We start from the raw sequence: 121896 nt of genomic DNA on the forward strand, positions 1-121896 counted from the left end.
TACCAACTAATAAATATAAAGAGAATTAGATATCTATTCCATCTAATTAGATGGAATTAGAAAAAGCACCACTTAAACACCATCACAGTAATAATTAATTCAAGCAAGAAACATCAATGGATGCTAAAAGTAGTAGGTAAGGGATGAATGAGGAACAAATATTTATATGGTTTTATATAGTTTCAAAGTATTTCCATACAAAATACTTACTTAATTACAAACAGAAAAGAAGCAACTTTACAATGGAGAATCCTGAAAGACACTATGTTAATCAAGTAGTCAGAATTTATACCACCAGTAAGAGGGCAAACTGACATCACATGTCACCCAATTGGACTGCAAGGAGAACATGCTATCACTTCTGTGATATTTTTGTCAAAAATTGCATAGCCTGAACATGAGGAAACATTTGAAAACTCTATTTCAGTGACATTTCTAGAAAGTGACAGAGGTGTGACCCTAAAACATGTATGTCAAGGATATAAAATGCAAGGAAAGACTGAGGAACCATTCCAGATTTAAAGAACCTAGAGCAGCATGACAACTGGTTGTAGTATGTGATCCTGGGTCCTTATACTATAAGGACATCAATGAGGCAATTGGTGAAACTTGAACATAATCTCTAGATGAAGAATATGCAAGAGTATTTTGTGCTGCTCTTGCAATTTTTATGTAGGTTTGAAATTGCTGCCAAATAAATTATTGTATTAATCTCAGATTATGAAATAATCTTGAATATGATATACTATAAAACCAAATTGTGATTTATATAATTAAACAAAAAGTTCACAGAAATCTGATGAATTATTTCATTATTAAAGTAGGTACTCAAATAAGCAGAAATATTTATTTTGAATTATATCCTTATTAAAAGCTGAGAAATCAGGAGGTGGAGGGGAGGATGGGTAAATCCACACCTAATGGATGCAATGTGCACTGTCTGGGAGATAGGCACGCCTCTTGGGCAGTGTAAAGGCAATTTATGTAACCAAAGTGTTTGTACCCCCATAATATTCTAAAATAAAAAAATTTTAATGAAAGGAAAACATGGATAAAACTGACATTTCTGGGCTGAACTCAAATAAATAAATAAATTCAAATTTAAAAAAAAAGCTAAGAAGTCATCCAGTCCTTCCTTATAGAGCCGGAAACTGAGGCCCAGAAAATAAAGATGGAATGCTATGATTTTATCAAACTTAAAAAAATACCATTCAAGCCCAGGCATGGTGGTTCATGCCTGTAATCCTAGCATTTTGAGAGGCCAAGATGGAAGGATTGCTTAAGGTCAGGAGTTTAAGACCAGCCTGAGAAACATAGTAAAACCCCACCTTTACAAAAAAAAAAAATAGAAAAATCAGCCCTGTGTGATGGCACATACCTGTAGTCCCAGCTACTCAGGAGGCTAAGGCAGGAGGATCGCTTGAGCCCCGGAGACTGAGGTTACAGTGAATATGATGACTCCACTGCACTCTAGCTCAGATAGCAGAGCAAAACTCTGTCTCAAAAAAAAAAAAAAAAAAAAAACTACTCATAGATAAGAATTTTTTCTTTGAAAAACATGAGGTTATTCTCTTATGTCTTGATGTTATTAAAACAAAAGCCTGCTTTTCACAATTCAAATAATGCCTCAGGTAATTTTTATAAAGCATAGACATTCTAATACACCTTTTTTTAGTAACTAACCTGCCCCAAACCCTGTGAATTTAGAGTCAAAATTTTTTACTTTCATAAAAGATATCTCACTTTTAATCTTGCAGTTAGAAATAACTATTTCTTTCAATACTTTGTTCGTCAAAATTTTTAGGGACTAAAAAGTGTCAAAATCAATTTAATAGCATATTTAAGGTACAAACAAGTTCCACAGATATTGTAGTAAACATTGTGAATTTCTCCTTACTCTCCATTCCAGTCCAAATGATTAATCTTAGTCAATCATTCTAATTCTTCTCCCTTTGCCAATAGTTGATTCAATGATACACAGGCCTCTCAGGGATTTTAGTGGACAGGGTGAGTCTTTTCTCTTGGATGATGCCAAATTATGGTCATAAGAAGTTTACAGATGGAGCCAAAGCTATAAATGACAAAGTAAAGATATAGAAGAATCTGTGTCCAATAACATTATTTAGCCACTGAATTAACCAGCCCTGAGATTGCTTTATCTCAGGATTTCCTATTACAGAAAATAATAAATATCCTTATTATTTAAACCAGTGTGAAATGGGTTTTCTCTTGGCACCAAAAGGATCTTGATACATATACATCAATGAGAAAAAAATATAAGGTCAAAGAAATTTTCCTACAAAGAGAATAAATCCTAAAATAAGCAAAAAAAAAAAAAAAAAAAAAATACCATGTATCAGCCATAGGCCTCAAAATACTTAAGAGTTTCCACATTTCAACCAGTTTCTGGAAGATTACAGTACTTTGCAAGTGGATTTTGTAAGCAAAGAAGTCCAGAGTTATCCTAGAAGCCTCCCACCAGGCCCAATCCGCTGAGGATAAAGGAGGAAAAAGAAGAGAGCTAAATCAACCAACCAAATTCAAAACTACAACATTTTGTTACAGGGAAATCTCCAAATTTCTTATTTAAATAAAACACCAACAACATATTATGTTCTTGTAATTCAATGCTTAGCATCCCAAAACATCGGTCAGCCAAGGCCAGGAAATCATGGAGGTGAGTACAGCAAATATCCCCATCAAGGTCACTGCTGAGAGCAGTCAACACAAGTTACTTAAAAACGTCTGCTCCTAATACCAAACTCAGGGACCACATTCAAAGCACCCACACTAGTAGCCATGCGTGACCTTTAGAATGGTGTATACAAAATGCTGAGTTGGAGAACTGTCAGATGGAATGGAGAGATGAGATAATAGCTGAGAGAGAATGTTAAATGGGCTCCCACCCAGCCAAAGCTATCAGATTTCTCTGAAATGGCATGTGACTTCACCCGGGTATCAGTTTACTTTAGGCACTTGCCATTTGTCTGGAAGAAGATTCCATGAAAGGGTATTGCCATCTGCTGGTAGCTCTCTTCTCAGGGACAAATACCCTTAAAATCTAGGGACTGTGCCTTACCCCAGAGCATATGCTATTATTCAGCAAATGGCGGTTTCTTTTTCACTGTTAAAATTAGACTGTCTTCTCTGTTGATTAGATAAATATAAAATTTTTCTGAGGAAGTTGTGCAAGGTATCTCAGAAAACAAAACAGAAAAAAGAAATAGATGAGAAACACATTTTGCAAAGATACGTTTTTGTCCAAGCGATTCACTAAAATCCTGGAGATAAAATTATCTTTATGTTTAAGCAATTATTAACACACTTTAATAAAAGTGATGGTGACTCCTATGCTTGGTAAAAAGATAGAAATGTAGTGCATTGGTATATCGAGCACATATTTAAAGACCAAGTCTAAAAATCTCTGAGAATCCTAATCTCTTGGAGAATGTATTTTTCATGTGGTACAAAGAAACACTAGCCTCCAGGCACAAATGTGCAGATTCAGGAGGTTAAAGTTCCCCTCTTTAGTGAAATCCCCTGGAAGCCTACCTGCTTTATATTGTAGGTACAGTTGTGCAGACAAAATTCAGTCCTTCAGGAAACAATATGGGTTTTAGGACTATGAAATTTCCCTCACTATTTTCCCAGTATACCTCCAAGTCATATAAATGTAATCAATATGGAATTAGGGCATATTATTTCACCCACATTGTATTCTTCATTCTCTTTTTGTTAAGAACATTGCAGGACTTCTGTATCAGGAAACAGCCCCTCACAATAGGCCAGTTTGTGCTATTTTACCTAGTAACAGAAGGTAACAGAAGGTACAAAACTGTCAAGGATAAGCAAAAATATTAAAGAGCTGAAAACATGATCTATAAATGAAGGTTAAAGGATTTGCTATCAAATTATTTAGTCTAGAGACAAGGAGTATACAAAGTTGCTTAATCACATGGATTTGAAAATGTCTCATAAAGAGCAAACCCTTGACCAGTTTTCCCTACCTTTGCAGAGCACACAATAAAACAAACTAAAACCACAAGAGCAAGGGACGGGGTGTAGTAGAAAAAACAACCACATTTAGAGTCAGAAATCCCACTCTACTTGCTAACTTGGTAACCTTGGACAAATTAAGCATCAGAGAACATATCTTTGAGGTAACATGAACTTCAGGGAAAGATGTGACTGCTTTTGACTCCCAGGTCTGTTTTGGTTCTGTTCATTGAATGTATGAATTTGGGCCAAGGTCTTAACATCTCTGAGCCTCAGTTTTCCCGTTTGTGATGTAGGGATAATGATTATCTATCTGACAGGGTTGTTACGAGGCTATGACATAAAACAATGCTGGGAATGCACTTAACAAAATGCCTGACACATTCTAAGTATTCAGTAATACTCTTTCCCTGAGTCTTCTGCAGTCTGTTTCCTTGCCTGTAAAATGGAAGGTAATGATACCCCTGCCTAAATAAATGACATCATAAAATGCATTAAGTACATACAGCACATACATACATTCTCTCTCTTCGCCTTCTCTGAGCCTCACCTTTACCATCTATAACGTGAGTGCAATAATACTACGCAGGAGGATTGTAGGAATAAAAAGAGACAATGAATATAAAATTGTTCTGCACTGGATATGGCACATAGGAAGCACTCAATAGTAGCTGTTGTTACTATTATTTAGGAATCTATTCAACAATCATCTCTTGAAACATACTAACCATAATCATGCCTAGCCCTAGATCAGCTGGTCTTTTCAGCAGCTGTAAGTCCTAGAGCTAAAGGAACAAAAAATTTTGTCACTAACGGTAACACCAAATGACTAAACTTCTGTCTCAGCAATGATATTCAAGGAGATTTCAAGCCCTCACTAGGAAGGAAATTTCAGTAACAGTAAAGGATCATGAACTTTTAAACAGGTGATATTAGTTAAAAACTTCAAGACATTTTATTCAACATCAACGGTAGTTGATAATTGTTTTCACCATCCTTACATTCTCTGCTTCTAATTAGTTCAATGTTGAAGTATAGAAACAGAGAGAAGGAATGTACATCTTCCATGGCCTGGCTAGTAACCCTAAGAGAACATTGCTTCTCTCTCAGTTCACAGGCTCCAGTGAAATCCAAGAGTAACAATAATTCAAGAGGTGCTCTTGTTGCCTCCAAACCAGGGTTGAGACCAGCACGGCCAAGACTTAGCTAAACTGTACAGTTTGCTATGTTCATTGTTTTGTTCTACTTCTTCCCCTTTCAGTCCCTTACCTCTATACATCATGTCCTTTCAGCCTTTTGCCAGGGCTCAGGCTCACTGACCTGCTTCCAAGAGCACCCCTTTGTCCCATACTCCACCTCCAAAAAATTTCCATGTACTCTGTCCCGTCTCTTCAACTCACTGCTTTATACACTAATAATCTAACAGGCAAACCCAGCAATTATAATAGAAGGCAACTGGGGCACAAAGAGGTTGAGTGACCTGCTCCAGACCTGAAAGTGGTAGAACTGGGATTTTGACCCAGGAATTCAGGCTCTAGAATCTGTGGTCTTAACTCTGTGTAGTAGTGGGAGTAGTCCCTAATGAGGTCAATTATTTTAAAATAAAAATCACAAAATAATTTAGAAAATGTACTTGATCAATTTCATAAAAATAAAACTATAAAATAATATATTGAACCAGTAGGGGAAAAATATGATATATATTGAGACATTAATATAGTCTTCACAACTTATCCTCAGTGCATAGCACAGTGCCTGACATATTGTAGGGATCTAATAAATATTTATTTTTTAAAAACTAAAATAATACTTATAAAACTAAATGTATATCCATCCACCTATGACCCAGCAATTCCATACACAGGTATTTACCCAAGAGATATGAAAACATATGTCCTTTAAAAATACTGGTGCAAAAATGTTTATAGCAGCTTTATTTATAACAACTAAGAACCAAAAACAATCCAAATATCCATCAATCAAATGGATTTAAATTTTTAAAAAAACTGTAGTGTATATATGTAATGGAATACCAGTCAAAAATAAAAGGAACAAACTAGTGGTACATGCAACACTGATGAGTCTCAAAAATAGTATACTAAGTAAGAGAAGGCAGACACAAAAATACATAGTGTACTTTCATTTATAGGAAGTTCTACAATAGGCAAACTAACCTGAAGTGGGGGGAAAAAAAAAAAAAAAAACAACAATATAGAACAGCAGTTTCTTCTGGATAGGGGGGCCAGAACAAGAGGGAATCCTCTAGCGTGATGGTAATGCTCCATATCTTAAGAGAAATTTAGGTTTCACAGTGTATTCATTTGTCAAAGCTCAGCAATGTTTACTTAAGATTTGTACATGTTTGGCCAGGCCTGGTGGCTCGCATCTATAATCCCAGAACTCTGGGAGGCCAAGGCAGGAGAATCGCTTGTGCTCAGGACTTCGAGACCAGCCTGAGCAAGAGGGGTTGTTACTAAAAATAGTAAAAATTAGCCAGGTGTGGTGGTGCACACCTGTAGTCCCAGCTACTCGGGAAGCTGCGGCAAGAGGATGGCTTGAGCCCAGGAGTTTGAGGTTGCTACGAGCTAGGCTGATGCCATGGCACTCTAGCCCAGGTGACGGAGTAAGACTCTGTCTCAAAAAAAAAAAAAAGAAAGAAAGAAAAAAACACCACACACAGAGATTTGTACATTTTTACATGAAAATTCTATCTTAAAAAATTAAATAAAGGCCGGGAGTGGTGGTTCACGCCTGTAATCCTAGCACTCTGGGAGGTCGAGGCGGGTGGATCGCTCAAGGTCAGGAGTTCGAGACCAGCCTGAGCAAGAGCGAGACCCCGTCTCTACTAAAAATAGAAAAAAAAAAAAAATTATATGGCCGGGCGCGGTGGCTCACGCCTGTAATCCTAGCACTCTGGGAGGCCGAGGTGGGCGGATCGTTTGAGCTCAGGAGTTCAAGACCAGCCTGAGCAAGAGCGAGACCCCATCTCTACTAAAAATAGAAAGAAATTATATGGACAGCTAAAAATATATATAGAAAAAATTAGCCGGGCATGGTGGTGCATGCCTGTAGTCCCAGCTACTCGGGAGGCTGAGACAGGAGGATCGCTTGAGTTCAGGAGTTTGAGGTTGCTGTGAGCTAGGCTGACGCCACGGCACTCACTCTAGCCTGGGCAACAGAGTGAGACTCTGTCTCAAAAAAAAAAAAAATTATATGGACAACTAAAAATATATATATAGAAAAATTAGCCGGGCATAGTGGTGCATGCTTGTAGTCCCAGCTACTCGGGAGGCTGAGGCAGGAGGATCGCCTGAGCCCAGGAGTTTGAGGTTGCTGTGAGCTAGGCTGACGCCACAGCACTCACTCTAGCCTGGGCAACAAAGTGAGACTCTGTCTCAAAAAAAAAAAAAAAAAAAAAAAAAAAAAAAAATTAAATAACTACTGAACTTTACTGATATAAATGGTTAGGGAGAAGCATGCTGATGTCTAAAATTTATTTTGAAATGCACCAAAAAATAAGATGGATAGAGAGGTGGATAGATATGTGATAGGACAAATATAGCAAAATGTTAATAGTAGAATCCATGTGGTGGGTATATGGGTATTCCCAGTAAAATTCTTTAACCTTTTCTGCATATTTAAAATTTTCCACAATAAAATGTTTTTCTTCAAATGAATGAATAGAATAGGAAAAAATGAAATAAAATAAGTGAAAATATTAACATTGAAAGAATGTTTGAGATCATCTATTCTAAAATTGTATCTAATGCAGGAATCTCCTCTACAACCTCTCAAAACAATAGATCATGACCACCTCAGTTTATATATGTTCAGTGGTTGGAGGGTCACAATGCTCCAAGGTAGAATACTGCATCTTTTAGCTATGACTAAAAATAGTTACTTAACTTACATTTAGACTGTATTTAAGCAAGGAAGACAGGAGGGACTGTATGATTTTGTGTAAGAAGTATTGTCCAAGAAAATAGAAACCTGGGATTTGTTTGACCACTCCTCTTCCTATATCTTTTCCTCATGTACTGAATCGTTTGCCTTGGTCAACTTGATTAACCTATCTGGTCAGTAGGTTTTCATAGTCATTAATTCACTCATTCAATAAATGATTATTGAGTCCACACTGCATTGCTTAAAATCTTTATAGCTGAACACCTAAAAGCAAAGAGGTACACCTTTGGAGTGGAGGTTCCTTTCCACTCTAAACCTTATGGTTTTGGGTGAAGAATTAAAGAATTAGCCAATTGATCTGTTCCAAATAGTTAACCAATTGAAAAAGAATAGGAAACTCACATTTTTCTTAGTAGAAAGAGTTTTATTTGGATTATGTATAACTGTCTTATTTCCTTTCCAATGGAAAATAAAGACTAGCTTACACATTTAAAATTTCCTATATTAGTGTCATTTTTGAGATAGATCATTTTCAAAGCTATGGCCTCTTCTAAAAGATCTTTGAGCTGCCACTCTCAATCCGGAGAAGCAAGCTTCTTCCTTATTAGGCCATAGCTCCTCCTTGTGGTTGACAGATGTAAGACCCTTAAATTACAGCCATAGACTCAGTTAAAAAAATAAAATTAATATGATCATATTAGGATTAACTCTAAGGTGAAAAACACAGCACAATTTTGTCTTTAATCCATATCCCTAGATTCTAACTCTTTTATCTGATTAACTAATCCAGCTCAATGAGTCAATGGTGGTACTTGAGAGAGAATCCAGAGTGCAATTTTAGTCTCAGAATCTTTCTTGAACTGTGCTGGTTTAAAGCAGCATATAAGTTTTAGCTACTTGTATCTAATTATAAACAATAAATTCACTTTTTTTGCTTTTATCCTTGGTAAATCCAAACTGTAGCATGGAAAAATATGGACTCTGCTTCATTGTAAAGTGGTCTTGTCCTACTCAATATAATTCTTTTCAGTGCTTCAAATGAATATATAGAAGGTTTTATTATACATTTTTCTGGTAATTAAAATACCAGGTGACCAAATTACAATCCAAAGAACACTTTTATAAGCTAAAAGTTTAGATGAAGCTAACAAGATAGATTTTCAAATAAAAAAATCTATCTCAGGAATTTAAACAACATGAAAAATAACTGGCATAAAATTTAAGGCCTTGCCTTAAAATTGTTGAGAAAATTAACTACAACAAGATGGGTAAATCATAGATTATCAGCAGCACATGTAAAAAATGAATCAGCAGTGTGAGTTGGTTATTCAAAAGCTAATATGAATTTGGACTACGTTAAAATAAGTGGAAACAACCTATCTGTCCATCAACAAACAAAAAATAAATATTGGTATAGTTACTATAATGGAATATAATGTAGCAGTGAAAATGAATGAACAAAAGCTTCGTATATCAAAATATTCAAATCTCTCAAACATAACAGGAAGTTTTAAAAGCATACATATAATCAGATGAAATTTTCAAAAAGTTTCAAAATTTTTAAATGCAAAATGATACTACATATTGCTTAGAAATATATAAGTATATAATAAAATGTGAGAGAGAAAGAAATACAGGGTTACTTCGGAGAGCAAGTACATTTGAGGGAACTACACAGAGAGTTTCAATTATATTTGGGAACATTCCGTACCTTAAATCTGGTGGCGAGTCTATGGATAACCATTGCATTATTCTTTAAATCTTTTTGTATGTCTTAAGTATTATATGATAATTTTCAAATTTTAGATTGCATTTAAAGAAATATATTGTCTACCACAAGGGAAATAAGTTTATTAAAATTCCTCTGCTTGGCCGGGCGCGGTGGCTCACGCCTGTAATCCTAGCACTCTGGGAGGCCGAGGTGGGCGGATTGTTTGAGCTCAGGAGTTCGAGACCAGCCTAAGCAAGAGCGAGACCCCATCTCTACTAAAAATAGAAAGAAATTATATGGACAGCTAAAAATATATATAGAAAAAAAAAATTAGCCGGACATGGTGGCGCATGCCTGTAGTCCCAGCTACTCGGGAGGCTGAGACAGGAGGATCCCTTGAGCTCAGGAGGTTGAGGTTGCTGTGAGCTAGGCTGACGCCACGGCACTCTAGCCTGGGCAACAGAGTGAGACTCTGTCTCAAAAAAAATAAATAAATAAAAAATAAAAAAAAATAATATTCCTCTGCTTTATACTAATGAGACCATGTATTGACCTTCTATGTTCTTTTGAGGAGCACCAACCATTGGAACGAATATAGAAAAAAAGGAAGTACATTGAGGGGAAAAAGTACAGTGAAGGGATTCAAATCCATGTTATAGTAAAAATAGTTAAACTTACATTTTTAAAAATGCAGATGTCAGAGTCCAGCCCAGAGATTCTGATGTGGTTGATCTGAGGTAGGCCTTGGGCATCAGTATTTTTTTAAAACTCCCCAGATGTTTCTAATGCACAGCCAGAGTTGAAAGCCACTGGGATAGAGGTTGGGGGCTGTACCTTCTACAAAGTACATCATATTTCTTATCATTTTTTTTTTTACCATCTAACAAGTCTCAAACCTCAGAGTAATATCTACATATATTTTACCTTTCATTTCTGATACCTAAAGTTTTTGAAAAATATGTCCTATGTAAATTGTGAATTAAATTGTTAAGTCCACAATTTAATGAGGAATATGACATAAATCTCAAAACTAATACGTAGACAATAAGCTCTATGTGGTGCAAGGACTATGTCTGTCTTGGTCATTGTTACAACACTCTGTCATCTGTTCATTCACCTGAATTCCATGAAAATTATAGAGGACAATTGCTATAAATCATAATTCTGAGAAACTACAACTGACTCAAATTGGTTAAATACTAAATTTTCTTTCCACCATCTCCAGACGGAGGTAAGCTCATTATTCTGGGTGGAGTTGTGGCAGGGAGCATAAGGATGTGGGAATCTTCTATTGATTAGCTAATCTTCTCCCCTGAATCTATAAAAGCTTCAGACAAATTGCACGTAGGTGTTTGAAGGAAGACATGACAAACCAGTGAGAAACTTTTTAATAAAAATCCATTATTGCAGAAGTATTATAGTATGGTTCTGGGGTTATACTGGATTTTGTTAATTTATCCATTCATTTCATTCATTTGATAAATACCTGCTAAACAAACTAAGTGTCAAGCCCTGATCCAGTCCTGGAGATACAGCAGTGAAAAGACAGACATTGTCTTTCCCTTGTGGGGCTTACATTCTGGTGGAGGAGATGGACAGTAAATAAGTAGATAATTACAGATCATGATAAGCATTATTAGGGCTGTGTATCAGTTTCACTGTGAGCTTGGGCAAGTTATTGACTTCTCTAAACCTCATTTGTAAAACAAGGATAACTATTGTACCTTACTAACAGGATTGTTTTGAGGACTAAATGGCTTAACTGTGCAGCACACAGTAACAGTTAATAAGGGTTATCTAGTAATACTGATAAGGATATTTCAGTGACTACACAGCATTTCAGCACTTACATACATATTTTCTTCATGTTAAAAACCCTGCTACAACTAAATCAGCTTTCAACTCATTCTCTCTTCAGCAGACTTCCTTTTTAATATTAATCCTATAAGTAAAGACTTCCCCTCTCAAGTCATCTTTTGTCTATGTTGTGGAAATTCTGCTTCTTTCGTATTTTTCTACAAATCTTTTTTTCCACTCCAAAAGCTACTTGTGTGTAATTTTGCCACATACTTTCCATTTCTCTTTTACTTTTTTCCAAAAGAGAAAAAAATTCAATGTCCAGATCCCATGAATGTCCAGACCCAGTTGTTTGTGGAAATTTGAAGACCAGGAAGGTTTGAGAGCTGTAGGTCAGTATGCCCTCATCTAGTCTGGAACAATAATGCAAATGTGATACTCTGTAAGAATGAGCTCACAGAAGAGTAGGGCAGTGTATTCATTTATAAAAAGGAAATTGCACTCAGGATACCTGCTTTCTAGATCAGTGAATAGATGGCTATCAAGCTAAAGTAAACCTCTTAAAAGTTAATTTTTATGTGTAAGTCAAGCTGTGCAGAATGACCCTGAGATGGAATTAGGTTTACGGGATAGGAACCAAGAAGTGCATTTACAGCTGCTCAGACACATAAGAAAAATTGCTTCCAGGATCATAACAGGTGAAAAGAATTTCAGTCATTCCTGCCAGGGAGGCAGTAGGATGCAGCAGGAAAATACCTGGGTTCCAATCATGGCACTGCAGCAATATTCACTAGTCTAAGTTTGTCCACTACCCCTAAAATGGAGAATATAATAATAATATCTACCTCATACACCATTTTGAGAATAAAAGGAGACAATGATTGTGAAAAGCATCCCAGTCTAAACATTTAAGAGATATGAACATAGATTTCATCTTTGAAAAAAGTAAAAAAGGACAGAAGTGTGACTTAGTTGGCAAAATATCAGCACCAATTGTAAAGCAAAAATGCAGAGCCCTGCAGAAAGATGACAAAAAGGAGGGTTTATAACATGGAAAAGAGAGGAAGGAGAAGTCTTTACTAACAGGACATTATACACTCACTGCAAAAGGGAAAAATGAAAAAGAATTAAAGGGTATTTTAATCAAGGAAGAAACTTAAACGTAAACAACATATTTTAAATATAAATATTAGCTCAACAAACATTATTTCCTTTCCCCTTCTCTAGCAGAATGTCTAAAACAGTGGATTTGGAATTTTAAAACTCAAAGAACTTACATTCTTAAAAAGTTATTTGGTTTAAAACATGAAGACAAGGTGGTACCACCAGTGAAGTGTGGATTTAGAATTGGAGGATCTGGATTCAAGTTCAAACTCTACCATTTACTAATTATATAACCTTAGAAAAGCCATACTCTTTCTGAGATCTGGGTCTTTGCATATAAGAAGACAATAATAATGCCCATCTTATTCTACTTCATAAGGTAGTTGTGAAGAGTGAAATAGAATTATAGAATGCACATTAGAAATGCTCTGTAAACTATAATGTGTTATATCAGCAGATACTGGGTACCTAATTGGTTTATTAATAATTTATACTTATTATAAAACTTTGCTATGATTTTTGATGATAAATTTTATTTACAGTAAGAGAAAGTGACTTCGTAAGCTCACACAAATGACTGCAAGTCCTCGAAACTGATGAGTAAACAATTCTCCTTACTACACTGATCAAGACTTAGAACCAGGCCGGGCGCGGTGGCTCACGCCTGTAATCCTAGCACTCTGGGAGGCCAAGGTGGGCAGATCGTTTGAGCTCAGGAGTTCGAGACCAGCCTGAGCAAGAGCGAGACCCCATCTCTACTAAAAATAGAAAGAAATTATATGGACAACTAAAAATATATATAGAAAAAATTAGCCGGGCATGGTGGCGCATGCCTGTAGTCCCAGCTACTCGGGAGGCTGAGACAGGAGGATCCCTTGAGCTCAGGAGTTTGAGGTTGCTGTGAACTAGGCTGATGCCACGGCACTCACTCTAGCCTGGGCAACAGAGTGAGACTCTGTCTCAAAAAAAAAAAAAAAAAAAAAAAAAAAAAGACTTAGAACCAGCAGTAGGTAACAAATCTTAAGTATGGTGGCTTTTCAGTGAAAGATATCACAAAAAAAAGATCAACAGATTTCACTTCCATAATCATTTAAAATGTTTCTACATAAGAAATATAAAATTAAAAGGAAGAAATATTTACAACAAAGATGAATAGCCTTAATAAATAATGGCTTCATAAAAATATATGACCAAAACAATAGCACCTCAAAGAAAAATAGGACAGGAACATTAGCACTTTTACAAATAAATAAATAAACTCATGGAAAAAAAGCAACTTACTTAGTCAACAAGGAAGTATAAATTAAAGCCATAATATAGCATCAGGTTTGAGCATTACTTAGCAAAGATTCAAAATTACAATCATGATGTGCTGGCCCAAGTGAAATGAGAGCTTTCATAAGTGCTTCGGAAACATAAATTGGTAAAATCTTTTTGGAAAAACAGTTTAATAATATGTATCAAGAGGCTTTAAAATAGTCAAAATCCTTGACCCAGAAATTCCACTTCCCAAACCAGAGCTAGGTCCTGAGAACCCCCAGAAGTTCATAGGAATAAAAGTATATAATAACAACAACAATAATAGTCATAGCCAACACTTATTTAGTGCTTATTGTTTTAAGTACCTTACTTATATTTTCCTGTTTAATGTATACAAAAGTCTGATTATTTTCTTTATCCCAAATAAGAAACTGAGGCAGAGAAAGATTAACTCACAAAGGTCACACATTTAGTAAGTAGAGAAGCTAGGCTTTGCGTTCAGGCACTTGGACAACAAAGTCCACTCTTTCTATGTAAGGGATAAACTGCAACACAACCATATGGGGCAATAAAGGCCAAAGAAATGTCATATGTACCACTTATTTTGTTGGTAAAAGTTATCATGACTTTCAACAGGAGAATTTTCCTGTTTTTTTTTTTTTTTTTTTTTTTTTTGAGACAGAGTCTCACTTTGTTGCCCAGGCTAGAGTGAGTGCCATGGCGTCAGCCTAGCTCACAGCAACCTCAAACTCCTGAGCTCAAGGGATCCTCCTGTCTCAGCCTCCCGAGTAGTTGGGACTACAGGCATGCACCACCATGCCCGGCTAATTTTTTCTCTATATATTTTTAGCTGTCCATATAATTTCTTTCTATTTTTAGTAGAGATGGGGTCTCGCTCTTGCTCAGGCTGGTCTCGAACTCCTGAGCTCAAACGATCCGCCCACTTCGGCCTCCCAGAGTGCTAGGATTACAGGCGTGAGCCACCGCGCCCGGCCAGAATTTTCCTTTTTTTTAGAGGAAAACAGATTGAATTTCTCTGGCAAAGAAAACAGTTTAAATTCTTCTAAAACTTGGTAACTGAAAATTATTAGGGGATTAACAGGTAGAGGTGGACAAATTAATGCAATGTAAAGATCTTAGAATGGGAACATGGACTTTATTCTCAAGACTATTAATGACCCAATGGATAAAACAGTTTGGGGTAATTTAACCTTTATGGTTGTGATACCCTGTGCTCTCCTAAGCACTATTTTCTTACCACAAGTCCTTCTTGTACATTAAACTGAATGATTAGGGGTTCAACCCACTGCCCCCACCCAAACCTTGGAACTCTTGTGCCATTCTCCATGCCCACAGTTAAATCATGAATCTAAAATATAGGTTTTCTTGGAATCTGCATTTTTAAATCATATAAAACAAGCCTATTTCAAAACTTTTCATTAAACTTCATCTTTGAAGATAGAGTACTCCACCACAAACTAAACAATGTGCTGTTTGAAATCCTTAAAAGAGCAACAAACTTGGTTGATTATTTCAAAATTTGTTATGAAACTAAAGAAAAATACCAAGCAGTCAAGTTGAAACAAAATCCTAACTTTGTTGGGCCAATTGTGCCCATCTCATCTATTATATGTGTCTTACATGATGTCCATACTCATGTTCTATGACATTGTCAATAATGAAATTCTTGTATTAAAAGCATTATAACAGTACAAAGTGATTTTATTTATAAATAAGGTGTTTACTGGATATATAAAAAATTAAAATTAGATCACCTAATTTAAAATTTTAACAGATATCTCCTGTGATAAAAATGGAAAGTTTCATTTAAATTCCATATAAACTATAAATTAAGCAGTTTTTAGTTTAGTTTTTTTTTTTTTTTTTTTTTTGGTTAAAACACTTCCTTTCTTAGTATATTTTCATACATATTCACACTTTGGAAATGACCACTCTTTTCCCAATAAGTACATTCATAAGCAGTGCTGACATTTCTTTGGACTTTGTTTAAACTGTCAGAGATTTTTGGCACTTTGTAAAAAGTCTAATTGCAGTGTATGTGGGTGCCAAGGAATGAACTTCTCTGCTTTAAAAGAAGTATCTGTGACTGCTAAAGTGACATACAAAAATATGCTACAGGTGAGATAGAAGGCTTGAGGAATATTTCCAAGGTCTCACAACATAGTTAACAGATTTTTCAACATCACAAAGCTTTCCAAGCTTCCCCTTATTCTTCCAATTAAATGAGGTATCATATGTAAAATGCCTACACACAACAGTCTCTCAGATATTAGTTCTCTCTATATGTGTGTCTGGAGGCAAGAAGAGAGCAGAGTGGAAGCTAAAAAGAGCACTAAATAGTTTTGGGTCTTAACTTTTGGTAACCACATTCACATCCAGAATTGGCATTTGTTTGTGTCATACTGTTTTTCTTTCCTGCCTATCAGTTTTCTAGAAACTAAAATTTATAACTATTTATGAAAATAACACAAATCATATATACACACATGTGTGTGTATGTATGTGTACATGTGTACATATATATAACACTATATATATAAATATAGGTTTTAATCATGGAATAAATATTTCATCAAAGAGACTTTTATGTTCCACAGAGGCAGTTCTCAAATGACTTCATGGTATCATGTTAAAAACCATAACACAGTCCATTTTTACAGTAGATTTACTCAATCACAGTTACTAATCAGATTAGCACCGCTTTTATGTCCAACAAATTTTAAAAGTTGAGGGATCACTAAAGAACTGACACATTATGAGCCTGTAGCCTGCATTATTTTATTTGTTAACCTCTTTTTAAAAAAATGGCCTTCAAAAAAATCACTTCTAGGAATTATTTTTCTTTTTAAACTACATTCAAGATAGGATGTGAATGCATCATTACAAATTAATTTATTCATTTTTATTGATATACGGAGAGCATTTTTATTTTAAAATGAGTTAATCATTACTTATATAAACATATTAAATAGCAAAGCTCCATTTCTACCCTGACAATATTTGAGAATAATATAACAGTGTTACCTGAAGAGTTTCCCAAATTAACTGTAACAGAAAAAGATCTTCTATATATGGGCAATGGAAAGCCTGCAAAACAAATCAGCCCAAGCTATTACAATTCTTAAAGGAAGTAACATAAATCAATATAAATAACTTTATATGGGTAGAAGACAGTAATGCCTCTGAATTTCTCATAATTTAAAGACAAGAACCATTTAAGCCGTTTTGTCTGACTTAAATTGGACCAAACTGATGTCTTCCATAAAAAAAAAAGACAGAATTTAAGTTATCTAATTATGTTGTTAGATGAAGGATGCTTAAGAATAAAAAAAAAAAAAAAATAGTAGAACAAACCAAAAGAAGTCAATGTTTGATTTTGGTATAATAGAACACAGGCAAATAGACCTTTTACAAAGCTTTTGACACACCAAAAACTGATTATTTCAAATTTCATCTCTTGATTTTTACAGTCCACACCTAGGAGGTAATACTGAGAACCAGTCAAAACTTTTGAAGCCAGAGTTAAAATTCAATACCTGAAAATTTGCTATACAAATGTTTTGGCCCAAAACATAGCCAACAGATAGTCTTCCCTTGGAAAACAAAGACCCAGAATAATATGTGAGTAACAGAACCTCACTTTTATCAGCATGAATTTATCTACTATTTTGAGGCCTCTGATTTTAATTTTTCCTTATGAATTAGTTTATTCTACTATATACCTTAGTTTTAAGTCAATCATAAAACAAATTATAAATATATACTTTACATGAACAAAAGAACAAATTATATCATTGTGAAGGAAGTATAGTTCATTTTTTAAATCTCTTTGCAGCAAATTCCATTTTCCAGCATGGTCATTGCAGGGGTGGAGGAAAGAGGAAGGAAGTTGGATAGTTAATAGACCATGTCCATAGATCCCACAAATGAATGATCAATTTTCAAAGGATTCTTAAGTATCCAGGTGTCTAATAGATTTCCCTATGGCTTATCTATTAAAATTCTACATGACAGCAATGACATTCACAGACAATTTGGGAGGCACAGAAGTGACTGGATCCTCGTTAAAAAAGCTCTTCAGGGTGGTCCTGTGAAAGAACTACAAGAACTTGGTGTTTCCAGGAGCTGAAGAGACAACTAAGCCAATCCTTCAAGGAAATGTCCTTTTAACTAGACAGATAATTTTTCCAAAATAGGATGTCTTGTCAGAATTCTGCAAAAGAATTGTATGAATTTAAAATGTTTTATTATATCTAGGAAAACTATGAAGGGAGGCATAAAAAGAGGAAACAATCCTTCCCAAATAATGGGACTTAAAGGAGAATTCAGGCCAACAAACTTTCCAAGATATCTGAACACACCACTTAATGAAGTAAGGATGAGAAAAACCTATCAAGTCCAATTGAGAACTCCAGTGGGAAGAGGAAAGTTTAAAGATATGATCCGTTCCGGGAGGGGAGGGGCTACAGATTAAAAATTATCATTCACCAAATAACTCAAACAGAGGAAAGAGAACTTCTTGAAAAACTTGAGGAAAAGATCAGACTTCCATGCTTCAGAGAGTCCACACAAAGAACCAGAGAATCATGATGAATATGCAATTTGATTTGGCTTAAAATAAAATACTCTTCCCACTAAAACCATACTGAACATTTTGACCTGACTTTCAGGAATGAGAAAACATTAAGATCTCGTAGGACCTCTTTGATGTTATTATTAACTTCTCTGTTAATACTATTTAGTACTCCTTGCCCTAATGAGTCCCTATATCCAAGTTGCATCTCTCGGGAAGTGCTTTTATTTAAATCGACCCCACCAAAATCTAAGACCATATACCACAACTCAAGAAGACTATAAAATAGCTTTCTTCATATAATCATAGTCACTATTTTACCCCTTCTTAATGTTCCGAGGGTATAAATGCCTGCCATGGTTCCTACATAGAATTTTTGAGAGAAAGAGAAAAAATACAACTGCTGTTAGATAGATTTAGTGTTCAACTTCTCTTAATTCCTCAGTAGGCAAACAGCAAGATTATCAACTCTACATAGTCCTTGTTTAGTCTTTTACGTAGACCTATTCTTTGGGTCTATCTGATCTCTTGAAGCAGTAAAAGGCATTTTGCTGAAGGTGATAATGAGAAAATTTGGGAATAAGATTATTAGGCCAGGAAATAGGGAGATCTAAATAAGCAGGGTCAGTCATGGATAAAGAACAGAGCTATTAAACCTAATGAAAAGAAGGGAAATAGCAAACATAGGATTAATTTATACTACAGAAAAATTGTAGACTGAAAACAATAATTTTGTATTCCTAGTTCTGCTAAAAACAACTCATAAGTATGGTCTACTTCCTATGTGCCAGGCTAACATGTAAAACAGGTAATACAGAGATGAAGTTAATCAAGTGCTCAGATATTATTTTTCTAAAAGACCCAATGGCTGAAAATGACTTGTTTTCTCCTAACATATTTCCTTAGTCACTATCTCAGAATCACAGCATATAGCTTTTTTTCACAGTAGTCTCTGCACAGGATTATATTTAAGCCAGTCTACTCCAAAAAATTGTTGTGATTTTTTTTCATTAAGAAATTCTCAAAAGACTACAAATTGTTTTGATAATATATTCCAGGGATTGCTACAAAAACTAGATTTCAAGTTCTTTGAGAATGGAGACTTTATTTCTACTTTAGGCAAAATAGTGAAATGGACAAAGTTTATCCTCAATGTTCCTAGTGCCCTTCTTCAGTATTATCCTCAACTCTTTTGTATAAACCCCTGTCCACCTGATCAAGGACACAGATCTTCTTGTTCCTCTTTATCCCCCAATCCCCGTGCCCACCCCTACCCCATCCTCATCTAAAATTTCTCTCAGGGAACAATCTCATAAACTCACCTCATTGAAACATGAAAACAATCAAAAATACTAAATATATATTAACTTTACCTCAGTACCAGAATCCTTTTCCAACAGCAATTTTCTCTTACCAGAAGTTTTGGTCTCCTGCACACATTTTTAGCAGCCATGAGAATTTGAGTTCCTGAGTGCAAAAATTGTATGCCATTCCTATTAGAGATAATAAAATAAAAAGGATCTAGTGGCTGGGAAGAGATAAGATAAAGTGTATAGCAGAGCAAAATATAAATTTTTGCATTTGTCCCTCTCCAAAAATAAAGAAGCCTAGGAAAAGTAACCTTGAATTGCACTTCTCCTTCTGTATAAGGAGAGAGGAAGTTGCATTATACATAACAGCTGGAGGCATGCTTTCATGCAAATTGCAGTGATCAGAGCCATAGTTGTAGAATCTTGGGCTGAGGATATAATTTTGGAAATATCTATTTAGTTATGCCAAATATGCAAATATGTACCCAAAGCTAGATCAATGTCAAATATCTAAGTTATGATGTATTTATAGGACCACAATGGAATCTGGGGACAGAGTCAACAAATCTGGACCATAAAGGCATTCAAACAGGGCATCAGATACAAAAGTAGTCCCTTCATATACATGTTATCTCCCATAAGGCAAACTGAACATTTTTTCATCTCAATGAAACTCTAGCAAAGATCCTGAAAATTTTCTAAGAAGCAAGCTGTAATAGACGGAAATTAATTGTAAAGGGATATTATATCGGCCGGGCGCGGTGGCTCACGCCTGTAATCCTAGCACTCTGGGAGGCCGAGGCGGGTGGATTGCTCAAGGTCAGGAGTTCGAGACCAGCCTGAGCGAGACCCCGTCTCTACTAAAAATAGAAACACATTATATGGACACCTAAAAATCTATATAGAAAAAAAAAAAATTAGCCGGGCATAGTGGCGCATGCCTGTAGTCCCAGCTACTCGGGAGGCTGAGGCAGTAGGATCGCTTGAGCCCAGGAGTTTGAGGTTGCTGTGAGCTAAGCTGACGCCACGGCACTCACTCTAGCCTGGGCAACAAAGTGAGACTCTGTCTCAACAAAAAAAAAAAAAAAAAAAAAAAAAAAAAAAAAGGGATATTATATCAAATGGCTAAAATGTTACTGACTGTTCTCTTTATTTCATGTCCTGTGTTCATTGTTTTATTTTCCTGACTTTAAGATTATAAGAACTTTCATAGGTTCCTAAAAGTTCAATCTCTGTGTTTATCTGATAATGTCTTATATTCTATAACTATGAATTTTCCTACCAAAGAGTTTTTCATGAACTTGACCATCCCAGTCTGCTCTGTGTGAATTTTCAGAGTAGGTAAAGTCTTAAATGTGGAGTTGTGGACAGGGATGGGTGGAAACAAGCCACGTTTGCTGCTAAAGCTAAATTTGCTGCTCAGAACCAACTTTCACTGGGTACCTGACTGCTCATTTCACTGTCCTAGGAAGTCACTAAGTTAAAATGATTATCTTATCTACATCCCTGCCACCAAAATTTGAACCTATTCCTCTTTTCCTTTCCTAATATTAATTATATTATTTAATATTATTTTATTATTATAAAAATATAATCAGTAAATTATATTTCTATGTTTTGGGGTAAATATAAGTAGAGCAATATCAATAGTTTTGAAGAAATTAGCAGATTCAGATACAAAGAATTCATTTTCTGTTTATATTACTCATAACCACAAATACTCCTGTTCTTCCTGAACTATCTGAAATTATTTTGACAAAATCTGCTTCTATGACAATTATGATAAACGGACAAGATCTATAATTAAGCCACTAAAAATCTCCTGTTAACAGAAAAGAAGCCTAACTCTGTAAAATAATTTTAAAGAGATTTATTCTGAGCCAAATTTGAGGACCATGACCCGGAGTCACGCCCAAGAAGCCTTGAGCAAGTGGACTCGCTGTGGTTGGGTTACAGTTTGGTTTTATACATTTCAGGGAGACAGGGGTTACAGGTAAAGTCATAATACGTGAGAGGCATAGATTGGTTTGGCCTGAAAAGGTGGGCCATGAGGTGGGGGGCACACCAGGGGATTATAAGTAATAGGTGGGTTTAAAGATTCTTTGACTTGTAATTTGTTAAAGATATGAAGCTTGGCCTGGCGCGGTGGCTCGTGCCTGTAGTCCTAGCACTCTGGGAGGCCAAGGCGGGTGGATCACTCGAGGTCAGGAGTTCGAGACCAGCCTGAGCAAGAGCGAGACCCCGTCTCTACTAAAAATAGAAATTATCTGGCCAACTAAAAAATATATATAGAAAAAATTAGCCGGGCATGGTGGCGCATGCCTGTAGTCCCAGCTACTCGGGAGGCTGAGGCAGGAGGATCGCTTAAGTCCAGGAGTTTGAAGTTGCTGTGAGCTAGGCTGACACCACGGCACTCACTCTAGCCCAGGCAACAGAGTGAGACTCTGTCAAAAAAAAAAAAAAAAAAAAAGTCATGAAGCTTTGTCTAAGGACTTGGAATGTTTTAAGATAAGGAGCTCTTCGTTTTTTTTATTTATTTTTTTTTTTTATAGGAATTCTCAGAGACCAAGGTAAGGAGCTCTTCTTAATCAGAGACAAGCCACCAGACATGTATTTGTTGTGTAAATTGAGGACCTGCAGGTTTGTCTTGCATACACTTTGGCCTGTTACAAGAGTATCTCCAAGAAGGGAGCGGGCATGATGAGGCATGTCTGACCTCCTTCCTCATGGCAGGCAATTTAGTTTTAGAATATCCCCTTGGCCAAGAGAGAGTCCATTCAGTCAGCCAGTGGGGGAGGGGACCTTAAGATTTCATTTTAGCTCACAGTCCAGATGAAATTTAGATAGGGAAGAAAGATTGTTTTCAATAAAAATATTATTGCTTGGATAAAAAAATGTTATGCAATACAATTAAACTGATTTTTAATCAGGTTGATGTTTGCTAAAGGTGCTTCTATTTTCTTTTACAACAAAGTAATGGATTAAAACTACTAAATCAACATATCTGTAGTCTCCTTTAGTAAATACATACTAACAATATTCTTATGAATATATGCTATAGGAGAGAAAAGATTTCTTTTCTCACCGTCACTAGGTTCGTGGCTGAGGCCCCTATAATAAAGACAAATTAACAAGAGAAAAGCAAACAAAGTTATTGAATATAACTTATACATGACATAGGAGCTTTCAGAAATAAAGACTCAAGGAACCAAATAAACTTCTGTATTTTTACGCTTAGGTTTGATGAAGAGTGGACAGGTTAGAGAAGTATGATTGGACAAAAGGGTATCAGCTAATGTTAATAAACTGAGGGGAACTTAGCAAGGCCTATTTCTTCAGATTTTTCCCTGGGTCCTTGTGCCTTCATAGGTAAGGATGTTAGTTTCCTCTGAGTACAGGGAGGGTACTTCTCAAATAAGGGTCTTCTGACCTGCTTTGGGAGAAAAGAATGGGAGAAGGCCAGAGAGTGACCTTCCTGCTTCTGCTGTTTTCTCAAATGCCAATATGGCATTTTGGAGTCAGATGTTCTGAACCCCACCAACGCTTTCTATCAGAAATTTGTACTTCCAACGAGGCCTTGCTAGATGAGGTATGACAAGGAAGCGGGTTTTACATGAGCCAGACTTTCTCTTTTTGAAGGCTGGCAGACTAGGTCACTTAAAAGACTAGGGTTTCTTCTCTACTTTCCTCCAAATCTCATCATAGAGCCTGACACCTGTTCTGTCTGCAAACAAGTGTGGCCCTAGAAAAATGATAAACTAATGTTTGGAAAATGTTAACATTTTCTTTACAGAAAAGGAGAGAAAAGCCTTGGCAAGGACAATAGCACTTTACATTTGCAAAGAGCTCAAGGGGATGCAAAGTTCCCTCACATCCATTGTTTTATTTGATTCTTAAAACAACCCTGTGAGGTAGGTAGAGCAGCTGTTATTTTACATAAGGAAATTGAGGCTCAGTGATGTTGAGTGACTTGCCTGAAGTCTTCAAATTGTTAAGTGACAAACTCTTACTTTCAACCCTGCTTTAAATTCCAGGAGCAACAATCTTTTCCTCACCACTCATGAAAAACTGAATACTGACAGCTTCCTGGAAACACAGTCTCATCCATCAAAGCGAGAATGGAAACTTTTTGTATGATGGTAACATACTGAAAATTTCTAGGAGGTATGATTTTCTCTTTCTCAACTTTTCCTAAAATGTCACTAAATCTTTTACTTCAAGGAAGTAACAGAGAAACAGGAGTGTGATCTCAACTTCCAATCTCAGGATGGAAAACTGTGAGACATCTGCAGGCATCTTATCAATAAGTTAGACACAAAAGGGAAGCTGGAGTTTTAACAGACAAACCAGGAAATCTGTTTCCATGCAGTGCTAACCAAACAGCTGAAGGGGGTGAGAGAACCAGATCAAACTGCTGTTCCTTGTGCACCCGGCTCTCTTTCTTCACAGCTTCCTGGTGTATGTCTTTGCCTGTAAGCACTGTTATGAAATGGTGTGATTTTAACCAGCTTTGACTGCACCTTGCTCTAAAGGTTTATTCAGTGCAGTCCTTAGAGGCACATTACCATTCGGCCCCTTTCTAGGGAAGAAGTCTGTTCTTCATCAGCTTTAGAAAGACAGGAGTGCTTTTGTCTCACCATTCCAGAGCTAAAGAAGGATCTGAGACCCAGATGGCTGGCCATGGACTTGGTCTTGCCAAACTGCAACCACACTGTAAATAGGCCAGTGTGTAACCCAATTCTCTAGGAATGACTTAGCAGAGCTATGTCAAAATGCCACAGTCTCTAAGACTACTCAACCACCAGTTACATTTCTATCGATTTAGTATAAATGAAAGCCCCAGGCCATAAAATGTATTTTACACAACCCAGTGTAAATGTTGTCTAATACTATACTATGATACATATGGCCATCTGCCCCCAGATTTCATAGATTTCTCCAGATTCCTTAGGACATTCAAATATACTCATTCATTTAACAAATACTGCCAGGTACTAGTTATATGGTGGTAAACAGTCATACTTTAAGTGTTAGTTATGGGCGTGGTGGCTCATGCCTGTAATCCTAGCACTCTGGGAGGCCGAGGTGGGCGGATCGTTTGAGCTCAAGAGTTCGAGACCAGCCTGAGCAAGAGCGAGACCCCATCTCTACTAAAAATAGAAAGAAATTATATGGACAGCTAAAAATATATGTAGAAAAAATTAGCCGGGCATGGTGGCGCATGCCTGTAGTCCCAGCTACTCGGGAGGCTGAGACAGGAGGATCGCTTGAGTTCAGGAGTTTGAGGTTGCTGTGAGCTAGGCTGACGCCACGGCACTCACTCTAGCCTGGGCAACAGAGTGAGACTCTGTCTCAAAAAAAAAAAAAAAAAAGTGTTAGTTATATTACAATAAAAGTCATAATATCCTCACTCATGAAGCTTATAGTCTAAGCAAGAGATGGTCAATAAACAGGTAAATAAGTAGACAAGTAAAATGATATTACAAGGTAAGAGAAGTGCTGCAAAAGATAAAAATAAATAAATAAGGCATTCTAATAGGAAGTAAGAATGCCTGGATGGAAAATAATTATTACATAGGATAACCAGGGAAGGACTTTCTAAGGATTTAAGCTGAAACTTGAAGGATGAAAAAGAGGTAATCCTGTGGAAACTTACAGAAAAAAAGCACTCCAAACTAATGACCTGAGCAGAAGCGCTAAGGCTTAAAAATCTACAAGAAGACCGTAATGGATGGAGTACAATAAGCATAGGGCAGAACACTGAGTCTGGAAAGGTAAATATCAGAGGGTAGAACATGGAAGATCTTGTAGTCCATGGCACAAAGTTTTTGATTTTATTTATAAATATAATGGGAAAACAATCAAGTGTTTTCAGCTAAGGACTGATCTAAACCTATTTACATTTTTAAAAGTCCATTTACTCTCATTGTTATGTGCAAATAGATTGGAAGAAAATAAGACAGGGAGAGAAAACACAGTTGGATGCCATTGTTGTCATTTATACAAGAAATAATGGTGGTTTGCCTAAGGTAATGGCAGTGGATGGAGAAATGTAGGCAGATTCAAGAAACATTTTAGAGATAAACTTTACAAGTCATACCAACGAATTGAATGAGGTGGGTAGAGGTTGAGAAAGAGGAAAGAATCACACATGATTCCCAAGTTTCTGGGTTGAATGATGGTGCCATTTACTTAGAAGAAGATTGAAGGAAGAAAAGGAATCAGCAGGCTGGGGAGGTGGGAATAGGGATTCAAAATTCAGTTTACGGTATATTAACTTTGAAGTGCTTATGAAACATCCAAGAGGAGAGATCAAGGAGGCAGTTATATACAGGCATACCTCATTTTATTGTGCCTACTTTGTATTCTGCTTTGCAGATATTGATTTTTTATTGTTGATGCAAATTGAAAGTTTGTGGTAACCCTGAATTGACAAAGACTATCAGCACCATTTTTTGAACAGCATGTGCTCACTTCATGTCTCTGCATCACATTTTGGTGATTCTCTCAATATTTCAAACATTTATAATATTATTATATGTGTTATGGTGATCTGTGACGTTACTATTGTCATTGTTTTGGGGTGCCACAAACTGTGCCTATGTAAGACAATGAATGTAATCCATAAATATTGTGTGTAAATATTGCTTCACTGATCAGCTACCCCACCCATCTCTCTTCCTCTCTTCAGGCCTCCCTATTCCCTGAGTATTGAAATTAGACCAATTAATAACTCTACAATGGCCTCTAAGTGTTCAAGAAAAAGAAAGACTTGCATGACTCTCACTTTAAATCAAAAGCTAGAAATAATTAAGCTTAGTGAGGAAGACATATGGAAAGCTGAGACAGGCTGAAAGCTAGACCTCTTGCACCAAACAGCCAAGTTATGAATGCAAAGGAAAAGTTCTTTTTTTTTTTTTTTTTTTGAGACAGAGTCTCACTTTGTTGCCCAGGCTAGAGTGAGTGCCGTGGCGTCAGCCTAGCTCACAGCAACCTCAAACTCCTGGGCTCAAGCGATCCTCCTGCCTCAGCCTCCCGAGTAGCTGGGACTACAGGCATGCGCCACCATGCCCGGCTAATTTTTCTATATATATATATATTTTTAGTTGTCCATATAATTTCTTTCTATTTTTGGTAGAGACGGGGTCTCGCTCTTGCTCAGGCTGGTCTCGAACTCCTGACCTTGAGCGATCCACCTGCCTCGGCCTCCCAGAGTGCTAGGATTACAGGCGTGAGCCACCGCGCCCGGCCAGGAAAAGTTCTTAATGGAAATTAAAAGACCTACTCCAGTGAACACATGAATAGTAAGAAAACAAAACAGCCTTATTGCTGATACGGACAAAGTTTTAGTGGTCTGGTTAGAAGACCAAACCAGCCACAACATTCCATTAAACCAAAGCCCAATCCAGAGCAAGACCCTTACTCTCTTAAATTCTATGAAGGCCGACAGAGATGAGGAAGCTGCAGAAGAAAAGTTGGAAGCTAGCAGAGGTTGGTTCATGAGGTTTAAGGAAAGAATCCAACTCTATAACATAAAAGTATAAGGCGAAGCAGCAAATGTTAATGTAGAAGCTATAGCAAGTTATCCAGATGTTCTAGCTAAGATCATTGATGAAGGTGGCTACAATAAACAACAGATTTTCAATGTAGATGAAACAGACTTATGTTGGAAAAGGATGCCATCTAGAACTTACATAGCTAGAGAGGAAAAGTCAATGTTTGGCTTCAAAGCTTCAAAGGATTGGCTGATTCTCTTGTTAGGGACTAATGAAGCTGGTGACTTTAAGTTGAAGCCAGTGCTCATTTACCATTCCAAAAATCCTAGAGCCCTTAAGAATTATGCTAAATCTACTGTGCCTGTGCCCTAGAAATGGAACAACAAAGCCTGGATGACAGCATATCTGTTTAGCATGGTTTATGAGTATTTTAAGCCGATGGTTGAGACCTACTGCTCAGAAAAAATATTCCTTTCAAAATATTACTGCTCATTGGCAATGCACCTGGCCACCCAAGAGCTCTGATGGAGATGTACAAGAAGATAAAGGTTGTTTTCATCATGCCTGCTAATAAAACACCCATTCTGATCAATAAGTAATTTCCTTAATAGAATGGGTTCCAACTCTCTGCAGGAGAACAAAAGAGATTCTATATCACCATTATTTCTTATAGCTGAGTAATACTCTATGGTATACATATACCACATTTTACTAATCCACTCATGAATTGATGGGCATTTGGGTTGTTTCCACATCTTTGCAATTGTGAATTGTGCTGCTATAAACATTCAGGTGCAGGTATCTTTGTCATAGGATATCTTTTGTTCTTCCATTCTGTTAAGTGAAGTATCTCAAGAATGGAAAAATAAGCACCACATGTACTCACTAGTAAATTGGTTTCCCTGATCATCACCTAAGTGCACATTTGGGAATAACACCAATTTGGTATCGGACTGAGGTGGGAGGTGGGGGAAGGGGATGGGTGTATACCTACATGATGAGTGCGATGCACACTGTCTGGGGGGTGGACACACTTGAAGCTCTGACTCGGTGGGATGCAGAGGCATGGGCAATATATATAGCCTGAACTTTTATACCCCCATAATAAGCTGAAATAAAAAAATAAAATAAAATAAAAATTAATTTAAAAAAAACAATAAGTAATTTCCATTTTCAAGTCTTATTATTTAATAAATACATTTTGTAAGGTTATAGCTGCCATAGATAGTGATTCCTCTGATGGATCTGGGCAAAGTATATTGAAAACTTTCTGGAAAAGAGTCACCATGCTAGATGCCATTAAGAATATTTGTGATTCATGGGAGGAGGTCAAAATATCAACATTAACAGGTGTTTGGAAGAATTTGGATGGATGACTTTGAGGGGTTCAGGACTTCAGTGGAGGAAGTAACTGCAGATGTGGTGGAAATGGGAAGAGAGCTAGAATTAAAAGTGGAGCCTGACATGTGACTGAATTGCTGCAATCTCATGATCAAACTCAACAGATGAGAAGTTGCTTCTCATGGATGAGCAAAGAAAGTGGTTTCTTGAGATGGAATGTACTCCTGGTAGAGGTGCTGCAAACATTGTTGAAATGACAAAGGATTTAGAATATTATATAAACTTAGTTGATAAAACAGTGTCAGGGTTTGAGAGTATTAACTCCGATTTTTAAAGAAGTTCTACTGTGGGTAATACGTTATCAAACAGCACTGCATGCAACAGAGAAATCTTTCATAAAAGCAAGAGTCAATTGATGTGGCAAACTTCATTGTTGTCTAATTCTAAGAATTTCCATAGCCATCCCACTGTTCAGCAACCACCACCCTGTTCAATCAGCAGCCATCAACATTGAGGCAAGACGATAATGACAAAAAAGATAATGCAAAAGATAAATGACTTGCTAAAGGCTCAGTTGATCATTAGCATTTTTAGCAATAAAGTATTTTTAATTAAAGTATATACATTGTGTTATATACATAATGCTATTGTACACTTAATAGAGTAAAATATAATGAAAACATAACTTACATGCACTGGGAAACCAAAAAATTTATGTGACTTGCTTTAGTGCAACATTCACTTTATTGCAGTGCTGTGGAACTGAACCCATAATATCTTTAAGATATACCTGTATGTACAAGGATTCTATGCTAAAGATATAAATTTGAGAATCACCAACATAGAGAATTTATATAAAGTCTTTGAAATGGATGATATTACCTATGGAGAAAGCATTCAGAGAAGAGAAGAGGGCCTAAGACTAAAACCTGAGAAACTCCAACAGTTAGCAGTCAAGTGGAAGAAAATCTGGCAAGGGAGAGAGAAAACAGAAGGCCAAAGAGGTAGAAGTTGATTCATTTGGTCAGTCTCAGAAAGTGCCTTTGTAATACCTAAGTTATTCTTATTAATATTATCTCTGTCTGTATGAGTCAAGACTAAGTCAGCTATATCTAACATAAAACCCCAAAATAATAGTTGCTTAAACAAGATATAATTTAATTTTTGTTCCTATGAATGAAGTCCATAAATGAAGTGCAGATGTAGCCAGTCAATAGTTGCTGTAGGGTTGCATAGTTACATTCTGCGAACTTCAGCATATTGCTTCCATTTTCAGGGTTACCTTAGGGTACAAGATATCTGTTGGAGCTCCCGCCATCCCATGTATTTCAAGAAAGCAGTAGAAGAAAAGAAAGAAAGACACTAAGAGCACACCCCCTTCAGTTTAAAAACTGTTCCCAACATTGGATAGCCACATGCAGAAGAATGAAATTGGATCCCTATCTCTCACTAGATACAAAAATTAACTCAAGATAGATTAAAGCCCTGAAATCATAAAAATTCTAGAAAAGAATGTAGGAAAAACTCTTCTGGACATTGTCCCAGGCAAGCAATTTATGACCAAGACCCCGAAAGCAAATACAACAGCAACAAAAATAAATAAATGAGACTTAATTAAACTAAAAGGTTTCTGCACACTGAAAGAATAATCAACAGAGTAAATAGATAACCTATAGAATGGGAGAAAACATTCATAAACTATACATCTGAAAAAGGACTCATATCCAGAATCTAAAAAGAACTCAAACAAATTAGTAAGAAAAAAACAAATAACCCTATCAAAAAGTGGGCAAAATACATCAACAGATTTTTTTCTAAAGAAGATAGACAAATGGCCAAAAAACAGATGAAAATATGCTCAATATCACTAATCATCAGGGAAATGCAAATTAAAACCACAATGAGATACAACCGTACCCCTGTCAGAATGGCCATTATTAAAAAGTCAAAGAAACAATAGATGTTGTAGCAGATGTGGTGGAAAGGAAATGCTTCACACTGTGGGTGGGAATATAAACCAGTACAAACTCTATGGAAAACAGTAGGGAGATTGCTCAAGGAACTAAAAGTAGACCTACCATTCGATCCAGTAATCACACTACTGGTTATCTACCCAAAGGAAAAGAAGTCATTTTACAAAAAAATGACACCTGCATTAGAATGTTTATTACAGCAAAATTCACAATTACAAAGATATGGAATCAACCTACGTGCTCATCAAAACTAATGAGTAAGAAAAATTGAGGATATTTTATGTGTATTATATAACAAGACAGATAAATTTCCACAAATTTTTCAAGAAATTCAAAATATAACAATGATAGTAACTGAGTGCAATTTTTTTTCAATACTGGTCTAGGATAACAATAATGGAACTCTTAGGAGGGGGATAATATTTTGCTCAATTGGATCTCAAAGTAAGTATTTCCTAACATGAAAATTGATTGCAGAGTGACATTAGTGAACATGGAGTAAGTACCTTATTTACCCTCAATAAAAGTAACATTAAACTGATAAGAACAGATACTACATTTGATCTTAGCCAAAAGGCCAAGAAAATAGAAGTAAAAACAAAGACTATATGATCCTCTCAATAGATACAGAAAAGGCATTTGAAAAAATTAAGCACCCTTTTATGATAAGAACGCTTAACAAAATAGGCATAGATGGACCATACCTAAAAATAATACAAGCCATATATGACAAATCCACAGCCAACATTGTATTGAATGGGGAAAAATTGAAAGCATTCCCACTTAGGACTGGAACCAGATAAGGTTGCCCACTATCACCGCTTCTATTCAATTTAGTGCTGGAAGTCCTAGCCAAAGCAATCAGACAAGAGAAGTAAATCAAGGGCATCCAAATGAGGGCAGAAGAGGCCAACCATCATTCTTTGCTGACGATATGATCTTATATCTAGAAAAGCCCAAAGATTCTGCCATGACACTACTGGAATTGATAAACAAATTCAGCAAAGTCTCAGGTTACAAAATCAATGTGTAGAAATCAGTAGCATTCCTATACACCAACAACAGTCAAAGTGAGAACCAAATCAAAGACTCAATACCCTTCACAATAGCAACAAAGAAAATAAAATACCTAGAAATATATTTAACTAAGGAGGTAAAAGACCTCTCCTGGGAGAACTATGAAACACTGAGGAAGGAAATAGCAGAGGACCTAAACAGGTGGAAAACCATACCATGATCAGGGGTTGGCAGATTCAACATTGTTAAAATGTCTATACTACCCAAAGTGATCTACAGATTCAATGCAATCCCTATTAAAATATCAACATCATTTTTCATAGATCTAGAAAAAATAATTCTACGCTTCGTATGGAACAGAGAAGACCCCGTATAGCAAAACCAATCTTAAGCAAAAAGAACAAATTGGGAGACATCAATTTACCAGATTTCAAGCTATACTACAAGGCTATAGTAACTAAAGCAGCATGGTACTGGCACAAGAGTAGACATAGACCAATGGATCACAACTGAGAACCCAGATATAAAACCACACGCATATAGCCATCTAATCTTTGACAAAGCAAACGAAAACATACACTGGGGGAAAAAATCCTTATTCAATAAATAGTGCTCGAAAAATTGGACAGCCACATGTAGAAGACTGAAGCAGGATCCACACCTTTCACCTCTCACAAAAATCAATTCACAGTGGATAACAGACTTGAACCTAAGACATGAAACTATAAGAATTCTAGAAGAAAATGTCGGAAAAACTCTTATAGACATTGGCCTAGGGAAAGAGTTTATGAAGAAGACCCCAAAGGCAATCACAGCAACAATAAAAATAAATAAATAAATAAATAATCAAATCAAAAAGCTTCTGCACAGCCAATTCACATGCTACACATATAAAGGGCTGATAACTAGAATCTATATAGAACTCAGGAAAATCAGCAAGGAAAAATTAAACAATCCTATCAAAAAGTGGGCAAAGGACATGAATAGAAATTTTTCAAAAGAAGATATAAGATTGGCTAACAAACATATGAAAAAATGCTCAACATCTCTAATCATCAGGGAAATGCAAAACAAAACCTTTTTTGAGAATGGCCTTTATCAAAAAGTCCCCAAAAAATACATGTTGGTGTGGATGTGGAGAGACAGGAACACTCATACACTGCTGGTGGGACTGCAAACTAGTGCAACCCCTGTGGAAAGCAATATGGAGATACCTTAAACAGATTCAAGTAGACTTACCATTCGATCTAGCAATCCCATTATTGGGCATCTACCCAAAAGAACAAAAGTCATTCTGTACAAAAGACACCTGCACCCAAATGTTTATAGCAGCACAATTCACAATTGCAAAGATGTGGAAACAACCCAAATGCCCATCAATACATGAGTGGATGTGGTATATGTATACCATGGAGTACTACTCAGCTATAAAAAATAACAGTGATATAGAATCTCTTTTGTTCTCCTGGAGAGAGTTGGAACCCATTCTATTAAGTGAAGTATCCCAAGAATGGAAAAATAAGCACCACATGTACTCACCAGCAAATTGGTTTCCCTGATCATCACCTAAGTGCACATTTGGGAATAACACCAATTGGGTGTCGGACAGATGTGGGGGGTGGGGGGAGGGGATGGGTGTATACCTACATAAGGAGTGCGATACGCACTGTCTGGGGAATGGACACGCTTGAAGCTCTGACTCGGGGGGATGGGGGGCATAGGCAATATACATAACCTGAACTTTTGTACCCCCATAATAAGCTGAAAAAAAAAATAAAAAAAAACAACCCTATCAAAAGTTGGCAAAGGATGTGAACAAAAATGTTTCAAAAGAAGATAGACTAATGGCCAAAAACATGAAAAAATGCTCAACATCTCTAGTCATCAGGGAAATGCAAATCTAAACCACAGTGAGATAGCACTTAACTCCAGTGATAATGGCCTTAATCAAAAAGTCCCAAAACGACAAATGTTGGTGTGGATGCAGAGAGAGAGGAACACTCATGCATTGTTGGTGGGACTGCAAACTAGTACAACCTCTGTGGAAAGTAATATGGAGATACCTCAAAGAACTACAAGTAGAACTACCATTTGAGCCAGCAATCCCATCTACCTAAAGGAAAAAAAGACATTCTATAAAAAAGACTTCTGCACTAGAATGTTTATAACAGCAAAATTCACAACTGCAAAGATGTGGAAACAACCCAAGTGCCCATCAATACATGACTGGATTAATAAAATGTGGTATATATGTACCATGGAGTGCTACTCAGCCAATGGTGATCTAGCACCCCTTGTATTATCCTGGATAGAGTTGGAGCCCATTCTACTAAATGAAGTATCACAAGAATGGAAAAACAAGCACCACAGGTACTCACCATCAAATTGATATTAACTGATCGACACTTATGTGCACATATAGTAGTAACATTCATCAGGTGTTGGGCAGATGGGAGGGGGGAAGAGAGGATGGATATATTCACACCTAATGGCTGTGGTGTGCACCATCTGGAGGATGGACACGCTTCAAAGGCAATATATGTAACCTAAACATTCGTGTCCCTGTAATATGCTGAAATAAAAAAAAAATTACCACAAATTTGGTGGTTTAAAACAATAGAAATTTACAGTTCTAAAGAAGCCAGACATGTGACATAAAGGTGTCAGCAATGCCAGACTCCCTCCAGAGGTTCTAGGGGGATTTTGTTTCTAGCCTCATCACACACCTTGTGGTCAGTGGATTCATCAATCCAATCTCTGCCTCCATGGTGACACTGCCTTCTCCTACTCCATCTGTGTGTTCCTTCTCTGTGTCTCTTTTATGAGGACACATCATTGGATTTAGAGCCCACCAGGATAATCCAGGATGCTCTCCTCATCTTTAGATTCCTTTCTTTTTAAATTTTTTTTTTGTTTTATTGAATGTTATTGAATATTTTTATTGAATATATTTAAGTACTTCATAAACTATTTTGCTGTGTATAATAATCAGTATTCTGTAATTAGAATTAACCTTTTATTTCTAACTTGCAAAACTCCTTGGAAAAAAGAACACTGAAGATCAAATAACTGATCCTTTCCCAAGGTCAGGCTTGGATGGAGAACAGAGTGTGGTGGAACACAGTGAAGAACAGGAGCTCCATCAAACAGACATGTTCTTGAAGCCTGGCTTTGCCACTTACGAAGGCCCTTCACCCCTCTGAGATTCAGTTTCTGTAAAACAGGGCTAAGAATAGTCCCTACTTATTCATGTGATTCTAGTGGAGTTAATAAGTGAGGGGGATAAATCACTTAAAATACTAAGTGGGGCATAGTAAGCCTTCAATAAATGTTAGTAATTTTTACTGAATTTCATACAAGCTGAGAATTCATTAGTGTCTTATTCCCTTTTATGCTGCTGCTATAACAGAATACCACAGACTGGGTAAATTATAATGAGCAGAAATTTATTGACACATGGTTCTAGAGGCTGGAAATCCAAGATGAAGAAGCTGGCATCTGATGAGGGTCCTCTTGCTGCATCATCCCATGGTAAAAGGGCAAAGAGAAGAAGAAGAAGGAGAGGGAGAGGGGGAAAAAGAGAAACGAAAAGAGAGAGGGGTCAAATTTGCCCATCTATAAAGAACCCACTCTCATGGTAACTTTAATCCATTCATGTGGGCAGAGCCCTCATGGCTTAATCACCTCTTAAAGGTCACACCTCTTAATATTGTTACAATGGCAATTAACGTCCAGCATGAATTTGGGAGGAGACAAATATTAAAATCATAGCAATCATTTTAATCCATATTTTGTGTACTACTAAGAAAAATATGCCAAATTTATGTTAAAATCCTACCCTCCAAAATGATGGTCTTAGGAGGTGGGATCTTTGGGAGCTGATTAGGTCATGATGGCAGAACCCTCTTAAATGGTATTAGTGCCCTAATAAGAGAGGCCCAAATGAGCTATTCACCCCTTCCACCATATGAGGACACAGCAAGAAGGTACTATCTATTATAGAAAGAAGCAGGCCCTCACCAGACACCAGACACTCTGTTGGCACCTAGATCTTGGACATCTCAGCCTCCAGAACTAGGAACAATAAATTTCTCTTGTATATAAGCTGCCCAGGTTATGGCATTTTGATATATTAACCCAAAAGGACTAAGACAATTGTGTCTTATGGAAAAAAAAAAAAGATTGTGGAGGATAAAGACTGGGATGCAGGAGGATATACTGGAGACTCCAGGGTAGGAGAGGTTGGTCCTGTGCTATATACTAATGGGTAAAAATAGAAATGTCCTTTCCCCATTTCCTGCATTTCATGTGCAAGGCACTAGACATTGGAACTCTGCTGCATGCAGGGAAAGATGAAGATACAGTGTAATCAATGTAAACTATCGTCTCAAAAACAGGTATTTGCAGAGCTAAAGGGGAGTCAGAGAATTTCAGCATGGAAACCCATTACAACTAAGCTTCTCTGAAATGAGAATTACTGAGTACAAAAACTGCCATTTTTTAGGCAATTGGCGATAACAAGAAGAAATTAATTTCCAATTCTTTTAAAGCCAAACTATCAGATAAAGAAGTGAAGTTCTGGACCTGCTTTCAACTTGTTCCCCCACATTGGCCATCCTATCATATCAAATCATAGTAGTGTACAGGTCTCCTCTTGGGAATTATTAACCTCAGTATGAGATGTAAGAGTACTATTTTAGATGAAAGTGCAGATCCTGCATAAGAAACAGCTGAAGAAATCAATTTTTAAAAATCACAAGCCAAACATGTTTCACTTAGTAGAGTTTGTGCCATTAGGCATAAAAAGTAAAAGGAAGAAATGTCAAGGATAGCTGAATTAATAAGTACAGCAAGTACAACTGCTCTTGCTTCTGGCAACTAGAGCGCTCATGTGGATGGAGCATGAGTGGAAAATTAAGGTGTTGATTGCAGCAGCCCGTAATGGGGCCTTACTCCACAGCGGTATGTAATGGGGTATGATTGGCATTGCCTGCTAAACAAGAGATGCTGGACTATAATTAGAACGTTGATGCTCACTAAAATGCAGTAAAACAAGGAGAGCAGTGATTACTAAAGCTACAATCCACAAGATAACTTTGCTTTATAAATTCTTTGTTTTAGTATTCATAAACATATAACCTACAGGTCATGAAAAATTAAGATGCTACATAATAGAAGAATGAGATAAGCCTGAGCTTTCTGCACAATGGCCAACATTTAGAGATGTGTTCCATAAATTTCAATGAAAATCACTGCACAGTATTTCTCTTATTTCAGAAAACAGATTTCCTTTTGGTAATGGTTATCTCCTATCTCCATCTCATTCTTTTGTGTCAGTGTTTCTGCATTGAGACTGAGTTGACTCAACTTCCCATAATATTGTTACTGAACAATCGACGGGATCACTGTCTGATGCGCACAGAAGCCAACACCATGGCACCAGCCTTTGAGAAAGGAAAAGCTTTATTGCAAGTCAGTTGTTAAGGAGACAAATGAAAATGCTCAAATCTGTCTCCTGGAGCTGGGGGCTGGGTTGGGTTTTATAAGCATACAGTAATGAGGTGTGATCCGATTGGATCTTGCAATGGGGTGATTGATACCTGGAGGCTTGCTCTGACTGGACCATGCCATGGGGTGACGCCAGGGCTTAATCTGTTTGGACCCTGGATCCTGGATCCTGCCATACAATGTATGCTTCCTAATTCAGTCTTCTCAGTCCAGCCCAAGCATTTAGGTTCCACCTATGGTTGCATGCTTGGTTCATCTGGGCATGCTCAGGTTCAACCCAGGGATCCACGGCAACTGAGAAACAACTTTGTTATATAAAAGTTGACCCATATTGGTCTGGTTTGGTTACAATATCAACAAAGAAATGAATTCTAGGTTTGAATCGGGGTTTTCTGTTCCCTAAGACTGACTGATGATCCTGCAGTTACGGAAGTTCTTTTTGCAGATAAAGTTGAACCTAGCCTCACATATATACATATTTTTTTTCCCAAATCTTCCTCCATGTATGAAGATGTAGGTAAATCAACAATCATTGTATTATAGCATATTCCTGGTAGTCTTCTAGGCCTTAATTCTACAGAATTGAATTAACTTTTTAGAAATCGCACTTGATTTTTTATTTTTCTTATACTTAGTATATACAGTATAGACATTTTCCCTTCAGACCTAAGTTAGGAATTACTCTTCTCTTATTGTTTGTTTGTTGTGAATGAAATCAGCAAGAAATAGAAAAGGACCACTCTAGTAGTTATGAGGTCACTAATGACCTAAATTAGTTTAGTTAAATTACATTTTTGAAAAATGAAATTAAATTCTCATTGTTCTAAGGAACTTTATTGTAGTTTCACATTTTTTTTTTTTTTTTTTTTTGAGACAGAGTGTCGCTTTGTTGCCCTGGCTAGAGTGAGTGCCGTGGCGTCAGCCTAGCTCACAGCAACCTCAAACTCCTGGGCTTAAGTGATCCTACTGCCTCAGCCTCCCGAGTAGCTGGGACTACAGGCATGCGCCACTATGCCCGGCTAATTTTTTCTATATATATTTTAGTTGGCCAGATAATTTCTTTCTATTTTTAGTAGAGACGGGGTCTCGCTCTTGCTCAGGCTGGTCTCGAACTCCTGACCTTGAGCGATCCACCCGCCTCGGCCTCCCAGAGTGCTAAGATTACAGGCGTGAGCCACCGCGCCCGGCCTAGTTTCACATTTTTGATAGAGGAAAAAAGGATTAGTCCAGCAGTCAATCAGCAAGCATATAACAGATTACAGACCTTAGTCTTCACATTTTAGTCTGTTTCACACATGACCCACCCTTATGTGTATATTATACACACAGTATCATATCCAGGCCTTCCAGCCCACTTGGAGAAATGTAATTTTTAGGACATTTTATGAGATAAGTTAAAACTTCTAGGCTGGGCGCGGTGGCTCACGCCTGTAATCCTAGCTCTCTGGGAGGCCGAGGTGGGCGGATCGTTTGAGCTCAGGAGTTCGAGACCAGCCTGAGCAAGAGCGAGACCCCATCTCTACTAAAAATAGAAAGAAATTATATGGACAGCTAAAAATATATAGAGAAAAAATTAGCCGGGCATGGTGGTGCATGCCTGTAGTCCCAGCTACTCGGGAGGCTGAGACAGGAGGATCACTTGAGCCCAGGAGTTTGAGGTTGCTGTGAGCTAGGCTGACGCCACGGCACTCACTCTAGCCCGGGCAACAAAGTGAGACTCTGTCTCAAAAAAAAAAAAAAAAAACTTCTTGGTAAATATTATCTTATAACATTCTCATTTACCTGTTGGAATTTGATTCTTCCCACTATGCAGTAAGGAAACTCTACCCAACTAAAAATTCTCTAGCAGTTATATATATCAGCTAAATGGAAATATGGCTTCATAAACCATAGATATCTAATTTTTAACAAATCATTCTTTAGAAACTATACAGTCTATTTGCTTTTATAATTATCATGTAACGTAAGTATAAATGATTCAGTACAGACTTAGATGTTTGATTTATGAACTTCTGTGCTGGTTAAGCATGCCTACCAAGTCTTCCAATAATTCAGTGTAACTCTGCTGGCTAGAATGTTGGTTTGAACATTGAATGCAATTTTATTGGCCCATTTGCCCAAGGGTAGCAAGCATGGAACACTGTGCTTGTACTGCATAGCATGAATCTCAACAATGTTGTAAAACTTCAACATAAAACTGGAAAAATAGTAAGAACTGACAGTTACCACTGTGCTTGCAAGCTTATGAGCTAACAACTAACATTTAATAAACATCAGGCATAGATCTATGCACAATTCATGTACACTGTCTCAGCTCGTGGAACTAACTTGTGGCATAGATGCTATTATTATTGCAGGAAACTATTGCATAAACATTTAATCACACAGAGCTGATCAGTGGAGGAGTCAAGATTTGAACTCTGGTCAGCCAGTCTTACCACTGTGTAACTATTAAAGATAACTGAAATCAATGAGGTTGTTTATCATTCGAATTGTTTGAAGTTTAGACCTTCAAAATATGAGATTTTTTTTTCTTCAGTCAACTTAAATAAGGTCAAAGTTAAGTTACAGATAGTCATAAATGAGACTATGTCATGAATGTAAGCCCCTAATTTTTTTTATTTGCTTTTTTTCAGGACACCTAAAATGTTTGCTTTCACTCTTGGACAAATACCTTAATATCTCTTTACTAAAAATATTTAAGCTAGACAAATTGGCTTAGCCTTTTCCCAAATAGTATTGAATAAAGTTGGTCAATATGTATCACTTAGATACCTAGTGCTACATTTTGTAAAGCAAATTGTGCTTAAATAAAACCATAAACCTGGTTTGTCTTTGTAAATACTGAGTTCTCCGCTGTTTGCACAAAATGGAGCTGAGCCATGGTTTGTTTCCTTCTGTAAATGTCTAATAGCTTTTTTAAAGTGCTCAGTAACTAGAGAAACAAAATTCTATTATTATTATGAGCTTATGCTCTTGCGTTTCATTTTATTCTAGTGGATTGGGCTCTATACCGAGGGCTGTTGTAAAGCACATAGATATTAAAACCTCATTCAGTCTCCTCAGATCCTGAGTTTCTAGTCTTAATTCCTCCTCCCAACACTTACTAATATCTACTTTGAAATTTCTAAACCTGTTCTGTGCTTAAATTTTAAAGTAAATAATTCTTCTTAACTGAATCTCCCACCACATTTAGGGTAGTCTTTTGGGAAAAACATCTGTTTCAGCATTACCCCCTAAAAATTTCTCCATGGTTACTTTTAGAGCCACTCATTGGAGATTCGAATAGGTAATTAGTATCATCATTATTATTTCTTTTAAAAAAATTTTTTTTATTGTTGCCTATATGTAGGTAAGTAGCAGAACTAGTTTTCAGTGAAAACATTTGGCAACACCATGGAGATAAAAGGTGTCATCAGGCTAATACTAATCACCTGTGCAGCATTAAATTTCTCTCTCCTATTTCCTTACCTACACAAACTTTACTTCAGGATTAATTATAAACTTAAAAGATTTCCAAGATTTCTTAATTTTCTAAGAATATAGTTAAGACCTTTGTTTCAGAATATTCCAACCATATTCTACAATGCAGGCATCATGGTAACCACAAAGCAAAACTCTTTAGTATAAGCAAAGAACAAAAGTAGGGATGATTCAAAGCATACCACTACAGAAAATTATCAAACCATGAAGGAAGACAGTAAGACTGGAAGAAAGAAATAAAATTCCTACAAAACAACCAGCAAACAACTAACAAAATGGCAATAGCAATTTCTTATCTATCAATAATTACCCTGAATGTAAATGGATTAAAGTCTCTAGTAAAAAGACACAGAGTGACTGAATGCATTAAAATAAAAAGACCCAACTATATGCTGCCTGTAAGAGAATTACTTTTAAGACACAAATAGACTGAAAGTGAAGAAGTAGTAAAAGATTATAGTACAATAATAGTAGGGGACTACAATATCCCACTTTTAATAATGAACAGATCATCCAGACAGAAAATTTATAAGGAATATTGGGCTTGAACAACACTTTACACCAAAAGGACCTAACAAACACATACAAAACATTCCATTCAACCACAGCAGAATACACATTCTTCTGAAGTACACATGGAATATGCTCCAGGATAGATCATATACTGGAGCACAAGAAAAGCCTCAGCAAATGTAAGACTGAACTTATATCAAGCATTTTCTTCTGACTACAATGGTATGAAACTAGAAATCAATACCAAGAGGAATTTTGGAAAATTTATAAATACATGAAAATTAAACAACATGCTCCTAAACAACTATTGAGTACTGAAGAAATTGAAAGGGAAATTAAAAATGTCTTCAGACCAAAAATAAAAGGAATAGAAATACAACATACCAAAACTTCTGGGATACAAAATAAGCAGTTCTAAGAGGAAAGTTTGTAGCAATAAATAATAGCATCAAAAAGAAGAAAGATCTCAAATAAACAACCTAACATTATACCTTAAGGAACAAGGGAAAAAAACTAAGCCTGAAGTGAACAGAAGGAAGGAAATAATAAAGATCAGACAGAAATATTAATAAATGAAATACAGACTAGAAAAGCAATTTTTAAAAAAGGATTGACAAAACTAAAAGTTTATTTTTTAAACATAAACAAAATTGATGAACCCTAGCTAGACTAAGAAAAAAAAGAAACTTCAATGAATAAAATCAGATGTAAAAGAAAAGACATTACAACTGATACCACAGAAATACAAAGGATCATAAGAGGGTATAAAAATTATATATCAACAAATTGGATAACCTACAAGAAATGGATAAATTCTTAGACACATATAACCTACCAGGAATGAATCATGAAGAAATGGCAACTGAACAGATCAATGAGTAGAGATTGAATCAGTAATAAAAAGTCTCTCGTCAAAGAAAAACCCAGGACCTAATGGCTTCACTGCTGAATTCTACCAAACATTTAAAGAAAAAAAAATCAATTATTCTCAAACTCTACCAAAAAATCAAAGTGGAGGGAATACTACCAAACTCTTTTTATGAATCCAGTATTACCGTGATACCAAAGCCAAAGACATTACAAGAAAAAAATTACAGGCCAATATCCTTGTTGAAAACAGATGCAGAAATCTTCAACAAAATACTAGCAAACCAAGTTCAACAACATATTAAAAGAATCATCCACCATGATCAGGCAGGATTTATCCCTGGTATGCAAGGATGGTTCAACATATGCTAATCAATAAATGTGACACATCACATTAACAGAATGAAGCACAAAAATCATATGATCATCTCATTAGATGCACAAAAAGCATTTGACAAAATTTAATATCCTTTCATAATAAAAATTTTTACCAAATTAAGTATAGAAGAATTTACCTCAACACAATAAAGGCCATATATGAGAATCCCACAGCTAACATTATACTCAAAGGTGAAAAACTAAAAGCCTTTCCTCTAAGATCTGGATGGAACAAAACAAGGATGCCCATTCTTACCACCTCTAGTCACATAGTATTGAAAGTCCTTTCCAGAGCAAAAGAAAGGAATAAAATGCATCCAAATAGAAAAAGCAAAAGCAAAACTGTCACTGTGTGTTGACAACATGATCTTATATGTAGAAAACCCTAAAGATTCCAACAAAAAACGTTTAGAACTAATAAACAAATATAGTAAAGTTGCAGGATACAAATTAACACACAAAAAGCAGTGGCACTAACAATGAGCTATCTGAAAAAGAAATCAAGAGAACAATCCCTCTTACAAAGCTACAAGAAAAAGTAAAATACTTAGGAATAATTTTAACCAAAAAGGTAAAAGATCTGTACACTAAAAACAATAAGACATTGATGAAAACAATTGAAGATGACAAATAAAATATATACCATATTCCTGGATTGAAAACATTAATATTATTAAAATATTCATACTATCCAGTGATCTACAGATTCAATTCAATCCCTATCAAAACTCCAATGTCATTTTTCATAGAAATAGAAAAAACAATCCTAAAATTCATACAGAACCACAAAAATCCTCAAATAGTCAAGGCAATCATGAGCAAGAACAAAGCCTGAGGTATCATACGATCTGATTTCAAACTCTACCACAAAGCTATAGTAATTAAAACAGCATGATATTGGCAAAAAAAAAAAATAGATCCATCAACCAATGGAACAGAATAAGAAATTGAGAGATGAACCATGCATGTACAGTCAATTGATTTTCAAAAGTACCAAGAATACATAATGAGAAAATGACAGTGCTGAGAATACTGGATAGTCACATGTAGATGGATGAAACTGGACACTTATCTCACACCATATACAAAAATCAACTGAAAATGGATTAAATAATTATGTTAGGAAGGAGGGGTGGGGAAGGGAGGGATATATACCTACATGATGGGTGCAACGCGCACTATCTGGGGAACAGACACGCCTGGAGCTCTGACTTGGGGAGAAAGGCGGTACATGGACAATGTATGTAACCTGCAATTCTGTATCCCCCATAACAATAAGATGAAAAAAAAACCAAAAACAAATAAAAAAAAAAAGAAAGAAAAGAAAAACAAATAGACTGATTTAAAATTATTTTGGAAGCAATTTCATCATAAAAAGGGTTTTATTTTATTGATAGTTAACTTATCCTTGCAAAGTGTAAACAATTTTATGAAGTAGTAGTTAAAAACATATTGTTTATTCAAAATAGACCTTTTCTAATGTCACTTCAGGTTTTACAACAAGCCATAGAAGAACTGATCTTGCCTTTTCTCAAAGGGATTTTTCTGACATTAAAAATAAAACAACTCACATACTTTTAAAAAAAAAAAAGAATTATGTTAGACTATAAAAGTAGCAGAAGAAAACATAGGAGAAAAATTACACAAAAATGGTCTGAGCGATGATTTTTTGAATTTGACCCGAAAAGCACAGACAAGAAAAGCAAAAATAGACAAATGAGATTACATTAAAATAAAAAGTTTCCACACAGCCAAGAAAACAATTAACAGTGTGCAGAGACAGCCTACAAATTGGGAAAAAATATTTGCAAGCCATGCAACCAGTAAGGAGTTCATATCTAAAATATACAAGGAGCTCAAAGAACTCAATAACAAGAAAACAAAAAACTCAATAAAAAAAATGGGCAAGGGACATAAGTAGACATTTCTCAAAACAAGGCATATAAATGTCCATCAGATTTATTTTAAATGCTCAATATCACTAATCATCAGGTAAATGCAAATTAAAACGACAATGAGATATCATCTCATACCTGTCAGAATGGCTATTATAAAAAAGATGAAAGATTGCAAATGTTGGCAAGGTTGTGAAGAAAAGGGAACCCTTGGTGTTTCAACATTCCACTGTTGGTGGGAATGTAAATTAGTATAGCCATTATGGAAAACTCTATAGAGATACTTCAGAAAGCTAAAAATAGAATTACAATGTGATACAGCAGTCCCACTCCTGGGTATTTACCCAAAAGATTTGAAGTCAATTTGTCAAAAAGATGTCTGCACCCCTGTGTTCATTGTGGCACTACTCACAATAACTAAGTTATGGAATCCATCCAAGCATCCGTCAACAGATAAATTGATAAAGAAAATGTGGTATGCATACACAATGGAATACTAGTCAGTCTTAATAAAAAGAAGGCAATTCTATCATTCATGACAACATGGATGGAATTGGAGAACATTATGCTAAGTGAAATAAGCCAAGCACAGAAAGACAAATACTTCATATACACACATACACATGGAATCTAAAAAAATTGAACTCATAGAATCAGAGAGTAGAGTGGTGGTTACAGAGGCTGGGGGTAGTGGGAGGGATGGGGAGATGACAGAGAAAGGGTACAAAATCTCAGAAAGAAGGAATATTTTTTTAGTTCTGTTGCACAGTATGCTGAATATAGTAAATAATAGAGTATTGCACATTTCAAAACTAAGAGTAAATTTCAAATGTTGTCATCACAAAAAATGTTAAATATTTGAGGTGATGGATATGTTAACTAGCTTGATTAAATTATTCCACATTATATTAATAAATTATAACATCACTTTGTACCCATTAACTCATACAATTATAAACTGTCAATTTATAATTAAAAATTAAATACAATAAAAATAAAATGTAGGCAAGAAGGCATTCTGCAGAGGGAAAGACTAACCCCCAGAATGGCAAAGCAAGTAATTCAAGGTCACTCAAAGAGTCTACAATTGGAGCTGTCCTGGTTCAATTCTACATGCTTCCAGTTCAATCTGAGTCCAGGTGATAGTGACAGCTTCTTCAGGACCTGAAGCCAGTAAAGACAGACTTTGCTCAAGGTATTTGGAAGCAGGAGTCTAGAGCTTATAATTTACAATCATACTTGTGTGTGTAAGTGTGTCTTATAAAATTCTAACTACATACCAAGGGCTTTTTAAAAATTTTCCTAAACCAATAGTGTATGTTGTAGAACACAAGTGCTGTAAGTAATTCAATGAAAAGAAAATTCCACAGTCAAATGAGGTGGATAACACCGCAGATTATATCCCCACTGCCAACATTCTTGATGTACCAAGAAGCACATTTGCATATGAAGGACTGAATGATCCTGCAATAAAACACCTTTGAGTTTGTTTAACCCAATGCTCCCTTGATTTATTTGGTTATGACCAATTTTCCCCAGTAACCTTCATAAATATTATAAGGAACTAATCATTTTTTGGCAGAACATACTTTTGTGGAAAGATTATTCTAAATGCCTATCAAGAGTGTACTCTTCGGGCAAATGAGCTGATTAGACAACTCCCAAAAGAATACATACAAATGGCCAACATACATATATATAAACAAAATGCTCAACATTACTAATCATCAGGGAAATACAAATCAAAACCACAATGAGATATCATCTCACCCCCATTAGAATAGCTATGATCAAAAAGAAAAAAATAACAAATGCTGGCAACGATTGGGAAAAAAGGGTACTCTGATACACTGTTGGAGAGAATGTGAATTAGTATAGTCATTATAAAAAACACTATGGCGGTTCCTCAAAAAACTAAAAATAGAACTACCATATGATCCAGCAACCCAACTACTGGGTATATATCCAAAGGAAAGGGAATCACTATATCAAAGAGATAACTGCACTCCCACGTTCATTGCAGCACTATTCACAATTTCCAAGATATGAATCAGCCTAAGTATTCATCAGTAGATGAATGAATGAAGAAAATGAGGTATATATACACAGTGGAATACTATTTAACCATTAAAAAGAACAAAATTCTGTCATTCTTGGCAACATGGATGAGCTAGAGGATGTTATGTAGAGCCAAATAAGCTAGGCACAGAAATAAAAATACCACATGTTCTCATGAATATTTGGAAGCTAAAAAAGGTTGATCTCATAGAAGTAGAGAGTAGAATAGTGGTTACTAGAAGTAAGGAAGGATGGGGGAAGAATGGGATAGCCAGAAGTTGGTTAACAAATATAAAAGTACAGCTAGATAGGAGGAATAAGTTCTACTGTTCTATAACACTATAGGGTAACTATAAGTAACAAAAATTTATTGTACATTCCCAAATAGCTAGAAGAGCGATGTTTCCCTCTCTTTTTTTATTTGTATAAATTTAACAGGTATAAGTACAATTTTGTTATATGGGCATATTGCATAGTGGTGAAGTCTGGGATTTTAGTGTATCCATCACCCAAATAATGTACATTGTACCCATTAAGTAATTTCTCATCACCCACCCTCCTCCTGCTCTCCTACCCTTCTGAGTCTCCAATGTCTATCATTTTCACATTCTATGCCCATGTGTACACATTATTTAGATCACCAACACAAAGAAATAATAAATGTTTGAGGTGGTGGATATCCTAAATACACTGATTTGACCATTACACATTGTATACATGTATGAAAATATCACTCTAAATCCCATAAATATGTACAATTATTACTAATACATGTCAACTAAAAAGGAAAAAAAAAGAAAGTGAAGAGACTATCCACAAAATGGAAGAAAATATTGCAAATCATATATCTGATAAGGGTCTAGTATCCAGAATGCATAATAAATCTTTAAAACTTGTTTCCAGAAAATCCCAGAACAGTGAAGAAAAACTTCCCTCCAAACTGAGATGATGCCAGAGAGACCAAAGAAATGATTCAGACAAATCCAGCTTGGCAAGTTAGATGAGTTTATTAGAGGTTACTTACACAGGGCTCTCATTCGTAGTCGAGATAGGAATCCTCCTGGCACTCACTCCTAGGTGGCAGCAAGGGTTCAGAGAGTAAAATCTACACTGCCTACCTACTTAAGGAGCCTTAAATTCCTTTCTGGCAACCCTTAATTTCCTTTCTTAAATCACATATTTACATACCATACAGGCTAATCATGTGCAGTACTTGCCATTAGGTGGGGACTTTTTAGTATTACAATTAACTAAAGGGTGCTAAAGACAACTAAGGCAGCTTAAAACAGTTTAAACTGGTCTTAAGACTTATGACCATCTACACAAAAGAAGCTACTTAAGAATACCCTTTGTACTTTGTATTTCTTTCAGCTTGTTTTTATCTATGTCACTAAGTTCAAAAGACACCTGTTCTGTTAAACATTAAAAGCCAGTGGTAGGGAGTGTATATTTTTCACTCACAACTCAACAATAAAAAGACAAATAACCCAATTTAAAATGTAGAAAGGATTTAAACAGTATTTTTCCAAAAAAAAAAAAAAAAAGATATACAAGTGGCAAATAAGCACATGAAAAGATGCTGAACATCTTTAGTTGTTGAAATGCAAATCAAAACTGCAATGAGATACTACTTTATGCCAACTAGGATGGCTATAATTTTTTTAGCACCCAGCAATTCCACTCCACATACCCAAAAGAATTGAAAATAGGACCCGGCATGATGGCTCATGCCTGTAATCCTAGCACTCTGGGAGGCCAAGGGTCAGGAGTTCGGGACCAGCCTAAGAAAGAGAAAGACCCCATCTCTACTAAAAATAGAAAAATTAGCCAGGGTCGTGGTGCCAACCTGTAGTCCCAGCTACTCAGGAGGCTGAGGCAGGAGGATCACTTGAGCCCAGGAGTTTGCAGTTGCTGTGAGCTAGGCTGACACCACCACCACGCTACTCTAGCCCAGGTGACAGACCAAGACTCTGTCTCAAAAAAAAAAAAAGAATTGAAAATAGGTGTTCAAACAAAAAACCTTGTACATGAATGTTTATAGGAACATTATTCATAATAGTAAAATGTGGAAACAACTCAAATTTCCATCAACTGATGAATGGATAAAGAAAATATGGTACATCCATACAATGGAAAGTTATCCAATGGTAAGAAGGAATGAAGTACTGATACATTCCATACCATGGATGAACCCTGAAAACATAATAAATGAAAAGCCAGACACAAAAGGCCACATAGTATATGATTCCAATTACTTAAAATGTTCAGAATAAACAAATCCATAGAAATACAAAGTAGATTAATGGTTGCCAGTATATAGGAAAAGGGGGAAATTAGTGATTGCTAACAGGTATGAGGTTTCTTTTGGATCTGATGTAATGTTCTGGAATTAGATAGTGGTGAGGGTTGTATAACTTTGTGAAAATAGTAAAAACACTGAATTGTACACTTTAAAATGATGAATGTTATATGTGAATTATATCTCAATACAAAAAATAAATTTTATTTTATTTTATTTTTTTTCAAAAAAATAAATTTTAAAAGATTAATTGCAAATGTACATCTGCTAATGCTGATCTGTGATGAGATTTTACAGATTTTATCATTGAAAATGTCTTTTCACACAAATAAGCGTTGCCAAATACTGATTGATATCCATCCACAATCATATGATTTTAATTGAGTATATTTATCACTTGGAAGGCATTTATAAAATTCTGTTAGGTCCTTTCAATGTTTTCTTTTTAGCATATCATTACATCACAGAGTAATTACTTCCATGTGAAGGTTAGGTGGAAGCTCCTCAGTTGCACAGTTAAATGGATTTTGAAATAGGGAATCTCCTTTGCATTTGCATCATGTTCCAAAAAATGCTGGAAAATAAATCTGCTACAAATTTCTGTAGGAATGAAGATATTTTTGTTTTAACTTATGCATCTCAGGAAGAGTACAAGGCAGTTTGACATTACTTGCAATTCAAACAACAAAAATCAAAATGACTTTGCGTCAGTATAAGTTTCTCATGTAAATGCTGTTTTCCTTGTAATTTTAGGTTGAATTCATTAAGAAACTTTGTTAAGGTGCAGCTAAAGCTAATTTCCAAAGTCATTTGATGTTTAATAGTAGCGATTCAAGGAGGTTCTTCTCTTGAAATCCAATCTTGGCCCTGAGCTCAAAAAATCACATTAAAATGTTACCACCGCTAAGTCATTGAACTGCTGTGTGGAAGGACAAGTTAGGACATTCTGTTTCCAACAAAAGTTCACAGAACTGACAGTGGTGAAGTCCATGAGAGTGAATGAACTCAACTGTTATACTGCTGTTTCAATAACACATTATCAATTCAAGTATTCTCTGCCAAGTACCTGCTGAATAACCAAAGCTTTAAACACTTTTCATTTTCAAAAGCTTGGTTAATTTGTTCAACCAAGACTTTCCTGCTCCACACATCTTTCATCACCATCAATTATAACACATTTTAGAAGACACCACTTCAGATTGTACTGATAGTGTTGTTTCAACTTATTTGAAGGTATTCTCACCTGTAGTTGTTGCAGGCAGACTTTATCATTTTGAACTTGATATTAATTCTTCAAATCAACAATTTGGAATATCAGCAATTAAGGAAAATCAATAGTATGTCTCGACTCATCAAAAGCCAATGAAAACCACTTGAAATCATTTGTCTTGTTTTTTCACTAACTACTGATATTGCTCCCAATGTCTTCAATTCACCAAAAGAACACATTTCTTCAGCTGCTACAATCAAACATGATTTAATTAATTTGCCATCAGTAATCCTTGTTTGGCTAACAAATGAACCTCTCAGAAATTTACTTTGGCTGTAGTCTCATTTTTTACTTTTGGAAAGAAATTTTGCTGTAATAAGATATTCCATATTGAATTTTCTAATTTTTCTCACAGTTGCTTTCCTATGTATTTGGAATATTGTGATGAATAATCTGATAATGTCGATGTATGATGCATTCTTTCAGCACAGCTATAATGTGATTGTATAATAAACAAAATGCTTTACCATCTAATTTGTTAACAAAATAATCTAAACTCCACTGAAGCTTAAAAGCATGATATTCAAGGCCCACTTTTTCTCTTCTTGCTTTGACATGACAGGAATGCACTGGTAATAAAAAAGTAAATATAATGTAATGTACAGTGATACGTGGTAAGCAAAATGCTATCAAGTTATAACTGCAATTTTTAGTACACTAAACAGTAGTGGGAAGCAATGAGATCACCACATATGGTCTCTGTCACAACTATGGCTAATAGCTATTCTAACTGGGGTGAGATGATATCTCATTGTGGTTTTGATTTGCGTTTCCCTGATGATTAGTGATATTAAGCATTTTTTCATATACCTGCTAGCTATTTGTATGTCTTGTTTTAAGAAATGTCTGTTCAGATCTTCTGCCCATTTTTAATCAGATTATTTGTTTTGTTTTCTGTTGAGCTGTTTGAGCTCCTTATATGTTCTAGTTATTAATCCCTTGTCAGATAGATAGTTTGTAAGTATTTTCTCCCTTTCTGCGGGTTATCTCTTCACTTTGTTCTTTGTTTCCTTTGCTGTGCAGGCTTTTTAGCTTGATGTGATCCCAGTTGTCTATTTTTGCTTTGGTTGCTTGTGCTTTTCAGTTCTTACCAAAAAAAAAAAAAATCTTTTCCCAAACAAATGTCCAGAAGTGCTTCCCTAATGTTTTCTTCTAGTAGTTTTATAGTTTGGCATCATATATTTAAATTTCCTATCCATTTTGATTTGATTTTTGTGTATGGTGAGAGACAGGGACCTAGTTTTATTCTTCTGTATATAGTTATCCAGTTTTCCCAGCACCATTTTTTGAAAAGACTGTCCTTTCCCCATTGTATATTCTTGGCACCTTTGTTGAAGATGAGTTGGCTGTAAATGCATGGATTTATATCTGGGTTCTCTATTCTGTTCCATTGATCTATGTGTGTGTGTTTATACCAGTACCATGCTGATTTGTTTACTATAGCTTTGCAGTAAATTTTGTAGTCAGGTAATGTGATGCCTCCAGCTTTGTTCTCTTTGCTCTGGACTACTTTTGTTATTTGGGGTCTTTTATGGTTCCATATAAATTTTAGGATTTTTTTCTATTGCTGTGAAGAATGTCATTGGGAATTTGATAGGATTGAATTGATTCCATAAATTGCTTTAGGTAATATTGTCATTTTAACAATATCAATTCTTCCAATCCATGAGCATGGAATATCTCTCCACTTTTTGTGTGTGTGTCCTCTTCAATTTCTTTCATCAGTGTTTTATAGCTTTCCTTGTATAGATCTTTTACTTCTTTGGTTAAATTGAGTCCTAGGTATTTTATAGTCTTTGGAGCTATTGTAAAAGATATTGTTTTCTTGATTTCTTTTAAGGATTGTTTGCTGGGATATCCCAGCAGTGTGGGAAGTCTGGCTAGAGATTTGTGCCCAGGGGACCTCTGAGATGAACTTCCTACAGCAGGGTGCTGCTAAATACGCACTGTGATTTGGTGTCTCCTTTGGCTGAGTCATAGAGCAGAGTTTCCAGAGCGGGGGATAGTAGTCCTGCCTCCCCTCTTAGTCTCTACCTGTCCGCAGGGATATTTCTCCCTTCAGACACTCACAATGCTTCCCATGAGTTAATACAGGGATAGGTCTCCTGCCAGAGAACCCAATATGGTGGAGAAGCTGGTTGTACACCCCAAGTTCACTTTTTCCAGTATAGAAACAGTGAGTTGGGGAGAAATTTTCCATGTGCTTGGTGCTGGACAGAATGGGAGGAGGGGTTTCACAGATGTGGGAGTCCAATTCTCTTATAGTCTTCTTGGAGCCTTTTTCACTTCCCTGTGGCTCTCAGAACTGTCTCATCCTCATATTTGAGTTCTGGAATATTTCTGGTGATAGTATTTCTTTAGGGTTTTCTGGGAGGTGGGAATGAAGCCAGCTTGCTTCTACAGTGTCATTTTGGAACTGGAAGTCCGGGTATTTTTAAATGAAGGGAACAGCTTAGAGAAAGATCTGCAATACAAGATATGTTAAAGGAACTTCTTCGGACAAAAGGAAAACAATAAGAGACAAAAACATAGATGAACACAAAATAATGGAGATCTCTGGAACTGATAAATATTGGGGTAAATATAAAAGGATTTTTCTTATTTAAGTTCTTTAAAGATAATTGACCATTTAATGCAAAAATAATAATGTATTTTAAGATTTGTAATCATGTAAAATTAAATGAATGGAAATAATAATTCAAAGGATGGAAATGAAAAATGGAATTATACTGTTGTAAGATTTTTACATTATCCAAGAAGGAGCATAACATTATTTCAAGGTATCCTGTGATAAGTAAGAGATCTATGTTGCATTAGGTTGGTGCAAAAGTAATCGCAGTTTTAGTATTGTTGAAATTTGCTGTTTGATAAGGGAATACACTCTTAAATAAATGTGGCTATGTTATACATCATTTTAATGCACATTTCTCATGTTATTTTTTGTACTAATGAATGACTTATTACTTGCTGTTTATTTTATATTTATTTTAGACTACAGAAATGCTGTTAGACAAAAAGCGAATTTGAGTGACTTTCTTATTCGAATTCAAAATGGGTCATAAAGCAGCGGAGACAACTCTCAACATTAACAATGCATTTGGCCCAGTAACTACTAAAGAACCTATAATGCAGTGGTGTTTCAAGAAGTTTTGCAAAGGAGAGGAGAGCCTTGAAGATGAGGAGTGCAGTGGCTGGCTATCGGTAGTTGACAATGACCAATTGAGAGCAATCATTGAAGCTGATCCTCTTATAATTACACAAGAAGTTACTGAAGAACTCAAGGTCGACCATTGCACAGTCATTCGGCATTTGAAGCAAATTGGAAAGTTGAAAAAAACTCGATAAGTGGGTGCCTAATGAGCTGACCAAAAATCAAAAAAATTGTCGTTTTGAAGTGTCATCTTTTCGTCTTGTAAGCAATGAGCCATTTCTCAATCGGACTGTGATGTGCAACAAAAAGTGGATTTTATGTGACAACCAGCCACAACCAGCTGAGTGATTGGACTGAGAAGACACTGCAAAGCACTTCCCAAAGCCAAACTTGCACCAAAAAAAAGGTCATGGTCACCATTTCGTGGTCTGGTGCCAGTCTGATCCACTATAGCTTTCTGAATCTTGGTGAAATCATTACATCTGAGAAGTATGCTCAGCAAATCAATGGGATGCACCAAAAATTACAATGTCTGCAGCCGCCATCAATCAAGAGAAAGGGCCCAATTCTTCACGAACAACACCCAACCGCACATCACACAACCAATGCTTCAAAAGTTGAACTGGGCTATGAAGGTTTACCTCATCCACCATATTCACCTGACCTCTCACCAACTGACTACCACTTCTTCAAGCATCTCAATAAACTTTTTGCAGGGAAAACGCTTCCACAACCAGCAACATGTAGAAAATGCTTTCCAAGAGTTTGTTGAATCCAGAAGCATGGATTTTTACACTACAGGAATAAACAAATTTATTCAGTTTTGGACTGTGTTTCAGCACTTCATCTTCATCCAACCATTGTGCTGAATGCTTGTAATTGTCAAAAAGAATCCATTGTTTAACACATGTAACAATATGGTATAGAAAGTGTTTGCCTTTATGTCATGACAACAAAGAAAGGCAAGCTTCTGGACCATTTCTCTTCTGATGCTCCTTTAAATTATGTGGAACCCATCTATCCAGCTTCTTTGCCTTGCCGATTTGCCTCAAATGGTTCAATACTACTGGAATAGTTACATCAAACCTTGCTGCTAATTTTGGTATATATACACAACTGAATATTATATAGCCACAAAAAAAGAATGAAATCATGCCATTTGAAACAACATGGATGGAACTATAGGATATTATGTTAAGTGAAATAAGCCAAGCTCAGAAAGACAAATCTTACATGTTCTCACTCATATGTGGGAGCTAAATATTAAAAATAATTGATCTCACTGGGACAGAGAGCAGAATGATGGTTACCAGAGGCTAGGAAGGACAGAAAGGAGAGAGGGATAAAGTGGGGATGGTTAATGGATGCAAAAATATAGTTAGATAGAATGAACAATATTTTATAGCACAGCAAAGTGAATATAATCAGCAATAAAATAGGGTATAGTTTAAAAATAACAAAAGAGTCGAATTGGAATGTTCCTATCACAAAGAAATGTTAAATGCCTGAGGTGATGGATACCCCAATTACCCTGATTTGATTAATTCACTTTGTATGCCTATATCAAAACATCACATGTACCCTATAAAGATATACAACTATTATATACCCATAATAATTAAAAATTTAAAAAATCACAAGGAACTTAGGAAATATTTTATTAAAGAAAAATGAGAACACAACATGTCAAAATTGGTTGGATCACCTAAAGCAATGTTTAGAGGGAAATTTATACCTTTAAATGCTTATATTAGAAAAGAAGAAAGGTTAAAAAGTGTATTATCTACTCATCTAACCTAAGGAACTAGGAAAAAAGAGAAAATTAAACCCAAAGTATTAATAAGTAGTAGAAAAAAATAATAAAGATAAAAGTAGAATAGGCCGGGCGCGGTGGCTCACGCCTGTAATCCTAGCACTCTGGGAGGCCGAGGTGGGCGGATCGTTTGAGCTCAGGAGTTCGAGACCAGCCTGAGCAAGAGCGAGACCCCATCTCTACTAAAAATAGAAAGAAATTATATGGACAGCTAAAAATATATATAGAAAAAATTAGCCGGGCATGGTGGTGCATGCCTGTAGTCCCAGCTACTCGGGAGGCTGAGACAGGAGGATCGCTTGAGCTCAGGAGTTTGAGGTTGCTGTGAGCTAGGCTGACGCCACGGCACTCACTCTAGCCTGGGCAACAGAGCGAGACTCTGTCTCAAAAAAAAAAAAAAAAAATAGTAGAATACAATAAAACAGAGACAAATAGGAGACAAATCAATGAAGTATAAGCCAGGTCTTTGAAAGTTCAATAAAATTAAAAAAAAAAAAACAAACCTCTAGCTCAAAAAGAGATAGATAAGACAATTACTGGTGTTACGATTAAAAAAAGAAAAATCACTAAGATCCTATAGGCATGTAAGAGACTATCATTAAAAAGTTTTGATTATTTAAAATGACATGAATAAATTCCTTGAAAGACATCACCAAAACTTATTCTAGAACAGAGAAAAAACATGAATAGCCCCAATATCAAATAAAGAAACTAAATTAGAAAATACTAAGAAATCTACAAAAAAGCTACTGGAATTAAGAAGTGAATTTAGGAATTTTGTAGAATAGAAGATCAATACACAAAACTCAGTTGTATTTCCTCACATGAACAATTAGAAGATGAAATTTAGAAAATTTGGAAATTTTACAATAGCATAAAATAAGGATAAATTTAATAAAATACGTACATTGAAAACTATAAAACATGGCTAAGAAAAATTAAAGATCTATATAAATGAGGAGATATTGGGAAACTCAACAGTGTTAAGGTGTAAACTCTCGCCTCTCAAAATGGATCCAAAGATTCAATGTCTTACTAATCAAAATCCCTTCAGGCTTTTTTTTAAAGGCTGACAAGTTGATTATAATATTTATAATGAAATATAAGGGACATAAAACAGTGAAAACAATTTAGAAAAAGAACAAAGTTACAGAGCTTACACTATTTATTTCAATACAGCTACATTAATCAAAACAGTGTACGTTGGCCTAAGGAAAAATAGGTAGAAAAAAAAGAACAGAATAGACCACCCATAAAACAAACAAACAAAAAAATAGACAACCCAGTAATGGACCCATGCATATAGGGTCAATTCTTTTTTTACAAAGGTATCAGGTAATTCAATGGGGGAAAGAACAGTCCTTTTACCAAATTGTGCTGGAACAACTAGAAATCCATACAGGAAAAAAATGAAACTAAACCCTTATGTCTTATTACACACACACACACAAAAAAAAAATCACCCAAAATGGTTCATAGACCTAAAAGTTAAAATTATAGAGCTTCCAGAAGAAAACAAAAGAAAAAACTTTTAAGACCCAAGGGTAGGCAAATGGTGACTTGCTTCATTCACATTCCCATAAAATGTGAATGAAGTGTACTACTTCAGGGTAGAAGCTTTAAGAGCCAGTGCATAATTTAACATGTTCCTTTTTCCACAGAATTATTAATAAGAAAGTATCTATCAAAATAGAATCTCTGTTGACCAGTGTTCCTGGGTGTATATGACAGAGATCCTGCTAATCATTTTTGGACACGTAGTGTGAGTAAAAATTAAGCCTTTGTCATGTTAAGTCACTGAGATTTAGGCATTCTTTATTACCGAGGCATATTTTAGCCCCTTCAGTAATAAATGCATTGATCACACAGTTCATATGCTATTTCTCTTAGAAACATAAGGTCTTATTGGTACTAAAAGTGAAATCTGGCAAATCATCAGTTGAGAATTTTCCATCACGTATGAAATTAGAGGTATAACAGCAATGAAGAGATGTTCTGTTAAAGGTGACTTGTGCAAAGAAAAATCAAGAAGTATTATCACATAAAAGTATTATTATATTAAAGAGAATGTTATAAAACCATTTCTAGGGATCACTGCTCTAGATTTTAAATCTCCATACTTTTACTCTACATGAAAATATCCCTATTCTAACAGGCAAGCTCTGACTTCTTACTTAACCTAAAAAAGATTACAAAAAAATGAGGAGTCCATTGCAACCAAGTGGTTTCAGAACAAATTAAATGCCCTTACTTCACACGGGGCTTTGATTCCAAATATTACAATGACATACTCATTGTGTTGATTCATTGCTATTGTAGGTAGCAAATAAAACACTGTTTTGACCCTGAACACTTCCCCTTTTTAACTGACAAATGGAATTTAGAAATGGTATGCCAGCATTTCACCATGATGCTATCAATTTCCTTCCCAGAGTCTGATCCACACACATTCCAAAAAATTAACACAAAAACATTAATCCAAGGGCTTCTCCCCTTTCCCAAAATACACAAGTTGAGGCCACTTTACAACAACCAGGATCATCCAATTTTGCATGTGGAGCTTGTTATGTGCTCAGCCAAGAGAAAAGTCAGCCTGATGGGAGAAAGAAAAAAAGCTGTGCTGCTCCATGACCATGGCCAGCAGACTGCATTCAAGCTAACTTCTTCAGGCATAATCCATCATTGACAGAGCCAATTTGTTAATGAGTATTCTCCAACTGAATTAGGCCATAGCCCTGCTGCCCTGCACACCCACATCAATAAACATGCCAAATGTCCTCTTTTGGTTGGGCAATCCAAACTAAAAATCCCTCAAAGACACTTATAAACTACTTACCTCACTATATCTATTGGTCAGATCTGTTTATAATCACTGAAAGAACATTTCTGAGCACTTAGTAATCATAATATTGGGGCCTTTTACAAAGTAATAAGACTCATGCTATAGTACAATGACTATGTAGTATGTTTATCACAAACATACATTTCTATTACATGTACAAATAACCTTTTAGTTTAATATTTTCATGATATATTGATTTCTCTTCAAGCCAATGGAAAATAACATTTAAAAATAATAATTTTCAAAACACTATTCAACTGAAACCAACAACATTTTATCTTTCCCATTAAAATCCTTTAAACTTTTATACCAAACACTCCCCTTTACTTTATGCCTGGCTAGAAAATTGGGAAGGCTGAAACATTTTCAAGATCTAAAAAGCAAAGACTTACAACCCATAACTAGAAATCACCAGAAAACTAGAAATCAAAGGACTGATTTTGCTGTTCATCTTCTCAAAGGCTCTTTTTACATTTTTTAACATTTGTACATAACAGTAATAATAAAAAAAGTTGCCATGTTATTTCAGTATAATTATGTGACCAAGAGATATCACAATCAAGAGTACTGCAGCGCATCAAAATGAAACCTTGCACAGCACACATTTTTCAACTCTTGTCAGTGTCACAATGTTATAAGATTCCTGGCTTGTTAGCTAGTGGAAGATGTAATAACCAAGGCATTTCATGGTGTTTTAAACCAGATTGGATTGCCAAGAAATCTGTTTCTCTCCCAACTGTCCCTGTCTATTATTTAATTAGGCCATTTAAAATCATTGTAGGGTAAACACAAGTTGAAATTCAAATCATTAGGCTCCTTTGTCATAAAGTATTGTGCCAAGCATACACAACACTAAAAAGAGATGTACATCATTTCGTGTTCTCTTTCATAAATCTGTTCAGAGATCAGCAAATATCTAGATGGACAGCAAACATATTTTAAGCATTTACAATATTCCAATTATCATGTTAGATTCCAGATACAAAAGTGAGTAAGATACAATCCTGGTCTCAAGTTATTTATTGTCTTGTACAGAAAACACATTTTAATTATGTGAAGATAAGAAATTCTCATGGTGTTATGGTATTAATTTCTCATGTGAAATATAAATTTGGTACTTGGCTGGACCATCTAGCTATAAAAATACAGTACATTGTACATGACAGACAAAACATTTTTCTTTTATATGTTTTATTTATCTAAATCTCATGTAGAAAATCTTCACGGGTTTTTTTAATAAACCAATTTTAATTAATTTTTCAAAAGTAATTCTTATAAAGATCTTGTCAATATCTATAATTCTCTTTTTGCCACACCCTGGCAGATTCATGCTACAACAGGATCAGACCAACTGCTTTACCCAAATTGCAAGAAACAGGGCTTGACAAGTGAGAATGGGTTCTTGAAAGGTCAATCCACAAGATGTCATTAGTGGACAGAGGTAAGAAACATTTCAGCTATTACAACACTAGCAAAGGTCATAGGCCACATTTTCTTCTGAACTAGACCAACCCTTTCTTCAATCAATATCATATGCAAGCCAGGTTGACTAAAACAGTCACTTGATCCATAGGTGATCCATAGGTACCAAGTACAATTTTTAAAGTATATTAATAAGCTTTCCTCTTTTACATTCTTTATAGACATTCTAAGGTATCCACCTTCCTTAGGAAGTGAGGTGAAGAGATAAGGATTGTTACCATATTAATATAAAGAGAAATAAAAGTTAGTAATCACTTGGACCACAAAGTAAAATTTTCAAGTCAACCAGAATAGAAAATAGTCTTGAATGTTGGGCTTTGTATAAGAGGAAAGGATTTTCTAAATTCCTTTGTCTCCATCTTTAACGAATGAAGAAGCAGATGTGGCCAACTTGATCACAGATTTTTATATAGAACAGGTCCAGACAAGACAGCAAGAAGCATCTATTCTTTCCTTTGCTGGTATTTTGGGGAGAGAAAGGAAGACAGAGAGAGGGGAAACAGAAAAGGAAGCAAGTACATTTCCTGATCTACCCATTCCAAGCTGAAGTCTCAGAAAGGAGAAACTTTTAGATAAGATGAAAGGAATGTTGAGAATAGAAAGGCTTTTTTTGCCTTTTAGGACTCAAGAATAAAACTGCTGTACAAGGCAAACCTGTGCTAATATGGTATAACCCTAGAAGAGTAAAGAGGACAGAAAGATAGCCAAGCAGAAAGAGGGCCTAATTATTCTTAATCTCTCATTTGGTAGAGTAAACTCAAAGTTTTCCACATGACCCAGAGGAAAGAATGAGAAGGTACCAAGAGAGCAGTCATAACACAGGGCCTTTTATGGTGAGGAGCAAGGAGAACTCATACAGGCTATAGGACTCAGTGCTATCTGCAGTATATGGTGGAGACTTGGCACAGATGCAGCACCAGTGGGAGTCAAGGTAAATCCATGCCAGACAACTTGGACCACCAGGTCCTAAAAATTCTGAGTCTACAGTTCTGTCAGTAATTACACCATTTGCAGACTCCAAGAGCAAATGTCAATATATTGCCAAGGGATGGAGTCCACTAAATCTAGCTCACCAGTTCTCAGAGAGTATATACCCAAGGACCAGCACAAGGCCGGGGTATAAATCCCCCTCCCTCAATATACTTAAATATTAATTTGAATAGGGGCAACACCACTGTTTGCATTTCTACTTCAAATTGGGGACAGAAACAATTCACTGCTCTTATATCTATTATGACAAGGAAAAAAAGAATTTTTCTTTCAGAAATAAGTTCTACATTTGCTTTTTAATCTGAAATTTCCTTTTAGATCAGAATGTTGAAACACTTATTCTGAACATCACCAGCAAATGGAGAAAAAAATTCAAACACCTATAAGTTGAATATGTATATTATTTATGAAAATGATGTATTATAAATAGAAGAATAACATTACTGAGACCTCCCAAGGGCCAGAGCAGCCAGCCATGACTTTTCAAATTCTATTTCAGGTGAGGCCTATGGGGGGGTCTTGACATCACGCCCAACTCTGTAGAAATGCTGAAAGCAGCAGAATATGAACTCACAAATACCCTGGAGTTATCTTAAAGAATGTTAGCATGATGATCCCTGTTCTATCTTGCAAAGGCCCAGAAGGGCCCATAAACAAGTGCACTAAGTAAGCAAGTCCACTGGCTCAGGACATTTTTCAAAGTTAATCATCATGTGTCTAAAGAAATGGTAAACCTTTTTATACCCCTAGATGTGTTGGGCTCTCACTGAAATTCTAGGCAGAGACTATCCCAGCAGGAACCCCTTAGTTTACCTTACAGCCCACAATTTTTCCCTCTTCTAACCTATTTCCACAGATCTCAAGATGAGATTCCTTTTTATTCAGATCATGTAAATGGCAGGAATTACTACACAATTAAATCCCTTTTTACATCCTCTAATCACAAAATTATTCAGGATCTGATTACAAGATGAGATCAACCAAAAGTATGCAACATAATGTTCATAATTTCAATAGTGTCTCCATATTTTTGTTAAAAGGATAACAAAAGTATGGAAAAACTTATTTCTGCTTCTTAACTCAAAAAAGGTTCATCAAGTTTTACAGCAGACTTGAGACTATTACTAATGACTGAATTTTCCCTAGACTTAGGAACTGTAAGAGTCCCTTAAAATTAGGGATCTTATCTTATTTACCTTTATGACATCAATGGTTAGCACTGTATCTGGAACACAGTTAGTTGTCTTTAAATACTTATTGAACACCTGAACATAACCTGTTTATATATTAACATTTTTTAAAAAATATCATGACTTGGGATGACTCTAATACTGAACAAAAGGAATGATACTTTTAATAAAGTTTTAAAAAGAGATAGTGAGGTTCCTAAAAAAGTTAAACACAGAATTACCATATAATCCAATAATTCTACTCTAAAAGAATTGAAAGCAGTTACTTGAACTGATATCTGTACACAAATATTCATAGCAGCATTATTCACAATAGCCAAAAGGTGTAAATAACCCAAGTGTCCATCAACAGATGAATGGGCAAACAAAATGTGCTATACAGCACAATTCACAATTGCAAAGATGTGGAAACAACCCAAATGCCCATCAATACATGATTGGATTAGTAAGCTGTGGTATATGTATACCATGGAATATTACTCAGCTATAAGGAATGATGAAGATACGACATCTCTATGGTTCTCCTGAAGAGAGTTGGAACCCATTATATTAAGTGAAGTATCCCAAGAATGGAAAAACAAGCATCACATGTACTCACCAGAAAATTGGTTTCCCTGAACATCACCTAAATACACATCTGGGAACGACACCAATCGGATATCAGACTGAGGTGGGGGTGGGGGAGGGGATGGGGGTATGCCTACACAATGAGTGCATTGCACACCGTTTGGGGAATGGTAACACTTGAAGGTGCTGACTCGGGAAGGGGAGGTGGGGGGGAGGGACATATACCTACATGATGGGTGCAACACGCACTACCTGGGGAACGGACACGCCTGGAGCTCTGACTTGGGGGGAAAGGCGGTACATGGGCAACGTATGTAACCTGCAATTCTGTATCCCCCATAACAATAAGATGAAATAAAAAAAAATGTGCTATATACCTTCAATGCAATATTAGCCATAAAAAGGAGTGAAATTCTGATACGTACTGCAACATTGATGAACCTTGAAAACATTGTAAGTGAAATAAGCCAGACACAAAAGGACAAATACTATATGATTCCACTTATATGAGGTACCCAAAGTAGTCAAATTCATAGAGACAGAAAGTAGAACAGAGGTTACAAGGGGCTGGGAGAAAAGGGAACAGGAAATTACTGGGTTTAATGGGTATACAGTTTCTGTTTGGAATGATAAAAAAAAAGTTCAGGAAATGAATAGTGGTGACAGTTGTAAATTGTGAATGTACTTAATTCCACTGAATTATACACTTAAAAATAGTTAAAATGAGCCCACCATGATGGTGCACACCTTGTAGTCCCAACTAACTCAGGAGGCTGAGGTGGGAGGATCACTTGAACCCAGGAGTCCAAGGCCAACTTGGGCAACATAGAGAGACCTCGTCTCTTAAAAAAGTGGTTAAAATGGTAAATTTTATGTTCTTTTTTTTTTTTTTTTTTTTGAGACAGAGTCTCACTCTGTTGCCCAGGCTAGAGTGAGTGCCGTGGCGTCAGCCTAGCTCACAGCAACCTCAAACTCCTGGGCTCAAGCGATCCTCCTGTCTCAGCCTCCCGAGTAGCTGGGACTACAGGCATGCACCACCATGCCCGGCTAATTTTTTCTGTATATATTTTTAGCTGTCCATATAATTTCTTTCTATTTTTAGTAGAGATGGGGTCTCGCTCTTGCTCAGGCTGGTCTCGAACTCCTGAGCTCAAACGATCCGCCCACCTCGGCCTCCCAGAGAGCTAGGATTACAGGCGTGAGCCACCGCGCCCGGCCTAAATTTTATGTTCTATACATTAATATTTTACCACAATAAAAAAGAGGACAGTGACTACTAAATATTAAAATGATGCTTCATAAATTGCTTTGTAATAATTCACTCTACAAGTGTAAAATTCACTTTACAAAGTAGTTTGAGGGCAGTGTATGTTTTGTTCTTACTTAGAAGTAAACTGAGTAAGAACAGACAAAAATATGTTGTCCTAATAGAATTTGAAATAGTTATGGAATGGTGACTTCTAAAGATATACTAGCTTGATAATTGAATAAATATTTTAAAAGATCATTACATTCATTCTGTAACAGGTAACTTAATGTGTTAATGTTAAAATATGCATTATTTGAAAATAAAAATATGAAAGAATATGGTAAAAACAAGTTAGAATACTAAATCCCCTTAAGAGTTAAAATAAGCTCTAGTCTTTGAGTGGTCACCTTCTAGAACCATGTCTTCATAAATTTGATTCCATTTATAGAGTGTTTTTGATGATAGGCAATTCTATGTCGAAAGTTAAGTGCTCTTTTATATGAATAAATAAAAAAGGCTTTGGTTTGAACTAATACATTATTTTGACAAATGTTTATTGGAAACCCAATTATGGGTTCATAAATCAGGGTTCTTTGTGGTCCATCAGGTGAGCTCACCAGTGCCACCAGATGTCACAGTGAATACAAATAGGGTAATTAAACCAAGTCTATGGAATGCTGTCTCTCCCCTCCACAATGACAGTAGTCAAAACAGGAAGAAATACTTACTATCTTTAATTCAACTTACTGAAAATACTTCTGCAAAATGTCATAACCATACCTTCAAAGAAAAAAAAAAACATTTGTTTTTTATTTACTATAGCATTAAAATGACAAGGTCAAGCATGACATATGATCTGCCAGACAGATGATTTTCAAACATTTCTTACAATAAAAAGGGGGGAAATTTTCATCTGCATGTATCCCAAGACTGAACTATGTCCTTAAAAGAATTATTCCTTCTTCTTCCTTTTCTTCTCTTCCTTTCCTCTACCCCCTTTTTAAAATAGCTATTGTTTCCTGAAGAAGTGAATACTATTAGTAATACCCAATGGAGCTGGCTCAATGTGCATTCAGATGCATATTACATGGAACTGAGCTGTTTGAAAGTTCCATGATAAAAACTTACATTCTTTACCACCAAAAAGAAAACAGTTGGCAAGACAATTCTGGCAAAACAACAAACCCATTTTCAACTAAAAACTGGACAGACTTTTTAATCTAAAGACTTTTGAAAATCCCTGTATAGTCCTGGTGCTACGAAAAGGGAGGGGAACAAAGCCTTTAATGAAAAAGGCATTTACATATTATAGCTAAGAGTAGTAGGACATTTTCTTGACATTTGATATTCTAAATCCAGTTAAAGACACAGAAAAATCAGATCTGAGTGATTAACATGATAGTATAAAATAAAACCTAAGAATTCTGTCTTACATCAACATTACCAAAATTGTTAACATTTTCTCTATTTTTAAACCTTTACTTGTTAAAAGTCCTTAACTGACTTGGTTTTGCTTCCTATGTAGGCAAAGTATCTCTTCCTTTATAGAGAGAATGACACATATAATTTCTTTAAGATATCTGAGTATCTTGCATACTGGAAATAGACATTTTATGCTTTCCTGTACAATAATGTTCTAAAGGGTTTCTTCTCTTTTGTTTACACGTAACTATTTAGCAGTGGTAACTGAAGGATCCCTGTCTGTCACAAATTGCCAAGTCAGCACATTAGAGATTTGCCTCTAGACCGGCCAGGCAGCTCCATGTGAAGTGCTAGTAGGTTAAGGCCACACATGCAGAGCTCTGCCATTACTCTATAACTTCACTGCCCAAGCCTATTGGCTTGGCTATTAATGATAATATAAACAGATGGTGAGCGACAATTTAAAAGGTTAGCTGTTGAGCTACTCTAATCTTAAACCAAAGAAATTATGTCATTAAGACTGATTTTAAAAATAAAATAAAATAAAAAAAGACTGATTTAAAAGAACAATGGCTAAATACAGGTGCTATTTATGAAAGACAAAAACTGTTGCCATTGTATTATAGTGCAAGGTTTAGGAAGAACTGAACTGAGGGGTGGGTCTCCTAGAGCTGTGGTCCCCATCCCCTGGTACTGGTCCTTGGCCTGTTGCAGACCTCCACCAAACCCCACCCCACCCCCACTCCCACTCCTGCCCAAAACATTGTCTTCCATAAAACTTAGGAACGAACAGGGAGGGCATAGCAGGAGGTGAACAGCTGGCAGGCGAGGGAAGCTTCATCTGCATTTACAGCCACTCCCCATCATTCACATCACCACCTGAGCTCTGTCTCCTCCCCACACCCCACCCCACCTCCAACCTGCACCAGTCCATGGAAAATTTGTCTTCCATGAAACCAGTCCCTGGTGCCAAAAAGGTTGGGGACCACTGTAGAGTATCTATCTCTGATCTCACATTATCTGGACAGCCCTCTAAAAGAGTTTTGTTTAAACGGGTGCCTGAAGGACCCTGAATTCCCATAATGAATCAAGAGATTCTCTTACTGGCTTGAGTTGTACCAATTTCCATATGCCAGGTTAGTGGACAATTGTCAAGAACAACTATGAATGGTGGTGTGACAGTGTGAAGAACTCTACTGACTCACTCCCCGTGAAACTGGTGAAAATTATTAAACAGCAAGCAACTAAAGCCTCCAGAAATGGGCCTAAGTGCAAACAGCAAATGAAGAAACATCTACTCAAGAAAATATATGAAAAGTAAGTCATCCATGAATATTCTCCCCGCTCCCAGCTTAGTCAGGCAGAGACTCCACTTGAGACTGCTGCAGCCAAGAACACAAGGCTCTCTCTTTCCCCAGCTCCCAGCAGGAGGTCTTTCTTCTCAGGAGGAGGACAAGTGTTTCTCATTCCACCACTGGCTGCCTGTTGTTGAGGCTAAGTCCTAGGAAAGTGTAGTCAAAATGTGGGGGCTCCCTTCTTCCACCCAACTCCTACTTGTGGAACTGAGACATGGTACAATGAGCATGGTACATTGAGAATACTGGGGTCCCAATAGCCATTTCCTGGCTCTTGAGGGCATGGTCCCAGGCCTGCATAGGCAAGCCAAGAGGACCTCAGGCTGCTTTCCCCCACCTCCACTCAGCACTGAGCTCCTACATTAGAGGTGTCACTTAGAGAGAAGTTTGTTTGCCATTGCCCTTAGACCAAGGTCCAGAGCCCTGGTTGAGAAATTTTGCCTGAAGGAGAGGCAGGCCATAAGACAGATGGCTCCTAATCTCTCCCCAAAGAACCTGACTTCATTTTCAACAGAGCATGGAAAGGTTTAACCTAAGAGCATTCTCAAGAACAGTAGAGGCAAAAGTAAAAGTAAAAGGCAACTGGGGGATTTGTGGATATAATTGAAGAAAAAGCCTAGACTATAAAACTAGCTAGTTTACAGGTGATAAGTAGGGATTAAGACAGCTAGGAGGAGCCATCCAGAATCAAAACAAATATCAAACACTGACCTCAGAAACTTTTCTGTCCAAAGAACCACAATTTGATTGGATTCGTGTATAGAAGAATTTATATTCCAGAGCATTATTTTAGACAATAGAGCAATGGTCCACCAATTAGTAGAGTTTAACTTCTGAGTGTGGTCAGGGAAAGAGAGGGAGGGAGCCCTACCAGTATTGCTGTCATTCCAAAGGAACTGTGAGCATACCCAAAGCTGTGCCTCTCTGAGGAGCAACATCAGAAGCTTAACAATGTGGGGTTGGGGCACAGATAGCAGGAAGGATAAGGGAGAGACTTTACTAAAATAATACAGCCAATCACTAAACAAATAAATAAACAAATAACAATAACAAGCCTAAAAATAAGGGGAACAGTGCCTAAAGTAGCTATACTATCTAAAATGTCTAGTTACCGACAAAAATTATGAGGCGTGCAAAGAAACAGGAAAGTATGACTCATTCTCCAGAAAAAACAAAAGCAGGCAAGAGAAGCCACCTGTGAAAGCAACCAGATGTTGGATTTAATAGAAAAAGATTTCAAAGTAACCATTATAAAAATATGTTCACAGAGACAAAGGAAAGCATGATTAAAGAAGAAGGTATTATGACACTATTTTACCAAATAGAGAATATCAATAAAAAGATATAAATTATAACAAAGAATCAAATCAAAAAGTTCTGGAGTTGGAAAGTACAATAACTGAAATAAAAAATTTGCTAACGGGTATAAACAGTATATGGAAGAAGGACAAGAACTGGAAGAAGACAAGAATTAGTGAATGAGAAGATGGAAGAGAGATTGATAGAGATTATGAAAGCCAAAGAACAGAGAGAAAAAAAGAATGAGGAAAATTAAACAGATCCTCACAGAAATATGGGACACCATTAAATGCTCCAACATGCACATAAAGGAAGTATCAGACGGAGATGAGAAAGGAGAAGATCCATAACCAAGCAGGATTTATCCCAGAAATTCAAGGTTAGTTTAATATCCAAAAATCAAACAATGTAATATTTCCTATAAATAAACTAAAAAACAAAAATCACATGATTATCTCAAGAGACACAGAAAAAGAATTTGAAAAAAATCTACCACCTCTTTATGATAAAAACTTTCAACAAACTAGATGTAAGCAGAAACTTTGTCAATCTGATAAAGGGCATCTATAAAAATCTACAACTAACATCTACAACTAACTTAATGGTAAAAGACTGGACAGTTTCCTTTAAGACACAAAACAAGATGTCTACTCTCACAACTTCTATTCAGCATTGTACTAGAGATTCTAGCCATGTCATTAGGCAAGAAAAAGAAATAAAAGGTATCCAAATTGGACAGGAAGGACTTCCACACAATCCCAATTTTCAGATGACATGATCTTGTATGTAGAAAATCCTAAGTTACCACTAAAAAGATATTGAAACTAGTAAATAAATTCAGTTAAGACTGCAAGATACAAGATCAATATACAAAAATCAATTATATTTCCACACACTTGCAATGAACAATCTAAAAATGAAATTAACAATTCTATTCACAACATCAAAAGTGATGAAACACTTAGAATAAATTTAACAAAAGTACAAAATTTATACTCTAAACACTATAAAACATTGAAAGGAATTAAAGACCTAAAAAAAATGGAAAACCATCCCACGTTCATGGATCAAAAGACTTAACATTGCTAAAATGGCAATACTTCCCAAACTGATTAGAAGTTCAATTCAATCTCTACCAGATTCCTAGCTAACTTCTTTGTAGAAACTGACAAGCTGATTCTAAAATTCCTGTGAAAACGCAAGTGGCCCAGAATAATCAAAACAATCCTGAAAAAGAAGAACAAATTAGGAGCAATCCCACTCTCCAACTTCAAAACTTACTGCAAAGCAACAGTAATCAAGACACTGACACAAGAACTGACATATAGACCAATGGAATAGAATTAGGAGTCCAGAAATAAGCCCATACATCTGTGGGAAACTGATTTTCAATAAGGGTACCAAGACCAGTCAATGGAGAAATAATAATTGTCTCATCAACAAATGGTGCTGGCACAATTGGATGGCCATAAGCAAAAGAATGAAGTTGGACCCTATTTCACACTCAACTCAAAAGGGATCAAAGATCTAAATGTAAGAATGTATATTATAAAACTCTTAGGAGAAAACAGAGGAGCAAATCTTTGTGAACTTTTTGAATATGACACTAAAATCATGAGCAGCAAAAGAAAAAAAATGATAAATTAGACTTTACTAGGGTTGAATATGGTTTGTCCCCACCAAAACTCATGTTAAGGGCTAGTCCTCAATGTGGTGGTGTTGTGAGATGGTACCTTTAAGAGGCGATTAGGTCATTAAGAGGGATTAATGCCTTTCTCTCAGGCGTGAATTCTTGTTCTTACAGAACTAGATTAGTTACAATGCGAGCAAGATGTTGTAAAGTGAGATGGCCTCTCACGTTTGGTCTCTGCACATACCCACTTCCCCTTCTATTTCTCCACCATGTCATAACACATCATGAGGCCCTCACCAGAAGTCTACCAAATGCAACAACCCAATCTTGAACCTCCCGGCCTCCAGAATTGTAAACTAAATAAATCTCTTTATAAATTATCAAGACTCTGTTCTTTAGGTAAAATGACTTCTTTTCCTTTGGGTAAATACTCACTATTAAATTGGAACTAACTGATGAGCACACATGTGCATAGAGGGAAGTAAAACTCAATGGAAATCAAGCAGGGAGGAGAGGGGAGAAAGAAATGGGTGAAAACCTACCTAATGGGTACAATGAACACTATCTGGGTAATGGGCACACTTTTAACCCTGACTCAAGCATTACAAAAGTGATCTAGATAACCAAAAACATTTGTACCCCCATAATACTCTGAAATTTTAAAAAGGGGGGCATTGAGCTGGGCATGGTGGCTCATGCCTATAATCCTAGCACTCTGGGAGGCCAAGGCAGGAGGATAGCATGAGCTCAGGAGTTCAAGAGCAGCCTGAGAAAGAACGAGACCCTGTCTCTACTAAAAATAGAAGAAATTAGCTGGGCAACTAAAAATAGAAACAAAAAATTAGCCAGGCATGGTGGCGCATGCCTGTAGTCCCAGCTACTCGGGAGGCTGAAGCAGGAGGATCGCTTGAGCCCAGGAGTTTGAGGTTGCTGTGAGCTAGGCTGACGCCACGGCACTCTAGTCTGGGCAACAGAATGAAACTCTGTCGCAAAAATAAATAAATAAATAAATAATATATTGGCAGGGACATTGGGGAAAAACTGGAAAATAAAATAAAATTGTGTATATTTTAAAAAATTAAAAACAAATAATCAAGATTCAGGTATTCTGTTATAGCGACAGAAAACAGACTCAGATTGACTTCATCAAAATTTAAAATTTTGTGCTTTAAAGAAGCTAGTCACAAAAGACCACATCCTATATGATTCCATTCATATGAAAGTCCAAAATAGGGAAATATATAGAAAGAAAGTGGATTAGTGGTTGCTTAGGACTGGGATCAGCAACAGGAAAATGGGAATAGGGGAGGAGGAGTTATATTAGTCTGGGTTCTCCAAAGAAACAAAACCTATTAGATGAATAACATATAGAAAGAAAAATATTTATTTTAAGAAATTGGCCTACACAATTATATTATTCAGGGTTCTCCAGTGAAATAGAATGAATAGGAGATAGATAGATAGATAGATACATACATACATACATGAGAGGAGATTTATTATGGAAATCAAGGGACATCAACCAGAGTTAGAGATACATTATATATTTCTGACTCCCACAATCACAAGGACAATATTTGCTCTATATTACATTTGGCAATGAAGAAACTAATGTTTGGCTTTGGTGTTCTGGCTCACAGCAATACACAGATAGCATGAACCAGGGGACCCTTAAACAGCACATCCAATTTGTCTATGGTTTCATCGCCCTCTAGTGGCTATTTTGAAACTAGTTATTAACAGTGATACTAACCTTCAAAAGTCAGCAATGGCTCTCAAGGTAGGGTGGGGAGACGAGCCTCATCAGCAACATCAGGGAACTTCTTAAAACATATATATTTCAAGCCCTACCTAAGACCTACAGAAAAGAAACTCTAGGGGTGATGGCCAGCAGTCTCTTTCAATGGGCCTTCCAGGTGATTCGAACGCATACTAAATGTTAAGAACCATTAGTCCAGGGTAAGCATAGTATTCATATTTGAAGTACATGTAAAAATATATAGGTGCACATAAGTGTCCTTTTATGAGATTATTGCTCACAATTACTTCTTTTTTATTTCAAAAATGCCATTTATATGCACAGAATAATTTAGATAAAGCTTACAATTTAGTTGGGGAGATTTAAAAGTGCTTTAAAGCCATGATTGAACCATATAAAACACAAGGGCATAAAATGAATAAAAGTAAATTCATTATATATTTAAAGTTCATATAAACTAAGCAAAACGTGTGACCAGGATCTATCCATCTATTCGTTGGCTATAAAATCAATGAGAAAGTGTTTGCTGAATGGAATGAATATTTGATCTAGGTTTGTGTGTGGCATTTAATATTGACTCTTTAGTAGATATATATCATTTTCTAACCCTTTTTCCATTACATAAATTGCTGTTTTCCATTACATACATTGTTAATTGGATTATTCAAACTAACAGTGACACTACTCCAGCCATACCTTGAGCTAAGCCTGAAAAATATTTGCGCTAGAGTTTTTAGAAATTATATTGTGGGCAAATAAATGATTTAATAATTTTCAAATCATGCATAACTTAGTGTCAGGTCTAGGCTGCTGCTGGTCACTTATTCATCAGATAAAGACAGCATAGTTCCACAAAAAGTAAATGACTGGATGTCAAAAAGCCTGAGATTTGATATGTGTGAACTTTGGCAAGTTACTAAAACTCTGTGAGCCTTGGTTTTCCCAGTTAAAGGGTAGTAATGATAATAATATCTATACTGCACAGTGTTTTTTTTGAGGGTCAAATAATTAGGGAAAAGAGAGAATTAAGTATTAAAAGGAGGCCGGGCGCGGTGGCTCACGCCTGTAATCCTAGCACTCTGGGAGGCCGAGGCGGGTGGATCGCTCAAGGTCAGGAGTTCGAGGCCAGCCTGAGCAAGAGCGAGACCCCGTCTCTACTAAAAAAAAAAAATAGAAAGAAATTATATGGCCAACTAAAATATATATAGAAAAAATTAGCCGGGCATGGTGGCGCATGCCTGTAGTCCCAGCTATCCAGGAGGCTGAGGCGGTAGGATCGCTTAAGCCCAGGAATTTGAGGTTGCTGTGAGCTAGACTGACCACGGCACTCACTCTAGCCCGGGCATCAAAGCGAGACTCTGTCTCAAAAAAAAAAAAAAAAAAAAAAAAAAAAAAGGAGCTTTACACATCTTGTTTAGGCAAATATTACAGAAAGATTACTGAAGATGTTATAGATTAATAAGAAGGTAGATGTAGCTCCTACCACACAAACCCTTTCACAGATAATTACTACGAACTCTGGAAAAAAATATTAAAAACCACCTGAAAACACTTGACAGCAAAAAAGCAAACAGACACTGGAGAGGGGTCAACGTATGAAAGAAGGAAAGGCACTGAGGACAGACCCCACTCAGCACACCAAGTATACAAAATCGAAATGAAAAAACCTGCAGTTTTAATGGTTTGAGGTCCAGGGCACAGAGTATGGTGTAACGATAGCTGCTAAAAAGTGAAGAGGAAAATATTGGGAAAGGGAGAACCAACAGAAAGTAAGCCTCACTCCATATATTAATTCTGCTCAAATCTCTAGCTGACCCTGAACTATGCATATGAAGGGCAGGCTCCAAGCAGCCCACTGGAGGCTAAACAGATAAAGGTTGTTTAGAGTTCAGAGTTAACTGCCTTCTAAAAGGAAAAAAAAAAAAAAAACCTCCTCTGAAGAACAAACAGAATTAAGAGGGTCTAAAATGCATTATTCATAACAAGCAGCACACAATTCAAAATTAGTAGACATATGAGGAAACATAAAAATGTGACTCAAACTCAAGAGAAAAGGCAGTCAATGGAAACCAATCCCCAAATGACCCAGATAATTTGAATTAGCAGACAAGGATTTTAAAGCAGCTTTTATAATTATGATCAAGGAGATAAAAAATGTGCTAATATTATGAAATTTTAGCAGAGAAAGAGAAACCATAAAAGAGAACCAAATGAAAGTTCTAGAACATAAAAATACAATATATGAAATTTTTTTTTAAATTCATTGGATGAACTTAACAGCAGATTTAAGATAGAAAAAAACTCAATAAACTGGAAGACAAATCCAATCTAAAAAATAGAAAATAGGCCGGGCGCGGTGGCTCACGCCTGTAATCCTAGCACTCTGGGAGGCCGAGGCGGGTGGATCGCTCGAGGTCAGGAGTTCAAGACCAGCCTGAGCAAGAGTGAGACCCCGTCTCTACTAAAAATAGAAAGAAATTATATGGACAACTAAAATATATATATACAAAAAATTAGCCGGGCATGGTGGCGCATGCCTGTAGTCCCAGCTACTCGGGAGGCTGAGGCAGTAGGATCACTTAAGCCCAGGAGTTTGAGGTTGCTGTGAGCTAGGCTGACGCCACGGCACTCACTCTAGCCCGGGCAACAGAGTGAGACTCTGTCTCAAAAAAAAAAAAAAAAAAAATAGAAAATAAACTGGAAAAAAAATGAACAGAGCGTGGAATATTATCAATAGGTCTAATATATGTGTAAGTGGAGTCCAAGGAGAGATATATGGGGAAGAAAGAGAATTATGATGGCCAGAAGCTTCCTTAGTACGGAGAAAGACAAAAATTTACAGGTTCAAGAAGCTTCTTGGAGAAACAACAGCCATGAATATAGTAGTCATACCAAAACCAAAAACTAAAGGTAAACATCTCAAGAGCAGCTAGAGAAAAGTAACAAATTACACGAAGGAGAACAATAATTTGAATGATCACTAACTTCTTATCAGAAACAATGGAGACCAGAATATAGTGGAATATGTCTTTAAAACACTTAAAAGAAAAAAAAGAACTGTCAACTTAGAATTCTATATCCACCAGAAATATCCTATGATGATAAAAGAGAAATAAAGACATGTTCAGATAAAAAAAATATATATATATCCATCACCAAAAAAACTATAGAAAATACTACAAGAAGTTCTCTAGGCTGAGGGAAAATGATAATACATGTACATTTAAATCTTCAGGAACAAATGAAGACTAATTTCACTTTATGACTCCAAGTCTTTTGTTCCTTTATGACGCAAAGATTCTGACTCAGGTGCTGCCAGGCAGCCTAACTTCTCACCAACACCCCGTCAAATATGCATGTGTACATACACACCAACCATGCAGAGACAGAGAAATATGCAATAATTGAGGTTCATATATACAAGAATCATGTGCCCAAGGTAAACTATAGATACCCTACCTCCTGCAAAAGTAAATGGTTCTACCACACTGCTTAACATTTTCAAAGAGTAGCACAAGGGACATTTTATTGAGTTTTTTGCCTATTTTTAATCAGGTTATTTGGGTTTTTTGTTGTTGTTGAGTTGTAGGAGTTTTTTTTTAATATATTCTGGATATTAACCCCTAATCAAACATAGACATTTCTCCAAAGATATACAAATGGCTAATATGCACATGAAAAAATGCTTAATTTCATTAATCATTAAGGAAATGCAAATCAAAACTACAAAGAGATATCCCCACACATCTATTAGGTGGTCATTATTTAAAAAAATAAAACAGAAAACAACAAGTGTCAGTGAGAATGCAGAGAAATTGAAACCTTTGTGTACTGTTGGTGGGACTGTAAAATGGTGCAGCCATTATGGAAAACAGTATGAAGGTTCCTAAAAAGATTAAAAATAGAATTACCATATCAAGCAATCCCACTTCTAAGTATATATCCAAAAGAATTTAAAGCAGGACCTCAAATATTTGTAAATCCATGTTCATTGCATCATTATTCTACAATAGCCAAGAGGTAGAAACAATCTAAATATCCATTGATGGATAAAGAAAATGTAGAATTTACATACAATGGAATATTAATCAGCCTTAAAAAAAGAAGGAAATCTTATCACATGCTACAACATGAATGAAGATTAAGAACATTATGCTAAGTCAAATAAGCCAGTTACAAAAAAAGCAATACAGTATGATTACACTTATATGAATGTTTCAGTCCATTTCTGTTGCTATAACAGAATACCACAGAGTCTGGGCAAGAGTGGGACCCCATCTCTACAAAAAATAGCAAAATAAGCCGGGTGTGGTAGCATGCACCTGTAGTCCCAGTTACTCAGGAGGCTGAGGCAGGAGAATCACTTGAGCCCAGGAGTTTGAGGTTACAGTGAGCTATGATGACACCACTGCACTCTAGCCTAGGCAACAGAATAAGACCCTATATCAAAAACAAAAAACAAAAACTAGAATACCACAGACTGGATAATTTATAAAGAAAAAAAGTTTATTTAGCACATGGTTTTAGAGGCTGGGAAGTCCAAAAGCATGTTGCTGGCATCTGGCAAGGAACTTCTTGCTGCATCATAACACCACAGAGGGCATTGAAGGGTGAGGACAGGATTGTGCCAGCTCGAGTCTCTCTTTGTCTTCTTATAAAGCCACCAGTCCCACCATGGGAGTCCCACCCTGATGACCTTATCTAATCCTAATTATCTCTCAAAGACACCACCTTCAAATGCCATCAATATATGAATCTGGGGCCAGATACAGTAGTTCACACCTATAATCCAAGCACTTTGGGAGGCCAAGATGGGAGGATCACTTGAGGCCAGGAGTTCGAGACCATCTGGGGCAACAAAGTGAGACCCCATCTCTATAAAAAATTAAAAACATTAACCAGGCATGGTGGCCTGTGCCTTAGTCCCAGCTACTCAGGAGGCTGAAGCAGGAAGATCACTTGAGTCCAGGAGTTAGAGGCTACAGTAAGCTATGATCACACCACTGCACTTCAGCCTAGGTGACACAGAGAGACCCTATCTCTAAAAAAAAAAAAAAAAATTATTTTAATTAAAAACATATGAATTTGGGGATTAAGTTTCCAATACATGAAATTGGGGACACAGTCAAACCATAGTAATGAGGTATCTAAAGCAGTCAAACTCATAGAAACAAAAGGTAGAATTGTGGTGGCCAAGGCATGGGGGAAGGGGAAAATTGGAAGTTGTTCAATGGATATACAGTCTCAGTTTTGCAAGAGGAAAAAGTTCTAGAGATCTGTTGCACAACAAGGTGAATATAGTTAAAACTACTGACCTGTACACATGAAAATGGTTAAGATTATAAATTTTATATGTGCTTTTTACCACATTTCTAAAAATAAAATGATTTGGTTACTATTTTTAGCACAAATAGAATATAAGTTATATGTCAAGAATACATTAATCCAGAAAAGTTAGAAAATAAGTAAGTAATGAATGTTTCAATCTTTTCAAATGCACACCAATTCTCTTTTGCACTTACTGAATTAGAAAGTTCATGGAAAGAAGCATAATAGGTACTCATAAAAATTTGTTTTCTTCCTTTCCCTTTTCTTCTATTCAACCTGTCCCCAACTCAAAATATATGCACTGAATCAAGACAATAAAGGTAAGAAAAATGAGGTGTTCTGCGCATCTCTTCCCTTTACAGTCCTCCACAATAGGCACAGCACTTTTAGTTCAGGAACAATGAGTGGAAGTTGGAGGGTGGCACAATTCCAGCTTTCTAATTATGAGAACCAGGCCATTTCTTCCATTTCAGGCTCAAGATAGCAGCTCTGCCAGGCAGTAGCAAATGTCTGAGTACCCAAGATCTTCAAAACCAAGTGAGAAATTAATTTAAATAATAAAATATTGTGAATCTGGGAGTTCCTATGTTAGGTGCATATATACTAATATTTAGACTTGATATCTTCTTCTTGAATTGCTTCCTTTACTATTACATGATGACCATTTTTGTCTTTTTTTAACCATGGTTGATTTACAGTCTATTTTATCTGATATGACAATGGCTACATCTGCTCTCTTTTGGTTTCCATTTATGGGGAATATTTTTTTCCATCCCTTCACCTTGAGTCTGTGTGAGTCTTTGTGGGTTAGATGCGTTTACTGGAGACAGAAGATACTTGGGTTGTGTTTCTTTACCCATTCAACCCATCTCTATCTTTTGATTGGGGCATTCAGACCATTCACATTGAGTGACAGTATTCATATGTGGGATGCTGTTCTATTCATCATGTTGGGTGATACCTTATTGTTTTGTTTTCCCTTTTGTGCTACTGTTTTATTACAGCTGTGAGCTTTAACTTTTGGGTGGTTTTACACTGGTGGGTATCTATTGCGCTGTTCCATGTATAATGCAGTTCTGAGTATTTCCTGTAAGGCAGGTCTAGTAGTTACAGATTCCCTTAGTGTTTGCTTGTCTGGAAAAGTCTTTATTTCTCAATAAATTATGCAATTTAGTTTTACAGGACACAAAATTCTTGGCTGGCAGTTGTTCTGTTTAAGAAGACTAAAAATGGGGCTCCAATCTCTTTGGGCTTATAAGGTCTCCACAGAGAAGTCTGCTGTTAGATGGGTTTTCCTTTGTAGGTTAGTTGTTGCTTTCATCTTGCTGATTATAGAATTTTCTCCTTCATTTTGACTTTGGCCAGATTGATGACTACATATCTTAAAGATATCCTATTTGCTATGAATCTTCCTGGTGTTGGATGACCATCTTATATCTAGAGATCTGAATCTCTGGCAATACCAGGGAAGTTTTCCTCAATAATTCCCTTGAATAGATTTTCCATGTTTTTTCTCTTTCTTCTTCTCCGTCAGGGATACCTATAATTCTTATATTAGTTTGCTTCACATAGTCCCATATTTCTCTGAGTAATTATTCATTCTGTATATGTCACATTACCAGACTTCAAATTATACTATAAAGCTATGGTAACAAAACAGCATGGTACTGGTATAAAAGTAGAGACATAGACCAATGGACTGAACAGAGAACCCAGATATAAAGTCATCTACCTACAATCAACTGACCTTCAACAAAGCAGGCAATAATATATGCTGGGGAAACGAAGCCCTATTTAATAAATGGTGCTGGCAAACTGGATAGCCACATGCAGAAGAATGAAACAGGACCCCTATCTCTCACCATATATAAAAATTAATTCCAGATGTATAAAAGACTTAAATGTAAGGCATGAAACCATAAAAATTCTACAAGAAAATATAGGAAAAACTCTTCTAGACATAGCCTAGACAAAGAATTTATGGCCAAGACCCCAAAGCAAATACAGCAACAACAAAAATAAATAAATGGGACTTTGTTAAATTAAAAAGCTTCTGCATAGCAAAAGAAATAATCAAGATAGTAAACAGACAACCTATAGAATGGGAGAAAATATTCTCAAACTACATATCTGATAAAGGGCTAATATCCAGAATCTATAAAGAACTTAAATAAATCAGCAAAAAAAAAAACATTAAAAAGTTAGCAAAAGACATGAACAGAAGTTTTTCAAAAGAAGATAGACAAATGACCAAGAAACATGAATAAATGCTCAACATCACTAATCCTCAGGGAAATGCAAATGTAAACCACAATGAGATACCACCTTACCACCGTCAGAATGGCCATTATTAAAAAGCCAAAAAACAATAGATGCTGGCATGGATACAGAGAGAAAGGAATGCTTACACACTGCAAATTAGGACAACCTCTATGGAAAATAGTCTGGAGGTTCCTCAAAGAAATAAATGTAGATATACCATTCGATCCAGCAATCCCACTAATGGGTATCCATCTACCCAAAGGAAAACAAGTCATTTTATCAAAAAGACACCTGCACTCGAATGTTTATTGCAGCACAATTCACAAATGCAAAGATGTGCAATCAACCTAAGTATCTATCAATTCATGAGTAGATTAAGAAAATGTGGTATATATATACCATGGAGTACTACTCAGCCATAAAAAGGAATGAAATATTGTCTTTTGTAGCAACTTGGATGGAATTGGAGACTGTTATCCTAAATGAAGTATCTCAGGAATGGAAAAACAAATACCACATGTACTCTCTAATAATTGGGAGCTAACTGATAGGTATACACAGGCATAAAGAGATGTAAAAGTTATAGAAAATGAAGAAGGGAGGGGAGAAGAGGAAAGGTAAAAACCTACCTACTGAGGCCAGGTAAGGTGGCTCATGCCTGTAATCCTAGCACTCTGGGAGGCCAAGGCGGGAGGATCACTTGAGCTCAGGAGTTCAAGACCAGCCCGAGCAAAAGTGAAACCCCATCTCTACTAAAAGTAGAAAAATTAGCTGAGTATCATGGCACATGCCTGTAGTCCCAGCTACTCCAGAGGCTGAGACAGGAGGATCACTTGAGCCCAGGAATTTGAGGTTGCAGTGAACTATGATGATGCCACTGCACTCTAGCAGGGGTGACAGAGCAAGACTCTGTCTCAAAAATAAAGAAAGAAATAAAAAACCTACCTAATGGGTACAATGAACACTATTCAGGTGATGGGCACATTAAAAGCCCTGACTTAAGCATTATAAAAGGTATTCATGTAACAAAAACATTTGTACCTCCTCAATATTTTGAAATTAAAAAAAGAAAAAGAAAATTTTAAAATATTATTATGCTCTCTGATATTCACAATTAATGTACTAGACCTGATTTCAAATTAAAGGTGGCAAAAATAAGAGACAACACACAGATATAACACACATTTTCTTTACTAACCAATGAAACATAAAATAAGAAAATATATCTCATAAATGAATAGCTATTCCATTAAGAAATATCTCACTCTACAATCTCTTTGAACTGATTTTCCATCAATTTCATCACATTTTGTTTCTTCACTTCTGGTTGGGTGAAAAGTCCCATAATAAACAATAAGAAAAATAATTCCAAGGAGAAGAGTAAGAACTATAGTGATACTGATAGGTATAAAATAGTCTGGACTAAAATTAGACAGGGGGAAAACCCAGAACACAATCAATATCCCCAATGTGGTAAGTACCCTTACAGTATAATAATAAGACACTGGACGTTTGGTATTCTGTCCCTTAATATTGAAAAATGTAAAGATAAGAATGAATCCAACAATAATCCGGTACAAGAATTCCATACTTACAGAAGTACAAAACTGAGTTTGCTTTTTAAATGCCCATATTATACCTAAAAACCAAAGTAATAACAACAGAAATAAAGCAATCTTAATATTGAAGAGTAGCAGAAGTACAACACTCAGCATCCAAGATATTAATGTAAACAGCTTGTAAAAGAGATATGTGAATTTGGGACCAGATCCATTAAGGAGATTTTTATCAGGCAAAGATTTTCTTAAAGCTATTTGATAATCAACAGCTGAACAAGAAATAGCACAGCAAGAGACCACAATCGCAGAATCTATAAAACAAAAAACAAAAAAGATATTGTTATAGGAACAATAATAGCAATATTAAATTATTATATGCCATACATGCTTTATCTGTATACATACACACACACAAACACGTCAGGTACTTTATTCATCTCATTTAATCATTTGAGGTAGATATTAATATTCCCATTTGCTACATATGAGGGAACTGAGGCTTGAAAGGCATGAAACCATATGAGAGATATATAACTTAACCTAAGACACATAGCTAGCAAGTTACATATGAGAGATATGTAACTTAACCTAAGACACATAGCTAACAAGTTACAGAACTGATATTTGAACCTAAAACTATCTGGTTCCAAAGTTGGTCTACTTATCCACTGAATTAGATTGCTATATAATGATTCTGAATAAATTCACTGGACAAATTTTATTGAGCAGCTGATAGACTGGAAACTGCATACTTTGGGAGTTAAGAGACTATGGTTATAATCCTAGCTTGTCTATACTTTTTGGCTGTGACTTTGGGCATACACCTAATTCACTAAGAGACAGCTTCAAGGAGGGAGGAAGGAGTGAAGGTGAGGGTGAGAAAGAAAGAGAAAGAGAGAGAGAGAGAGAGCTTACAGAGAGAGAGAGAAAGAGAGGAGTTAAACAGAAAATTTAACTTAAGTATGAGGTATTAACAAGCTCAATTTCCCATATCCTGAAGACAGTGAATCAAATGAATTCATTATCTTTTAGAACATTTGTATGTTCTAAAACTTACAAATTTCTATAGGTTTGACATCTTTTTTTTTTTTTTTTTTTGAGACAGAGTCTCACTCTGTTGCCCAGGCTAGAGTGAGTGCCGTGGCATCAGCCTAGCTCACAGCAACCTCAAACTTCTGGGCTTAAGCGATCCTACTGCCTCAGCCTCCCGAGTAGCTGGGACTACAGGCATGCGCCACCATGCCCGGCTAATTTTTTGTATATATATATATTTTAGTTGTCCATATAATTTCTTTCTATTTTTAGTAGAGACGGGGTCTCGCTCTTGCTCAGGCTGGTCTCGAACTCCTGACCTCCAGCGATCCACCCGCCTCGGCCTCCCAGAGTGCTAGGATTACAGGCGTGAGCCACCGCGCCCGGCCCAGGTTTGACATCTTTACCTCATTTTTTTCCCCAACAAATAACAGAAGAGCAAGTTCATTACTACATTGGAAAGGCAAGTCATTACTGGGCCCACTGCCAAAGCTGGGGACTTTCATAAAAGTGATATCAAAGACTAGAGAATTAGAAAGCTAATTTAGAACAGAATAGAGACTACTAGTCATTTCCTTTAAACTTCATTGGAGATCTATATCATATGACATAAAGGCAGACTTATGATAATTTATCTACTCATGAAGATGATGAAGATAGGCCCTTATAAATGCTTTTATGCACTCTCTTGGTTTTAGCATATACCACTCTGGACCTCACTAGTCAGACTTCTTTTCTTCTTTAATTCAAAAATATTTGAATTAAAACATGATTTTCCCCTAAATTGCCCTATGATGTCTTTTTTATAAATTGGTTTTAATTACTATCAAATTAATACATACATTGCTTTTAAAAGTCAAGGAGTTTACAAAGCTTATAAGAAAAACAACAGTACCTTGCTCTACCCCTCATACCCCTCAGCTGCAACCCCCAGAAGAAATCACTATCAACTCTTCTTTTTTTCTGACATATATCATCATATCTCTAAATAAAACATATATTGTGCTTAATTTACCTATTTTAGGCACTGTTTATTGATTTCCTATTTGGAAAGAAGAAAATTTAACATGTACATACATGTATGCACACTCTCCTTCCATTTTGCTCTCCCTCCATCTGCCCAAAAGAATAACATCACAATTTTTGGTGAAATCAATATTTGGGGTTTAATTTATTATAACCACATAAGTACAGCTTTTGCTATTGCTTCCTTTTTTTCTTTTTCTTTTCTTTTTTTTTTTTTTTGAGACAGAGTCTTGCTCTGTTGCCCGGGCTAGAGTGAGTGCCATGACATCAGCCTAGCTCACAGCAACCTCAAACTCCTGGGCTTAAGCAATCCTTCTGCCTCAGCCTCCCAAGTAGCTGGGACTACAGGCATGCGCCACCATGCCCGGCTAATTTTTTCTATATATATCTTAGTTGGCCAGATAATTTCTTTCTAGTTTTAGTAGAGACGGGGTCTCTCTCTTGCTCAGGCTGGTCTTGAACTCCTGACCTTGAGCGATCCACTCGCCTCGGCCTCCCAGATGCTTACTTTTTCTTTTTTTCTTTTTTTTTTTTATTTATTTATTTATTTATTTTTTTTTTTTTTTCAATTTAGTTTTACAGAATCAAAGAGTCTAACAGTATATCTTGTTAGATACAGTATGTCCTCATAATGTATACATTATTTCTTGTACAATGATATGAAATAATATGGGAAATATTCATGATAAATTATTAAGTGAACAGTGCAAGTTAAAAACAATAGTTTCATATTTTTTTCCCCACCCCCCCTTTCCCGAGTCAGCACCTTCAAGGGTTACCACTCCCCAAACGGTGTGCAATGCACTCATTGTGTAGGCATACCCCCATCCCCTCCCCCACCCCCCACCTCAGTCTGATGTCCAATTGGTGTCATTCCCAGATTTGTATTTAGGTGATGATCAGGGAAACCAATTTTCTGGTGAGTACATGTGATGCTTGTTTTTCCATTCTTGGGATACTTCGCTTAATATAATGGGTTCCAACTCTCTCCAGGAGAACCATAGAGATGTCGTATCTTCATCATTCCTTATAGCTGAGTAATATTCCATGGTATACATATACCACAGTTTACTAATCCAATCATGTATTGATGGGCATTTGGGTTGTTTCCACATCTTTGCTATTGTGAATTGTGCTGCTATAAACATTTGGGTACACGTGCCTTTGTTACAGAATGACCTTTTTTCCTTTGGGTATATGCCCAGTAATGGGATTGCTGGGTCAAATGGCAGGTCTACTTGAATCTGTTTAAGATACCTCCATAATGCTTTCCACAGGGGTTGCACTAGTTTGCAGTCCCACCAGCAGTGTATTAGTGTTCCTGTCTCTCCACACCCACGCCAACATGTGTTGTTTTGGGTTTTTTTGATAAAGGCCATTCTCACTGGGGTTAAGTGATATCTCATTGTGGTTTTGATTTGCATTTCCCTGATGATTAGAGATGTTGAACACTTTTTCATATGTTTGTTAGCCATTTTTATATCTTCTTTTGAAAAATTTCTATTCATGTCCTTTGCCCACTTTTTGATAGGGTTGCTTGATTTTTTCTTGCTGATTTTCCTGAGTTCTAAATAGATTCTTGTTATCAGTCCTTTATCTGATGTGTAGTATGCAAAAATTTTTTCCCATTCTGTAGGTGATCTGTTTATTCTCTGGACTGTTTCTTTGGCTGTGCAGAAGCTTTTTAGTTTAATCATGTCCCATTCATTTATTTTTGTTGCTGCTGTGATTGCCTTGGGGGTCTTCTTCATAAATTCTCTGCCTAGGCCAATGTCTGTAAGAGTCTTTCCTACATTTTCTTCTAGAATTCTGATTGTATCACGCCTAAGGTTTAAGTCTGTTATCCACCGTGATTTGATTTTTGTGAGAGGTGAAAGCTGTGGGTCCTGTTTCAGTCTTCTGCAAGTGGCTAACCAATTCTCCCAGCACCATTTGTTGAATAGGGATTCTTGTCCCCGGAGTATATTCTTTCCCGCTTTGTCAAAAATTAGGTGACTATATGAGGATGGTTCTATATTTGGATTTTCTGTTGTGTTCCACTGGTCTGTGTCCCTGCACTACTTTTTCTTAACCACCTTTCTTCCTTCCTTCCTTCTTTCCTCCCTCCCCTCCCCTTTTCTTCCTCCTTCCCCACCTATCCTCCTTTCCTTCTAGTCTTGCTCTGTCACTCCAGCTAAAGTGCAGTGGCGTCATCATAGCTCACTGCAACCTCACTCATGGGCTCAAGTGATCCTCCTGCCTCAGCCTCCCAAGTAGCTGGGACTATAGGCACAGGCCACCATGCCCAGCTAAAGATTTTTATTCTTTGTAGAGACAGGGTCTCACTCTTGCTCAGGCTGGTCTCGAACTCCTGAGCTCAAATAATCCTCCCGCCTTGGCCTCCCAGAGTACAATGATTACAGATATGAACCCCTGTGCCCCGCCCATATTTTCTTTCTTTTAAAACTTCCATTTTTCCTGGAGTTAACAATTGCCCTGTTTCCTTACTTGCATAGTTTTTCATGAGCCTATTGTTATTTCTTAGCAAAATATTCAAACTCATTAATTAATAAAACTCCTCTATATACATCTATTAGGGTTTTTTCTATTTTTTAGAGTACCATCCTCCTGCTCTAAGATGGTTACTCTCAAGACTTGCCTCCAGTATTCCCAGAACTACCCTTCACCTCACTTTTATGTTGATTTCCTGTTTCCTGTTTCTCCTATCTTCTTTCTTGCTTTATTCTCATGTTTTGATTAAGCATTCTCCAGGCCTTCCTGAGAAAAGTTGCTCAAAAGCTAAATTTTTTGAGACCACATATGTCTCAAAATATCTTTATTCTAGCCTCATTCTTGGTACACAGTTTTGCTAGAAATAGAATTCAAAGTTTAAAATGTTTTCCATTGAAACTTTGAAGTCATTGCTCTATTGTGTTCCAATTTCAACTGTTATGGTTAAGAATTTCAATGCTATCCAGTTTCTCTATATTTAGTAACTGATTTTTTTCTCTCAAATCTTCTAGAATCTTATCTTTCTTTGCTTTTCTGAAATGATATAATAATGTGCTTGGTGTGAACCATTTTTATTCACTCTTTCAATCTAATAACTCACATCTTTTAGTAATATGCCCTATTTTTATTCTTTGGTGATTACCCTAGAATTCACAACATGTATATTAAACATATTATAATTTAAAGCTATCCAATATTGCTATGTCAAAGGTGGATTTATCATGAAGATAGTGAAGCTTAAATTTTGGGTACCCTCATTAGCCCAGTCTTTTTCCAAGCCTGGGAAAGCCCTAGCAATGTGTTCACCTTGTTATATATTTTTATAAAATTTTCAAAAATAAGACAATTTAATTGCAGTTGATTAAGTTCCCTATTTCTTTCTACTCTTACCCTCTCTTACATTTTCCTTCAGTGTACTAAAGTGGCTGTGGACAATTTCGGGATCTGGCTAAGGGAAATTGAGTTGAGAATACATTTACTAACAGTTTAAGTGTAGGGGGACATGTTTACAAGATTTGCTAGAATAATGAAGATTAGTAAGTGCCAGAGCTAAAATGCTCAGGCAGTTTGCCTGATCTTAACATTTCACTGTATTGTCTTTTATATGATTATGCCATCAACAGGCCTTTGATTCCTAACATAAGGGCACAATGATCTATTCTCATCCAGTTGACAATATCAGTTTGACATTATTGCCCATTTCCCATTTACCTACTTGCTTCTAATATATAATTTTATGATCATATTGCTGCCCTAATCCGTATAGTACACTCTATTCAAACCAAATTCCTTGTCTTTGTCAAGCTATGCCTTTGCTGATGTATTTCCCTTCATCTGAAATGACCTTGCCCAATCACATTATATAGATTCTTGTAAACTGCTAGTTCTGATTTGACACTAAATACTGATATCAGTGAAGAAAACATACAACTCCCAATATTCACTAAATAATACACTGACACTAGTGATGTCAATTCATACAGTATTTAAAATTAGTCATTTCATCTAAAAAAATTTTTTTTTAATTTAAAAATTTAAAAATCCTATAGCACCCAGAAATCCTATAGCACATTATTAAAGAAATTGGTAGAGATATTCCAAAATTTGACATCCAAAAAACACCCATGATATTACCAATAAGTTATGAAGTTGAAAAAAAACTTTTCTGAACTAAAAGTAATAAAAAGCAAATTTCAATCAACTTTGTTAGAGAAAAGATTGAATTATTTTTCTATTCTCTCTATGAAAATTATATTATAAAATCATTATCAAATCTACAGCCAATCAGAGTATAAACTCATAAAATTTAGAGAAAACAGTATTAAGGTAATAAAAACATATTACTTTCCTTCCTTTTGTGAAATCTGTGGTAGATGTCAGCTTTCTTACATCTGTAATTTGCTGTAATTTATTTTCTTATTTTAAATAAATATTTACTTTCATACCTTTATGGACTGAATTGTGTATCCCCAAAATTCATACTTGGAATCCCTAACCCCCAATGTGACTGTATGTATTTGGAGATAGGGCCTATAAAGAGGTAATCAAGGTTAAATGAGGTCATAATGGTGGGACCCTACTCCAATGGAACCAGTGTCCTTATAAAAAGAAGAAGAAATATTAGAGATCTCTCTCTCCTTTTCCCTCCCAGACTTCCTCTCCTCCCCGATTGTGTACGCAGAAGAAAGGCCTTGTGAGTATGCAGTAAGAAAGCAGCTATGTGCAATCCAAGGAGAGAGGCCTCCTTAGAAATCAACCCTGCTGGCACCTTCATCTTGGACTTCCAGTCTCCAGAACTTTGAGAGATTTCTTTTGTTTAAACCAACCAGTCTGTGGTATTGTAGTGGCAACCCAAGCAAACTAACACAGTACCTAATTTTGTTTCCATAATATTACGTTATTTTTCTTAAACAGGGTGTCTCTAAATGTTTTTGTTTTATACCTCAAAAAACCCAGATCCACCTTTGCTTTACCTTTTGCCTGGACTATACAAGGAATTTAAAAGACTTTAACTCCATTTATCCTCCATCTGACTTACATGTTATTGTTATCCTATATTTTCATTTTATTTTTTAACCACATAGCATTATTTTACAGTCAATATTCATTTAAAATTACCTATATATTTGATATTCTCTTTGCTCTTTATATCTTCTTGTATCTCAGAACACTGCTCTGTCTGAAGTACATTCTTTGGAATTTTCTTCAGTGGTGACATACTATGGCATGAATTTCTTTCTACTTAGTATGTTTTTGAGATAATGGGCTTCTTGAATCTCTAAGTATCTCTTATCAGTTCTGAAATTTTCTCATTAACTTTTCAAATATTGCCTCTACTCCATTCTTTCTTTTTACTCCTTTGGGGACTCTGCTCAGTTGTATATTAGACCTCACTCTGTCTTCCATGTCTTTTAATATTGCTTTTATATTTTCTATCTCTTTGTCTCTCTAAACTATAATCTGGATAAATTCTTCTGATCTACCATTAACTCACTCATTGCCTATTTAGTTGTCTCTAATCTGCTGAGTTTTTAATTTCAATTCTTGAATTTTTTAATTCCCATAAGTTCTACTTACTTCTTTCTCAAAGTTTAACTCAATTTTTAATAGTGTCCTGCTCCATATTTTCAAGTTCATCATTTACTTCTTTAAACATGATAGGATGCTTGTTTTATACTTTGCATCTGGTAACTTCTAAAATCGCAGTGAGTTTTTTTCTATTTCTGCTGGTTCTTACTCATGATATCTTATTTCTTTTGGTGCTATAACTGCTGTCAAACATTCATTTTCTTTGGAAAACTATTTGTGAAAATTATTTGAGGCCTAAGAGAAGGTGGATGGTTCCAGGGAGGATTTATTCTTGTTTCTGCCAGACACCTAGGGGCACTATCAGTCTATGACCATGTTAAACTATATTTACAGCTTGGCTTTTGTTTTTTGAACTAGCCAATAAATATGAATTTTTGTTGCAAATGTTACAACTTCTCAGGGACATTTTTCCCTATTCTACTCAACATCAAGGCAATATTACTTGCAGTCTCTTAGAAGTGGAGAGTCAGGTAACTTCACTCTTACTCTGAGAAGGGAGCCTTTTAGAATCCAGTTTTACAGATTAAGATTTACTAGCAGAGAGATGTCCTTCCTTGTGAGGACCCTGAGTTTTGTCTTCTGTCTTTCACACCCAGGGAAGTCATCAAAACTGAACTTCTTGTTTACAAGGTTCAGTAAAAAATCCTCAGTAACTCGGGAAAGGGGGGGTGGGGAAAAAATATGAAACTATTGTTTTTAAGTTGCACTGTTCACTTAATAATTTATCATGAATATTTCCCATATTAAAAAAAAAAAATCCTCAGTGTATAGATGCCTCAGAGTCCTACTTAATCATGCCATATTCCCACTTTCATGCATATTTTGGCCTACTGTATCAGATATTTTAACTGATATCTGAGGAAGACTTTTAAAAATATTTTATTCAATATTGTTAGATTATTTTCAGTGAGAGGGTTGACTTAAATAATTTAGCCTCTCACTGGAAGGGTTGATTTAAATAAGCTGTTTTCTAACTGCTTTCTATCTTCTAAACAATTATTGATATTTCTAATCCACTATGCTATTCTGCAATCTCTTTATCCTTATATGTTTATAACGTTTTTACTCTTATTTTTTTTAGTGAGATTTCAGATGGAGCAGAAATAAAAGAATATGTTCAGTCTGCTGAAGTACTTCTACATATAACCTGATTTTTTATATAGTTACTGTAGAAAATGTGAAAATCCAGAAAAGTATAAAGAAGATGAAAAAATCATTCATAATCTCACTACCCAGAAGCAGCCACACTTAACATTTTGGCATGTTTCTTCCAGATATTTTTCTATATAATAATGTCTTTCTATCCTTAAAAGTGTGCTGATATGGCCAGGCACAGTGGCTCACACTTGTAATCCTAGCACTCTGGGAGGCCGAGGCGGGAGGATGGCTCAAGGTCAGGAGTTCAAGACCAGCCTAAGCAAGAGCAAGACCCCATTTTTACTTAAAAATAGAAAGAAATTATCTGGACAACTAAAAATATACAGAAAAAATTAGCCAGGCATGATGGCACATGCCTGTAGTCCCAGCTACTTGGGAGGCTGAGGCAGAAGGATTGCTTAAGCCCAGGAGTTTGAGGTTGCTGTGAGCTAGGCTGATGCCACGGCACTCTAGCCAGGGCAAAAGAGTGAAACTCTGTCTCAAAAAAAATAAAATAAAATAAAAAAATAAAAAATAAAAAAAAGTGTGCTGATAGGAAATTTTATAAACTGTTTTTTGCCTACATTTTATTTCATAATTACTTCTCTATGTCATTAAAAGTTCTTTGTAAACACTCTTTCTAGTGGTCACATAATGTTCCATACTAATAGACCACAATAATTTATTTACCATTTCCTCAATTGTTAGACAATTATATTATTTCTCATTTTCTGCCATTTTTAACTAACTTACCTCAATTTGTTACTTCAAGGAGAAACTATAAGGATGAAGACAGAACTGTAACATAAACATAGCTGTCACTGGATCCCATAGCTGATCCAGAAGCTATGTATCACTTGGAATCATCAGCAGACCTACCATTATACAGGCTGTATGCCCTAAATTGTGAACTTCTAACTTCAGCAAATATATGATATACAACTTTTAAGTCCCAACCCGTGAATTCTTTGCACCACAAGGAAAAAGAGGTCTCATACTCTTTCGAGTTCATTTTAGTGCCTTACTAACAATCAAAGTAAAGGCAGAAATATTAGAAGGGGCTATGTTCTAGAGGTTCAAGGGAAAATGGGAGCAGGGAGACTGTAGGGCGATAAATGAATCTCACAGATTTGTGCCCTTGAGATGAATCCAAGTCTACATGGAGCCCTAGTCATTAATAAAAATTGGGACTATTACTTAGCAGATAAATACTTTTTAAATATCTCAAATTACATACCTATGAAAAGATTCTTTAAAATAAAGATGGAAATAAACTTTCCTTTAAAAATGAAGATTTTATCCTAATGAGGAAATATACTATAAAACATTAAACATGTGGCCAATTTGCAAAGCTTTCATTAGTTTTGTAGAATTTACACTTTTACCCAGTGATTCCAATTCTGGGAATTTACCCTGTGAATACCTTCTACACATGCAAAATGATTTACATAAGATTCTTCATTGCAGCATTTGTTTTCAATGGCAAAATATTAGAAACAACATAAATTAACATAAATAGGGAGCTTGTTAAATAAATTATGGTACATTCATAATTTGCAATACTATGCAGATAATAAAAATGAATGAGTGAACCCTTTCTGTAATGATATAGATAGATTTCCAGGATGTACTGTTATGTGCAAAAAGACAGTGTTTATTTTATATTACTACTTGTGTTAAAGAAAAAAAGAATATATGCTTCTTGAAATTCTCTAAAAGGATCATAAAATGACTGACAATATTAGTTTCCTTTCTGAGCAGATTAAAGAAGGAATGAGAAGAGGGAGAAAGACAAATATCTTTATATACTTTTTAATACTTGAATCATGTTACTGTACTTCATTTTCAAAAGAATAAATAATTTTTAAAAGAAAAAGGATTTTAAAAAATTCTAAAACCTGCGGAAGAGATATATGGTTGACATAAGATCTCAGTGGCATTCTTCTAACACAAGGTGTTAAGAAAAACTTACACTGACTGAAGTTCACTTGACCATGCTCCAGAAGTATGTAGAGCTGAAGAATAACTTGTGGGCAGCCTTCCAGGTAGGTCTCAAATAGCCTGAGCATGCTCAAATCAGTCATTCTATCTATAACTTCTTTATGTTGATCAATTTCTTCTTCCATGAAGTTATTAGTTTTGCTGCTATATTTGCAAGCTATACCATAACCCTTTTTCAAAGCAAACCAATACCTGTAAAGCAAACATGAACATTTATCTTCACAGTCTTATATTATTTATAACATGTACATTAATATACACAATTTTGAAAAAAAGCAACAACATGTGTTTAATAATTTTTCCACAAACTTCCTTTACTACAGAATTTTTGTGAACATCTCATAGTGGCTTTAGTGAGATTCAGACCCCATAAAGTTTTATTGTATGTTTGATATGCCAGTTGTATGCTAGACCTGTTAAGCATACATGAATGATCTCATGACATCTTTACAATAATTATGTGAGATGAGTAGGTATTATTTCCATTTCATAGATGGAAAAACTAAGGCTGAGAAAGGTAGGATCATTCACTGAAAGTTACAAAGAGCAAGCGGCAGACCTAGGATCCAAACCCAGATCTTAGAATTCCTAGTCTTAACCACTACTTTCTGAAAGACAAACTACAATTTTTAGCTCATGCAATTTATCTAAACTGCAACACAGATAAATTCTCTATGAGGATGTCAAGGTTGAAGATGAGACTGAATTTTCTTTCAATTTAATCTAGCAAACAATTACTCAATACCTACAAAGTGCTAGGCTCTTTGATCATTACCATCCCAGTAAATATATAAAACTTCAAAGTCTCTTAAAACATCCCTGCTCAGGCTCTTCTTTTCAAAGAATTTTAAAATGAACATGAGCTATCATCATATAGGCAAAATAACAAAAAATTGAGACATTTATTTAGAAGAAATCTGAGGCTAGCAGTAAGGCAATCAGGATCCTACCCAAGAGCTTATCAAACTCTTTACGCCTCAGTTTCCTCATACATAAAATAAAGGCAGTCATATATGTCCTGTTTCAATCTCCTCCTTCTGCCAATGTTTTCCATTTCAGTAAATGGTGCTAACATTCACCATGTTGCTCAGACCAAAAATGTGGGAATAATTCCCAACTTCTCTCTTTTTCTCAAGCCCTATAAAAATTCCTCAGTAAGTTCTCTTGGCTCTAGGTTCTAACTTCAAATATATCCAGAATCTAGACACTTCTTACCACTTCCACTGCTACCATCCTAGTTTAAACAGCCAACTCTCTGGCCTGGATTATTTCAACAGCCTCATAATTGGTCTCTCTTATTCTACTTTTGCTCCCCCCATGTAATGTTTTCTACACACAGCATTCAGATTGAACCTTTTAAACATAATTCAAAATGTTCCTATTTCCACCAAACCCAAAGTCCTTATCATATGTTACAAAGGCCTCCATGATCTACCTCCCACATACACTACCATCACTACTCTTCCATCTCATTTTTCCCATACTAAAGACCTTTGTCTTTGCTACTCTGCCTGGAACTCACCTAACTCCAGATATTTTAAAAGTTTGCTCCTTAACTTTATTCGTGTCTGTATACTAAAATCTTACTTTCTCATAGAAGACTTCCAGACCACACCATCTAAAGTGGTACTCTCCAACATATTTTGTCCCTTTACCCTGTTATTTTTCTTCATAGTACTTACTGCCAAATGGCACATTATTTATTTTTGTTTATTATATTTACCTTCTCACAAGAATGTAATATACATGAAAGAAGGGACTTTGTTTTGTTCATTGCTATATCCTAAGCAACTAGAACAGTACCTGGTACATGATAGGTACTCAAAAAATATTTACTGAATGCATAAATGAAAGCTCATGACATTTTTTCCATAAACATAAACAGATAGTAGATATAAAAGAACTCTAGAAAGTTGAAAGTACAACACAAATATAAGATGTTCTCATTGTAAATAAGATATTAATATATACATATACAGATATGCAAAGATTCTCCATCTGGCAAATAGAAACATATTTTTACCAGCACAGTTTTGGAATAACATGATCCCTTGAATTCAATGTGGAATAGATGCCAGGGTAGGGAAGAATGTCAACAAAAATGATGTAGGCATGGTCTCCACCCTCCATGACCTTATAATCTAATGGGAGGGCCAAGCCTATAAACTACTAGCTGCAATACAAGACAGAAAAAAAACACTCATTAGACAAGCAAATACTGTGCTGTGAAAGTACAGAAGTAAAAAATTGATTAATACTGCCTAGGAGAGATTTACAAGCAAAGTCGTGTTTGAGTCTTTTCTGAGTATCTGGCACAGTAGGGAGTATGTGGTTCCTGTTTTTGAAGTGGTTTATAAACCAAAGTAGAAATGAAAAAGCATGAAAAATTCACAAATATTAATAGGTACATACCCAGAGCATAAGTACAGGCAGCACAGACTAGGAGAGGTAGCAGAGTACATGGTTAAGAATACAGACTCAGCCAACCTGAGCAAGAGTGAGAGCCCGTCTCTACAAAAAATGCAAAAAATTGGCCAGGCATGGTGGCCTGTGCCTATAGTCCAGCTACTCAGGAGGCTGAGGCAGGAGGATCACTTGAGCCCAGGAGTGTGAGGGCTGCAGTGAGCTGTGATGATGCCAATGCACCTTATCCTGGACAACAGAGCAAGACTCTGTCTCCCAAAAAAGAAAAAAAGAATACAGACTCTAATAATGCCAGTATGACTGGGTTCAAATCCTGGCTCCCCCACTTCCTAGTTTAATCTCTCTGTGCCTCAGTTTCCTCATCTGGAAAATACAGCTAGTGATCATACCGACCTCACTGGGTTGATATGAGAATTAAATGAATTAATATATATAAAATGCTTAGACCAGTACTGGCACATGTTAAATGCTATATAAGTTTCTGTTAAAAACAAAACTGATAGAGCTGTTTACAAATGTGTACATTCACATTTCCAGTGACATCAGGGAGGAATATTTTCCAATTCTGTAGCAATTAATGGCAAATCTATACAAAGTTCTGCTTATCTGAAGGAAATTTCATGGACAAAGGGAGTATGGATATAATTTTTCAATCAATAGGGCAACGTTTCAGTTTTATGGGGCAAATGATGAATAGGCCAAGAAAAAGAAAGAAGAGCTTTCTTCTTAGTATACTTTATCCCACATATTCTTTTATTTGACATGAAAAGGCACCAGCATCCAGTAATGATGAATAACCTTATATCCGCCTAACCCTCCTACTGATGACAATGATAAATTCCGAACAAAATATAAAAGAAAAAATGGCACAGAAGAGCAAGAAAAGTAGAATCACTGAACATGAAATAGGTACAAAAGATTGAATATTTGTGTTCACCCAAATATTCATATGTTGAACCTAATCCCCGATGTGATGGTATTTGGAAGAAGAGGTGGCTTTGGGAGATGACTAGATGAAAGGGATTAGTACACTTATAAAAGAGGCCCTACGGAACTGCCTTGACCTTCCACCATGTGAGGACACAGCTAGAAAACACCATTTATGAATCAGAAATTGGGCCCTCACCAGACACCAAATCTGCCAGCACCTTGATCTTAGAGTTCCCAGCCATTACAACTGAAAAATAAGTTTCTGTTGCTTAACAGTTATCTTATTTATGGTATTTTGTTTACTGATTTTATTTTCTTGAGACAAGGTTTCATTCTATCACCCAGGCTAGAGTGCAGTGGCATGACCATAGCTCACTATAATCTCAAACTCCTGAGCTCAAGCTATCCTCCCACCTCAACTTCCCAAGTACCTAGAACTACAGTCATGGCCATCATGTCCAGCTAATTTTTTTATTTTTTGTACAGGGGGGGTCTCGCTATGTTGCGCAGTCTAGTCTTGAACTCCTGGCCTCAAACGATCTTCCTGCCTTAGCCTCCCAAAGCACTGGGATTGCAGGTGTGAGCCACTGCACCTGACCTGTATAGTATTTTGTTATGGCAGCCTCACTAGACTAAGACAACAGGTCAAGAGAAATAATCTATACTAATGCACAGAGCAAAAAATGACTTGGTGAATAAAATGAATAGAACCCTCAATAACATCGATATAACTGAAGTCCCAGAAAAAAACAGAGAAAGAATGGGGCAGGAAAAACATACTTGACAAAATATTGGCCAAAAACATTTTCCACACTTGATCAAAACTATCAATATACCTATCCAAAAAGCTCAGTGAGGGAGTAAGATGGCCAAACAGAAACCTCCAGCAATCGTCCCTCTGCACAAACACCTAATTCAACAACTCTCCACAAAAGCAAGCACCTTCAGAGAAACCAAATATCAGGTGAGCAATCATTCTACCTGATTTTAACATTATATTAAGGAAAGAGGCACTGAAGAGGGCAGAAAAGACAGTCTTGCATTGCCTACACCACCCCTCTCCCCCATCCCCCTGAAAGTGTAAAGTATCTGTGTCCCCTGGGGGGAGGGAGACTGAAGCGATTGTTGGGCTTTGAATTGAAACTCAGGGCCACCCTGGCACAGGAGAATACAGCACAGGGCAGAATTCTGCCAGTGCCCGCAAAGGGAGCATTTTGATCAGCCTGGCCAAAAGGAAATCCTCATCTCAAAGCCTGAGGTCCCGCTAGTCCCACCACCAGCAGAAAAAGAGTTGCTTGTGGCCAGGATTAAATTCATAAGACAGTTAGGCCATGAGGGCTGCAGTTCTTGGGCAATTCCTGTGGCTGTGCTGGCTCAGAGCCAGTGAATTTAGGGTACACAGGACCCAGTAATATACCAGGACCTATAGCCAAGCCGGTGCCTGTGTCACAGCCTCCCCCAATGAGAGGCAGCATGGCTCAGGGCGGCTCTTCTTCCACTTGAGGAAAGGAAAGGGAAGAGCTCAGAGAACTTTGTTCTGGGTACCAGCTCAGCCACAGTAAAATAAAGTACCACACATACTCCTGAGGCCTTAGTTCCTGGATGGCATTTCGGGACCCACCCTGGGCCAGAAGGAAACATGCTGCCTTGAAGGGAAGGACCCAGTCCTGGCAGGATTCACTACCTGATGACTAAGGAGCTCTTGGCCTTTGAATAATCATCAGGGGTAGCCCGCCAGCAGTTAACCACTGGCTTTGGGTAAGACTGGGCTGGTTTGAGGTTTGACCAGGTGCTGGTGGCCGTGAGGCAGTACCCATGTCACTCATCCCTCAACTCCACCAGCCCAGCACAGAGAGTGAGGGAAATGAGTGAAAGACTTTGCCTAATAATCCAGGAAATTCTCTTGTATCTTACCCAAGCTCACCAAGGCGGTACCATATGAAGTCTGCAAGAGTCACAGTATTACTGGGCTTGGGGCACCCCCAGTGCTGATATAGCTGCAGTAACCAGAGTCTTAGACTATAATACTCAATTCCATATGAATATCTGGAAAGCCTTATCAAGAAGGATGGGTTCACTCTCTGTTAACTCCATCCCTCCTGCTTTTTACCTTTTTGTTGTTTCTATTCATACCTTTTCATATTATCTATTTCTCAAAAAGATGTTGTTGTTATTTTTGATAGGTTTCTCTTTTAGTTTTCCTACTGAAGACATAAGTGGTTTATACACGGCAATTACAGCAATAGAGTATTCTGTATTTGTGCCTTTACTGTCACCAGTGAGTTATATACCCTCAGAAGATTTCTTATTGTTCACTAATGTCCTTTTCTTTCTGATAGAAGAATTCGTTTTAGCATTTCTTATAGGACAGATCTGGTGTTGATGAAATCTCTCAGCTTTGTCTGTCTGGGAAAGTCTATTTCTCCTTCATGTTTGAAGGATAGCTTTTCAGGGTATAATAATCTAGGGTTCTGGTTTTTTACCTTCAGCACTTCGAATGTGTTGTTTCACTCTACTGGCCAAAGTTTGTACTAAGAAGTCTGCTGCCAGATGTATCAGAGCTCCTTTATATATTACTTTTTTCTTGCTTCATTGAGGATCTTTTCTTTATTCAAGACCTTTCAGTGCTTTGATATTAAATTCCAGGAGGTAGCCTTATTTGGGTTAAATCTGCTTGGTGTTCCATGACCTTTTTGTACCTGAATATTGATGTTTTTCTCTAGGTTTGGAAAGTTCTCTTTTATTATTTCTTTGAATAAACTTACTACCTTAGTTTCTCTATCTCCTCTTAGATTTGCTCTCTTATGGCTATTTTCTAGATCTTGTAGTTGTGCTTCATTCTTATTTATTTATTTTTCTTTTTTTTCTTCTGATTGTGTATTTTCAAATAGCCTGCTTTCAAGCTCACTAACTTTCTCTTAGATTTCTGTTAGATTTCTCTTTGTAAGCAGAGCTGTTATATGTTTAAAATAGTTCGTTATAAAATATTTTTTGCAAGCCTCATGGTAACCTCAAATCAAAAACCTATAGTAGATATGCAAAAAATTAAAACATACTACCAGAGAAAATGTTAACAAAAGAAGACAGAAAGGAAGGAAGGAAGAAATAGAGGACGACAAAACAACCAGAAATCAAATAACAACATGGTAGTAGTAAGTCCTTATATATCAATAATAACATTAATTTGAATGGACCCTCCAATCAAAAGACATAGAATGGCTGAATGGATTAAGAAAAACAAGAGTTAAATATATGTTGTCTGCAAAAAAAAACATACTTCATCTATAAAAACACACATAGACTGAAAATAAAGGGATAGAAAAAGATACTCCATGAAATGGAAAGCAACAAAGAGCAGGAGTAGATATACTTCTATGAGATAAAATAGATTTCCAGATAAAAATTGTAAAAAGAGACAAATAAGGTCATTATATAATGATAAGGGGTCAACGCAGCAACAGGATATAACAATTCTAAATATATATGCACTCAACACTAGAGCACCCAGATACATAAGCAAATATTATAAGAGCTAAAGAGAAAGATAGACCCCAATATAATAATCACTGGAGACCTCAACACTTAACTTTCACCATTGAAAAGGTCATCCAAACAGAAAATCAACAATGAAACATTGGACTTAATCTGCACTATAGACCAAATGAACCTAACAGACATTTACAGAATGTTTCATTGAACAGCTGCAGAATTCATGTTTTTCTCATCAGTTCATGGATCATTATCAAGAATAGCCAGGCACAGTGGCTCATGCCTGTAATCCCAGCACTTTGGGGGCTGAGGCAGGTGGATCGTTTGAGCTCAGGAGTTCGAGACCAGCCTCAGCAAGAGTGAGACCCTGTCTCTGCTAAAAAAATAGAAAGAAATTATATGGACAACTAAAAATATGTATACCTATATTTGGATAGATAGATATATTAGCCAGGCATGGTGGTGCTTGCCTGTAGTCCCAGCTACTTGGGAGGCTGAGGCAGTAGGATCGCTTGAGCCCAGGAGTTTGAGGTTGCTGTGAGCTAGGCTGACGCTACGGCACTCTAGCCCGGGCAACAGAGTGAGACTGTCTCAAAAAAAAAAAAAAGTCAGGTGCAGTGGCTCATGCCTGTAATCCTAGCACTCTGGGAGGCCGAGGCGGGTGGATTGTTTGAGCTCAGGAGTTTGAGACCAGCCTAAGCAAGAGTGAGACCCCGTCTCTACTAAAAATAGAAAGAAATTACATGGACAGCTAAAAACATATATATAGAGAAAAATTAGCCGGGCATGGTGGCACATGCCTGTAGTCCCAGCTACTCGGGAGGCTGAGGCAGGAGGATCGCTTGAGCCCAGGAGCTTGAGGTTGCTGTGAGCTAGGCTGATGCCATGGCACTCTAGCCCGGGCAACAGAGTGAGACTCTGTCTCAAAAACAAAAAAAAAAAAAAAAGAATAGACCATATGTTAGGCCACAACACAAGTCTCAAAAAATTTAAAGAAACTGAATCCATACCAAGTATTTTCTGTGACTACAATGGAATAAAACTAGAAATCATTAACAAAAGGACCACTGGAAAATATACAAACACATGGAAATTAAACAATATGGCTCTGAGTGACCTGTGGGTCAATGAAGAGATTAAGAAAGAAATTTGAAAATTTCTCGGCCGGGCACAGTGGCTCACTCCTGTAATCCTAGCACTCTGGGAGGCCGAGGCGGGAGGATTGCTTGAGGTCAGGAATTCAAGACCAGCCTGAACAAGAGTGACACCCTGTCTCTACTAAAAAAAATAGAAAGAAATTATTTATACAGCTAAAAATATATATAGAAAAAATTAGCCGGGCATGGTGGCACATGCCTGTAGTCCCAGCTACTCGGGAGGCTGAGGCAGAAGGATTGCTTGAGCCCAGGAGTTTGAGGTTGCTGTGAGCTGGGCTGATGCCACGGCACTCTAGCCTGGGCAACAGAGCAAGACTCTGTCTAAAAAAAAAAAAAAAAAAAAAATTCTCAAAACAAATGAAAACTAAAACACAATATATCAAAACCTGTGGGATACAGGAAAAGCAGTATTGAGAGGAAAGTTTATAGCAGTGAGTGGTTACATCAAAAAAGTAGAAAAGTTTCAAATAAACAACATAACACTGCATCTCAAAGAACTGGAAAAGCAAGAGCAAACCAAACCCAAAATTAATAAGAGAAAAGAAACAATAAAGATCAGAGCAGAAATAAATGAAATTGAGACCAAAGAAACAATACAAAAGATCAACAAAACAAAAAGTTGGGTTTTTGAAAAGATAAACAAAATATACACACCATTAGCCAGACTATGAAAAAAGTGAGAGGATGCAAATAAATAAAATCAGAGATAAAAAAGGAGACATTACAACTAATACTGCAGAAAACCAAAGGATCATTAGAGACTACTATGAGCAATTGTATGCCAATAAATTGGAAAACCTAGAAGTGGAAAAATTCCTAGACACATACAACCTAAGATTGAACCAGAAAGAAATCCAAAACCTAAATAAACTAGTAACAAGTAACAAGAAAGAGGCAGTAACGAAAAGTCTCCCATCAAAGAAAAGCCCATCACCCAGTAGCTTCACGGCTGAATTCTATCAAGCATTCAAAGAAGAACTAATACCAATATTGCTTAAACTATTCCAAAAGAATCAACAAGGAAGGGATGCTCCCAAACTCATTCTATGAGGCCTGTATCACACTAATACCAAAACCAGACAAAGACACAACAAAAAAAGAAAACTATAGGTCAGTATCTCTGATGAGCATAGATGTAAAAATCCTCAAAAACATACTAGCAAACCAAATTCAACAACACATTAAAAAGATTATTCATCATGATCAAGTGAGATTCATCCCAGGGATGTAAGAATGATTCAAAATATACAAATCAATAAATGTGATAAATCATATCAACAGAATGAAAAACAAAAACAATATGAACATTTCAATTGATGCTGAAAAAGCATTCGATAAAATTCAACATCCCTTCATGACAAAAACTCTCAAAAAACTGGGTATAGAAAGAACTCACCTCAACACAATAAAAGCCAAATTAAGACAGATCCAGAGCTGGTATCACACTAAATAGGGAAAAACTGAAAGCCTTTCCTCTAAGATCTGGAACAAGACCAGGATGCCCACTTTCACTACTTTTATTCAACATAGTACCAGAAATTCTAGCTAGGGCAATCAGAAAGAGAAAGAAATAAAGGGCATCGAAATTGCAAATGAAGAAGTTAAATTATCCTTGTTTTCAGATGATATGATCTATATAAGATCATATAGGCCAGGCGCAGTGGCTCACGCCTGTAATCCTAGCACTCTGGGAGGCCGAGGCGGGTGGATTGCTCAAGGTCAGGAGTTCGAGACCAGCCTGAGCAAGAGCGAGACCCTGTCTCTACTAAAAATAGAAAGAAATTATATGGACAACTAAAAGTATATATAGAAAAAATTAGCCTGCATGGTGGAGCATGCCTATAGTACCAGCTACTTGGGAGGCTGAGGCAGGAGGATCGCTTGAGCCCAGGAGTTTGAGGTTGCTGTAAGCTAGGCTGACACCACGGCACTCTAGCCAGGACAACAGAGCAAGACTCTGTCTCAAAAAAAAAAAAAAATCATATAGAGAAATCTAAAGACTCCACCCAAAAGCTATTAGGACTGATAAACAAATTCAGTAAAGTTACAGGATACAAAATCAACATACAAAAATCAGTAGCATTTCTATATGCCAGCAGTAAACAATCTGAAAAAGAAACCAAGGAAGTAATCCCACTTACAATAGCTACAAATAAAATGAAATACCTAAGAATAAAATTAACCAAAGAAGTGAAAGATCTCTGTAATAAAAACTATAAAACATTGATAAAAGAAGTTGAAGAGGACAATACACACACAAAAAAATGGAAAGACATTCCATGCTCTAGAATTGGAAGAATCAATATTGTTAAAATGCCCATACTGCCAAAAGCAATCTACAGATTCAATGCAATCCCCATCAAAATACCAAGGACACTCTTCACAGAAATAGAAAAAATAATCCTCAAATTTATATGGAACAACAAAAGACCTAGAATAGCCAAAGTTATCCTGAGCCAAAAAAGAAAACTGGAGGAATCACGTAACCTGACTTAAAATTATACAACAGAGCTGTAGTAACCAGAATAGCATGGTACTGGCATTAAAAACAGACACATAGAACAATGGAACAGAATAGAGAGACAAGAAATAAATCCACACATCAATAGTGAACTTATCTTTAACAAAGGTGCCAAGAAGGTACACTGGGGAAAGGACACTCTCTTTAATAAATGGTTCTGGGAAAACTGGACATCCATATGCAGAAGAATGAAACTGGACCCTTATCTCTTGTCATACACAAAAATCAAATCAAAATGGATTAAACACTTAAATCTAAGACCTGAAACTATGAAACTACTAAAAGAAAACATTGGGGAAATGCTTCAGGTCTGGGCAAGGACTTCTTGAGTAATACCCCCAAAGCACAGGCAACCAAAGCAAAATTGGACAAATGGGATCACATCAAGCTAAAAAATCTTCTATACAGCAAAGGAAACAATCAACAAAGGAAAAAGACAGCCCACAGAATGGGATAAAATATTTGCAAACTAGCTGTCTGACAAGGGATTAAAAAGTATAATAAAATATATAAGGAGCTCCAACAACTCAAAATGAAAACAATCAAATAATCTGATTTAAAAATGGGCAAAGGATCTGAATAAACATTTCTCAAAAGAAGACACAGAAATGGCCAACAGGTATACGAAAGAATGCTCATCATTAGTCATCAGGGAGATGCAAATCAAAACTACAATGAGATAACATCTCACCCCAGTTAAAATGGCTGTTATCAAAAGAATAGGCAATAAGCAATGCTGGTGACCATGTGAAAGAAGGGGAAACCCTCATACACTGTTGGTGGGAATGTAAATTAGTGCAACCAATGTTGGAAAATAATATGGAGGTTTCTCAAAAAACTAAAAATAGGCCTAAAATATCACCCAACAATCTCACTGCTGGATATACATCCAACGGATGGAAATTCAGTATAATGAAAAGATATCTGCACTTGCATGTTTATTGCAGCACTATTCACAATAGCTTACATATGGAATCAACCTAAGTGTCCATCAATAGATGAATGGATAAAGAAATTGTGGTACATATACACAATAGAATATTACATGGCCACAAAAGAAATGAAATCCTGCCATTTGAAAAAACATGGATGGAACTGGAGAATATTATGTTAAGTGAAATAAGCCAAGCACAGAAAAACAAATCTCACTTATTCTCACTCATATGTGGGAGCTAAATATTAAAACAATTGATCTCATGGAGATAGTGAGTCGAATGACAGTAACCAGAGGCCTAGAAGGGTAATGGGGAGGGGGGATAAAATAAGGATGGGTAACATGTGCAAAAATACGGTTTTATAGATAGAATGAACAATATTTGATAGTACAACAAAGTGATATAATCAACAAGTTAGGGTATACTTTAAAATAACAAAAAGAGAGAATTGGACTATTTCTAACACAAACAAATGTTAAATGCCACAGTTGATGGATATCACAGTTACCCTGATTTGAATAATTCACATTGTATGCCTGTATCAAAACATCACATGTACTCTATAAAGATATACAACTATTAATACCATGTGTCAATTAAAAATTTAAAATTTTTAAAAAACTTAATGAACCCAATCAGAAAAAAATACAAACAAAACCATACGTAGGCACATCATACTGAAGTTGCTGAAAATTAAACATAAAGAGAAAAATCTTAAAAACAGAGAAAAAAGATACATTCCAAACAGGGAAACAATGAGAATGTTAGCTGACTTCTCACCAGAAACAACAAAAGCCATAAGACAACCATGTCAATAAAAATACTAAATGTAAATGGATTAAATACCCCATTTAAAGATATTGTCAAACTATATAAAAAGGTGAGATACAACTTTATGTGACTTGCAAGAGGCTCTCTTTATTTTTTATTTCAGTATATTACAGGGGTACAAATGTTTAGGTTACATATATTGATTGCCCTTGCCCCACCCGAGTCACAGCCTCAAGCACGTCCATCCCCCAGATGGAGTGCACCGTACCCATTAGGTGTACATATACCCATCGCCTCCTCCACCCTCCCATCTGCCCAACACCCGATGAATGTTATTACTACATGTGCACTTGAGTGTTGATCAGTTAAAACCAATTTGATGGTGAGTACATGTGGTGCTTGTTTTTCCACTCTTGGGGTACTTCACTTAGTAGAATGGGTTTCAGCTCTATCCAGGATAATACAAGAGGTGCCATATCACCATTGTTTCTTGTGGCTGAGAACTCCATGGTATACATATACCACATTTTGTTAATCCACTCATGTATTGATGGGCACTTGGGTTGTTTCCACATCTTTGCAAATGTGAACTGTGCTGCTATAAACATTCGAGTGCAGATGTGTTTTTTTATACAATGTCTTTTGTTCTTTTGGGTAGATACCCAGTAATGGTGTTGCTGGATCAAATGGTAGTTCTACTTGTATCTCCTTGAGATATCTTCATATTGCTTTCCACAGAGGTTGTACTAGTTTGCAGTCCCACCAGCAGTATATGAGTGTTTCTATCTCTCTGCATCCATGTCAACATTTATTGTTTGGGGACTTTTTGATAAAGGCCATTCTCACTGGGCATAAGTGATATCTCATTGTGGTTTTGATTTGCATTTCCCTGATGATTAGAGATGTTGAGCATTTTTTCCTGTTTGTTAGCCATTAGTCTACTTTCTTTTGAAAATTTTCTGTTCATGCCCTTTGCCCACTTTTTGATAGGGTTGTTTGATTTTTTTCTTGCTGATTTTTCTGGGTTCTATATAGATTCTAGTTATCAGCCCTTTATCAGATGTGTAACATGCAAATATTTTCTCCTATTCTGTAGGTTGTCTGTTTGCTCTCATGATAGTTTCCTTGGCTGTGTAGAAGCTTTTTAATTTAATCAGGTCCCATTTATTTATTTTTGTTGTTGCTGTAATTGCCTTTGGGGCCTTCTTCATAAATTCTTTCCCTAGGCCAATGTCTATCAGAGTTTTTCTAACATTTACTTCTAGAATTCTTATAGTTTCATGCCTTAGACTTAAGTCTGTTATCCACCATGAGTTGATTTTTGTGAGAGGTGAAAGGTGCAGATCCTGTTTCAGTCTTCCACATGTGGCTATCTAGTTATCCCAGCACCATTTATTGAATAAGGATTCTTTCCCCCAGTGTATGTTTTTGTTTGATTTGTCAAAGATTAGATGGCTATATGCGGGTGGTTTTATATCTGGGTTCTCATTTGTGGTCCATTGGTCTATGTCTCTTCTTGTGCCAGTACCATGCTGTTTTAGTTACTATAGCCTTGTAGTATATCTTGAAGTCTGGTAAATTGATGTCTCCCAATTTGTTCTTTTTGCTTAAGATTGCTTTTGCTACATGGGGGTCTTTTCTGGTTCCATATGAAGCATAGAATTATTTTTTCTAGATCTGTGAAAACTGATGTTGGTATTTTAATAGGGATTGAGTTGAATCTGTATATCACTTTGGGTAGTATAGACATTTTAACAATGTTGATTCTGCCAACCCATGAGCATGGTATGGTTTTCCACCTGTTTAGGTCCTCTGCTATTTCCTTCCTCAGTGTTTCATAGTTCTACCTATAGAGGTCTTTTACTTCCTTAATTAAATATATTTCTAGGTACTTTACTTTCTTTTTTGCCATTGTGAAGGGTACTGAGTCTTTGATTTGGTTCTCACTTTGACTGTTGTTGGCATATAAGAATGCTACTGATTTTTATACATTGATTTTATAACCTGAGACTTTGTTGAATTTGTTTATCAATTCCAGTAGTCTCATGGCAGAGTCTTTAGGGTTTTCAAGATATAAGATCATATCATCAGCAAAGAGAGATAGTTTGACCTCTTCTGGCCCCCTCTGGATGTTCTTGATTTCTTTCTCTTGCCTGATTGCTCTCACTAGGACTTCCAGCACTATGCTAAATAGAAGTGGTGATAGAGGGCAACCTTGTCTGGTTCCAGTTCTAAGCAGGAATACTTTCAATTTTTCCCCATTCAGTATGATGTTGGCTGTGGGTTTGTCATATATGGCTTGTATCAATTTTAGGTAAGTCCCATCTATGCCTATTTTGTTAAGCATTCTTATCATAAAACGATGTTGAATTTTGTCAAATGCTTTTTCTGTGTCTATTTAGAGGATCATATGGTCTTTGTTTTTGCTTCTATTTATGTGGTGAATTACATTTATAGATTTGTATATATTGAACCATCCCTGCATCTCTGGGATGAAGCCCACTTGGTTGTGATGGATTATTTTTTTTTTTTTGATAAGCACCTGAATTCGGTTTGCTAGGATTTTGTTGAGAATTTTTGCATCTATATTCATAAAGGATATTGGTCTGTAGTTTTCTTTTTTTGTTGTATCCTTTCCTGGTTTTGGTATCAGGGCGATGTTGGCTTCATAAAACGTGTTGGGGAGGATCCCTTCATTCTCGATGTTGTGGAATAATTTCTGCAGGATAGGCAGCAGTTCTTCTTTGTAGGTCTGGTAAAATTTGGGTGTGAAACCATCTGGTCTGGGACTTTTCTTTTTAGGAAGGTTTTGTATTGCTGTTTCAATTTCAGTACTTGATATTGGTCTGTTCAGGAATTCTGTTTCTTCCTGATGGAGCCTAGGAAAGCTATGTGTGTGTTTCTAAGAATTTGTCCATTTCCTCCACATTTTCCCGTTTATGTGCATATACGTTTTTATAGTATTCATAGATGATATTTTGTATTTCCATGGCATGAGTTGTAATTTCTCCATTTTCATTCCTGATGGAGCTTATTACAGTTCTTTCTTTTCTGCTTCTCATTAATCTAGCCAGAGGCCTGTCAATTTTGTTCAATTTTTTCAAAGAACCAACTTTTTGTTTTATTAGTCTTCCATATAGTTCCTCTGTTATCAATTTTATTTGGTTCCGCTCTGTTCTTTGTTATTTCTTTTCTTCTGCTGGGTTTGGGGTTCGTTTGCTCATCGTTTTCCAGTTCTTTGAGAGGATTCATTAGATTGTTTATTTGTGAACTTTCTGTCTTTTGGATACGGGCATTTATGGATATAAATTTTTCTCTCAGGACTGCTTTAGCTGTGTCCCACAGATTTTGATAACTTGTGCCTGCTCTATTATTTAGTTCAAAGAATATTTTGATTTCCATCTTGATTTCCTCTTTAACGCAATAATAGTTCAACAGAAGGTTGTTTAGTTTCCATGAGTTTGTGTAGAGATGAGAGTTTCTGTTGGAGTCTATTTCTAATTTTATTCCACTGTGGTCTGAGAAGATATATGGTATAATTTCTATTTTTTTTTAATTTTTTGAGACATGCTTTGTGGCCTAGGATATGGTCAATCTTAGAAAATGTCCCATGAGCTGATGAGAAAAACGCATATTCAGTGGTTTTTGGGTAGAACGTTCTGTAAATGTAAGTCAAGCCCATTTGTTCTAGAGTTGTATTTAAGTCCATTGTTTGTTTATTTTCTGTTTGCAGGATCTGTCCTGTTCTGTCAGATGGGTGTTGAAGTCTCCAGCTATTATGATATTGCTGTTTATCATTTTGTTAAGATCAAGTAGGATTTGGTTTATGAATCTGGGTGCACCTGAGTTAGGTGCATAAATATTTAGAATTGTTATGTCTTCTTGTTGAATTGTACCCTTCAGCATTATATAGTGATCCTTTTTGTCTTTCATTACTTTTGTTGATTTGAAGACTAAGTTATCTGAAATCAGAACTGCTACGCCAACTTTCTTTTGGCTTCCATTTGCTTGAAATATTGTTTTCCATCCCTGTACTTTTTTTTTCAGCATATTATGGGGGCATAAAAGTTTAGATTACATATATTGCCCTTCCCCCCCAAAAGCAGAGCTTCAGGCGTGTCCATCCCCTAGACAGTATGCATTGCACTCATTATGTATGTATACACCCATTCCCTCCCCCACACACACACATCTGCCCAACGCCTAATTAATGTTATTCCTAAATGTGCTCTTAGGTGATCATCAGTGAAACCAATTTGATGGTGAGTATATGTGGTGCTTATTTTTCCATTCTTGCATCCCTGCACCTTGAGTCTGAATGCATCCTTGTGCGTTAGATGTGTTTCCTGAAGACAGCAGATACTTGGCTTGTGTATATTTACCCATTCAGCCAGCCTATGTCTCTTTAGTGGGCAATTCAAGCCATTCACATTTATTGAGAGAATTAGCAAGTGGGGCAGATTTCTGTTCATCCTGTTGAGTTGAACTTTGTTACTTTGCTTTCTCCCTTGAGCTATTGTGGTATCTGGCCTTTGACCTTTAGCTTTTGGATGATTTTACATTCATGTGTGTTTATTGTGCTGACCCGTGTGTAACACTGTTTTGAGTACTTCCTGGAGGGCAGGTCTTGTTTTGATGAATTCCCTCAGTCTTTGCTTGTCTGAGAAGATCTTTATTTCTCCTGTGTATACCAAACTTGGTTTTGCAGGGTATAAGATTCTAGACTGGCCATTATTCTGTTTGAGAAGAGTGAGAATGGGGCCCCAGTCTCTTCTTGCTTGTAAGGTCTCAATTGAGAAGTCTGCTGTTATTCTGATGGGTTTTCTTTTGTAGGTTACCTGCTTCTTTTCCCTTACAGCTCATGGGAGGGCCTCTAGGGTGGTTTTTTTGGTCAGTCTCATGACTGTGTGTTGTGGTGTCTTCCTGTTTGCAATTAATCTCCCAGGAGTCCTTTTAGCTTCTTGTACCTGGATATCTAGATTTTTAGCAAGGCCTTGGAAATTTTCCTCTATTATATCCTGAAATAGCTCATGCAACCCTTGTGTGTTGTCTTCCTCGCCCTCAGGTATACCTATGATTCTCACGTTAGGCCTCTTCACATAATCCCACATTTCTTGTAGGCTTTATTCTTTTCTCTTATTTCTCTGCTCTGTCTCTGTGACTGACTTATTTAATTGAAAGGTGTTATCTTCAATCCCTGAGATTCTTTCTTCTGTTTGATCTACCCTGTTCTTGAGGCTTTCCACTGTGTTTTATAATTCCTTGAATAATTTCTGCATTTCCAAGAGTTCCGTTTGATTATTCTTTAATATTTCAATTTCTTTAGTGAATTTTTCTTCCAAGTCCTGGATTTTTGTGTGTGTGTGTGGTTTCTTTGTGTTGGTAATCCATTTTTTCTTGCATGTCATTGAGTTTTCTTATGATCCATATTTGAAATTCTTTGTCATTTTAGTGTTCTGAATTTGATTGATGTCCATTGCTAGAGAGCAGATGTTCCTTTTTGGGGGTGTGCTTTCTGTTTGATTCTTCATACTTCCAGAGTTCTTTTGCTGATTCCTTCCCACCTGGATCAGTTGTTGCTTCTTACCTTTAGATTTTCTTTTGGATAATGACATACCCTGTTCAGTCTCTGAGCCAGTAGGTGGTGTTTATGGGTGAGATTCAACCACACCCTTTATGATGAGTCAGTAGATGCAGTAAAAGGGTGTGCAGAATGACCTCCCTGTTGGTAGTTGTCGCTTGCTAGGAGGAGCAGGCTGCAGTGTTGTTTTTGGGTCCTGCAACCAGTTCTTGGTCCTCTGGAGAGGCACTCTAGTGCCTCAGGTTGTGAGAGGGGCCCTGGGACTTCCAGGTGTATCCTTATTCTCCACCTCAGTGGGGACAGGTGGGGGAGTGAGTCTGGGCAGAGCTCGGTTGGGTGAACCTGCCCTCAAGTTCCACAAATGCTGTTAGCAGGGGTCAAAGGTCTGTTCTCTGCTTCTGGGCAAAGCTGCCAGGGAGGGGCTGAAATGGCCCCACTCAACTGAAAAGACTGTGTGGGGGGGGGAGGGGCTGTCTGATACCACCAGTCTGGAGCAGGCCTCGTTCCTTTCCACCCTCCCCTATTCTGCAGTTTCTCCCGGGCCTCTGCCAGCAGGCAGGACCTTAAGCCAGTGGATTTTCCCTGGGGGTGATGCGAGCCAGGAGGTTCCCTGCCCTGGACTGCAACCTGAGCTGGGTGCACAGCCCTCCCATGGGAGGAGGGTCGTCTCTCAAGCACACTGATCTGTCCCTGAGGGCACCCACACCTCAGCAGGCTCGTTCACAAATATCCCTTCTATGTCCCGGGGCAATGTGATCAAGACTTGGGTGTACGAGATGTGGTCTGCAGGCCTGTCCTCTGGGCCCTGGAGATCAATCTCTGACCCTGCCAGGGAGAGGAGTGCTGGTCTCAAGTCACCAAAGGGGTATCCAACTGGATCAATGTCTCTTCGCCTCAGGATTTGCCCCGCTTTCCTGGAGTCACCAGGCAAGCAGCACCTGGGTGGTCTGATGGGTAGGGAGGTCACAGTCTGAGTACCCCTCAGTGCACTGTAGGGCCCCAAAAGGAAAGGTCTCATTCCCTGCAAATGTCTCGGGGTGGTGGCTGAATTGTCTCTCTCGGCAGCGGCAGCAGTGGGTAAGGAAGGGGAAGGGGAGAATGAAGCAACTTGGTGCCTGCCAATCGGCTCAGGTTTGCGGGCGGGGAGGTGCCCTGAGGGACCTAGGAGCCTGGTGCCCTGTCTGCAAGAAGCTCAGCGCTCACTGGCGGCAGCACTCTCTGGGCTGATGTTGGCAGGTCTCTCCAACTGCTCAGGAGCCCACCAGCAGTCTAAGATGCAAGGGAGGGGAAATTTAACTGCTCCACCTACCCTCGTTGCTGGTCTCCAAGACTCTCTGGGGCCTTTCTCCTTCAAATTCTCCTCCGCAACTTCTTCCTGTGGAGTCTTCTGCAGTTTCAGGAACCCTTCCTTCTGACCGTCATCCAATCTATGTTTGTCTGCCTGTTTATTTTTTTTTTTTCACTTTATTCTAAAATCTGTCTTTCTTACAGAGACACTCTGTGTGGCGGTTTTTCTCCTCCGCCATCTTGCCCCTCCCAGAGCCTTCTGATAAGAGGCTCTCTTTAAACACAAAGACACAGATAGTTTGAAAGGAAATCACCAAAAAAAAGTTGATATAGCTATACTAATATCCCAGACAAAACAGATTTCAAATCAAGGAATATTACCACAGATAAAGAGGATCATGTCATAATGATATAAGAATCAATTCATCATGAATACGTAACATTTCAAAATCTGTATGTATCTAATAATGAAGCTTTAAGATACACAAAGCAAAAATTGTCAAAGGTAAAGAGAGACAAAGACAAAGCCACATTCTTAGTTGAGGGTTTTAACACCTGACTCTCAGTAATTAAAAGGAAAAGTAGACCTAAAAAAAAAAATCAGTAAGAACACAGATAGCTTGAATAATGTGATCAGGTTAATTGATCTAACTGACATTTATAGAACACTACAATCAAGAACTGAAAATTACAAATTCTTTTCCAATGCACATGGACTATTCACCAAGTTAAACAATATGCTGGGCCATAAAAATGAGTCTTAATAAATATAAAAAGGTTGTAATCATACAAAGTACGTTCTCATAATGAAATTAAATAAGAAATCAATAACATACCTAGAAAAAATATTTGGAGATTGAAGTAAAAAGACCAGATCATAAATTTTTATAAATATCCCATCCTAGGAAATTTGAATGCAACTAAATGACCTCTAAGGGGTTGTAAATTGAAAAGTAGGTAAGAAAGAGGGTTCAATTATTTAATGCCCATTTAATGCTATAGAATGGCCTAGAGATCTGTGGGAGGAGGGAGACATGTCCCATTGTATGCTATTTTATATAACTTGAACTATTTTAAAACCATGTATTTAAAAGGAGCAAAAATCATTTCCATATTTTAAATAATTCAAATGCCTTTCATATATCCATGAAAGGAAAACTCTTCTTTGGCAAAGAGAGGTTTTTATCACAAATAATATATATAATAGAAATGTAAAAGTGTCATCTAATTTACATTCTGGAAATGAAACACTCTACTCCAGAGACCCATGAGTAGTAACAGCATACTTAGTCGCAGCAGGCACACACACCTAATAAATAATTCATGTTAATATTCCTTGTGTTTCATCTACTAACACAAATTCAATTTATCTATTCCTTAGGGAAAGGAATCCACAGTTCAGCAAATCTCAACTTTTTCTGTATTCAGCCTGGACAAACTTTTGGATAATTTGGTCCATTTTTATGAACTGTTCAATGTTTGCTTATTTCTTACTATTTGTCTCAGTATTCTGCCACTTCCTGAACTAAGAAAATTCAGAGAAAGAAAAAGACAGACAAAAAGAGGAAAGTGTCTGTTTTTCTACCTGGCATCTCTTACTAATAGCCAACCTAATTCAATTTTTCTTTTTCTTCTTTTTTATGATTGTTTTTATAGGCAAAACATTCACATAATTCAAAAATCAAAAAATATAGAAAGTTATACAGTGAAAAAACTCTATCCCAGTCCTGTGACCCAAGTACCCAGCTTTCACCTGACCTCATGACCACAAGAATTCACTCATTAGTTTCATATGTACCCTTCTAGAGTTTATTTAGGCAAACATAAATATATATTCCTTTTCACCATCTTTTTTTGCACAGATCATAGAATACTATACCTGATGTCTGCATCTTATCTTTTCACTGAAAAATACATCCTGGAGATCTTTTCATTTCCATACATAAAACATTTTTTTTTTTTAAGGAAGTAGGGGAGTGAGAAGGGCAGTTTAATTCCCTTTTCTGTTTTTTCCAGACAGAATCTTACTCTGTTGCCCTGGGTAGAATGCAGTGGTGTCATCATTTCTCACTACAGAGTCAAGCTCCTGGGCTCAAGTGATCCTCCTGCCTCAGCCTCCCAAGTAGCTGAGAGGTGTCTACTACGATGTCTGGCTTATTTTTCTATTTCTAGTAGAGATTGGATCTCACCATTGCTCAGACTGGCCTCAAACTCTGACTCAAGCAACCCTCCCGCCTCAGCCTCCCAGAGTGCTAGGATAACAGGCATGAGCCACCCTGCCCGGCCCATAAAGCACTTTATCATTTTTCATTATAGCTATGTAGTATGCCATTGCATAGATATATCATAAATTCTATCAAAAGATATTTAAATTGTTTTCAATATTTTGCTAATATAAACAATGTACAATTAAAAAATTGTGTGAATATATCATTTTACATATATGCAAGTGTGATAAACTCCCAAAAGAGTAAACCCTTAAAGATACATTTATTTATATTTGCAGTATGTTCAAACTGCCCTCCATAGATTATACCAATCCATACTCTGATCAACAAAGTATGAAAGTACCTGATTTCCCATGCCTTGCCAAAAGGGTGTATTATCATTTAGATTTTTGTCAATTTCATGAGGAATAATATTCCAGTGTAGTTTTAATTGGCATTTTGTATTATGAATGAGGCTTAGCATCTTTCATGCAACTTAAAACTCATTTATATTTCCTTTTCTATGAACTACCCTTATTCTTTTCCCATTTTTCTATTGTGTGAATGGTCTCTTACTTTTTGACTTCCAGAAGCTCTTTAATATTAGAGGACTAGCCCTTTGTCTGTTAGAAGTTGCAAATATTTTTCCCTCTTAATGTTTTCCTGGTGGCTTTGTTTTTGCTTTTATTTGGGGATTTTTGCTTTTGTCTATTAGCATGCATTTTTTACAGTCAAATCTACAATTCTTATAGCTTCTGGATTTTGAGTCATAGTTATAAAAGATTTCCCCATTCCAAGGTTATAAATGAATTCTCCCATGTTTTCTTATAATACTTTTATGGGTTTTTTACATTAAATATTTGATTCATTTGAAATTTATCCTGCTATGTAGTATCCTACCTAGTAGTATACCCCATAATATGCTATCTTAAATTATCCCAATTCTAAAGTTAATAAAAACCTTTAGTGTTCTCATATTGGCTATTGCTTATTATTCTATTGTAGTCAATTTCAAAAAAAAAAAAAAAAATAAGTCTGTGGTCTGTCTATGCACATGGCATACAGAGAAAAACTCTTTCCTTGCACTTGTGGCATGGATATAAGGGGCAGGGAGGGAGTGTTACTCTAGAAACAAAGCTCTTCCAGATTATCCTGTCAAACTTTCTCCTGGCTTGAAGGAATTAGAGCCCATATTTTGTCACATCAAAGACTGAGGGATGCTAAAAACATAAACTACATTTTGAAATTCCCTCAATCCTCACTTCTATGTTTCTACCAATATATTTCTGAAGATTTTACCACCACCTCCACAGAATGAAGATTTCACCTCTACAGAAAAGGCTAAACTCTTTTCCAGATCATGTGCCATAGTAGGGCATGGCCTGAGCCTGACCTTCATGTGAAAAATATTATTGTCCAATTAAAATTTACAAACTTTATTTCTTTCTAAATGGCTATCGAATTTTCCCAACACTTCTAACAACTAAGCACAGTATCAATAAGACTGTACAGTATCTATATAACAGTATCAACTACATTCACTAAATTTCACTTACAGACAATCACAACCAATAATTATAGAAACACATATATTTCAAGTATACATGAAATATTCATAAAGATGGACCATATGTTAGAAAATAAAATCTAAATAAATTTCAAAAGATTGAAATCATAAAAGTATGTTATCTGACCACAAAGAGATTAAATTATGAATCACATTAAAATATCTATAAAAGATTCAAATATTTGAAAAAAAGTTAATAGTCTAACCATTGGATAAAAGAAGAAATCACAAAGTAAGCTAAAAAATATTTTGAACTGATAAATAATGAAGACAAAACATATCAAAATGTCTGAGATATAGCTAATGCAAGAATTATGGGGAAAGTTACGGCTTAAATGCTTTATTGGAAAGAAGAAATGGTTAATGGCGACAATAGGTTTCCATAAAAATGAGAAAGAAAAAGAAAAGCAAATTAAACATAGAAATGAGATAGAAAAAGAGAAGCAAATTAAACCTAAGTACATAGAAGGAAGGAAATAAAGATAAAAGCAGAAATCAATGAAACAGAAAAGAAACAAGCAACACAGAGAAATTAACAAAGCTAAAATTTGGTTTTTTGAAAAGACAGAAGAAGGCCGGGCGCGGTGGCTCACGCCTGTAATCCTAGCTCTCTGGGAGGCCGAGGTGGGCGGATCGTTTGAGCTCAGGAGTTCGAGACCAGCCTGAGCAAGAGCGAGACTCCATCTCTACTAAAAAATAGAAAGAAATTATATGGACAGCTAAAAATATATATAGAAAAAATTAGCCGGGCATGGTGGTGCATGCCTGTAGTCCCAGCTACTCGGGAGGCTGAGACAGGAGGATCGCTTGAGCCCAGGAGTTTGAGGTTGCTGTGAGCTAGGCTGACGCCATGGCACTCACTCTAGCCTGGGCAACAGAGTGAGACTCTGTCTCAAAAAAAAAAAAAAAAAAAAAAAAAAGAAAAGACAGAAGAAACTGATAAAGCTCTACCAAGACTGAATAGCAGTTGGGAGAGGGAGAAGGAAAAAAAAGAGAATACAAAATGCCAATATCAAGAAGGGAAAATATGAAATCACCAAAGATCCTACACAGATTAAACTATAATAAGAAAATATTGGGAACAACTTTATACCAATAAACTGGAAAAATCTGATGAAATAAATTCCCTAAAAAATACAATTTAATAACACTGACACAAGATCAAATAGAAAATCTGAATAGCCCTATATCTATCAGAGAAATTCAATTAGTTCTCAAAAATCTACACACATTAACTCCATCTAATATAATTTTGATAAAATATATTTTATCAAACATTTAAGGAAGAAATAATACTAGTCTTGTCCAAATTTCTTCAGAAAATAAAAAAGGAACATTTTCCAACTTATGAGGCCAACATAAAATTAATCTAAAACCTACCAAAGATATCACAAGTAAAGAAAATGACAGGCAAATATCCCTCATGGGCATGGACACAAAAATGCTCAACAAAATATTTGCAAATCAAATTCAGCAACATATAAAAAGAATCATAATTAACTGGGTCTATCCCAGGACTACAAATTTGGTTTAACAGTATAAAAATCAATGAAAAAAATGAATCAATGAAACATCATATGATCATCTCAATAGATACAGAAAAATATTTGACAAAATTCAACATTCATCCATAATAAAAAAAATTCTCAAGATATTAAAAGAGAAGGAAACCTCTTCAATCTGATAAAAGGCATCTGAAAAACCACAACAGTCTAGGAGAACATTCAACACTTTACTCCTGAGATCAAGAATAAGCCAAGAATGTTGCTTTCATTCCTTTTATTCAACATTTTATTGGAGGAGCTAACCAGTCAAATAAGGCAAGAAAAAGAAATAAAAGAAAATAAATATTTTAAACGAGGAAGTCAAACTGTTCCTATTTGTAAATGGCATGATGATTTACCCAGAAAAATACTTGGAAACCAAACAAAAAAACTACTACAATTAATGAGGTTAGCAAGATCTCAGGAGGTAAGATTAGAAAAAAATCAATTGTATTTCTATCTAGTGGAACAATGAGAGGCATTTAGAAAGTTCACAGACCAAGGACATAGGCTCACTAAAAGACTGATACCTAATCATAGGAACACAGAATGTTTTCCATTCCCCTACGCCTTACAACCACATTACTGAAGTCTTACTTACTGCACTTCCTTTCACCCGTATGTCATGTCAAGCTTTTTTTTTTTATTTCAGAATATTACGGGGATACATTTTGGTTACATATATTGCCTTTGCACCACCTGAGTCAGAGCTACAAGCATGCCCATCTCCCAGAAAGTACACGCTGCACCCATTAGCTGAGAATTGACCCATCCCCCCTCCTACCTGTCTGACACTGGATGAATGTTACTTTCATACGTGCACAAACAACACATATGTGTTGGTCAATTAGTACCAATTTAATGGTGAGGACATGCAGTGCTTGTTTTTCCATTCTTGTGATACTTCACTTTGAAGAATGGGCTCCAGCTTCATCCAGGATAATACAAGAAGTATTAGTTCACCATTTTTTTATGGCTGAATAGTACTCCAAGGTATACATATACCACATTTTGTTAATCCACTCATGCATTGATAGGCACTTGGGTTGCTTCTACTTCTTTGCAATTGTGAATTGTGCTGCTAAAAACATTCATGTGCAGATGTCTGTATTATAGAATGTCTTTTTTTCCTTTGGGTAAATACCCAGTAATGGGATTGTTGGATCAAATGGTAGTTCTACTTTTAGTTCTTCAAGGTATCTCCATCTTACTTTCCATGTCAAGCTTTCAACCAAACATTACAAGGCATACTTTAAGATACAGTTAGAAGAAACACAGCAAGTATCAGATAGAACCAAACTCAGATATAGCAAGAATTTTGAAATTATCAGACTCTGAATTTAAAATGACTATGATTAACATACTAAGGGCTGTAATGTAAAAGGTAGACAACATCCAAGAACAGATGGGCAATATAAGCAGAGATAGAAACTGAGAAAAAATAAAAAAGAAATGCTAGGGATCAAAAACACTATGACAAAATACTTAGAAATATATTTAACTAAGGCCAGACACGGTGGCTCATGCCTATAATCCTAGCACTCTGGGAGGCCATGGCGGGAGGATTGCTTGAGCTCAAGAGTTTGAGACCAGCCTGAGAAAAAGTGAGACCATCTCTACTAAAAATAGAAAAATTAGCTGGGCCTCCTGGCACATGCCTTTAGTCCCAGCTACTTGGGAGGCTGAGGTGGGGGGATTGCTTGAGCCCAGGAGTTTGAGGCTGCAGTGAGCTCTGATGATGCCACTGCACTCTACCTGGGATGACAAAGAGAGACTCTGTCTCAAAAATAAATAAAGAAATAAAGTCTATTTAAAAAATCAGGAAAAAGAATATATGACATCAAGTTGTATTATAAAGATATAGTAATTAAGACAGTATGGTTTATTTGCAAAATGATGATTATGTAAAGAATACTAAGGAGTACACAAAAAAATTACTAGAACTAAAAAGTGAACTTAGCAAAGTCATATAGGATAAATTATCAATATAAAAACCAACTAATTCTACATAACAACAATGAATAATTAGAAATTGAAATTAAAAATAAATACCATTTATAAGAGCATCCAAAAAATGAAATACTTAGAGAAAATTATAACAAAGTATGTATAAAATCTATATGTTGAAAACTACAAAACATTGCTGAAGGAAATTAAAGAAAGTCTAAATAATTCTGAAGTGCCTAACCTAAAAAAAAAAGTCTAAATAAATGGAGAGGAAACCCATGTTCATAGATTAGAAGACTCAATATTGTTAACATGTCATTTAGAACTGTATATTTTAAATATGTGCATTTTATCATATATAAAATTATACTTCAATAAAGTTCATTTGTTTAAAAATTGATTGATATATTGTTAACACAGACTTTCCTTGAACAGATTTGCATCCCAGGTATGCATAACCTGTGTAGGCCAGGGAACCTCAAGCCATGAAATTATGTGTAGACTCCATCTGATAGAACCTCCAGGCATCTACTAAGAACAAAGTCAAGGCCTCTAGAGAGGGCTTTGTGAAGGCCCCACAAATTATTTTTTCAAGGGCAATGACCAGAACACAATCACTGGTACCAGGCATACAGGAAAACAAGGCACTATGAATACCCAATTGTAGAATCAGAGCCAGCAGTAACAAACCTGAAAGGGCTTCAGATATTGGAATTATAAATAAAACAACAATGCTTACTATGTTTAGCAAAGATATAAAGACAAGTTTGAAAATACTTGCAGTGAATAGAAAACTATAAAAAGTGACATAGACTTGAAAAGATAGAGCTTCTGAATTTATAATAAACAAAATTTAAAACTCAGTGGTTGGATGTAATAACACCTTGCCCACAGTGAAAGAAAATAGTTGTCAAATAAAAAAGAGTTATGAAAAATTTTATAGATTGTACCATAAAGAGTCAAAAAATAAGAATTTTAACAATCTAACATGTAAGAGTCATGTTAGATACAGTGAGAAGTTCTAACTTACATTTGACTGGCGTTCCAGAAGAGAAAGAAACAGAAATGTGGTAAAGAAAACGTTAGAAAAGATAATGGCTAAGAATTGTGCAGAACCAATGGAAGATAATAATCCACAAAATCAAGAGAACTAGCAATTCCTAAGCAAGAAAAATAATATCTACACTTAAACATATAATTAAACTGTAGAAACCCAGAGATAAAGAGAAAAATCATAAGGGGAAAAAGACAAAATACTTTCAAAAGAGCAGAAGTTAGACTGAAATCTAAGTCCCCCAAAGCAACAATGGAAACCAAAAGACAAGAGAATGTAAGATGTAGAGAGAAAATAAGAACTCATCTAGAATTCTATAGTCACTAAAATATTTCTCAAGAAAGATGGTGAAATAAAGACATTTTCAAACAACCAAAACTTGAAAGATGATGTCACCAATAGACCTTCAATAGATGAAATTCTTAAAAACAGACCTAAGGAAGGCAGACGATAAGTGATTCTAGGTGGAAGGTCTGAGATTCAAGAAGGAATAAAAAATAAAGTGATTAGTAAATCTATGGGTAAACATATACAAAATTTAATAGAATTTAACTACATAAAGCAGAAAAAATAATGTAGTAATATCATCTAGTGAGATTAAAAACAAGAATTAAAAGCCAGCAATATTAATGTATAAGTTGGAAACATGGTTAAATGGAATTCAAATGTTTTGAGGTCTTTATATTATCAATATTAGCAGTAAAGGGTTTTTTTTTTTTTTTTTACTTTACACCTGGGATAATTTAAGAGTACGTGGGTTACACTTTTAGGTAGGACTCAGCATGTTGAGCAGACCCATGCTCATGTCAAAACAAGAGAGACTAGAAACTGAGCTGATGTTTCTACAAATGTTTCTTGCCGGGAATATTTGCTGATTCTGTTACTCAGGACAGGAGGTTGAAAATCGGTATTTTTTTTCCCCAGGCTGTTGTTAGGAAACAGAGAAACTAGCATAGGTTTTAGAGGTCTTACAGGACTGTAGACTGAAGGACCACAAACTCAGCCAGTTTTTCCCAAAAGACATTTGCCAAATTTTAAAACTATAACATAGAGGCTAAAAGCTAACCAGAAAGTCTTGGAAAAACAAAGCAGAATTTTTGGCAGTCTTGTGGTGCCAAGGAGATAAGGATTAGTGTTCAGAACCTGTGGGGATGAGAATGACCACACCACGCTCTCAGTGCCTTCGAGGCTGCACCGTAGGAACACAGGCAAACCAAAAGTACACTGAACCTTATTCTAAATGCCTTCCAGAGAAAAAGAAAAATACCATCATTTGGAGCCTCAATCATCTTTTGTATACAATGTGTGACATCCAATAAAAAGTTACTAGGTATATCAACAAACACAGAAAAATAAAGGCAATTTTTTCCTTCCTTTTATGACACAATTTATAACACAATGTCTTGCAGTAACTTAAAGTCATTTGCAACATCAATGAAAACAGTTTTGTAGATGTGAAAATTTTCCATCAATATAATGGCAAATAACAGAGAATTTAACATATTTCTAAAGTCTCTGCAAAAGTAATTATCCTTCTTCAGATATTATAACTACGTAATTTTTGCTATTGCTCATACAGAATACTCATTAAATCTCACTTATTACACACATATTTTACTTATCAGCACTTTTACTCCATTTCTTTAAACATTTTCATCTAATTTAGAATGTATTGTTCCAAAACTGACTTCCAATACCAACAACTAAAGTATTTTCTTTCCAGCTTTTCTAAAATATGTAAACTTTTTTCTTATTGCACATTCTGTTTCTCTTACATATTAAACTCTAGCTTTGAAAAGACAAAGTATGTGAAAAATACTTTGAGAACTATAAATCTCCATACAAACATAATGGCATTATTATTCATTAAAATAAGAAAAGCTGGAATTTTTCTTAATACTTTCAACTAAGGCCCATGAATTTGTTGCTTTTTAACAGGATAGAATCAGAAATTAACTTCTATGTAAGCTATAAAAATAGCCCAAATCCAAAATCTAGTTTTAAAAAAGTATGTTATCCTCTTTTAATAGTGCCTTTCACTTTTTTCTTTACTTTTAAGCTGTATATTACTTTTAACAAAATGAAATCCCCTAAGGTAATAATGGAGAGGTCATATGAAATTAAATATATGGAGAATCATAGAATTCTCAGACCTATTTAGATTCCAGTTTCTTTACCTCTGACGTGGGGGCGGGGGGGGGGGGGGGGGGGCGCGCCCCGAGGCGGCCAGGGCAGTATACCTAACCTAAACTTTTGTACCCCCACAATATGCTGAAATAAGAATAAAAAAAATAAGGTTTCAAACAAAATGATTGTTAAGGTTGTTTTTAATTCTGTCTATGATTCTGAATCTAGCTCACCACATGGCTATTGCATTATTGCAATAAAAATCACATTTAGTTAAATCAATGGTATAAGTAACTTTAAGTGCTCTCTCAGAGTTGCAGGTAATAATCTATACTTGCACAATCAGGCTTAGAATATACACAGAAGATAAAAATTTCACAAGACGTAGACGTCTTTTTCCTTTCTATAAAAACAGAGTACATATCAGAAAAAAGTAACCTAATGAGGTAAATTAAAACACTCTGTTAACGAACCTAGAAAGTTCTGACAATGCAGCAATGACTCATCTAAGCACCACTAGTGAGGAGCAAGTAACCTTTGTGCTACATGCAAATAGGGGACCTTTGTACATGTGACTACCCAGATACAAAAAGGTAGTCTCTGTTTGGATAAAGAAAAAGTGTTAATGATCAAAAGTGTATGCTTACCTTGTAAAAACTCCTCCTTGCAAGCAATGAAGTAGAAGCAAACAATGCTGACTTTCTTGGCCTGTTTTCTTTAAATCAGCCTTGAACCAAGAATAACTAAAACACTGGACCACAAGTGTTCCAAAAAGCATAAAGCTTAATGCTAATATGCCAAAAACATATTGTCCTTCATGGAAAAACTTGACAGATATCCATATGTCCACAATTAAGTCAGTTATATAGATTATAATGCCAAGAACTGACATCATAAAATCATGTTTAGTATATTTCATTATGAATCACTACAGCTCTTGGTTACCTACTTTCTTCTCTCATACAAAAAAAAAAAAAAAATGCCAGAACAAATATTAGTGCATCCTTTGGTAAAGCACTGAATTTTAATTGCCACTCCCTACATCTATTTAGAGGAAAGAAAGAATATTATGAAATTGGAACACTAAAACCAAAGTGACTAATTTTAACTTTCTTTTCTGAATCTCTAATCCAGATTCAATGTTACAAGGCTTTATTCAATCTTCTGTTTCACCATGATCTTCGTTACAGCTGACAAGACCTAAAATGAAACATAAACTTAAGTTCCTAAAAATCTTGAGTATATTAAAAACCCTGGGCCATGATTTTATCAAAGCTCTACTTTTTCTAGAAATAATGTATTACCACTAAATATAGTTCTTAAAATAGCTTTGGGAATCTAAAGTCTCAGAAACATACTTATTAGTTGACAAGGTCCTCTCACATTATCTTTTAAAATCGTAACCTATTCACAAAGATATTTATCACAGGACCATTTATAGTGGCAAAAAATTGGAAATAACCTAAATGTATCAATATAAGCAAATGGTAAAGTAAATAAAAGTAGATTCATAAAATGGAATATTACAAAACTACTAAAATATAATGTTTTAGCTGTGAAACATTCTTAATATGTTTTTAATCCTGTAATTCCATTTAAGATTCTATCCTAGAGAAATATTCACAAATGTGCACAGATACTCTTTGCAGAGCCTTTTTTATAAGAGCAAAATATTTAAAACTACCTCAGTAGTCCCCCACCTGTTTGCCACCAGGGACAGGTTTCATGGAAGACAATTTTTCCACAGATGGGGGCAGAGTAGGAGTGAAGCTTTATTGGCTCATGGATCAAGGTGTCATTTCATCTTTCAAGTCTTAATATGTAAGAAATATGCTTTAGGGCCGGGCACAGTGGCTCATGCCTGTAATTCTAGCACTCTGGGAGGCCAAGGCGGGTGGATCATTT

General features: G+C 36.2%; 1 protein-coding gene and 1 pseudogene across 1 annotated transcript; both read right to left on the reverse strand.

Moving 5' to 3' along the window:
* Nucleotides 1–30978: 30978 nt before the first annotated feature.
* On the reverse strand, nt 30979–31074 carry LOC138382014 (U2 spliceosomal RNA; annotated as a pseudogene).
* Nucleotides 31075–79356: 48282 nt separating this feature from the next.
* On the reverse strand, nt 79357–120910 carry XKR9 (XK related 9). The gene is made up of 3 exons (XM_069466385.1): nt 120639–120910; nt 90422–90642; nt 79357–79985 (listed from the first exon to the last, which is right to left on the reverse strand). The coding sequence occupies exons 1-3, from the start codon at nt 120908–120910 to the stop codon at nt 79357–79359; spliced, it is 1122 nt and encodes a 373-aa protein (XP_069322486.1).
* Nucleotides 120911–121896: the final 986 nt, after the last annotated feature.

Source organism: Eulemur rufifrons, chromosome 3, assembly GCF_041146395.1.
Source record: "Eulemur rufifrons isolate Redbay chromosome 3, OSU_ERuf_1, whole genome shotgun sequence".
Lineage (NCBI taxonomy): Eukaryota > Metazoa > Chordata > Mammalia > Primates > Lemuridae > Eulemur > Eulemur rufifrons.

Coding starts and splice junctions, on each gene's coding strand:
- XKR9 (XM_069466385.1), bottom strand. CDS start 120,910: ATGAAATATACTAAACATGATTTTATGATGTCAGTTCTTGGCATTATA. Junction 90,643..120,638: donor CAAGGAGGAGTTTTTACAAG/GTAAGCATACAC, acceptor TTTGCTTTACAG/GTATTGGTTTGCTTTGAAAA. Junction 79,986..90,421: donor TCAAGTGAACTTCAGTCAGT/GTAAGTTTTTCT, acceptor TTTGTTTTATAG/ATTCTGCGATTGTGGTCTCT.